The sequence below is a fragment of the Anticarsia gemmatalis genome, chromosome 5 (assembly GCF_050436995.1).
Source record: "Anticarsia gemmatalis isolate Benzon Research Colony breed Stoneville strain chromosome 5, ilAntGemm2 primary, whole genome shotgun sequence".
Classification (NCBI taxonomy): domain Eukaryota; kingdom Metazoa; phylum Arthropoda; class Insecta; order Lepidoptera; family Erebidae; genus Anticarsia; species Anticarsia gemmatalis.
This window is the reverse complement of record NC_134749.1, coordinates 6,719,200-6,848,257: the sequence shown is the minus strand read 5'-3', so window position 1 is coordinate 6,848,257 and position 129,058 is coordinate 6,719,200. Positions and strand designations below refer to the sequence as shown.

General features: G+C 32.9%; 16 protein-coding genes across 16 annotated transcripts; 12 read left to right on the top strand and 4 right to left on the bottom strand.

The window, feature by feature from the left end:
• Window positions 1-969: 969 nt before the first annotated feature.
• Window positions 970-10,499, top strand: LOC142972964 (endocuticle structural glycoprotein ABD-4-like). Its single transcript, XM_076114430.1, has 4 exons — window positions 970-1,109; window positions 4,897-5,027; window positions 6,388-6,559; window positions 9,582-10,499. Exons 1-4 carry the CDS (start codon window positions 1,023-1,025, stop codon window positions 9,735-9,737), a joined length of 546 nt encoding a protein of 181 aa, XP_075970545.1. The 5' UTR covers window positions 970-1,022; the 3' UTR covers window positions 9,738-10,499.
• Window positions 10,500-24,079: 13,580 nt separating this feature from the next.
• Window positions 24,080-29,281, top strand: LOC142972965 (endocuticle structural glycoprotein SgAbd-2-like). The gene is made up of 4 exons (XM_076114432.1): window positions 24,080-24,221; window positions 25,441-25,589; window positions 27,437-27,591; window positions 28,919-29,281. The coding sequence occupies exons 1-4, from the start codon at window positions 24,213-24,215 to the stop codon at window positions 29,098-29,100; spliced, it is 495 nt and encodes a 164-aa protein (XP_075970547.1). The 5' UTR covers window positions 24,080-24,212; the 3' UTR covers window positions 29,101-29,281.
• A 5,518-nt stretch (window positions 29,282-34,799) lies between these two features.
• On the top strand, window positions 34,800-36,592 carry LOC142973358 (endocuticle structural glycoprotein ABD-5-like). The gene is made up of 3 exons (XM_076115010.1): window positions 34,800-34,956; window positions 35,380-35,563; window positions 36,444-36,592. Exons 1-3 carry the CDS (start codon window positions 34,829-34,831, stop codon window positions 36,495-36,497), a joined length of 366 nt encoding a protein of 121 aa, XP_075971125.1. The 5' UTR covers window positions 34,800-34,828; the 3' UTR covers window positions 36,498-36,592.
• Window positions 36,593-37,736: 1,144 nt separating this feature from the next.
• LOC142973357 (endocuticle structural glycoprotein ABD-5-like) lies at window positions 37,737-39,264 on the top strand. Its single transcript, XM_076115009.1, has 3 exons — window positions 37,737-37,964; window positions 38,284-38,467; window positions 39,167-39,264. Exons 1-3 carry the CDS (start codon window positions 37,837-37,839, stop codon window positions 39,218-39,220), a joined length of 366 nt encoding a protein of 121 aa, XP_075971124.1. The 5' UTR covers window positions 37,737-37,836; the 3' UTR covers window positions 39,221-39,264.
• A 1,696-nt stretch (window positions 39,265-40,960) lies between these two features.
• Window positions 40,961-42,105, top strand: LOC142972963 (endocuticle structural glycoprotein SgAbd-5-like). Its single transcript, XM_076114429.1, has 3 exons — window positions 40,961-41,236; window positions 41,441-41,660; window positions 42,005-42,105. Exons 1-3 carry the CDS (start codon window positions 41,103-41,105, stop codon window positions 42,047-42,049), a joined length of 399 nt encoding a protein of 132 aa, XP_075970544.1. The 5' UTR covers window positions 40,961-41,102; the 3' UTR covers window positions 42,050-42,105.
• Window positions 42,106-46,072: 3,967 nt separating this feature from the next.
• On the top strand, window positions 46,073-65,201 carry LOC142973253 (uncharacterized). Its single transcript, XM_076114891.1, has 10 exons — window positions 46,073-46,121; window positions 48,383-48,519; window positions 51,855-52,063; window positions 56,630-56,637; window positions 56,717-56,763; window positions 57,054-57,135; window positions 57,417-57,521; window positions 57,842-57,931; window positions 64,655-64,770; window positions 64,849-65,201. The coding sequence occupies exons 1-10, from the start codon at window positions 46,101-46,103 to the stop codon at window positions 65,072-65,074; spliced, it is 1,041 nt and encodes a 346-aa protein (XP_075971006.1). The 5' UTR covers window positions 46,073-46,100; the 3' UTR covers window positions 65,075-65,201.
• A 2,827-nt stretch (window positions 65,202-68,028) lies between these two features.
• On the top strand, window positions 68,029-69,647 carry LOC142973356 (endocuticle structural glycoprotein SgAbd-5-like). The gene is made up of 3 exons (XM_076115008.1): window positions 68,029-68,127; window positions 68,889-69,019; window positions 69,338-69,647. The coding sequence occupies exons 1-3, from the start codon at window positions 68,119-68,121 to the stop codon at window positions 69,561-69,563; spliced, it is 366 nt and encodes a 121-aa protein (XP_075971123.1). The 5' UTR covers window positions 68,029-68,118; the 3' UTR covers window positions 69,564-69,647.
• A 1,771-nt stretch (window positions 69,648-71,418) lies between these two features.
• LOC142973355 (endocuticle structural protein SgAbd-6-like) lies at window positions 71,419-73,417 on the top strand. The gene is made up of 3 exons (XM_076115007.1): window positions 71,419-71,480; window positions 72,659-72,789; window positions 73,147-73,417. Exons 1-3 carry the CDS (start codon window positions 71,472-71,474, stop codon window positions 73,370-73,372), a joined length of 366 nt encoding a protein of 121 aa, XP_075971122.1. The 5' UTR covers window positions 71,419-71,471; the 3' UTR covers window positions 73,373-73,417.
• A 4,812-nt stretch (window positions 73,418-78,229) lies between these two features.
• On the top strand, window positions 78,230-79,182 carry LOC142972962 (endocuticle structural glycoprotein SgAbd-5-like). The gene is made up of 3 exons (XM_076114428.1): window positions 78,230-78,368; window positions 78,487-78,599; window positions 78,895-79,182. The coding sequence occupies exons 1-3, from the start codon at window positions 78,360-78,362 to the stop codon at window positions 79,118-79,120; spliced, it is 348 nt and encodes a 115-aa protein (XP_075970543.1). The 5' UTR covers window positions 78,230-78,359; the 3' UTR covers window positions 79,121-79,182.
• Window positions 79,183-79,314: 132 nt separating this feature from the next.
• On the top strand, window positions 79,315-82,863 carry LOC142972960 (uncharacterized). The gene is made up of 3 exons (XM_076114427.1): window positions 79,315-80,258; window positions 80,975-81,166; window positions 82,471-82,863. Exons 2-3 carry the CDS (start codon window positions 80,994-80,996, stop codon window positions 82,673-82,675), a joined length of 378 nt encoding a protein of 125 aa, XP_075970542.1. The 5' UTR covers window positions 79,315-80,258; window positions 80,975-80,993; the 3' UTR covers window positions 82,676-82,863.
• Window positions 82,864-82,956: 93 nt separating this feature from the next.
• On the bottom strand, window positions 82,957-86,684 carry LOC142972959 (uncharacterized). The gene is made up of 4 exons (XM_076114426.1): window positions 86,377-86,684; window positions 85,440-85,576; window positions 83,797-84,301; window positions 82,957-83,289 (listed from the first exon to the last, which is right to left on the bottom strand). The coding sequence occupies exons 1-4, from the start codon at window positions 86,395-86,397 to the stop codon at window positions 83,230-83,232; spliced, it is 723 nt and encodes a 240-aa protein (XP_075970541.1). The 5' UTR covers window positions 86,398-86,684; the 3' UTR covers window positions 82,957-83,229.
• Window positions 86,685-88,637: 1,953 nt separating this feature from the next.
• On the bottom strand, window positions 88,638-90,213 carry LOC142973354 (uncharacterized). Its single transcript, XM_076115006.1, has 4 exons — window positions 90,080-90,213; window positions 89,939-90,009; window positions 89,436-89,528; window positions 88,638-88,931 (listed from the first exon to the last, which is right to left on the bottom strand). The coding sequence occupies exons 1-4, from the start codon at window positions 90,101-90,103 to the stop codon at window positions 88,655-88,657; spliced, it is 465 nt and encodes a 154-aa protein (XP_075971121.1). The 5' UTR covers window positions 90,104-90,213; the 3' UTR covers window positions 88,638-88,654.
• A 9,187-nt stretch (window positions 90,214-99,400) lies between these two features.
• LOC142973353 (flexible cuticle protein 12-like) lies at window positions 99,401-108,008 on the top strand. Its single transcript, XM_076115005.1, has 3 exons — window positions 99,401-99,575; window positions 100,498-100,622; window positions 107,205-108,008. Exons 1-3 carry the CDS (start codon window positions 99,561-99,563, stop codon window positions 107,386-107,388), a joined length of 324 nt encoding a protein of 107 aa, XP_075971120.1. The 5' UTR covers window positions 99,401-99,560; the 3' UTR covers window positions 107,389-108,008.
• A 2,031-nt stretch (window positions 108,009-110,039) lies between these two features.
• LOC142973352 (endocuticle structural glycoprotein SgAbd-5-like) lies at window positions 110,040-111,166 on the top strand. The gene is made up of 3 exons (XM_076115004.1): window positions 110,040-110,155; window positions 110,529-110,638; window positions 110,913-111,166. Exons 1-3 carry the CDS (start codon window positions 110,144-110,146, stop codon window positions 111,097-111,099), a joined length of 309 nt encoding a protein of 102 aa, XP_075971119.1. The 5' UTR covers window positions 110,040-110,143; the 3' UTR covers window positions 111,100-111,166.
• A 2,274-nt stretch (window positions 111,167-113,440) lies between these two features.
• LOC142972958 (endocuticle structural glycoprotein ABD-5-like) lies at window positions 113,441-113,983 on the bottom strand. Its single transcript, XM_076114425.1, has one exon. It carries the CDS (start codon window positions 113,788-113,790, stop codon window positions 113,581-113,583), a length of 210 nt encoding a protein of 69 aa, XP_075970540.1. The 5' UTR covers window positions 113,791-113,983; the 3' UTR covers window positions 113,441-113,580.
• A 1,385-nt stretch (window positions 113,984-115,368) lies between these two features.
• On the bottom strand, window positions 115,369-117,229 carry LOC142972957 (endocuticle structural glycoprotein ABD-5-like). The gene is made up of 3 exons (XM_076114424.1): window positions 117,136-117,229; window positions 116,706-116,830; window positions 115,369-115,737 (listed from the first exon to the last, which is right to left on the bottom strand). Exons 1-3 carry the CDS (start codon window positions 117,145-117,147, stop codon window positions 115,539-115,541), a joined length of 336 nt encoding a protein of 111 aa, XP_075970539.1. The 5' UTR covers window positions 117,148-117,229; the 3' UTR covers window positions 115,369-115,538.
• Between the last annotated feature and the right edge of the window lie 11,829 nt (window positions 117,230-129,058).

Sequence of the window (129,058 nt, the reverse complement as noted above, 5' to 3'; positions counted from 1 at the left end):
GGTAAGTTGACGGAAAGAACTGAATGGAATTTGTGGGTTAGGGTTACATAGTATGAAGTGAAACCGATTTTATAGAACCACTGAAAATTATTGCATTCAGGTAATGTAGATTAGGCGTATTATTAAGAACGTAATCGTCTGCTCTCTGTATATTTTTTTTATTAGTTTTGCTATTTGTTCTATTTTTTTAATCACCTGTACTGTCCTATTGTTGGGCATAGGTCAACAAATGATAGATAGTATTCTAAAAATATTATCTTAAATTATAAATACGAATAGCATTTCAATTTTAACTTGGTATTGATAAATATCATTAGCTGATGAGCATCTGCAATTTATCGAGATAAAGTTTACTGTCAAATTACAAACGTTCCGCCAAAACGGCATACTTACTATGAGTTGTACTAACATTTACGCATAAGTTTGAAATTTCATAAATAACTAGCAACATTGTACAGCAATTATTTATGTTCGCATATTAAAATGTACAATAAATCAGGTATTTTAGTAATAATGCATCGTATCAGTATTTTCCGAAGTGTAGCTGGGATAAGCGGCTATCTCATTTTCCATTATTAAGTTATTCTATCTCTATCGTACTATTTCATCTTACATTGCGCATTGAGCATCGACGTTGAACTATACTTTGTGAATAATAGTTTCCATACGACATGTCTTACCCAATTCTCGTAGTAAAAGTTATGATTAATTTATATAAGTGCGAAGATAATTAATTTCTATAAATGTTACGCGTTATTTGACGACGGCATTCGTTCATGAAAATTTATAGTAAAACGCGTACTAAAATTGAGAAATCTAATGGAATCAAATAATTGTATTAGGATTCCAATAACCAAAATTGTGTAGATAATTTGATTTCCATTAGTATCTGATTGTTTAGCATGCGTTCAGGCACGTACAGGCACTTTTGTGAGTGAGCGTGCGATGTACTTGGATCGTCGGGATGCGCCGGCGTCGGGTCGCACGAAGTTCATAGGTAAAGACGTCGGTATATAAACCCCATGCAGTGTCAACGTGCACACATTTGTGCTGCCTGTGATTGCATCCAGTCCCTTTGTAAACATCCTGCCCTACATCCTAATAAAATGGTGAGAAAAAATATTTTGTCGATCTTAAAGCTTTTCAGTAATTTTTAAGTTGTCTTCTTCCTATTTTTAAGGATTATTTAAATATAATTGTTTATAATATACAATCAAAACGTCCTATAAATTAGGTAATATGGGACTTTGTAAAGTAATTACTAGTATTATAAAAATCAAACAAAAAAGTGCATTCAAGCATCCATTACGAATTGTGCGACAATAATTCCTTGAAGTAATTTCAGCACAGTTCATTACCGTCAGAGTAAATAGTGAAAGCTAGGTAAACGAAGCGCGTTACACATTTCATTCGATTTTTAAAGCCAATACCTATTTCATTGAAATATGTTTTATTTAATTTTGCAATGAGTACAGTGAGATTCACTTATATATTTAGAGGCTATAGTAGGTATAGCTTACAAATAATATAACTGTAGTCTATGTCAATATCAGAAACAATTATTAAAATATTATAATAAAATAATTTTCCTTAAAATTTGTAAAAAGTATAATTAAATATTTTTAACTCTATGACTGTAGCATGGATTTTACAAATTACGAAAAACAAAAAAAAGGACAAGTATTGATAGCAGAAATATGACGTGAATTAACATTGTATTGAATAATGAGTAAACTTCTCTGTCGTAGTAATAAATCGGTAAAAAAAATGTTACAGTAGAACAAGGCAAACACGTCAATGCATACAGCATTAATTCTGCAGCTTCTCACGCGATCTTACTTCCTCGCAAACGTTTGTCGGAATCTTATTATTGATTGCCGTTTTAGTCAGCTTGTCAACTGCAATATTTTATATGACACACCTTTTATTATTCAAGGCTTTGACGGCTATAAACATATATTTTAGTTAATAATTGATCCCCGAATCGATGTCACCGTAAAGTCTACTTACACACCTTGTACAGTTTAAACTGTGATTTTTTTCCTAAAAAATTAGATACTAATAAAATATTTAACAGCTTTATATTTGATGATAATGAGTGTAAATATTAAAGGTGTCAAAAAATCTATTTATAAAACGAAAACAAAAATAATAACATAATATGCAAATATTATTACGAGTAGAAAAGGGCAGGCATTCTAAAATACACGATTCGAGGTTACCTAATATGAAATATTAAAGGGTTTATGAGAAAATAAGTAAACTATAATGAAACTTTCTCAAAGCGCTCATAACTTTTACCTGGTTACGATGATTTTAGTATGCAAATTTATTACTGTTACCTTATCGCGGGGCAAAAGTCAACACGTGTTTCATGAACGGGAGTTCAAAATGCAGCGCTAAGATCGTTGTCGAATCACGGAATCCTTTCTTTCCTCAAACCGACAATTTCTACCCGTCTACATCACGTTTTTGAGACGAGTTCAACTTCCTTTATATGAGTTTGCACAATATCAATCGTAAAATATAATGTATGCATTATCTAACAAAAGACTTTTGTAACTCTCGGACCTACATGAATTGCACCGATAGATAAAGGCTTTTGTCGCGTCCAATATGAGTCGTGCGTATTAAGGGCCTTTAAAGATATAACATTAGGGCACAATGCATCTTGAATTATTATAATATTAGGTACTAAAATTTTAATTCTAAGTTCTCTTACTTAGGGAACATTAAAATGTACATGATACGACATAAAATAACTTAATATTATTCGCAAGAACGACGCAAATACAACTGTGAAATATTAAATTTTATAAAGTTGTAGAGGGTTATTTTAAAGCAAAATGATAAATTGCAATCAATAAAATTAATCACTAAATATAAATTTACGCAATTCGACACTGCTGTTTCAGGGCTCATTCACATGAGTGTTTTGAATTGTGGTGCGTTGCAAATGTTCGGTCGACGTGATGAGTCTATTCCTATTCTCTTTTTAACAAAGGCTTCTTCGACAAATTCAATGTTAGTGATCACTTTAGTTAGGATTCAGTATTTGCGTTAAGTAAAATAGCCCCGGGCCGTTTTCAAGCCCATAATTCGACTTCCAATGTCTTTAATATTTGAAACAAATTGTATCAGGAAAATGATCTCTATAGAAATTTCACTATAATAAAATATGTTTCGAGACTCTACAATAGTTAGTTAGCCCTATTGGCTTTAACTTTGGTAAACGCCGAATAGTTCACAACTTGCTCACATCTTCACATCGGTTACCCTTTACTGTACGAGGTAATGTCAGTGATGATTAGTTCATTCATCTTGATAGGAGAGAGGGATTAGTAGTATGTATCATAGTTCTAACAACCATTTAAATGAAGCCAAGCAAAGCTCATACGCTTTAACGCCTGCAATGTGTTTTCGACACGCCATTGCGACCGAAACTTAATTGATGCGTTGAAATTGCAATGAATGTGCGAATTAATGTTGTGAAAATTAATGTGATTTAAAACCCGAGAGGTAGGCAAACTATGGAGTCGAGACCTTTAAAACAATATTTTTTTGCAAATTTGTTTTCGGTTTGTTTTTTAGGGATAATAAGTTGCTATATTAACTGGATCACGCACAACCGTTCAATCTTTAGATTGGAAATGAAAAATATTTTTATGCTATACTAGAATCATTTAATTGCAAAACTAAAAACCTAATATATATTATATGTATATATTATATTCATTTATTTATGCCCCTAAAAATAAGTACTACCTAACTTACGGATTAGCTAATAGGTCATAAATCTCGTGTTATCTAAAATTTCATAAAACTCCACACCACGGTATATTTGCATCACATACCTATGAATAAACCTCCGAGTGTGGTTAGCGGTTTCAACACACGATTCCTTATTTCATTGTTCGTGAAGAAAGCACTTTCAACTACCTTTGTGTCTTCCGGCACTTGATGCATTCATAGTCTATCACGGCAGACATGATTATACGAGTATTTATATCAATTGCATTGAAAGAAACTTACATTTAAAATATTATCTAAACTGAATTTAAGACAGAATGAATTTTTCAATACTTAGCTGTGGTATGGATCAACATTATTATAATGTAGTATTATAATGTCTAATTAAACCGAAAAATCATTAATCGTAATAGTCCATTTGGTTTAATTACGATCAGGCCTTTTTAATGCTTGGGTAGGTAAACTTTTACTATTTGCATTCGTAAGTACTTTTAATAGAATAGCTTTCTTTCTCTTTTGTAGTTCAATTTAACCTAAACACTGTCTATTTTTTCACTTTCATTAATAAATTCTATTACCTGCCTTTACCTCTGTTAAACAAATGTACGCCTAACTAAAAAAACTGTATATGTTACCTGCTATATAGGTTGCTAGTCATATATACCAGGCGCTTTCGTCGTATAAAATAAAAATACCAACTTCTTAACTCGTTTTGCTAAGAGTTTACTCTACGTAAAGTTTCCAAGTAGTGTTTTATTTCAACATTTTGTTCACGGAAGCTGTATTGCCTCGCCTTTATTGACAGGCATGCTCTTAACAACGCACTTATGAGGATTTTGTTTAACTTACTTTAGTATATATTGACACATTGCTTTCTTACTAACATTATTTTACTACGTATTATGCACTGAGGTGGAAGGTGAAACTAACATTTTGATATAAGAAGAAAATAAATTAAAAAGATAGAATTTTCAAGTTAATAAGTACCTAGTTTTAACGATCACAAATGGAAATAATTTACAAGGTTGCAATAAAAATGTATCACTACTTTTCGGAAACATATAGATCGTTTAAAAGAAAATAAAATATCCATTTATAGTCACGTTTTAAAAAAAGTCTTACCTATAAAATAAATATTTGTTGCAGATCTCTTTAATCTTCGTGTTGCTAGTAGCCGTGGCTTACACATCAGCGCAAGCGCAACAGTCAACTCCACCGATACCTATCATTCGTTATGAATCTGAAGGACCCAATGTTGATGGCTCATACAAATGGCTGTAAGTAAAATTATTTTTTAATTTATTTTTCCAAATACTGCTCGTTGTGTCGCGGGAACTTTTACAAACATACAAAGAACGGACACGAAGCACAACCAAACTCGAAGCAACTTTTTGTGGATCGCACAACGACTACTACGACCTCCCTTCTCGACATAGCAGGTTTATCAATATTTTGTAAAACTAATTTACCTAGGTTTCTAATTTTACGATTTTTATATTTATCGATTTACGATTGTTACTTTTATCGTAATTAAAATTATCTATTATTATGAAACACATTTTCATCCTACAGTAAATCTAGTTTCATAAAGCATGAGAATATGATATTGACATGACATTAAATTAATTTGCTTTACATGTAAATATCCACAGCAATTACTTGTGTGGTTAATAAACATATTATATAAGTTTTTAATAATAGTAAGAATTTCATTATTTATATTACGTAATTGTATACTCCTATGAATATTAAGCATATTTAAGTCAAAGGAAGCGTAGCATTATTAAAATATTATGAATTTAACGCAGTTAAGATCACTGCAGTAATTTATTTCAATAAATCATTTTATTGTCCAAAACTTTCAAAGAGTTACCGAGTAGGTACGTGGTTCAGTCAGGTTTTTTACATGCATTTTCTTAACTTCAGGCTTTTGGAAATCTAAATTCGCTTAAACACAGCTGTTTAAAAATCTTTGTAGACATTTGTTAAAAAACATCATTCGTGAAATATCAAGTCCATGATTTTTTATTAAAAATAGAAGTAGAAGTAAAGTAAATATAAATTTGTCGATTCATTATTAAATAAACGCTGTTAACATTATCTTGAATTAACGTTTTTCTTTACAACTTACTTGTAATAATACACGACGATAAAATGTCACACATTAAAAGTGAGTAAGCAGGTTTCGGTATAGAACAAACAGAAGCATCGTAAAGTCTCATGCGTCAACGCGTCAACTTTTGAATGAAATATGAAATGTTAAGAGATAACAATCTTTCCTTTGTACTTTGCGATGTAACGTATTTTTCATCGTCTGTATGAGTTGACGATTATATTATTTTTGGATATGCATCAATTATGCCCCGTATGGTAGAGATAAGAGCTTGGGTTTTTGTCCACAGCACTTTTTCGACTGTACCATTTTATTATACAAACGTGTCTTTAAACATTAACATGTGGACGTGCATAAAAACGGTTTTTTACCAAAAAGGACTGAAAACTAGAATTAATTCAAATAATTTGCAAGGGAAAAAATAAAGGTTACTAATTCACAACAAAAAAATGCCCGCGGGTTAAGCTGTTACTGCTTACCTAATATAAATTGTTACACTGTCTTCGCTTTCGTCATTTTTTCAGTTACGAGACAGGCAACGAGATAAACGCTGAAGAGTCAGGGTACGTGAAGAACTTCGGACAAGGTGAGGGACAGGAGATACAGACAGCTGAAGGAAAGTTCAGCTACAAGGCACCAGATGGCACTCTCATCGCACTGTCTTACATCGCCGACGAGAACGGATTCCAGCCACAGGTGAATCATTTAATTTAAATATTCCCTAGTAAGGTGTGTGTATTATTCCAAGAATATGGCCCCTGATTTTCCTTATGTAAAATGTGATAAACAGATATTTTAATGCAGTTACTCAGAGTAGGGCAACTGTACGTAAGTTGCACAAAGACAATAGACTTTTTTATCTGGTTCTGTGAAAATATTTAAAAGATAACTCTTCCTTTCATCTGTGTCAATTAGTAACACAGGAGGAAGGAAATAAGAATGAGATGATTGATTATTTTAAAACAAAAAGCACATTTCTTGGATATTTTAATGCTGTATTATTATACAATAAAAGGCTTCAACAAATTGTACGAATTAAATATACGCCGTTAACCATAAAAGGATGCTACTAGTGAAGCGCGGTATCCACTGTTGAGTAATGAGGCATAAAATAAAATAACATCTTAACACCTGCTAAGTCACAATTATATTCATACGACTGCCGCTGGCAAATAGAAGCCTTGACATCTTTCCGTCGGGAATCACAATAAATTTTATAATCCTCGGTCGGCAGATATTTCACAGAATCCGGCACAGCAAACATGTTAAGGCAAGTCCACATACAATTAAATTAAATAGTGGTCAATAAAATTCATACGCAAGCTTAACGAAACGATTCCAAGCAGCGTGGTGCAGTACTTTTTTTGGATAACATGACGTAAGATTTACAATGCGTGACTGAATTAATCCATATTTATGAACGGATTCCAATGTAAAATAAATTGCCGTCGTGTCATAGTGCGCTCTTTGTTTCAAGCTCACCTCGAACAATGCCTCAGTCTAAATCTAGACGGTACCAACGAATTCAACATTGACCCACAAAACATACAAATATTATTTTATTTGTGCATAGTGTATCAAAGTCCTAAAATATAAAGTGTTTCGAAAGGAGACAGTAATTGTCCATTTCGCATTATGTAACATACGCCCACATAAATGTCCAAAGACAGCGATACATCTTTGTTTCTGTAACGCACAAATTGATTACATTTATGCTTTAAAATGTCAGCACAGCGATGGTCTTCATTATATTTGTAGTGGGTCATAGAATATTTGCTTCGAAGTTAGACATTACATCCTGTTGTATTTGTTTTATTGACTTGGCGTCCTTGTATTTTTTATACTTAAACGTTGCAAACCCTAGAGTTAGAAGGAAACATTAAAGCGAATAGGTCATCAGTGCCATCAAAGCCAAATGTAGGCAAAAATCTGCATTAACATAAAGGGTAATACAGAGATAAAGCAGGGAGTGGCACGTGTGTAGGTATAGTAAATACTCGTAAACGTCTCGAGTGGAGCCTGAATCATCATTGCGTAAAGCTTAAGGAAGACGTCTGCGGTGCGCTGCAGTGGCGTGGATGTGGGTCTTAGTTGGCCAACGCGTGTGCAAATGTCGCTAAAATATCAAACGGCGACCCATGACCCATTCTTAGGAAATGGGAAGCCTTCTGTGTCGACATTGAATATCAGAGGAATAGTTAAGTATGTCGCCCACGATGTGACACCTTGTCTCATTAGTGATGGGTTATCGATCGGCCTCTGCGCAACGTTAATTGACGAGCTATCTGTTACGGTTATATAACACGTGTACATCTTCGCTGAAATGGTGCAATGTAAATACAATATGAATGACCGGCGCCCACCGCCTAGTGATGGGTGACACAACTACGTTTTCACAATTAGCAACTTGTGGTTTTCGTTGTTCTGCGAACAACGAGTTATTACGAATTACGACATTAACACGTACATATGTCTACTATTAGTTACGTAATAAGGAGAGCAGTCGTTTTCAAGTAGTTTAAAAGTCTATAGTTAGGTTTAACTTTCAAATAGATTATTGCTTTTATTTGTAAATACATAAAACGTAATTTATGATTAAATAATGAATATGTAAAATCTATCAATAGATTCAATAGTATTATTCTTCAACTCATGTACTCGAACTTGATTTTCCATCATTGTTATACGTCGTTCTGCTAAAAATATGTTCAACTTATAAACGTAATAAGTTCTATAAATAGCCAAAACTTGTTTTATTTGGCTCACGAACCTAATCTAAATGAACAAGCCGTGAACTTTCCCAACATTGTTTACTTATGCGAACCATTTTTATTTTATGGATTGGATGTCGAAAGTAATTTAAACTAAGAGTTACATCAAAACTAGCCCGTGAATTATGTATTGACTAAAACTTGATATTTAAAATCAATGCAGTGAACTAACCATGTCAATGTTATTAACAGTGGCAAATTACACAAACTAGATTACATGTTTATTCATATAAGAGATGTCACTAGGCGAATGAGTCAGAGTTTCAAACCGATTTGCATCTTCATTTGGCAACCTAGATTATAATAGAGAAACGCACTAATTCAAACGCTGACTGAGTGGGTCATAAGAAATTAAGGTCGTTAAAATCAATCTCTACATTGCACTTAACCACTGTGTTTGGCCATAAACATAACTACTCTCTTATACCTACTACAAAGAGACGCGTGCCCAACAGTCCCACTACTCAGCAGTCATGGGCTTAATTTACTTTTTCTAAATCAGGGTTGAGTGATTATAAAATGTAGTCTATACTATTTATACACACAATTTTATTTATTTTTAAACTAAACTGTATCTTTACGCAAAGTACGAAACTTTCATGATTTCCACTAGTTTTTAATTCAGAATAAAAACAAGACAATGCCTATGAATATTCATAAAATCAGTTTATGGTAATTCACGGTCGTCTATTAATAGTTTGATTGTGTTATGTAATCAAATCACTGTATAACTTATACACATCCCGTGTATTTTCATATAAGGTGTTACCTTGGATTCAAAGTGAAAAACTAGTAACCTTTCTTTGAACAGAGATTCACGTTTTTAGATATAATATGTTAGCCTTGCAGTAAATGCTCACACCAAATTGACCTACGATCCTAAGGCGTCAAAATTAAGTGTTATGATCCTATAGTTGTAAAATTAAATGCTTACTTTTTGTTTTCAGGGTGATCATCTGCCTACACCACCACCGATCCCACCGGCAATTCAAAAAGCCTTGGAATACTTGAAAACTCTCCCCCCTAGCAACAATGAGGGCGCTTCTTCTAACGTCAAACCACAATACCAAGCTGCACCCTTCAAAGCCAGACCCAGGTTTTAATGACTAAGACATCTTATCAATATGTATACGAAACTGCAAGTGACATTTTTGCACATTACCATAACGACTTTATTGTGTAAATATAGAATTATAATTTACTATAGATTAAAATATTCTCAAAAGTACTAAAAGAGAACGCGGTATGACATTCGTTGTCAACTCTCAAACTATATCGTATATCTCAAAGGTTAGGATTTGATTTGTAAATGTAAGTGATAAATTATAAAGATGGTTGTATAACACATACTTTTATCTAACATTATGTTTTCATAAATTTATATGACGATGTCGCAATTATTTTCAATACATTAATGCAATTAATGCAATTGAAAAATCCGTTATATAAGTATTTCTAATTTTGGCTTTTTGCCAAAACTGCCAAAACATTTTATTTGGATCTTCCATTATTTGATATGACGGGTCAGAATTTTTCTTCTTGAACACCTAAGTGAAGCGACACACCTAGCTAACCTTCGACACCGACTGTTCGGCGCTACGCTATTCGCGACGTAATTTTGAGTCTCTTAATTAATACAACAAGCGTGTCCAACAGAACGTTCGGCGCCGAGCATTGCGCAGGTGTTACGCTAAACTAAATTAATTACTCATACAGATGTTGAGTTTATAATTGAATGTCGACTTTTACCAGAAATATACTGTAAGATTCACACTACAATATATTATGAGATAGATTTCTGAATTATAGTCATGTATCGTTAGGTTTAGTAGGTGTAATTGCTTTCAATAAAGCTATCGAAAGTATTATTGGCGTTTCAATTACAATAAAGACAATGTTTCTCCTTGCCATTTTAAAATTTTGTAAAGCATGTTAAGTTTTTGAACATCGATTTTTATAAATATAACAACTTTATAGAATTTTTTATTTCAACTTTTATTGAAATACCAAGTTTTTTTATTATCAATAAGGCTTTATAGTTCTATAGTTAAAAAGTCTTGAGAATCGTTAACACAACGTTGGATTTAACATTGTACGTTGTTTACGAGATGTGAATGATTGCTTTATATTGAGCTAGATATAAATCAAATCTGAACAAAAATAACACAATGCGGTCACTTAATCAATATCATTAAACTGAGTTTAAATACGCCCGAAAGCATTGCTTCAAGCAAATTGAAATTACTCATAAACAGTTAATTATATAGCCGTAAATACATTAACTTTTATTAACAAATATCAGGGTCTATGATATACAATATTTTTTCGGTTCTCATAAAGATTTGATCAAATATTTGTCCAAAAGATTGGCGACGTTTCATAATTATCATAACGCAAGCACGCGTTGATATCTATTTAATGGGCGTTAACCTGTCATTCGTGTCACCGTTTTGTATAAATACCATCAATCTATTGTAACGTAATATGTAATACATGATACCCGTATTTTTTATATAAGAGTATATTAATTAGTAAGTAAATATTTTTCACTTATGTTTACATAGGTACAATTATATACTGACAAACGAAATACAGCTTATATTCATTTATATGTTCAAATAGGTCAAAAGTTAAAGTGTCATATAAATACGTGAAGTAGAACACGTTTGCTTATAAATATCTGCATTATAACCTCATCTTATTTTAACTGCAGGCAGGTTGGGCAAAATTTGATTACAGCATTAGCATACGATCGGCGGCATATTTATTAAAATATGCCGATATTTTTCCAATAAATCTAATTTAGAGATTGATTAATCAGAAGTATGAATATTTTTGCCTAGCAACGACCTGATGAGCGTGGGTGCGACACATTGTTGCAACACTTTTGGTCTGAGAATTAATCTTATTGACACATTTTGGCCACCACGACGACCTTGTTTAAATTTCTTAACTGATAAACATTAGTTATGTGGCTGATAGGCCATTTAACTATAACTTGTATAAGAAAACGAGAAAAACAGAAATTGATATCGATTTAAGTAATATCCGCCCTTTAAGGTATTTTATGGTTCATGCAATAGTAATTAACCTGTAAGTTAGTGGTGTGAGTACAGTAGGGCTTGCACTTATTGGAATGTCAACATAACGATCTAAATCAACACGACAGCTCACATTTTTTTGAAATTCTATTAGTCTTAGGTAGCAATCGATTTGTATCTAATTAAGCCGACCCTATAAAACATATTTGAAGTAGAAGATGAATAAAAAAGAAGTAGAAAAGCCTGTATACAGACATTTAATTTAACTTAACGATTCCTTTTAGTTACGAACTTCTTTGACAATGTGCAATCAAAGGAAACTTACTACGTAATATTATGACTTCCAGTCTTCGTCTTCGCGTAAGCCAAAATTTGCGAGCAGCAGATGGTCACAGCCAGTCACTGTGTTGTAAAAATAAAAGTAATGTGACAGTGACACTCGAACGTTGCGACTCAAAATATTGTCCTACTGTGACAAAGCTTACACAAGTAGTTTATGACTTTTATAAGGATAATTCCTTAATTTCTCTATACTCGGGGACTTACTGTTGAACAAGCCTTTATGTAGTTACAATATACTCGTACCTAAATCTCACTCTGGATTCTCACTCAGAATTTTCAATTGAATACCAAAGCTAGAATAGTGCAGCCTGGGTCCTTTGAATGCAGGGCTACCTTAAAATTGAAATTGAAATTTAATATAAATATTTTTTGGTGTTAATTATTCGCTCATCAAATTTACCCCAAATTTTCCCAAAGTTACTCAATTTAGGTTATCTAGCTGGGCGAAAGTCACAAGGAAGTCCCCCAACTAAATGGTCGTTAAATGTGTAGAGCTGCAACGGATGAGACAAGCGCTGGACCGTTTGAAGTGGGTATGAAGTGGCGTACTGAGGGGTAGGCCTATACTCAACAGTGGGTGGAAACGGACTGTTTAGATAGATAGATAGCTATATGGAATGTATTTATTATATTTTTTCTCTTTAAACTCAAGTATTTACCATTAAGAATTTTCAATGCTGAGTCCAACTAGTGTATCTGAACGTTCTAACATAATTGTCTCTTAATTTTTTACAACAATGCCGAATTTTGATTTATTATGTTGATTGAATTTGATACGCATGATGGCAAAAACGATAAAAGCTGATAATTGGCTTCTACTGCATCAAAAAAACTTTTGTTTCATTGATTTATAGGATCTATACTTCTAGAGGTTGAGTTTGTTATTTAAGAATCACCTATTCGAGATGAAAAATAACCAATTTTATAATCGTTAATGGTATTTTTTTAATTTTCTTGTGTCTACCGATTAAAAAGATTTTGACTGTAACATAGTTATAAGTAAAAATGAAGGCCACTTTTTATCAAGAAAAGTGTACAGGAATTTCGGAAAAACCAAAATATTCACGAAATCGATTAGTCAAAGGTTATTATAAAATGCATTTAAAGTTTTTTTATTGCTAACGCCTTAAAGGCCGTGACACTATAGAGTTTTTTAATACAGCTTCAAGCACAATATCGATCGGGCGATGAGACGACGCGGCGACGCTTTGGCTACACAAGAATCGCTGCGGCACGTGTATTGTGCAGTATTTCATCCTTCCTTTAATATAGCTTATAATGGTAAAGATACATAGCAATAATTCAAAATATAGTTGACTGCTATATATAAAAGGCCACGAATAAACAAAGTAAATAAAGAAACAATTACAGTTGGGTCAATTTATCAAAACTTATGCGAAGGACAGTACCAGCAATGCGGAACATCTTGGCATTTTCGAATGATAAACATCAAGTACAGAACAAAATTAATGCTCATATTTACTGATAAAATATTAAAATGTTTTGAACTTTTGACTGTCATTCGTATTTTAATATTTTTGACCTACATTTGTACGGTGTAACTATATCAATTTATGGTGACAAATATAATGAGATTACGATTACTAAGAAGTTCCGAACAGTTACCATGCACTTGATGAAATAAATATACCGTAGTTTTCAGGATTTTTGTACTTTTTATGTCACTTTTTATCGTTAATATTGGTGGCTTAGTAACGAATACAAACTTAGTGTTACCAGATAGGGATGTAAAAAATTGTTGTCGATTACAAAAAAATATTTGTCCGTAGCTTTAAGAACGCGTGCGTAAAATAACATCAATAAATATGACAATAACATCTATTTCATCCTAAAATAACAATAAAGATACTTATTGTCTAACAGTTACGGTTAATTTACCCGTAAGATTTGATCTCTATAATCTAGATTTCAATCGATTGAACTATTGTACACATTCCAGAGGACCTCAGACCGGACATGAAAATGATCTCAACTCTCAAAGGCTAAATGAGTCAACCCACTGACGTTAACTTCAGACCTGCGCTACATTCATAATTTCCTTAACGTGTCTGTACTGTCTGTCTATCCGTCTGTTTGCTTATCGCAGCGAAATCACTAAACAGATTTTGATTAAATTTAACATGAAAATCGTTGAAAACCGAAATTGAAATATAAGCTCTCTTTTTTACCAAAAATCAACAACTAACTGAGTGAAATATGGAATTAAACCTTGAGCATGAACAGAACCGCGTGAGTCAGCTAGTTATACTATACTTACGTACCGTGACGATACCTATTATGTTAAACCAAGACCTTATTATGCAAAATTTTGAACGTAAAACACGTGTTTATGCAAGATATTATTGCATCTATTACGCACAAAATTATAATTTGCCACGTGAATTAAAGATGACGTATTCTAAAATTGGGTTCTAATAGGAAAAATTGAATTATTTGGTTCCTGTTTCATTTATGTCATAAAAAAAGAGTCAGGTATGAAATTATATGATAAATCTAATCGTCGTATACAGTAGAAAACAATAAACTGAAAAATTTCGTGTTATGTTTTCTTTAGGTATATTAAGATATAAAATAAATTTAACCCATTAATGTCCCACTGCTGGGCAAGGGTCTCCTCCCGTAATGAGGGAGGGGTTAGGCCTTGAGTCCACCACGCTGGCCAAGTGCGGGTTGGGGCCTTTGCATGCCCTCAATAAATGTTGTATAACTAAAGTTTAAAGTTTTATTTTACGTTTTTACGTACATTACTATGTATTTATATGAAGCAGCAGCAGAGAGACTTGAAATCCGGCCAAACAAAGACTAAAGTTTAGCTGTGTCATAGATGGTCTCATCCTAATAACATAAAGAATATATATATTGCAAAATACTATGAAATAAATTTTCGCGATTATATCAAGTTTGATAAATATGTTTATGTTATAAAGAGATAATCATTTATTAGTTTTGACAATGGCATGCAATAATCGCCATTATTTATTTTCCTTCTTATAAGAATCTCGTTTAAACGATTGATTGGCTATTAATTATGGTTGCAATTTAATCCCGTGTTTAAAAAAACAATAATAGCCTCATAAAAAATTAAATGTCTTGATCAATAAATAGGCAAATAAAGTAACACCTTTAGCTTATATTTTTTAGCACAGATCTTTTGATTTATATATCAATATGAATAATACATTGCGAAGGAAAAATATCATAGATGGGATCTTCTAACTGTTTTCTCTCTTCTCATTTCTCACTTAATCTCACATCTCATTTAAAACATGTTGCGGTCTACGTATTCATTAAAATATTTTCTTTGATTAGTAATATAATGAGGATTTTACTTTTCTATTTCCTGTTTAAGGAATAATAAATGCTTCTTACAACCACTGATAGTCATAAAACAGAGAGTATATTAAAATAATCTTGCCAAAGACTTTTTAGCACTAAGCAGTAAAGTACGGTACAAAATTTCATAGAATCATATAACTTAGCATTTACCAAGAAACCTTTGGCTGTAAAGCCTTTGATACAATTCAAATGTAAAATTTACGTACCACCTCCCTATTAAAATAAAATCAATAATTTTGTATAAATTGTTATGGTATTATACACAAGGTACCACTGGACTAAACCAATGGACGAGGTCGTGTGGTCTCTTCTAAAAAAGAAGTTAATTATAAAAGTACTAATTAATTTTCTGTTTAACACCATTCCAGATATTTGCGTAAAATATTCAGGCTATTACAGTCACTTCGTTGTCGTAACCATGGTGTGTCAGGATTACAAACAGTAAATAAAATTTAACGCACATTAAGCGTAATTGAGATGCGCGCACAAAGGTTATGAATGCAAATCTCAAAGCATAGCATTGCGCTATTAGCAAATTATAATGTAAGATGAGTCAGTAGTGTTATCTTGTTACATATACCGATTATGTAGTAACATAATGTTGTTGTAACGTTTAGTAAATTACATTTAAACGTTTTTCTATTTAATGATTACAATAAAAAGGGTGTCTTTTATCTTCTGTTGCGTTAAACATGATTTTAAAAAAAAATCTCGTGTTACAGTCATCTAGAATGAGTTTGCTTTTTAAGCAAGAAGGAGCTAAACTGAATAGATTGCCTTACCTTATTGATTCTTTATAATCAGTTGTGAAATAAGTAAGTATCTAAAGTTTACAACAGTTTATTGAAAACTTAATTTACGTTTTATTGACTGGAAATATAATTTTACCAACTACTAAGTTTATGTGGCACTAAACAGTACATTTTAAAGGCAAATTCTCGATAGTATCTACTGTATCGCGCTTCTTTACAATTATCGACTATCGATAACCGGCTATCTATCGAGAATATTTGTATGAACATCAGATCAGTACCACAAGCGGGTGTTGTAAAAGCTATATTTGTGGTACATTTTACATGTACTCTCGATATTCGATACTAGCGAGTGTAGAAAATCGGTACTGTAATCGATACTGTAGAGAATCGCGCTACTGTTATTGTATTGATTTATTCGGTTATGTGCTATTAACACTCGTGATTTGCAATGTTAGCTACAACAAATGAATACTACACTCCAGAATACATACAGCTTATCATTTTTTAACGTCATTTAATATGCAAAGGTTGTATGTATTCCGATTATAAATAAACAGCGCTATTAATATTATATTCTAAATAGGATGTACTTATATTGAATAATGGGTACATAATATTATAATGACTACATAATATTACATAAAGTTCTAGTAAAACTAAAGTTCACTATCAGCCTTGTTGACCTATGATATCCGTAACGAGCTGAATAATAAGCCAGTACCCATACTAACACAATTTATGCAAATAGTCTCGACTGATGCCTAAATAGCTGTAGAAATTTATTAAGAGCCGTCACGTTCCTAGTTAAGTGGATAATTGATATTACCCGTTTAATATTTTGAAACTGTTGAATTATAAGTATTCAGTATCGAAGTGAACTAAAATAATCCGACCGACCGGTAATTTCAAAAAATCTCTTGCTACGACGTTACAATGATTGGTCTTGGAATTACATATACATATGTCTAAGCTTCAATCATCGCTGTTGATACCGCTACCTGAAAGTTCCTGAAAATAAATTGCTTATTTACGGGACAAACAATATTTGTATAACATTCCATACAAATCGGTTCCAAAGATCAGGTATGAAGAGAGGACAGTCAGATATAAACTTTTGCATTTATAAAATTAGTGGTTATATTATGACATAATCCTGGTGAGCATGTATTGATCATAGTCTTAAAACGTAATACTAAAGAAACTCCGCTATTTCATTACCCAATCATATTGTCTTATGAGAACAACATTTGAAGCATTCACATTAACGAGTAATAATAATAAATAGCTTTATAATTGGATTCAATTGTGAGGCGGTTCAGGATGCAACAACTTTGTAAGTTAAACGTTGCCGAAGGGCTTGTGTGAAACCAAAGTTTACTCAAAGCACACCATTTAAAGCATCGTACCATTTGTCAAAACTACAACATACAATTACATTTTATCGATACAACGTAATAATAAATTAGATTTTGTTCGTTAATACGTGAAAAGAGTTAATGCATGTTTATGGAATTTGCACTACATAGAACTTTATATATCTGGGGGCACGGAAGTGCCCCCGCAAGTCGAGCAAAAAAAAGCGGCACGGCCGTACCATCCTTTTCTCGAAACAATTCGGGCTATTTTCAACCCCCCTATAATGTCGTTGTGGATAAAACAAGAAGCCTGAATTTTCAGCAACTAATTATTCATTGTATAAACACGGTATATTTAAAATTTCAGTCAATTTGAACCAGTAGTTTAAAAATGACAACTTGTTAAAGTTTTGAATTTTGTCACTCACTGATTCACTGACTCACTGACTCACCGATCATCAAAAGTCTAAGGTACTTCTAGCAGACTTAGAAGCTGAAAATTTAGAATACAAATAGGGTTTAGTGTCTTAATCATGGGAAAAATTCAATATTTTCTAATTTCGGTACAGTTTTCTAAATACACTAACTGCAACATTAACTTTGTAATCCCATATAAATGTATAAGATTACAAGATTACATTTGCAGTTAAGAATCATTATTACTGTAGAAAATAATAAATAATAGGTGTAGATAGGTACATACTATATGAGGCATAACGGGAGGGGATATAAGGTGGGTAAGGGTGCTTAGCCCATGAAAATGAAAATCATTCCCATAGGAAAACTAGTTGAATTATAAGAAAAAACGTCTTTCCATATGAATTGGACTTATGTTCGTTCTACAAAAAGAAGTGAGATGCCACCAAAAACATTCTGTAAAAACCTCAAGTCTCGCAGCTCAGTCTTTCTGGCGTAAAAAGTGGTGAGATCTATATAATACCAAGTCGATTAATCTATTTCGTCTCTACTTAAAGGACCTTCTGTCTTAAGTTATTACATAAGTTATTATCATGCCAATATTAAAAATATTTTACGTTTAAAACAAATAGATCGACTTGGTCATCGCATGAAAACACAAATTCGCCATTAAAATTTCAGGAGCATTAACTTCTCGTCGTGCTGTGTAATGTAATACATACAAATCATGCGATGGCCAGGTCGATCTATTTGTTTTAAACGTAAAATATTTTTAATATTGGCATGATAATAACTTATGTAATAACTTAAGACAGAAGGTCCTTTAAGTAGAGACGAAATAGATTAATCGACTTGGTATTATATAGATCTCACCACTTTTTACGCCAGAAAGACTGAGCTGCGAGACTTGAGGTTTTTACAGAATGTTTTTGGTGGCATATATTATGACAAGTAGAGAAAGCGAGACTGAAATAATCATCGGTTGTCGTTAAATGACAAGACGCGCTGAAAGCTAGTAGTGTAAAATATAATTTTAGTTTAATTAAACTCAAATAGAAATGGATATTACCGCAGTTCAATTTAAATAGATAATTCGATCACTTTATTTTTCTACAGTCCAAAGAGCTTCTCATCTCAAAAATCTTGTTTTATCAATTTGCACTTAATGTAGGCTTTCAAAAGTATTCACGTCAGAGAATCCACGTAAATGTTGTCAGAGACTTTGAACTTGCAAAACTTGATGTTGAAGTGTTACATTGTTTTACGATCAATTAACATTAACTGATACACCTTAAACTCTGACATTCCCTTTCTATTTTGTCATTTCCACAGTCGATTGCATCCGAATTGTTTGATTTTATGATTAAAGTAATTAAAGATGTTACAGGTGTGGTTAGTGTTCCTTTATAGGGCATTGAAATAAATTTTATTATTACTTAAATACTATACAAGAATCACTACGCGTATATTATGATAGGACTTCACGAAAATACTGCGTTGCCATAATTTTCATTAGCTAGCACTGGGGTTACATGCAACTTGGATCATATACCAGCTCGTGCTGAAACTAGATTCAAGAGACTAGGGTAGGTAAACAATAAGAGGCGTTTTTTTAACTGTACAAAGAAACCGAGCTTTGTGGGTAAAGTAAGGCATCGACACAATTACACTTTATTATTTTCTAATATCGTCGTGAAAAGTTCACACCTTATCTTGTAACTCATACAAGAATGCTGGGAGGATTGTTCTTACGCACCAATTCTTGTAAGTAGGTGTTAATAATTACAAAATCTATGACTGCTGACAAAATAAAAGGATATCTTCGTACTAATCTGGGAATGTAAAAATACAACTTCCCACGCGTTAATTGAAGGAAATATATCATTTCGATGCTCGAACGTTGACAGCTCTAATGATCTAGTAACTTGTTACTGGTAATGCATTGTGCCTTTATTTGTACCAGACGATGATTTTATAAGCAGTTTTATGTAATACGTATGTTACAGCGACTTAGAATACGACAAACCGGCTTGAAAGTTTTGCTTTAGGCATCCTTTTTTTGTTAGAAGATGATTTAGATACCGCGAGAGTTATGAGGAGTTAAAAGAACGATAGACATAAAATAGTTTTTTTTTTACGCAATAAACCACAATAAATATCACTTTTTCATAACAATGCATTCCGGATCATATTATAACTATATACTATTTATTTAATTCCCAAACACATATGAGTAGAAAATTTTCTGATTGTCTTTCCAATCTGGTTATTTTTTAATAGCTCTTTAAAACAATGTTGGACTTAAATGTTCTCACACGTGAGAACAAACGTATCGCTTACAACTCATTTGATAATAACGTCAACACATTACCAACAATAAGGCATTTAGAATGCAAATCAAGTTAAAATTGGTTATATAGAATGACATTTTTATTAAAATTCCTTTTTTTTCAAGGATGCGTTATGTTTTCCGATACGCCATGATAAAGCATATTTACACGGATTGATTACGTGTTCTTTTATAATTATTATGTAATTATGCAACAACAGAAGGTTGCGCTGACAGAATTTGAGGATTTTAATTAATAATGTTTATGTTTAGACCATATTAATTCCCTTCCGGCTTTTATGGGATATCATATGATGATACTCATGTTGTTTCGAAGAACAAGTTAAGGGAAATTATAAACATTCTCTCCAAGGTACCTAATGCACAGTACACACATAAGTACACAAACAGTGGGCAGATTTGTCGCGTCTTTAATCAGATGGTATATTTTCCTATAATAGCGTGACAAGTCGAATAAAACATTTTTATGAGAGGCTTAATTTTGTAAGAAAGATAAAAAGTTAATGTAATTTTGGAAGTCCTACTTTACATTTCAACAGGGTTGCATTTTTTTATTATTCATAACAGCTGACATTTCCAGCCGCATATGATAAATAAATGGATTAAGAGTTTTGGCAATGAAAGCCGGAATTAGATAATATTAATTAATTACCAAAAAGCGTAAAGCGTAAAGCCGTTCTATCGATAAATTACGTACCAGTCGATTTGGATAGATTATTTTGAAAATACCGAACCATTCACAATAATATGACAAATAGGCTTTTTAAACTTAGGTGCCTTCACCCACGTTTTCGGGGCTATTTTCGAGGTATATAACCGACTCTTTCCTCAAATAGGAGAGGTTCCAGAAGAGAGTCACCCTCCCACCCATCTCTGTATAAAAAGTAGTTTTGAGGAAGTTAGTGTACTTATCCTTTCTAGTAAGGTAACCGACCTGTATAATTACGAATAACCAAATAATAATTGTTAATAAAATGCCTATCTAATTCGTTATACTTGTAATACCTGTCAGATAGTGATGGATGAACTCACACTGTTTGAACACATTGAAGATGTTTCCAAGATAATAAATGGACCAATTTATAGTTGTGACATGAAGCTCGCTTGATTCCGAACAAAAAATAGCTTGCGCTGTACAAATAAATTCATCAATTAAATTATAATTGGTAGTGGAGAGTAGCGATATAATCAAAACCTTATAAGAAACAGGCAGACTTATATGCTGTATTATCCCATTTTCCTGGCCTGATAAACATATCCTATGCTGCATTTCTTTTTTCAATAAAATTATAATGCTTGTGGATAATATCATGGCTAAATCAATTCAATATAATATTTCGGTGAGAGTAAGAGCATCCTCAGGAAGGGTACGCCTGTTCATTTTCCAAGGAAGTTCACAGGTGCCAAAACTGTGAACACAACGTATTATTTAAACAAATCTCTATTAAAACAAAGTGAATCATAAATCAGAAGAATGTATGGCGTGTAGAAAGGAACATCACTACGTCTAATAAATAAAACCTCCTAAGGCTAACTTAATAACTGAAAACATTCTCACAATTTATTAGCATATTCAATTATAAACAGAAATATATTCCAAGACCTAGTGCCTAAAGTTGTGAAATGAACACATCATTTTCTTAAACGTAGTTTCCTTGTTTCTTAATAAGTTTACTGATAGAATTAAAGAATAGATATACATTTAATTGACCATTTTTTTAACCAAGCAACTATAATAATTAATTATTATTAAACGATAATTGATAATAATCAAAGAGTTGATTGCTATAGTTAGTTATTATAATATAATGATATAAACTTAAGACTAATTTTCTGTGTTAACATTCATTCATGCTGGTATTGGTTTTTAGTAAGGATTATCATGTTATACTTTTACCTAAAGTGTTTAAAACTTAAAATTTTGCGACCAAACAGTCAGTGTCAATATGGGTGGCAACCTACAGAACACATCTTATTAATGCTGTACTTATAAATAAATCAAATAAACCTTAGTTTAGAACCTATCACAATGCAAACTCATCTTAATCAGAACACACACAGCATCTAATCCTTGAAACATACTAGAGAGGCTGTTGACTTCATATATTTTGGATTTTCTTGGAAACAACAGAAACGACAGAGCAAAAACGTCCTCGTTATAGTGAGTTAATGTAATGCTTGTGGCTTCTTAAACTTTGACCATAAAAATGTTAATGTTCCACGTGCGGCCTTTAAGACGTCTCTGTAATGTGTAAGCCGTAACAAGTGTAACTACTTATACTTCCTATCCTTCCTTCCACTATTAACGAGATGCTGCGGTGCGTTTGGTAACGATCGTTTACAAGCAATATCCGATTCCATTTTATCTTACAACTGTCAAATATGTAATGTAATTTTTTATATCAATTAGACCGCTGTCTTAATTTATCTGATTATATCGCGAGTATTACAAAATGTAGTAATAATGTACTATATGTAGTAATGTATCTTTAACTTTACCTTATGGAAACATGGAGCCGAATCTATTATTTTAAGCTGGGATGACAGTCCGCAATGTCAGACACTTAGTATTAGGATGTTTTGATAAGTAGTGACTTGTATTACAAAACAGCAGTATGGACTGTTAGCGTTAGTTCTTTTTTTATAAATTTCTATCATATTCATCTAACTGGGTATCAAGATTGATTGAGATTGAAAAAACTACTTTATATCATGTAAATGTGTTTCTTACACAGGGGACCCTAAATTTAATTGAAAACCATCAACAAACATCCGGACTTTATAATGTGATCATTATGATTGTTCGTGTATCGGTCCACACAAAAGCGCTGAATCTGTTTCCTAATCATAGTTCAACGCAATTATCCTATAAAAAACTAATAAAAGGAATAATACAAAAACATTATTGTATTTCTAGATGTAACCTTGCAATATCAATCATTTGTAATATTGAATATCTGTATGTGGAAAGCTTAGGCAATAATCACCGAATTTTGGCACTCAGATAGAGTAATAATCTCGAAATTAAGGAAACTAGAAACGGATGATTTATGATAAATTTTCCTTAAATGCTTGATTAAATTTTAATCAAAACTTTTGATTACTAAATAAAGTAATATTCCTATTGTTGTACCATCTTGAATACTGTTTTTTCGATTCTAAAAATAAAATCGCGAGAAGTCTAGAATAAAAAAGCTGACCGATGAATCGTTCTGGTTGGTCGGTGGTTTTCCCAAAACTCGTTCTCTATGGGTTAGGCCACCTGGCTGACCTGTCTACACTATCGTTTGATCATGAGATATCCTAAACAAAGAATGCGTTTTTTGCCATTGCTTGTTTTTGCCTGGACTTATATTACAGCCTAGTTGTGCAACTGATATATCGTTCGTATTGTTACAAGATTTATGATATTTAAAACTGAAATATGTCTCGTAGTAAAATTATGGGTTTCACATTACATGCTCATTTTATAATGAAAACACTATTATGACTTTTATTATCTGCACATTTCTGTCATAAACGAAATAATATCCTCACATTATTCCAATTAAGAGCTTAATAGTTTGTTACACTTCTCAATCATCTTTTAATTAAGTACTTAAATCACGAACATTCTTATACATTTGTACCGCAGTTCAAGTAATATAAGAAGAGTATGCAGCGTACACGAAGCTCATACATTAAGGGATACTAATTAATAAGAACATTAAATCATTTGTCTTATAAACCTAAAATCAATAAAGCGATCTGTACCTGTTATAGTACCGAGTGCGTCAGGGCGGGCGGCTACGAACGCTTTGGTGCGCGTAAGTCCGCGTTGCGCCTGCGCTGTACTCCAATTTCACGAGGTGCGCTGACGCCGGCTCGTATAAAAGCCGCAGCGGTCGATCTGAATAATCATTCCCGCCACACACATCCAACGCAGATCATCACCTGCTCATCACATTTTATAAACACTAAAATGAAATCGGTAAGTGACCTAAGTCAATACAATCTAGGGTCATCGATTCAGTTCAATCACAAATATAATTATCAAATTTATTAATTAACAATTGTTCAACACTGCAACTTAACATTTAATTATTTATATTTCAAAATTAACAATAGCTTATTATTTTCACAAATCATTTAACTACACTTCTAATCTCCTCTTTCGATGTCATAGGTCACAACCATCTTTGTGACCAAGTTCTTTGTATCTAATATTAAATTAAATTTCTATTATACAATTGATTGACACAAAGTTCACAACAAACAGACAGTTCACGACGCTTTCCTCGACTTGCATACTTGCACTAACTGACTTGATAGACAACGCCTATACAATGCTCAATTATGTGATATACCTCATTTACATGATCATTCCTCACAAATGTATCTTGATTTAAAAACTTCCCACGTGTAGAAGAATATGAGAATACTTTTGTATTCCAAGTCTCAAAATAATGCATAATTCATCTAACTAACGTTTTTGTTAAGTTTGTAAATAGAACGTAATTACCCTAATACAATAACGGTAGATCTAATTAGAATTTTTAATAACATTTTGTTTATTTTGTCGTAGTACAAATGCTGTAGTCATTTAATTGAATACGATCAAAATTAGTTTCACAGACTTTTTTCCATGGCTCATTTGTGTTTACTTTGTGAAGCCGAAATTTCTTTTAATTACCATCAAACATTCTTTACAATATTAATCAAAGGCTTAACTTGTCCAATCTATGTTTACGCAACTGTTTGTTTAACATCAAGAGGTTTTATATAAACGTCGGGTGTAACATAAAACCCATAAAACACAATTTCCACAGGTTGTAACGCTCATCTATCACCTATAATGTGTCATTAAGATTCGTCACAAACTAAAACGTCAAGGCTTTAGAAACTTTGTGATATGAACATTCATTACGAAAGTCAAATCAAAAGAAGTGTTTCAAATATTTTGATCGTAAAAATGTAAATGACCTATTCTGTTGAAATGCAACTTCGCGATACATTTTGTAAACAAGGAAGCTTTGGATTTTGCAAAAAATATTTCTATTCAATTTCATCTAAGCCGTTTGAACTTGCCGATACTAAATGAATATAAAATGTCAGTAACACAATCATAAAAGACTCATTTGAAACACTTTAATGTTATTTTCAGTTTGTTGACGATAGAAAATGTGCTAATAACTTTTCTATTTTTGCAGTTCGTCGTTCTCTCCGCTCTCGTAGCTGTCGCGTGCGCAGCTCCCCAATTCCCGGGACAATACCAGCCGCAACCCCAATACCAGAACCAAGTCATCCCCATCGTTAGACAGTCGCAGGAAATCAACCCTGATGGCTCCTACCAATACAGGTAAATACTATTTAAATACGTAGGACTAGCCGTCCTACATACAAAGAGTAAAAAGAATAGATGTCATCACATGGATGTACAACTTCATACTGTACATACATAAAGTCGTAAGCTTCCAAATAAAGGTATTTCAGCCTACCCAGCTACCAAAAAAACAGCAAGTCGTTTATGCAAAATAAACTTTGTTCATGAGACAAAAGATTAATGGCCGCAAGCAGTGCAGCATGAATAATTGTATACAATAAATAAGTCTGGGCTGTCCTTAAATAAAAACGGTTGAAGCTGACGTTTCATAAAGTAACGATTCACCGTTCCCATAAACTACACGGTGCATGACCATACATAATTTGTACGAAACCAACACCTACTGCATGCCATAATGGTGCTGACATCATTAATGGTAATTAAGAGCAATAAAGCCCACCCTTGCATTTCCATTACCACTGGTCGTATGGCTGTCCCACTTATTGAGTGTTTTAAGAAATAATATAAAATCATTAGCATATTGATGAGCCTTAAATATTAATCCATATCAGTCAAGTTATTGTGAAAGAAGTTGCAGTGAGGTCATAACGGGCATTCCTTCAGTGTCGAAGATATTAAACGTAGAATTTGTGGGAGTCATCCGCGCAAGTGTTCACAGCCAAGCCCTGATTACGCAACAAATTCGCTCAGGTGTTATAACGTTGTATGAGTTCGTTGATATTTGTGATTCACCTACATGTTCTAGCAATACTTTATTAGCACAATATGTCAGATACCATCTATCAATTCTGTTACAAACTAAATTAGTTTTACGATGCAGATCAGCCTTACCGAGGACGTTTTCATCTCATAATGAGCAACTTGTTAAGCAATATTATTAATTTTGAATTAGATTAACCAGATGTGAGTTTAAAAAGGTGAACTTTCTAAAATTAATGACATAATGATTATGATAGATTTTTTGCAAATGTCAGTTTTAGTGTGTAACAAATGTATTATGCTGTTTTGATTTTGTAAAACAAAGGAGCTTACATGGCGTGCTATCAAAACATTCCCAAGAGCAACAGATTGACAGTGCATTAAGATTGCATGACCTGAAAATGCTTTAGAGAAGCATGTCATTAGATTTGATCTTTGAGAGTGGGACACCGCCGCCGCCAGCCATGGTTATTCTTGTTTGTTATATCCTGACATGATTTATGGCATACCTAGTAACAAAAAACCAAGCCTGCTAGGTCAAATCATAAATTAAACCGAATTTCTAACGCAATTTTGAAAATCTGATTAAACTTTAATAGCCTTCTCTTGTCAAAATAGCTGTTCATGCTTGCACAATATTTGCCATGATCGAATTTCAACTTGAAATAACTAGAATCCGCTCTTAGCATTATTATATCCTATTTGCTATAGATTTTTCCCATATTAAAGCACATCTTTGTATAAAACACGCTTAGTATTTAGATACCGGTTAAATAAATGCAATATTAAGTTACTATTAGACATGTATTAATGTCGGTTACCGACGTGATTAATTCCGGGCGTTGTTTACGTCTATTTGTTGCAATTTAATCCTGATGAATCACTATGATGTGCATTTGTTATTTTACTTTTTAGACAGAGTGTTGGAAGCAATAGATAATTCCTTTTTTTATAAAAAGACAACTCGTGTCGCTGGTACTTTTACAAACATACAAACAACGTGCACAAAGGACAACAAGACCCGAAACAATTATTAGTAGATCGCACCAATAATTGTTCAGCCTTAAACCACTTCACCACGGAGGCAGTCGAATCCCTCACTTTGGGAAAAAATACTCTAGTTTAGCAGTGAAATATTACTAACTGTTATTGTTAATTCTTAGCTACGAGACCGGCAATGGCATCGCTGCTCAGGAGCAGGGCTACCTCAAGAACGCTGGAGTGAAGGACGCTGAGGCTCAGGTCGCTCAGGGCTCATTCAGCTACACCTCCCCCGAGGGTGTCCCAATCTCTCTCTCCTACGTCGCTGACGAACAAGGTAAAGAACATTTTTATTAATTTACTTTAGTTCAAACTAAATAAGTGTTTTATTTATCTATAACATCGATTGTTTTCAGTTTTTTACTTGCCAAGAGCAGTCTTTTGTAATTGCTGAACATGTTTTAATGAAAATTTCTAGTAGGTCAATTATTCTACGCGACAGAATAATACCTAACAGCTGGTTGTTATAATACTGTGCTTCCATTAGTAGCATTAGATAAAAGAGGTCACTAGGAAATTAGAAAATTGGTGACATTATAATAGTAACATAAATTCTTAAACAATAAGCTTTTACTCGAACTCGAATAGTTGGCATAACTATTTCAATTGCAGCCAACATTTCCATTGCGACATTCTCAAATGTCACAACAACATGTTTTCTTTAAAGATATAATTAAATTAGCCATTAAAACTAAGAGTTTGTAGCTCGTTTACTATACATGGTGATGTTTTAGTACTGTTTGATTATACAGGTTGTAAGTCACAGCAAGATTTATATTTTTTTGTACTCGTATGTGTCTCTTCACGCATTTAAGTCCTTTCTTGTCAATATTTAAAGCTGCCATTTGCCAGATACTGTTGTTATACTAAAAATGTTTGAAAAAAATATGACTGAACTTAATCTTTTAATTTCACACTCCGTGCCTTTAACCAGAACACTTAATGGCCTATTAACGTAACAATAAGTATAATCTGTAAAATTATGTGTATGTGCTCATAAGTACTACGCTTGTAATAAAGTAAGCATCACAAGATTACTCATTACGATAACAATCGTAAATCGTAATCTTTTAAATCTCAGTTGTTATAAATTTAATGATCATACTGTTACTGAATGTATGTAATCCAAATTACCGCGTGCCACAGTTTTGTGCATAATTAAATCTATACTAATATTATAAAGCTGAAGAGTTTGTTTGTTTGATTGTTTGTTTGTTTGTTTGTTTGTTTGAACGCGCTAATCTCGGGAACTACTGGTCCGATTTGAAAAATTCTTTCAGTGTTAGATAGCCCATTTATCGAGGAAGGCTATAGGCTATATATCATCACGCTACGGCCAATAGGAGCAGAGTACCAGTGAAAAGTGTTACAAAAACAGGGAAAAATATGATTCTTTCATGTGACGCAAGCGAAGTTGCGCGGGTCAGCTAGTTAAATAATAACCTTCGTTGTTACACTACGACTATTAAGTAATAAGATTATACTTTGAGCAAAAAATAGCCACCACAAACACGGTTTCACATGCTAACAATTAAAAATAAACCGAGATCTTTTCACTGCTAGCAAGACTTCGGGCAATATACTAATTGAATTCTTATTTACAGGTTTCCGCCCCGAAGGTGCTCACCTCCCCACCCCTCCCCCCATCCCTGAGGCCATCCTCCGCGCTCTCCAGTACATCGAGTCCAAGCCTCAACAAGCTCAGCCCGTCTACCAACAACAGCCCGCCTACCAGCAACAGTCTGCCTTCCAACAACAACCTTTCGGCCAAGCCTTCCGCGGTTAAACCCACCAACTCCATCAAAAGCCATACTTGACCACATCGAAAGATACTCATCGCACGCTTGTACCTATCACGATTATATTTAAGATGTACACGTAGTATAAGTATCTATAACGATTGTTACTGTGATTTATTTTATTTGTAAGACATTTATAAGATTGATAAGTAAAGAAAAATATAATTATTTTGTTGTTTTATTCCATTAAAAATTCATCCTATTCTATTAAGTTAGTTAAACACAAAATATGTCGTTACAGCTCAAAAACTGTAATGAATTGATACAAAAGTAAGTGAATGATGGAGTAAATATTCAAATACATTGACAGCAATAACAATAACAAGACCATTACTCCCAGTACCTTTTATTACTTAAAATTGTATCTTTAGAGTTTTGCACTTTAAGGGTCAAATGTAACCATCGCTTGAATAAACTCCCGGTTTATCTTTACCTTGTTCAAAAGATCAAAACGATTACTTATTAAAGTCAGTAAATCATAACGTCTAAGATTGCAATACTTGCGAGGCTTATTCAAGCGCCCTGAAATAGACCCGCACCTTTTAGGAAATTACTGCATCAATTCAATATATTATACAGCTACGTGTTTTTGTGCTATGTCGAATGCAATAATACTTTAGGATTTATTAACCAAACTATGGTTGTTTTAATGGAAAATAATATGCAATATACAGGAATTCAAATAAAACGATAATTTCCTTCGAAGTCGGAAAATCGCATTTATTTTACAGATGATGAAGTACGTGGCGTATATTTAGTCCAAATATTGTATTGTAAAGCGTATTTCATTCAACTAGAAATCCCAAACATACAACCAAAAAGTTACATCTTCGGACTGGTTCCTTAGCTATATTCGAACACTATCTACAATAAAGGGTGCAAGCCATAAATCAAGCCTAACTGCTCTCTGCTCACCTTAACATAATATCCTATAATTTAAATTAATAGGTCCAGTTGTAGGTGACATGCAACGTAATACAAATTAGCTTGGCCCGAGCGAACTTACACGAGTGAATCGACACGACCTACTAAGAATGAAGTTGTCACATATATCTCCATAACAAATAAATCATTCGGTAATCTCTAAACATAGTTGACCAATGTATCTATTCGTGTTTATAAGCTGTGACTGGCTTTTGATAAACTTCCAATTATGCAACGCGTTGTATCTGTTTATCGTGTATTTATTGAGTTTGCATATTATTTTATAAGATACTTTGATGATCCATCCAATGCATTAAGTATATGTAGTTCTACGAAATATAAGAACGTACACAGATTGTAGCAGCAAGTCAATTTTGCCTGCTGGCTCTGCAAATATCTGAGAACATACATATTAAACTATCGTACCTACTCTTTTGAACCAGTAACACTGCAAATCTCGATCAAGATAGTTTTGCAAACTCGCAATACTTTTCGTTTTGTGCAAGTTTTGAAAACCATAAGATGTTCAAGTATGTATTTAAATTTTATGCATCGGTTAATTTTCACCATAAATTAACGGACGAAATAAGTTACTGTTATCAACCATACGTCGTTATATTCATAAGGAATACCGCGTTTATTAGCAAATTACTGAATACATGCCAAATTAATAAACAAGATTAACAATATTCAACTCCAATTTACAAACACTTAGCCACCTCATCTTAAATAAATAATAATAACCTAAGCGTGGGCTAATAAGCCTTACATTCAGCTTAACTAGACCAAGCATATGACTATTACACATGAATTTAAATAAGCTTGTTTATATTCACTTATATTGGTAAATAAATACGCCTTCATCCTCATACGTTGCTTATTTTAGAGCTCGGATGCAAGTTTCCTTGCCAAACCATTCGAAGAAAATGCGAAATTAAATAATATTTTGCAAGTGTAACTCCAATTACAGATGTAGAAATTCTTATCCTGTATGGTATAATCCGTATACTATCAAAACTTTGTACGTAACACACGGATATTTCTGCAAACGTCCTGATTTTCCAGTAATATATATAATAAATAATAATATAAACGATTTGTTTACATATAAAATAGATAAAATCACGCCCTTTTCGCATTAGGTTGGGAATAGACTGAATAATTATGTACAAATGTTGACGTAGTAAAGCACTAGTATTCAGCTGCATCCGGTGAGACTGGAAGCCGACTCCAACATAGTTTGGAAGAAAGGCAACGCTGATGTTATGTATATATGTTACTGTAAAAGCCCGAACGGTGGTAAATCCTAAGATTTTCCGGTATAACCTAAGATTTACCAACTCGCAATGGTAAAAGTCCGAACAATTATTTTATTTCGAACTTTTACCTATATTCAATTGATGATGTCGAGATGTCGCCGGAGCCCCGCTTCGCGGGGCTCCTCCTACTGGGTGGTTAAAAAAAAATAACCACGAAGGCTAAGGTGGGAGCTTCGCTTCGCTCGCTCCCACCTTAGCCTTCTAACCTAACCTACCCATGTCGCTGTGCCCAAAACTCCTTCTTTATAACTATGTCACAGTATATAATTATACCGTGAAATAGTTATTAACATAGTTATGAAGGAGGATTTTTTTATATACCGTAACATAGTTTTTAAACTCCGGCTTGTTCGGACTTTTACCATTGAGAGTTGGTAAATCTTAGGTTTTACCGGAAAATCTTAGGATTTGCCACAGTTCGGGCTTTTACAGTAACATATATATGTCATATTATGTACAAAGGTTGATATTGTAATAACAATTACAATTACAAAAACAAATTAATTATTAAAACAATATTATACCAAATTATTAAAAGAACGCGATATATTCGCGTACCTTCTTATTTAACTTAACCTTAAATTATTTAGTATTAATAGAATTACGAAACACATCAATTTTGATACCGTCTGTAGATGCATTGACCTTATTAACATCAAATTTAGATAATGCAACCTCTTTACAACAGGCTTATTTGTTAAAACATTATACAAATGCACGAAATGCTAATTTTCTTAAGTGATTGATGCAAAATCCGTTCGCTTACGACAAACTACGTGTTTACTGAGTTATCTGATATAACAAATTGCTTATTTCTGTAGAAAATTAATGTTACACTTGGTCGTTTTGAATTGATAAATCTGGATGCATATTGAAATAGTGTTAAACATTATGTATTTAAGTGGGACTTCGGGCAAACACCCGCGATTAACAGCTTTATATAAAACATTGATTGTGTTTCATCATATTGATGGAAATGGAAAATATCTAAAAATGGCATGTAGCTTCGGAGATAGACAACTATTTATCTATTTGTAATTTATATTCAACGAAATATAGTTTTGTTGGATCCAATCTTTGATATTCGGGTGCAGAATTGTGCCGTAGCAACAACCTCATAATTATATTACCAAACTTAAGTTTGGTGCGTGCAGTGCCATCTATGTTTACAAGCATATATTAGTTATAGAGCTGCTTACGCTTCTCTTAACGCGAGAAGCCTCACGCCATGTGTACAATCTCTGAAAGTAAGCAACCTTCGCATAGCGGAAAAAAACTATTAAGCCTTAAATACAAAAATCGATGTTGTTGCAGCCAGATACCACTAGATGGCAGTATTAACAATGTACAAAAATATATATTTCTCTTTTTCTTTTTCCAAGACATTTATTATTTTTCGTTTTAAATGAGCATGACATTTCATTAGTTTTTTTGTATTATTATTCTTTAGTGAATAAAAATACTTAATGACTTTAATTAATATATTTAAATCAGTTTTGATTTGTATTATAAGATTGAAATTAGAAACTATTGCATATATGTCCCACTCCACGAAAATGAAAACTATTGCGACATTTTCACTACTCACACTATCTGAAATCAAGATTTAATCTAACGCAATAATCACATAGTATCAATAGCTGGCATAATAAACGCACAACATCTAAGATTAGATGGTTGAAGACAGCATAATTACCGTATACAATAATTGATACCCTTTATAAGAGGTGAGTGTGCAATACTAACGTCCAACCCAATCATGGGACGCATTCACCGGCGGCTCGGTTACCTTTGGTCCGGAGTCTCATCTGTCAACTTACATAACCGATGAAATCTTCACCTTACTAAGCTCTAACAAAACGTGATGTCGACATGTTATGTGACACATCATAAATCAATTGTTGGACTTATGTTAAACAATGACACCAGTACCTCGATTCTGTACAACTATCGAGTACCGACAACCGGCTAGCTATCGAAATTTTGACATTTATAATGTACTGCCAAAATGTTTCCTACGACACACGCCAGAGGCGCTGATCAGATTTTCATACAAAATTTCTCGATGACAGTTCGGTTGTCGGTAGTCGATAGTAGTAGAGAATCGAGGCACTGAACTTTAGTAGTATTGTTATGTCATTAATTGGGACTCACAGTCATCAATGATAGCCGCGATTTTATCATTCGTTTCTGCAATATGTGATTGGATTTTGGATCGTAATTATGTATTGTTCCTGCCTTTCTTCCTTGCCTTTGTTGGCATTACTATTGCAAAACTAACAAAGGTACGATTACATAAATGTGTGCAGATGTCCTTAATAGTGTTGGGTTGAACTACATAGATGTTCACCGCATAAAGGTACAGATTTTTCGGTCCAATTATTTCCTAAAAAAATACGATTTCATATCACCACGTGTACAATAAGTACAACTTAATTAGCAGGTATCATAAGACAGACCTTTGACCCCGTCTAACTCGAGGTAACGTAGCAAATATTTATAGGCAACAAATATTTAAAGAAATATGGTGATATTGGATTACAACGTAATATATTTGTTTTCTATGATTTTATCAATATTCATAAATTACAATACATTTAATAAAATAGGCTGTTAAAAGCCTAATTGGTATGCGTAAATTAGAGTAGGTACCTAATTTTAAGTGTCCCGGCTCTTGTAACTTGTGCCTAACGTTTTTAACATTTTTAAATCATGACCCTAAGTGTTTTGTAAAAATGCATGATACACGGAAGTAGGTACATGAGTGCAAACACGCTCCTTATCATGTCATCAATGAGTCTGGGTGGAAAACCAGATATTCACTTTGACCTTAGAGGTTGAAAGAGATGAGACGAATGCTGCATTTAATGCCTAATACAAAAACTTCACGTAATACCTACGATACAAAAATGCCTCAAATATCTTAAGTTTTATTGTATTTTTAAAGGATTATTACTAATCCATCTTTTTTATGTAACAAATTATAATATTTCTAGACGAATTATAGAAGTCTAATTAGGGATATAAATTTGAAAACTTCCATTTAAGGTTAACAAACTTTTAAATAATTTTAAATTATACGAAACCTGTCTAACACATAATATGATATTACCATTTTATTGCGCGGCCTTTGACACGGCTTTCTTTGGTATTTTTTTATATTTAATTAGGTAAAAACCTTTTTGTATAAGTAACTGGTCAATCTAGTCCCAGACGATGAGCATCCTTAATGTGTCTGGCTATATACTTATAAAAAATAATATTTACGAGTATAACAAGCGCTTTATTTATCTACAGAAAACTATATAATAAGCTGAGGGTTATCAAATTGTGTATTTCATATTTGAGTTTGAATGTGAGTATGAGGCTTTGTGAAGGCAATTTTAAAGCAACATATTATATGTATATAATATTATGTACATCACATTAAATAACAGTGTTTTGTTCATAGATCGAAAAATTCAGCTTTAAAATGCATCGTTTCATCGTTCTGTGTGCCCTCTTGGCGCTTACTGTTGCTGCGGTACTACCTGAGGATAAAAATGCGGAAATCGTCAAGTACGAGAGCTCCAATGACGGTGCAGGCAATTATAAGTTCACGTAAGTATATTTTCAGCTTATCAACTAAAATTAATATTGATAATTTATAGTACCTTTTTAGAGCTTGCCGTGTGGTAAGAAATGTGTTAACCCAAATTCGTACCACCAGATTTTGCTCTTTCCAATAATAATGAGACAATATGGTATTCATAATGTAATAGATAAGTAGTTTTTAATGTGTTCGAATTTAGAACGAAATAACTAGCAGTTAAAAGTCGTGACCTCTAGGAAATCCAACCTTCTCATTAAAGAAAGAATTTTCCGTACAAGTTGAAGTTCTGTAGTGTTTGGTCTACTTAGGTCATTACTACTCAAGCAACCGGTGGGTGCAAGGATTCTAAACCAGACTTTCTGTTCACACCAAGGCCATATTGCTACTTAATTATAACAGTTCTTTTAAATGTGCCTTTTTTCTTTTTGCAGTTACGAGACCTCAAATGGTATAACTCGTCAAGAAGTCGGCCACTTGGTGAACGCCGGCACAGAAGATGAGCACATGGTGGTTGAAGGATCCTACTCTTACACAGACGTGGAAGGAAAACTCGTGGTCATTAGGTACACAGCTGATGAAAACGGTTATCAAGTCAGTCAGCCAGAACAGCCTATTGTAAGTATTTAGATATTAGACATTAGAGCTCTTTGATTATCTTGTTATATTAGCTGATGTTCGCAATTCCGTTCATGTGTGCTGTGTAATTCAGCTAAATTATAATTTAGATCTGCAGCTATGTACGGTTTAGCCATGAAAGCCTATTAAGCGTTAAAAGACTTACGCATTTATAATACTAGCCGCCTTCTAGCGGCCGTATTCGGTATCGTTAAAGCATATAATATCACGTACCTAAACTACATCAATTTGATGGCTTGAATTTTCCATATTTTTTCTTGACTTTATAAATTCTTAAAACATTATTTGTGTTTACAAACACGATGAAAATAAATGAAGAATCAAGGGTAACATAATCACAATTACCTTTCTATACGGTCAATTGTTTATAATGCGATGATTTGCCGCACTGAATTATGCCTATGCTGTGATGCAAGGAATCTTGAACCGTCCTTACAAACTGTTTTGATTTTTACATATCGTCGCTTAGGTAACAATACCGCGCAAGTTAAATTTGACATGTTTCCAGGAGAGATAAAAAACTGATTATTATCTTTGAAATACTTCTGACATGTGTACTGAATACATAAATAGGTAGATATTAAGTTCGTTCAAGATTGGACAATTTAAAAAAAAATCTAACATCATTCGATGCGCGCTGACAAAATCTATCCAATGAAGTATAAAACGTCATATGACCAATTTTCGACTTACGCGGTATTGTTACCTAAGCGACGATATGGTGAAATAAGTACAAAATGATATATTAAAAGTAGCACATATTAGCACAAATAACAAAAATATCAGCAAGATAAGCTAATGATGAGTATTTGATTTATCAAAGTTGTGGTATTAACTAATTTGTTTCTCTAAATTTCAGCAAGTCGTGAGCGGCGTTTCAGCGAATGTGGTGGCATCTTTATTAGGAAAGTGAAAAAAACATGCAGCCGGGACTACAAAACTGTGCTAATAAACAATAAGGATTACTTAATAAATACACCAATCTGAAAAATACTATTTAGTCTCATTCACATACTTTAAATTACCAAAAGAAAATGCGTAGAGTAGTCAATCCTTATTCAAAAATACAATCTTTGTGATGATTTGTACGAAGAGTATATTCTAAAGCCTACACAGACATAGGCCTGGCATGAGCTAGTATAAACATGAATCCGTCGTGTCTATTAAACGGTAATAAAGGTTTTTGTCCTAGATTTCCGAGAACCGGCTAGTTTTATTTGCAGGACAATAAAGATAAAGTTCAAGGGCAACCTCCCTTCGCAGAACAAAGATTATACTCGCGATAGTGTCACATTGTTTACAGCGAGTGTAACGAGTGCCAACTTACCTAGCTAACTTACTTAAAACAAGGGCCAGTTTCAACTTAATGAGTAGGTGACGGATATCTGATAGATAAAATGACAGTAAACGTATTTTTTTTCTTTAGCCTGTTTGAGTGTCCCATTGTTGGGCAAAGGCCTCCCCCTCCCCACCAAATAGACGGCAAGATCAGACCAGTCCTTTTTCAAATGCATAATGTATAAAATGCAAATCGAGTTGAATTTTATTTTGTAGAAATAACAACAACTTGTTATTTCTACAAAATACCCCGGCTAGGCTAAAACGCCCGTGTTAAAAGCATATGTTCAGATTGGAAGAACATTGTAGTTATATCCGCACCCACGATCTGTCCATGACGATTTAACAATTGGGCTACCACCGTTTCGAATTTTAAACAAGGATTACCGGTAAACTGTAACGAAACAACTATACTGGCAGCGATTATCTTACACAAATACTTTCTATGAACAAGAGTGAAGAAATAATTTATGCATGACTTCTAAGAAAATCTACAGAAAGTTTGTTGAAAAGTGAAACTGTAAAAATGACACCAATACTACAGAACTATACACTGCTACAGAATTTATTGAAGAGAAGTATTAGTATGTTTGGATAGGAATAATTTATAATTGAATTAAGTGCTCTATAAAATGTAAGTATCTGTATCGAAATGGTCAGTTAACTTTACCAAAGACATTTACTTAAATGATCTTTTACGACTATGAGTGCTTAAAAATATTTACGAGAATAATACGAGCTATAATTATCTTCAAAGAACTATATAATAAGCAGGAGGTTTTCAAACCGCGGTTATTTGTGTTCGAATGTGAGTACGAAAATTGCCTCGAGAATATTTTCTTGAATATTTTATTTCGAGGTTATGTTACAAAAAGCCTATTACATTTAATTTTTGGTTGGTGAGCTGTAACAAAATGTATCGTGTCATTGTTTTGTGTGGACTGTTATCACTCGCTGCAACTGCAGCCATACCGGACGAATCTCAGGCGAAAATAGTGAAATATGAAAGTTCCAATGATGGATCCGGGAACTATAGATTCAGGTATGTAAACAAAACATATTTTGTTTATCAGATATAATAAATTAGTAGCATACTATTGAAATATTTTTTGACAATAGTTAAAACCGAAGTAAGGATAAATGTTTGCATCTGAGCCCAATGCTACGTAACGTAATAATATCTATTGAATTTATGCAAAATCGTTGTATGTTTAAACTATAATTATGTAATGAAAAAATGATAACTTAGATTTTCTTGTGATTTTAGCTAGACTAGTCCTATCCTGGCTCTTTCACTCTTATCTTATAAAACAGCAATGCATTTCTAACGATATTACAGTATACACTTTTCCTTATTACAGTTTTGAAACTTCCAACGGTATAAGTCGTGAAGAAATTGGACACCTAGAGAACGTTGGTCAAGAAGATGAACATTTAGTCGTCGAAGGCTCTTATACTTACACAGACGTTGAAGGAAAACTAGTGGTCGTGAGATATACCGCTGATAAGAATGGCTATCGTGTTGAACCGCCTCAATTAGTACCTGTAAGTAATCTAAACCAGTACCACGTACGTTCTTAGGGCTAAGGGCGGATTTCGCAGCTTTTGAATGAGTAGCAGTTAAACTTTTCTCTATTTAAAGTGACACCAAATGTATAAAAAACACAGTTTTCCTAATAAACTACATACTTAATCAGAAATGGTGAAAGAGACCTTGAATTATTTTTAAAAGGGAGGAATTAAGATGTACTATACCTATTTGTTTTGTCGATATCCTGTCCGAAGAGCAGTTTTATTACATAGGATTAATGTGTATAAACAAATAAATGTTTTACGCATCTGGTTAAATCCTACGTTCGTCGTTTGTATGTTTTTAAAGTTGCCCCTAAGACAAGACCAGTTTCTTAAGAATCGATCTTTAAAAAACTATCTAACTTCATGTTAATAACAAATCTAATAATTGTTTTGCAAAAAATATTTGTATGTTTCTGTTATAGTAAAACGTTTTAATTTTTTGCACCGTTCTTTAAGAGATTTTTAATTCCTTTGCAATTTAGTCGTAAACATGTTTACTAATACAAACTATTAAAACATTCTTATGTACCTATTTACGGAACGAATTTTATTTTGATCTCTCAGTGGCCAGTTGTTTAATTTATTTTAATCTGTGACAGCCTAAAATTATACTACTTTTATGTATCGAGTTATTCCTTCAATACTTACTTATATTTTTCTTTATTTCAGCAAGTCGTGTACAGCCTACCACCGAGCGTCACAGCAACTTTATTAGGAAAGTGAAAAAAAAATACAACATGAACCAAAAATAAACTTGTTATTTATTCGATTTAAATATAATTTTAATTCAAACCTGCAACCCTTAATAAGAGCATTCATTAGCCCCACATTTCATTGTCTATTTATATCTCCTAAATAATATTGTTAATTATAATTGTTTATTATAATAATATTGGCGGGTTTATTACAAACTGCGGGATATAAAAGCCTCTGTAGCCTATCCTATACTTTTTTTTGTTACGTTCTTTTTATTCTTAAAACATATATCTATTATATGCAACCAGTTACAATGTGACTTTGAACTTCATGGCCTCGTTCTTAATCTATTGTAAATTATAACTCGTCACAATGCGTGACTCTACACTGACCGATTGTCTCAAGTTCATTAGCAATTAATGCACTAACTTATACAGTTATTTCCATAAAATTGACAACTTTTGTTCAATAAATTTATACGATATGAAATAACGCGATTTCCTTTTCAAAGGCGTTTATATAAACTAAAAGATTTTGTATACAGAAAGTATGTTTTATTTTTTCATAAAAACGAAAAATAGAAAGTAGTGTATACGAAACAGCAACAAAATATTATTATAGTAAATTTTATCTTCCAGATTCAAGTAAAGTAAATACACGGTCTTCGGTAGCGATAAATTGTAAAGATGCAAACAGTTGCTAGGACTAAAATAAGTAGGCGGCAGAGTACGAACTAAGAAAACGTTTTAAGAGTACGAATTATGAAAATAACCCTTATTTTCTTATAACATTTCGCCTGTTTTTGCTTTGAACTTTATCGCCTAGGACTTGAATAGAACAAAGGGGTAAAATAATTAAGGTTCTATGCCTTATTAAGAAACTTTTTAGGTATTGAAAGATAAAATGAAAACAAAAATGGAATATGAGTTTAAAATTTACTTTTTTTAATGTTACGATCATTATGTCATATACTGTATGACCTTCATTGACAGAGAAAGTAAAGTTCAAGGCAGGTGATAGCCGTGACTAATAGTTATTACGTGTAGGCTTTTGACAATACTCTGCGTTGACATGAACAAAGTAGGAGTAGCAATTGGTTGACGGTGTGTAGCACTCAGCATATTTGAATTCGGTAGGTCGTTTTCACCTAATTCTATCGTTTATATATGTATATCTGGCTAATATAATGGATGTATTTTATCATTAGTGAACTGTTAATACGTAAGTAATAAAAATGATATATTTTCCGCAACTTGGTAAGAATTATTTGTAACAAATATTTGCAATGCCTCTTCATATCACTGGTTTATAACACAAATTGTTAGTGTATTTGTACTGTGTTTAGTCGAGAAAATCTTGGCAAAATTAACAAACGTTTTATTTCAATTAAACCTAGAGTTAACTTAATGGTGGTACAGGTTGGGCAAAAGCATTTCCACATGTATTTTATTCTGGCTACTTATTGGTGTAGGCTTGGCAATTTTATATAATATGTATAAAATTTTACAAAATTGCTAATAGATATTCAATCAAGGTAAATTGAACCGAAACTCAAATGTTAGCCATGATGTTGGTTTCATATATTTTTTAATCTCGTGGTCGAGAATTGCTATTTCAGCGTTATGATTCTGCCAATAAATAGTCTTAATGTCTTTTAGTAAACATAAAAAACTAATTTATGAGATTCAATCGCGCTATAATAACTTCTGTGTAGTATATAATAAGCAAGAGGCTTCAAAATAATATAATTTAAGTTTGATAGCGGCATGACCATAACGCTAGCTTAAAATTTTGATAGATTCATTTTAATCTTTTGATATATGAACAGAGCAAATTGATTTCTTTTTTTCAAATTGATCCTTGAGTTTCTTGAGATTCTTCCGCTTCTGTGTTTTTAAAATTAGTCTAAATGAAAATGAGCTACATAATAGTCGCGTGTGCTCTCTTCTCGCTAGCCACTGCTGGCGTTATACCTGAAGATGCTCAGGCAGAAATAGTCAGTTACGATAATACAAATGATGGAAATGGAAACTACAGATTCAGGTACAACTCAAAACATTTTTTCTCAATTAACCAGTGATATGCATTATCAACATAACGCTCTCTGATTCTTAATTAAACATTGCATTAGGCATATTTCTATTTCAAAGCCATTAACATTTTATCTTAATAATCAAGATATTTGCATAAATGTTTAATGAAAAAAACGTGTGAAATATGCTTTAGCAACTGTCGTTATAATTGCAGCTTTGTAACATCAAATGGTATAACTCGTGAGGAAACCGGGCGGCTGGTGAACATCGGGTTAGATGACGAACATATCGAGGTGGAAGGTTCATACACATACACTGATACTGAGGGCAAGCAAGTTGTTGTAAGGTACACTGCTGATGAAAATGGATACCAGGTTCTCGATCAAGATTTATCTGGAAAACCCCCGTTCCCGTTCGTGCCGCCTTCTTTCGCTGTAAGTTTTGAAGATTTTTTTATTAAAATTTAAATGGTTTTATTAGATTTGTTTTGAAATTTGTAAAACAATTTGTAATTTTGTTTATTTGAGTAATATAGTTCGTGTATTAATCGTTAACTAATGGTGCGGAGCGCTCAATTTTTTTATGTGCTGGGCTCCCCAAAAACGATTTTTATTAATTATTGGTTATAATCAGTACAATTTCAAATACAATCCAAAGTTTAAAAATATATGCCATGTGTTTTCGCAATAGTGTTACAATATTGATTATGGGAAATATTAGGGTTTCCGTATATTTTCTCAGATTTTTTACATAGTGTTTCTTCGTATTATTGTTTCAGGCACCTGGAATAAACCCAAATGTAGTAGCCAGCTTATTAGGTTAAGTCGGACAAATCGAAACCAAAACAAAAATAAATTTTAAATAAAATGTTGAACAGTTTTTATATTCTTTCATTACCTATTGTGTAGTTAACAATAATGAATTAATGTATGTTTCTTTTTCTTTCATATTCAAAAAGCCTTGACCTATAAAACTAAAGATTCGAGGAGTTGAACAAAATAATTTTAGAAATCATAGAGATATGGTAATTACTAGACAACCTTGACAAACACAAAATCATATTCCCAAAACAAAGGCTGATTAACACGTTTTTAATATAAATCATTTCTAATATCATACATGAAAAAAAATACATACATTATGCGTTATTAAAAAACTATAAAACAGTTCCACTAAACCTTCAAGGTTCCAATCAGACAAGTCCTTGATGTCCATTAGAAGAACAAGATAAACATTGACAAACAAACCGAAACATGCACTCGAACGAATCACGCATTAGTTTCGTTTGTATCATCCAACAATTATCGAATTTAATATACGGAACGGAATATGATGCAAATGTTATAAAATTATAATAGATTCCGAGGTTTTTTTGTTCCGAGAATTATTTAAATGAAGTTCAGGAAGAACAGTCTTGTAAGGTCTAATCTTGCTTCCAAATTATTGTAAAATTACGTATTCCACAATTCAACATGCGTAACTTAAACAAGATTGATCGATTTGATTTGATCAGCAAACTAGATCAATAGACAAAAGAAATGTGCCATAACGGACTTGAGGTAATGAAACCACTGGTTAAATAATCGTGAAAGATAAAGACACCACGACCATCAAATTCACAAACCCACTATTCATCAACAAGGAGCAAAGAACAAGACAATGTTATTATACGTATTTACAATATGAAAGCTTTTGACACTAATATAAAGACATGCTACGTAATCCTTCTCAATATTCTTTTTACGGATCAATCAAGTATTCTTATACTAAACAGTGTCACGCCTAAACAAGGTCATACTAAGACTTTAGTGAGATAATTTATAATTGCTACATTTTACTAGAATAAGTGCTTGTCAAACTTTAAAACTAGCACGAGATTCATCAGACACCTAATATTTAGGACAATCGTGTTTTAAGCAGTCATTACATCAAGGTATAGCCTGTTAATATAAAACAAGCACTATATGTATGAAGAAATAATGATGTTTAACTATTTACCTTAGGCCCTCGCAGGTAATAAAGAACGTACCGTCATACCTATTTAGCTCCTATAGCTCATAAATAACTTGGGTGAAGAAACGAATTGCGAAACGGCAAACAATTAACAAAGTAGGTAAATGTTCGAGCTTCATAGAATATAGAACATGCAAACACGATTGTTTTACTTAAGACTTAAGATGGAAAACAATGGAATTCAGTAGCACGATTCCCCAACACTATCGACTATCGACAACCGGCTAGCTGTCGAGAAATTTTGTAGGAAAATCTTGTCAACACCTCTAGCAGGCGCCATATTATTATTATGAACTACGTTTGTAGTACATTTAAAACGTCAAACGCTCGACAATTGTCAGTAACGGCTGTAGAGAATCAGGCTACAGATCCAGTCCTATTTATTTACATACCTATTTAACTTGCTTAATAAATATTGCTCGACGATAGATACTCAATGTAATTGGAGCTGTTAATTATGTGGGAAGTGATCACAGCCTACAAAAAGCTGCACTTTGGCTTCCTCTACTGGTTCACATAAAAAACACGACCGGCTCAAAAATCCCTCATCACTTATTCGATTGACTTAATTATCAATTTACACAGAGCAATTTTTGGATCGTAACAGTATTTATCTAACATTTGAAATAGGCTCTACTTCCTTGATATGATATCATTGCAGAAACTTACGAATTCGGGCAGAACGAGTAAGTCTAGTTCAAGACCACTTGTTTAACAACATAGTAGTTGAACTTCATCCATATTTTGCACAATTTGTTATTTTTCAAAACAAGTTTACATTTAACCAGAACTAATTTATCTAATCAATATTGCCACGACCAATATGCTTTTCTGCACAAAGTTACAATAGCATACTCGTAATTTTGTATTTATGAGATTTGTTGTCCAGATGGGTCCAAACATTTCAAGGTAAACGAGACCATATATCATACTAACACCATCATTTTTGAAAATCTGCGACCTTCTGTCCGTGATTCTATGACTTTATGCTAATAGAGAATTAGTTCATCTGAACTACTACTGCTAAAAGGAAACAATTATACAAAATATCAGCTAAAATCCTTGAGGAAAAAATCATTCACTGCTGTTGAAATTCACTAATTGCTACGACCTCTTTACATTTCTCAACAAAAACGTATTGTGATTTAGAAAAATATTATTTGCAAGATTGATAAATTGTCTTTACTGTAATACAAAGGTAAGCTGGTAGATAAATTGTCTTCAGTACACATTTATGCAACAAAATATTTATTACATCTATCAGTGTTCTCACTAAACTAAATGTAATTAAGAAAAAATATATAAATTCGATTTCCAAAGGTAGAAATAATTGTTCCTTTTCTATCCTAACGTGTTCCAGATATATAGCATCTTGATAGACGAACAATGAATAGAAAAAGGTTCGTTTTTATTTTATTCAAAGGGACCCTAAAAATCACCAATCAGCACTTTTCTTGTTAATATCTTCGGAGCGATGTCACCTTATTTATGATTTGTAACATAAAAAATAACAGCCTTATTAAAGGGACTTAATACTTGAACGGCGAGGCATTTAATAATGATTATTATCCTATTATAAAACCGGGTATCGTTAAGAACAGAAGTAGTTAACATTTAATCATTTAAGGAATAATAGACTAGGACAACCAGCATCGCAAGTTTAACGACAAAGGAAAAGATAAAAAGTTATTTATATCACCACTTTAGCAACATTTATTGCTGATACAGTGTTTAAATTTATAAATTATAAAAATACATTTTATAATAACTTTTGGTCAGTTTATAAAGTGACTAAATTATTATTAGGTGTTAAATCATAATAAAACGGCTGCGCGTGACTTGGTGAGACACCAATGCATTAAGTTCAAGCCTTGTCAAGGTAAAGTCATATGACGGCTAATGACTACATAATATTGTGCATCAATACCTCGATAAAGCAAACATAGTCAATTTAAGCATAAAATGTAGGTAAGCAAATTTTTGTTGCCCCAATTTTATGTTTCACACAAGTGTAAAGAGTCTGAATTTAAAATTAAATACAACTGAATAATGTATCGATATTTTCTATTCATCCATAACCGTATTTTATGTGAAATATAAATTATGATAATTATGTAAACAGAAAATGGTGTAGAGCGGGCACCGTTGTAAAGAAAATGTTTCAAATACATATTTCTTTACAAGTATAGTTCCAAAAATGTCGAAGAGCTAACTTGCTTAAGAGCCGATGTCATTAGTGTGTTCTTTTCGTCAGTATAATTAATGATCAGCTCACCCAAGCACTGAGGTCCCACGCGCCGCTTTCGTTAGATGTTGAAAAAGACGTGACTGATAGATTGTATATGACAGGGCAATAAGACAAACAGCCTGTCACTCACGGTCACTTTCATGTTATTATTTCTTGTGTATGACAAAATAATGAGAAGGCGTTAGAAGAAACTTCTTACTTTTTGTAGTTCAATTGCCAAGTACTAGTAGAATTGACAAATGAGGATATTTCATGACCTTCACTTCAAGTAGCGCTAGTCAAAAGGTTGTCCACAAACAGCTGATTCCCAAATAATACTGATTTTGTTAGTATCGTAAAGCTGCAAAGATAAGAAGGAATATTTATCGAAAACTTGCGACTCCAATGCAATCGAACCCAACAGGAGCAAATAATTACAAAGTTTCGCTGACACATTGTGCGCGCCGAGTCCTTCCCACGTTTGCGTAATAATGTGTTACGGGGTCAATGACTTGGATAAGTCCTTGACGTGGCATTGTACCGAGGAATGAAGTCCAGACATGACATTCTTGAAGAACTGGATATAAAGTGTGGGCAGTTGTCCCCAACTCTCAGTCCACTTAGAATCTCTCTGATGAAGAACACGCCCAAAATGGTAAGTAATCAAACTAGTTTGACTTGTGTTAATAGGTACATGTTATGTAATAAATCCGGATTGCGAGAACCCGAAAACAACCATTGATTCTTGATCATTATGGACAATTTCATACTAATAAGCAAATTTGCATTTTGTTGCAATGCATTTCTGGTTTGCTATGGGTTTGTCACCTCCATTTCATAATCATGACAAGTCATAAAATTTCATCATACATTAGGTTAAGTCAAACATTAGTAATTTGTCGTTTATAGACATGCGTCCGTTGTAAGTGTTAGATAACAGGTAGCTCTTGCTTTCTTCAAGTTTACATTTAGGATCTGTTAAGAGAGGTTTCCTGCCTTTTTTAGGAAAGTTGCTATAGTTACTTTTAATCAAATGTAGAGTAGTACCCCATGCTTGTAATGTCAATCTGCTTCACTTTAGGAACACAAAAGGCAATAGATCGCAGGAAAAAGTTGTATTTCATTAGCAATATTATTAAACACACGTGATTCTGATACAACAGATGCAAAGTCTGTAGTTATTTATTATCAAAAGAAAGAAGAAAATAATAAGAATTTATTTGTAAACTCGTTTTACATTATATACAACCTGCTATAATTTATTCAAGCATATTCTAGCAACATTTTAATAGAACAGAATGAATGTGTCATATTGCAAAAAAGTGCAACAAAAAATAAAGAAATCTAATAAAACACTCATATTATCTCCTTTTATGCAATCATTTAAAATGTCAATAATTAATACCTGATTTATGAAAAAAATAAAATACCTTTGAATTTATTATGTAATCACAACTCTACGAATCAATGTATCACTTCTACACTTTCCACCTTATTCAAGGTAGCATGCACCTTTATAGAACTTACAAATTTGTATATTCTTGTACATCTTATAATATAAAAATATACTGAATGATGATGGAACCTAACGCCATATAGGATAACAAGGCAAATCATGTATATAAAATTTCCATGTCACAATGTTACTTACCGTACTCCTCTGAAACGGCTTGACCGAATCTCATGAAATTTTATGAGCATATTGAGTAGGTCTGAGAATCGGCAAACATCTATTTTGCATACCCCTTAGTAACACTTTGTTTTATTTATTTGGCAAAACAATGTTTGCCGGGTCAGCTGGTAATATTATACTAAACTACGCTAAAAGTTCTGAATGGAATTCAACCGTGTCGATAATCATGATGTTCTAACCAACTCATTTGCATTTTATGACCTACGTCCATCAAAATCATATAATAAATATGCGTTTCTTGTATTTAACATATCATAAATCTAGCCATTCAATCTGACATGGTTCTTCAGAGCATCCGGGATGTCTGTCATAAAAAATCCTTTAAGTAAGGTTAAACCTAAGTTATTTATAAAATAGTATGAAATACTAGTCAACAATACAAAACAATTTTGATTGCAGATGTTGTCTTGCTGTTAAAAACCAGTAACCAACTATCACTTTGCTCTATTTCTATAAAATTTTTGAGGATTTATTATAACCCTGTTGACTAAACAGATCAGGAAATTGCATTTGATTTTAAAAATGCACTTCAAAAGGTTTTACCGCAATAATAATATTTAATGTAATAAGTAGTAACAACCCCACATTTTAAAGTTCTCAAATGTGCATATTAATATAATAATAGTTTTACCACATAAACAACTTAAGTAATTTCAGCCACGACCTCATATCTACCCATTTGTGGTCTAAGTACACTACCGTAATAACAATAAAAAAACTTCTGGAGAATGTATCGTCTTCAAACAATAACATTCATCTCAAAAACGCGGATATAACATTCAAAGTACCGATGAGGTCTTAAATCAAATAAATTACTATGTAAGATTCCTATTTTCATGGTCATACCCATCAAAATCTATTACAAAAGAGAACTAGTAAACACGAATATTTGTTGGACTATTTCGTACTCACGATCACTAAAGGCATTCATATAGTTGTTTCTGCATTATGCTAATTTCTTGATTAAAGAAATTAATTAGCTTCAAACTATAATGAATAAAGCATTCTAATGATCATTTTAATAATAATTAATTTTCATAAGTCATTTGAATATTTATAGAAAAACGGATTACAATATTCACCTGACGAAAAACTAACTACATGATTGCAAAACGATGTGGAATAATCGGTGGCGGAGCTGCGAGCGCAACTAGTATTATTATAATGAAAAGCGTAGTTTACTTGACCTGTTGGCCTTGACATTATGGTATTTTGTTGCGCAGGTAAAAGGTGCTCGTCTCAGCGTCCGCCTGGCTATGGTCTTTATGGCATTTGTCACTGTACCTCTAACTAGTTGCCTTGGAGCGCAAATTAAAAAATTTGCATTCAGCAATAATGGATTCGGCACGTACAGTTTTGAGTAAGTGTGATAATGACCATCATTGCGACATAAGTATTATTGTTTTTTAATTCATTTTTTTATGCGCAATATTTTTTGAGTTCTGACATGAATATTATCAATGTTTTTTTAAGTACCTTATTCATCGATAGTTAAAGTCAGCAGCATAACAATACTTTAAACCTGTTTACTGCTTTGTAGCTTTATGAAATAGCAAATATTAACAGCTATTTTAAATAAAATGAAAAAGTCTTATTTTTACGTCAATAGCAATATTGTCGTCACTTTGAATAGAAGAAGCTACGATGAATGCTACATAAGAGTACTATCGACCTTCTAAACCGGTAGATGTAAAATTCACTTGTCGTAAGTGCTTTTCAAGTTCAAGTGCTTCTCATACGTTAAAATACACAAACATTCTATGACATTGTAACCGTACGTAGGTAACAACCAATTTTATGGTCGTCCGTCTCAAGAAACGCGAGAAAAAAAGAGCAAAATTGTAATAGCTTAATAAATATGATCTTTCTAATTTAGTTTTTACGATCGTCTAGTAACATTGTTGACAGGCTAATCTTGAAACCTGTGATGTTATTTCAATAAGGTCATGTGTCAAAAATATATCATAATGACTATAATATGGACCGAGTTACGAAATGGCCACACTGTTGGCGCAAAATAAGACCAAAAAGCAATCATCCTTGATATTTTTAATTCAACTTATTTTATTATTAGTTAAGTCAACATTTTCCTTGGATTTTTAATTTTACACTCTACAACCACAATCTTGCTTATACCTACTTAAGCACGTAAGTATTGCTAATACCTACTATAAGATATTTGAAATAAAAATAAAAGAATATGAATTACTGTTATTCAAACATATCTACGAAAATCACTTTAAAATCATGTTATTTTGATAAGATTAAGTGAAATATCAACATTCATCGCGGATGTTCATTATCTTCATGAGATAATAATCCTTGATTTATGAAGTCTTCAACATAATACAATATCTTTAATAATTCGTACTGAATGTTATAATGAGAGATCGTTTGATTTATAACAAATCTTAGTTAGTAGTTTTATTCGTTTTTGTATTAGTTTTTTCAATGGGAATTACAATTATTACCTAACGACAAATTATTTGTTAGTAGGTACTAAATATAACAGAAAGAAACACAACTAGAAGCGAGCAAAACTCAAAACCAAGTGACTAGTCCATATTAAGAGACTGGCATCAACATGAAAACTTAGTTTTAAGAACCCAAAAAGAGGAACTTAGCACCTTGCTTTTAAATTCTTTCCTTTCTAACCTCGAACTTAAAACACTAAACTTCACGTAAAATCAAACAATATGTAGTCATATAAAAATCTGCATGCCAATATTAATCGAGAAATTATTATTCAGCGACTAATGAATCATCCGACTTATGAATCAAAGAACAAGATAAGACATTATGTCATCATTGAACTTAAGTCTGTAGTCTCAGAAACAAAGTATTAATTAAGACATCGCTTCGATGTGTTAATTACGATAAAACAATTAACATTCATTAGCACGTTTGAAGACAAAACGTTACTAAGACTTGTATTTACTTGCAAAAGTCAGATTACTATCTGTACTAAGAAGCTCAGTGTTTTACAATTACATACATCTACATTTGCATACTTGGCGTATGGGTCTAACAATGTCTATTTATAAAAGTATTGAAACAAATCACTACAAGACTGAATCCGCTATTTGTGAATCTCAGAAACAATATTTTATGTGTGGAAAAGGAACCCATATCTAGGCGCATTTGTAGCGGCATGGCGCTTACTTAAACCACTGCAATATGCGCGTTGTTATTTAACAGGAACAAAGATTCAGTATTTGATCACTTCTGGGAAGCTTAATTGTACCATACAAGGATCGGTAAAGCTTTTGGCATCATTCGTTTTACCGATACTTAAGATAAGATGAGATGAAAAGTGTGCCTACATAGGCAAACTTAAAAACTTTTTTTTGGTCCTGAATACCAGCCTGTTTGACTAAAAAATCTAAGTCGTGACCCCGGAACATTTGGTATGGTAACTATTAGACATTTTAGATGATAGCATATTTTATTACAAATGTTATTTAAGAATTGTATCTTATCGTTAATGCTGTAGGCAATCTAACCAAGAAAAAATTGCAAAACAAAATTATTTACGATGCAATAAATCGCTTTTTATTGTTTTGAAAGTAGTGTTCAAAAATGTTTAGTGTCAGCATTAGCGTATTTCGACCTCTTGGCTTTTGTCCATGAGGAATTCTAATAATCATAGTTTTTGCGTGAGAGTAACGAAATGCAATTTTAGTTGTTAGGCAATAGTATTGCATGATTCGTGTAAGTGTTAAAATTAGTTACGCGATAGTTTTTAAATAATCATAGAATTTCATTATTATATCCGCTAATTAAATGCACGAGTACTTTAAGCCATAAACACATGAGTTGATAATTATAGTACGCTGAGATTATTGTCAAACATTCAACTTCTAACACGTGACCAACAGGACTTTATGCTTGTAACTAATGAACATAGAACAGCATTGAACTTTTCAACAACCATCTTCATGTAACGTGTTGAAAATAAATAATCACAAATGTATTCACATACATTTCAGTATTTGCATTGAATACAGAAAACATATTATACGTAAATCATATTTCTACACAAGCGCAGTGACCCGAGTTGGTCTTTGCCTATGTCTCTTTTGACTGCACATCAATAATGATTATGAAAGTTTGTGAAGTTATTACAAGATATAAAAGCAAGCCTGTATCATAGGCATTTAATTCATATTCATGCTTAATTTCTCTAATACAACTTCCATGTGAGGTGGTACATTTAAAATGTCATCGCGCTATTTACCAATACTCAACGTGTAATGTGTGTCCCACTCAAGATACTCTACTGTCCACAATTTGGCTAAATGATCATCATTCATTTTCTTTATTATTGTGTGTATTAAAAAATCAGGAATTAACAATTGTATCAGGACCCATGATAGTAAATATAAACTTCTGCCTGCGACTTTGTCGACGTGAAAACATTTTTTGGTTTGGAAAGTACACTGCGTTTTAATCCAGGGGGCTGTCACGTATCTCAGTTGACAAATATTTGAATGCACTATGCTGTACATTGTTTTCTTCCTTAGATTATAATGATAAACACGTTACGTCAAAGCAGCAATGTACTGAATAGTGATCATCATTTGACATAGATACACTAGTTTTCAACTGAGATACGTGATAAACCCGCAGATTATAAACTATCCATGTACTTAATTTATCAACTTGAGGATAAAATATTTTATCTTTCTTCCTCAGATATGAAACTTCAGACGGTACCTACAGAAGAGAGGAGGGCGGTCTAGTGTCAGGACCTCAAGACATTCGTTCAATGGTTGTTCGAGGAGAATACAGATACATAGACTCAAATGGAAAGCCGTATACAATGAGGTATATCGCAGATGCCAACGGCTACCAACCAAGTATAAGCGACAACAGCATACGATTCAACGATAGAAGAATTATTTAATTTTATAACACTTACTATAAGAACGAAAAGACTATTAAAATAAGTAACCAAAATCATTTAAACCAATATTTTATTCCTTCATTAAAAAAATCCTACTTTTCTGAATGAATAATTATGTGTATTTCAGCATGTGACAAATTACCTAAAATATTAAATGAACCACGAAAAAGCTTGGAGTTAATCCAATTACCCACTTTAACGTATCTATTTTGACTTAGGAAGTAACATTCTGAATAAGGAAACGAAATTCGCCAATAAATACGGTTATCAAATTGATAGGTCACTGGAGTTTAATTAAATAATTACACATTAGTCATAGCAATCGTCTCGTTTGTTGTGCATTCTTACATCGATTTGCGTATTTGTTCAAATTATTTGTTGATCTGATGAAACACTTCCGAATATTTTCCGCATGTTTGAATAATTGTGCGATATTATATTTTTAGATTACAACAAAATATACATAGAATCTTTATAGTAAAACTATTCTAATATCTGTCTATTTATCTGTAACTTTTTTACGGCTAAGTTGATTAACTGATTTTAATTAAATTAAGCTAGAAAATAGTTTGACAACGAAAATCAAACAAAGGCAATTATACACGTGTACAATTTGCACGTGAGTGGATTACTAACCGCTTTCTACAAAACACACTATACATACTGAAATATCTAAATAGCTACATATTGATTTTATTTCAACTCTACAATTGGTATCTACTCGTTAACCTTTCAACTCAGAATTGTTACCAACAATGAGCAATTCAAAGAAACATCCAACTAACTAGCCATCAACAAAACACATCCTTACTTACAAAACGTATTCTCACATTTCAACTATTATGAAACATACTAGTACAACAGTTTGTTTGTTTGCAACCTAATTAGGTGAAAAAGCGATCCACAGATAATTGTTACGGGTCTGGTTGTGCTTTGTGTCCGTTGTTTGTACATATGTTTGTAAAAGTCCCCGCGGCACAAGAGAAATTCTTAGTGCGGGAGTTGTCTTTCTAAAAAATAAAAAAAGAAGACTAATAATTACAAAAAAAAGATCGCTTATTTATTAATTGTGTACATAGATTACACCTACTTTATAAATCAATTACTTTGTCATTGCTGGACAAGGATCTCTTCTCAAATTGAGGGAGGCATATCGACGGTCCCTACGTACATTCCCTCAAGTGGTACTTACGGGATTTGCCTTTTTTGTTTCCGTGACCTTCCGGTTGTCATATACTTTCGATTGATTAAAGAAAAATTAGTAAAAATGCTTTAATTCTACCCTAAATCAACACTCGACAAACCCCAGAACTACAACACTTCCGATGTAAAATGTCACTAGTGAGAGTTAAGACATTTTACATTGGCAAGTCAACAACACTCCCGCGCGCCTCCCCCGTAACTCCCACATGCGGGCTTGTTGCGCTCGCGCAAAAAAGAAAATGAAAAATGTAAAAGATAAAGGTAAAACCATCAAAATATCATCAGGTAAGTTGAATTTGACGTTTTATTTTATTGTACCTTCTTTAACTTTAATTATTAGTCAGTAAAAAGTTTATTTTTAATTACATTATCAACTTAAATTACTTTTTTGGTAATCGAAACAAGCTTTGTTCAATTCCGACGTAATTAGTCGCTTTTGGTAGTGACGTTATTTTACTTGGGAATGTTTTGAATCAAAAAGTCTTAAGTGTTACATAAGTGTTTTTACGTGGGAGAACATATACTACTGTTTTAAGTAACTGCCACTTAAGTTATTTTACATCGGGAATATTTAATTTAAAATGTAAGTAATTACCATTTCTGTTATTTTACGTTGTTTTTTGTTATTTTTTTCGGGTCCATTTTCGCTAGCATCAAAAGATGAACACTAAGATCTGGCTCAAATCCATGCAAAAAGGAGTCCTACGCCACCCTCGGCTCCATTAGCTTCAAATTTGCTCGGTGATAAAATACTGTCAGATTCAAGTATAGCAGAAATATTGGAATCACCACAACCGACGTCTTCTCTTTGGCTCCAGGGGGTTTCTCAATCACCTTCCGAACATCGTGTTCCTTCATGGACTCCAACTCCCGCTTCATCGTTGCTATTCACTCATGGCTATCAGGTCTTCGAAGGACTTCTTTGTACGAACGTGGTTCTTCCTCTAACTTGCATGTACTGTTGTAGCAATATAGTCCACTTTGTACGCTACGAAGCCTATTCCTCAGAGGATACCTAGGCTCTTCCTCGATATTCACACTTACTGTTCTGACTCTTGTATCACAATGTTCAGCATCAGATTCATTTGAATTCACAGGCTCCACAGATTCAACACAAGGATCTGTATCCACATCTGCTGAGTCTGAGCTCTCCTCCGCATCTTCAATACTGTCTGGGTCTGTCAGACGTGTTTCGTTCTCCACATGCCTCACGAAGTCTTTGAAAAAGTTCAAAGCTTGAGACTTCTCCCTGAGAAAGAAATTTACTAGTGAAATCGTCTACTATTACGAACATGTAACGAGCTCCACCATAAGAACGTTCCGACATGGGACCACACAAATCAGCATGTAATAAACTGAGTTTGTCTTACGCTCGCCTTGCTTCACCCTTTGGAAAAGGTAATCTATGTGCCTTACCTCTTATACAAGCAGCACAAGGTTCCATTACACTTTTACCTCCAACCTCGATGTTAGGCAACTTCCGTAAATCATTCAAGTTAACATGCCCTAATCTACGATGCCAAAGTGCCAACGAGTCTTCAACTAGAACCGTAGCCAAAGCACCATCTACAATAGCAAAACAACAACCTGAGACTTCACTAGCAGTAACCACAAGTTTACTCGTTATCTCGCTTATCGATTGGTGAAACATCCTACAGCCATTAGAATCAAAAATAACTCTCCATCCATTCTGTACCAACTTAGATACCGACAAAAGATTAACTTTCAAGCCAGGCACAAAGGAACAATCTTTTACAGTTAACAAAACTCCTTTCACATTAACTATAATATCACCTTTGCCTTCACTTGACATTCTATCATCATTTGCACACGTCACAACATTCTTATCAGTAACCTTAAAGTCTCTAAACCACTGCTTCTGAAAACTCATGTGTGTCGAGGCTCCACTATCGAGATAAAACGTCGAGGGGCTGAAGGATGTGTGCACCGACAGTGAACACTTGAACAGCATAACGCAACTTTCTTCGACTTCAAGGAAACCGTTGGTAAGCGTGCACCACATCCTTGTCCAGCATCGGGCAATCGGACTTCTTATGACCTTTCTTTCCACATTAAAAGCAGTTGTTTGTTTTGTTTTGTTTCTTCACTACTAAAGCCGAGTTCGACGAGGATTCATTTGAAGAGCTCTGAGCGCTATCTTCTTGTAGAAGCTTTTGCCGAACATTTTGAGAAGTAATCTTCATTCCTGAATGCTCTATTTTATTTTAATGGTCGGTAAACATAAGGTATACCTCGCAAAAGTACCACGGCAACCAAATCGTCATCGAAACTTTGATTGATTTCTTTACGCTTTTGAGCGTGACTCATGACAGCAGATCGGTGGTTTTCCAGCTTCTCATCCAAGAGACAATTCATCAGAGTTATGCGCCTATTTATTCCCTTGTCTTCAAAAATTATTGTCAATGCTACCCACACTTCTTTTGCGTAAGTAAGATTTTGAACATACGGATACAGATGAGATTCTAAGTAAAGGCATATTAACGTGTATGCTTCTTGATCCTTCTCGATCTCGGCTTCATCATCCTTCTTTGGAAGTGTTGATGTATACTTGAAACATTTTTCTCGAGCAACCATATTCAACAAGTACCTAATTATGATTGCTCAATATTATTACTATGTAATATTTTATATCTTTATGATGAAGAAAAAGGTTGCCTATTGTGAAATTAATAAAAAAAGTTTATAAAATATTTCTTTTTATTTTATTATCAGCCCTTACCTCATGGCTTCCAGTATGAAAACACCGTAATTCAATATTATACTCAACGTAAAATTAAGTAAAAGGCAGTTACAATTTAGATCGTTGTTCAATCCCCCATGTAAAGATCAGTAAGTACCACTTAGGTAAATGCTAGTCGGAATGTTTCCGATCTAAAACGACGGTTGTGACCAATGGTACATAAAATGAATATATTTTAACGTTTTTATTTTATTTTCTCATAAAAGACAACAAATAAAGACTTCGTGCAAAATTTCATAGCTCTGCGATTGATAGAACTTGAGATACAAGTGTTTGAAACTTCAAACCGCTCTCCTGTAAAATTTGCGTTTTGCAATTAGGTTATTGTACGTAGGGACCGTCGATATGTCCTTTAACGTTTGTTATCCCGCGAAATATTTTATTACAAGGATAAAGTCGCGTGCATTACCTAGCATAATAATATTATATGTAACGATATTTTCAATACATCGTAAAATATGTCCATAACAATTGAAATTGTTTACGACTGGTTTCACAAGCGACTGGCATGTTGTGCCTTATTATTTACTGAACGTGTCATAATTACTTGACTTTCTAAAACATCCTTCAAAATGATGAAAATTACCGGTTGTTTTTCTTTATACATAGTAAGTGTTGCCTTGAAATGAACATGCTATGCGAAAGAGTGATACAATAGATTTTTGAATTAATATTTTATTGTTGTAGGTGTTAAACAGTTTGATCAAGATATGCAACAGTGCCATTTACACATAGTAAGTTGATTGGTGTCCTATTTTTGATGTTGAGTGTTTTTGAAATTATTTAACAAAGAATTTACCATACATACACACATAATTCAAAAAGAATTAAGGTACCATTGTACCTTAATTCTTTTTGAATTTAGTTTCTGTTGTAAAACAATGTTAGTTTACAGTTTTTCATCAGGCGTATGATAAGTTTTATACAACATTGATTTTGGCATCTTTAAGTTTAATACCAGTAAAATATAATATTAGGAATAGGATAAACTAACAGGTTTAATATGAACAATCTTGTATTACAGTGAAGACATTGAACTAAGGCGAATATTTCCGTCAGAATTTCCACAGGACACAATAAGGAAAAGTGGCTCGCCAGATCCTGAGGTAAAAAAATAACTTTATGGGTTATTAGAATAACCACTGTAGTGGTCTAAATAGTTCACCCAATACTGTTTAAATGGTACTTTTTGACATTATTGAAAAATATTTAAAGGACCTACGAAAAGATTCTGTCATCAACCTAGTGATTCGACATCAAATTACTTCTTCGAGATGAACTGTTACCTGTTGCAGAATAAAATGATACATTATTACTAAACCTAACATTTGCCTTAACGGTTATACAAATTCAGTTTCACAGTGCGCAATAAAATGATTTCTTCTAGCACTTAGGTCGTTACGCTGAGTTAAAGAACTATTTCAAGAATCCCCATTCACACTTGAACAGCCATTTTGAAGAACTTGTGTGCTATGAGAAAGATGACACTAAGGTAATTATTTATTTTAATTCAGAAATACATAACTACTAAATATAATTTTCTTATCAGTAGCACGGTTTACAACTGGCAAGAAGAAGAATATAAAAAATACAATTTTTTATGGAAAAATACATATCATATTTTTGCAAACGTCTGCCTAAGGATCTAGGTGAAAACCATATAAGGAGAAAGTGGTAATAAAAATTGCACTATTCCCAATTGCAGCACAAAGGGACCCTGCATAAATACATATGCAAACTATAATATATGCTGTTTGAAAATACTAAGAGCCACATTTTGTATATAATTTAAACACACATTTATCTATTCAGCTATGCAAGATAGATGTAGAACGCTACGCTCCAGAAGAAGACTCTTTCTACTTGTCGAAGGGAGTGGAGAGTCACGTGGACCGTCGACGAGTCTACTGCTTCATGCTACTGTGTTTCACTGAAGACGAACTCGATAGGGTCGTCGCCTCGTTTTGAATATAAAATACATATTTACTTATCTGTACTTTCATTTATCAAAGCAAAATTTTATTAAAATTTTATATAAATTTTAGTCAAGTGCTACAAAATTCAGGAGCATATTTTTATATTGTTCGATACCTTGCGAAAGGTTAAAGAGTAAAATAGTTAAACCACACATTATTCACAGCAAGATTTGAAGGATACGATTCACAATTCCCGATACGGATCACGTATTAGTTTTCCTCGCTGGTGGAATAGATTCTATTAAATACATTTATTAGCAGATCCTCAACCAATTTAACCGTGTGTATAGTCAAATGTACATGCATTCTACACGTGCTGCATAATTATATTTCAACACAGTGTAATATTTTAAGAAGATCATTACCTCTTTAAACGTAATGGCAAATCTATACACCTTAACCCATAAATGAGCCTAAACCTTAACCCCAATCATTATGGGCATTACAACGCTACAGTAATTTGTATAACAACTTTATTATGTCTCAGTTGCACATCAGTTACTTTGCTCAAGACATAAGATTTTTATCGTTCACGCCTAGACGGTACACGAGACTTACGTAAGTAAAAGACAACGAAGTCGTGAATCCTCCTTTGTCTACCCGGATTCATTTCGAAGAACGCTTATTCAAATTCTGACAGTATTACAATTCGATTGTGGCTTTCCCATGACCAATGAGGTGTATCTTCGCAACGGTCGTCCAGCGAATCACGGAGGCAGTGAAGCAACCGATTCTTTGCAATCTTTAAATGAAACAGACGGTTTACAACCGTGCATCAGATGTATAGGCAAATAACGTGCGTTCACAAGATCCTATCTGTGAGTTATTGGTCGTAGTGACATGATATTTACAAACAGATCGTTGATAAGTGCTTCAGATTTTTTATAGAGAACACATTTATCGTATCCGGATGGTATTGCGTTCCACTTCACAAGTACTTAAGGTTACAAAACGATTCATTGATGGTCGATACGTCAATGTGAATCAAAGATGTAATGAAATCATTACAAATATCATACACCTAGTCGGATGTAGCTCGTTACTTTTAACGATCGTGACGAAAGTAAGTTGAACCTTATACCTTTCGTTATCGGTGCTCTTTTTAATTGCTAATTATTTCATAAAATTAGATTAATTTTGACACAGTAGTTTTTGAGATATTGCAATAATTACGAAAATAAACCATTAATAAATATATTTATGTTAATCGTTCTTCTTTAGTAATCAAAAATCACAATACCATTTTTACAACAGTACCTATAATTTTATACAGACGTTGGACAAAAATTATACATTGGTCTACAAAAGCTTTGCAATCGAATCGTGAGTAAGAGCTAGACAGAAATGATGAGAGGCACTTAATATAACAATGTTCACAAACTAATATTGTATTGGAAGTGATCTTTATTCGTCGAGTTTAGTACTAGACACATTATTCGAAGAAAAAACTGATCTTAGATTTGTTTTGGTTAGGTGTGTAATGTAATAAGGTTGTTCTTGGTATGGAGCTTAAAGTTTAGTACAGCACAAAGAGTAAAGTTTCGCACCCTATTATAAGTCAAGTAGCTTCATAGGTAAATGTAGGTGGTTTATTCATTACGTGTCCTAACCACAACAGTTGGATCAATCACTTACGATCGACTAGAGATCAATTGAACGAAGGCTAATCATATAATGGATACAATACGAGCATGGGCCAATAAGCTGAGAGCTGCATCGCATTGCATGAGTGCATATGAAAAATATAAAATTATTAAAACACGCATATTCTCGAAATGCATAAAACTTGACCTACTCAATGGAATGTTAATATTTATTTAGTTATGTAAAATGAGGTGTCATCGTGGTGCCGACAAACTGTTATGTCATTATAACCTTGTACTACATAATATTTAAATGTGCAGTGATTATGATAACTATTGATTCTTAGTAAGCTTGTCGTGACGCTTTTAAAGTTTGACCTAAAATTTGAGACGTATATTCTTATAAGGAAAGCGACGGGTGTCAGAGGTCAACAGCGCGGTGTCTTCGGTTCAACACACTGTGACGTAAGCGGACCGGTTGGGAACTAACCTCCTCAATCGCCTATAGGATAAAATGTATTCATAGAAATGATGAAATTCGATTTACAAAATGTTTTTTGTTTGTTTTTCCTCAGTTTTGAGATGATTGTTTCATAGTTCGCAGGTTAGTTTGATAACTACTGTTACGTGATATTACGTCTCATATAATACTTTGTATTAAAATAAGAAGTTTTATTAATTAAAATAAACATTGTAGTGTTAAGTAAAGAAGTTAATTCGAATTTTATTTAATTTACCTTAACTATTCTATTAAAAGAATCCGTGAATTGTTGCAAACAAAACAATTTACTTAAGAATATTATACTTTAAAACATAAATATTAGGTATCATACAAACATGAAATCACATTTTCTGATGTAATGTAAACGTAACTTAGAACTTGAGGCGCGGAGGTTGCACGCTCAGTCTACAATTTCAGCCAATTCACACGAGTAAAAAGCTTTTGTGCTGTTTACTAAATAAAATTAAGAGCAATTACTCATTGCAGTGTAATATAATAATCGTGAAACAGTTCATTACATAACGGCGAGATGAATCAGTACATTGTGTTGCACTCGGTGATGTTCACACATAGTCTCATCACAAACCAATTGGTTACAATATTCAGCGCAAAATGTAAAACCTTGACCTTTCTCACATAATTGTCGACTTAGCGCTGTGGTTTGTACGTTTATTAATAAATAACATATTACCTTAAGGACTTTAGACCTTATTCTTTTATAAATAGAAGCTATTTTTACATTGCATTCTAATGAAATGCATCATCTTCAAATAACATCGGCCAATGAGAATGCTAAAGGCCGCTTAGTCGCTTTAGCTGATTGACATTCCCATAACCTTAATACAGTACATATAAATTCCTTGAATTTTTCTTGGCGTATTACATTTTGCATGGTTATAAATAGCATGCATATAATAGCATGGTATTATTTTGTTGGAGTACACAAACCCGACATTTATTAACAAAAAATTTTTTTCTGAAAAATCTATTGAATATAATTTACTTTTATCATGCTGTTTAGTGTCAGTCGACATAATAAAGTATCATCGAAAATGCTATACAATTTACCTACATAAAACGTCTCCTTGAATAAAAAAAAATTGCTGAATACTTACTTTACTCATATCTACAGCTGACAAAATTTAATACATATGACTACGAATCTAGAAGATTTATTTTGACCTAGGAATACACCCGTTCATGTTATACGCCACACATAAAATACCAAACACTGTCAAGCTTTAGTTACACTTTTTGGTAGATTCTTTGAAGGCTTTGAGCGTTGCACATATCCATTGTAATACGGTATTAATTTTTACTACCAATTCCCACCGTACCATAACTTAAAAATCTGCCTGCTATAAATAAAAAGGTATAAACATTCGTGTTTTTTAATCGTAATTATTAGCTTCTAAACCTTGCTCTAATTCAAAAGATTAAACACCACCTTACTGAAGTATTCCGAGTGGTTTTATTTCTGTCAATTCTCTTGTCCTTTATGTGTGATGTTACGTGTTGGTACCATTTATTAATCTGATGTAAGTCATTACTTGTGAACCCGATACTTTCTCCAAGATAACTCTTAGCCAACTGCTCATAAAGCCAACATCTTTGTCAAAGGATTTAACATTCTAAACAATAACCGTGAAACTTAAAACAAAGATCATTAATTCTGACATCCTATTACATAGTAGGTAAATAATTTGTCAATCGCTAAATGAGTTCGTAATCACCGAGCAAAAGGATTAAGAGAATGGTCTTTGAACATCCTGATGTCAGTCACTAATTATTGTCCAAGCTTTTAAATGTTGACTATTATGTTTGAAAAATAGACTAGACGACTAGTAGACTGTTGCGGAACTGGTACATTATGAGGCGGCGATGTTGCGCAAATAGATATACAATACGCTCCACCCTATCAATGTCCAAAGCTAAAAGAAAGCTCTTAGCTTGTTTTGTCAAATACAAATTCGAATAAACTTTATAGTGACACCTTTATAGCGAACATTTCGTAACTGGACTTGTTTTGACGTTTTATTTGCTACAAATAATACTGGCTGCATAGATATTTGCTATAGTTCAATTAAAATATAAACGTCAGAAAAAAATTGAACCGATTTACTTTCGGGACGAAAAGTGGTTTGTTTTTTCTTATTTCTTCACAGTAAAAGTAGAGGTTTTCTTCGGCAATAAGTATTATATAAAGATGTACACATTTCACCTAATATTTCAAGCTTTTTATACTATTTTACACAATCAAGTTAGCGTAACGTCTTATGATATTTTACATATTTAACAATAAAATTGGTAGCGACAGCCACTTAACCTATCGACTTTATGACACCAATGACTAGCAATGTCTCGCTCTACCAATCAGTGGGTTACAGAAACTCTATAAATCACGGCCCTTGACTGCTCATCTAAAATATTTTAAACAGGCAATGTAGAAATAAATGTAAAAACATCATAAATCTGACCTTTTACATAATAGAATATCAATGTTTAACAATATATGATGTAATTAATTTGATGATCCGTGAACGAATTGCATTATTCACACTTTCTTGGACTTTTTATTTATTTATTTTTGTACCTATAATAGCATCATGTTTACAACCTTAAATCTATAAAACAAGTAATTATCTAAAGGTAACTTATACAAGTATAACATAAATACTACTTCTTCTTCGGTCTATCAATACTTTTGTGATGTTAAAGCTAGTGGAAATGATATTATTGTTATGGGATAGGCAATAGTAAATAGTGCATTTACATACGCGTACGTTCATAACATCTATTAGAGCTCAATCGTAACTCGGAAGCATCAGATTCGTGGGCCAAGCCATTACATAAAATAATAGTACAAGTAGCACTGCATGTATTCCTGTCCATTCACTAGTATTAAGTACATTGTAATTCATAGTAAACACAAAATATTCAACAGCGTACATTAACTTCTATAAGAATAATGTAAATGTATGTTCTGAGTGCTATTACACTAACAATATTACAAGTAGGCGGCTAATTTTCTGATTGTGCTAGCGTTATGTAATTAATTCATAAATTAACACGGTTTCCAGGGCGAATGTTACTTGGTCATGCACCAACTAATGAAAAGATGTAGAAATATAATACAAATTAATTAATGTACCATTTGTAGAATTCATCATCCTGTGACTAGGAAGCTCTTCTTTGATTTACTTGAACTAGATCAGACGACGTTTATACAACCGAGATTATACTTAGGAATTCCGCATGGAATGTAAACATATAAAAAAGGATGATCATTTATACATTGGTGTTACTCATCAAGCCACGTTATAAGATAAAAATATATATTTTTTAAAATACCCTTTTGGTTACCTGTAGTACTAATTTTAAGTGATCAACATCGTTACAAAGATTTGCGACCAAAACAGGAAAAAATGAATTTGTATTTGTTTTATTCCTTTTTAGTGCGCGTTTCTTAGTTTGGAAAACACAAATTTTGCCAAATATTTGGTTGTTTTTATAACAGTAACATTTGTTATACATTTTCTAAATACCATGTGTGATATATTACCTAGTCATGTTTAAGTGTAGATTCTTGAAGTAGATGGTGATGTCTAGTTCCGTAAAGCTATAACACGCGCCCACGTTTTAAACACAGCAATGTCACATCAATAATCAACTGACCTATTGCAGGAATAGGTCCCTTGTCAAAATATGCACCAAAAATGTATGACACCTTAAAAGTTTAGCCTTTAGGTGGAATTTACATCATACGAAGACGCAAAAGAACTTTTGCATTTGCAAACAAACGATGACAATTATTTATATTCCATCACATTTATACTCAATTTTAATGATACTTTATTAAATGCATAGCAATTGAAGCCTATTTAACATTATTGGTTTTAATAATAGATTCTGATGTTTACTATATTACACGTCAACGATCGCAATTACGTGTTTATTGCTATAATAACGATATGCGAAGTGATTTAATTACCTTGTCTAACAGTTCATTCATATTTACGATGCTAATTAGATTTTATATTATGTACTGAAGTGTAATCTTGACCACAGTTGTATATTTGACGTGGTTCTCGTATAAAAGTGTTAAGAACAGTATCATGAGAACACAGCTCTAACCTTTAACATTGACATTTATAGGGCTATTATTGTTTACATAAGAAAAGTACAGGCCAAATTAAATGTTTAGAAACACATGGGTAGGTACCCAAACTATCGGTTAAATCTCTGTATGTATGTGCCGACGATGTCTGTCTGTCCGCTACATTCACTGTTCTGTACGACAGATGCTGCATCTAGTGCCATACGGTAATAAGAAGCACCTTACTGCCCCAGTCGGGGTGTTGCAACGCTGTATTAGAAGAAATACTTACGTTGGTATATAAGAGAAACGTTTGGATACGTAATCATCCCACACATCAAGTGGTCTCTGAACAGGGCAGCCGTACAAACAAACCAAAATGAAATCGGTTGGTACCAGTGACGTCATGGATTAGTGATGTGAAAGTGAAATGTGAATTCGGGAATTAACGAAAGCATTTTGTTTCAGTTTGTGATTTTCGCTTTGATCGCTGCCGCTTGGGCTGCACCACAACAGAACCCTCAGGATGTCCAAATTGTGCGCTATGACGTCAACAATGCAGGACTTGATTCATACAGTTTCGCGTAAGGATCTTGATTCTCATGGTATCAGGGATCACACCTGGGTCTTTGTGACTTGATTAACTTAATTTTTGTTTGCAGGTGGGAGCTGTCAGATGGATCAAAGCACGAAGAACAAGGACAATTGAAGAACCAGGGAACAGAGAATGAGGCTATTGCTGTACAGGGACAGTATGCGTGGGTCGGTCCTGACGGCGTCACATACACAGTTAACTACATCGCCGACGAGAACGGTTTCCAGCCCACCATTGAACAAGGTCCCGGTGGCGCAGTCCCGTCCGCCGTAGTCGCCTCCCTCCTAGGTTAACCTTAAAATTTTCCATTGGAAATTAATAAGGCCCCTGTAAATACTCAGATGATGTATATAATATTTATATACTGATTCATTATTATAGTATTATTATTAATTAATAAATATAGTGAAATTAATTATAGTTTCTGCTTTTTATTTCATCAACTCGCTGATTCGAAAGCTCGTGTCTCAGAACAGAACAAACTTTTCAATACCATATTTTTATGATATAAAATAAGTTCTTGTTATGTTAAAATCTATCGCTAATAGTCTGGGTTTTCTGTCTTATTTTGCCTATACTTCGAAATTAATCGTCCACAAGAATAATTTTATACTTTCGTTCCCTACAACTTAATAACATCTAAAAATAATGAAAAAATTCGAACTTCTTACAATAAGGTATTTATTGCGGGGTTTTGTTCTGGAATTGTTGATCTCTATTATACCTTTGACCTTTGACAATATTGTTTTCAATTAAGCCAGCGCATAGTGTTTTATACACACTGCAAAAGTCTTTGTTGTGATGCTCAAAAGTAGGTCACTCATATTTAATCACATGACCGACACTGGGTTTTTGTGTAGTTCGCTGATATAATAGGACTGTGTATTATAAATAAGCTCATGAAGTAATTAATGTTCTCACAGACATTTAGTCAAAAAATTTACGTCAACGATGTAGACATGCTTCTGTGGTAGAGTGTAACATTTCAGTACGTATGATCACAATCAAAAAATTATTCGGTAAAAGCGCACTTAGTATTACTGATATGGGTACCTATCCCTTTATAGTTAAAACAGTGGAGTAGCTAAAGCAATCTGGAAATGACTATTCTAACTTCTGCTTCTGCATGCTTTTTACTGTCATAACATGACAGGGAAAATTCGTAATTGTTTGAATTGCACAAGTCAAAAAAGAAACCAAAATATACAAGTTAAAAAACGGAGACATATAAAGGGCACTCAAATTTTTCAAATAATGTAACAATTTATACTGTTTATAGTATTCAAATACAGATCAGTAGGTTCCATCGTAATATAACGGACGCCCGGTTCTCAATTGCTCCAATTACGCTTACGTATTCTCTGTACGGAAATAAAGCTTTATTTATGGCATAACTTTAGCTAATCACGAACAAAGTCCATTTGGTCGACTTAAACATTAATGTGCATGATTATACGGTTATACGCTATAATATTTAAGATTTGTAAAGAAAAATCTTCTCAGACGTATTTTAGTGCACGCTCTTTGCCTACTTCGCATAATTTTAATGATAATCGAAAACTAAACATAGTATCTAACCCTTTTATTCACATACACACTATAGACCTATTTTGGAAAAAAAACCATCACATCATGTTTTCATTTCGCTAAGGAGTGATAGAAGCAAAGCTTTTATAAACCCTATCATAACTATATTTTTATGAATATGGCGATTCCTTTCTTACTTCTCTTCAAATATGCCATGCTACAGTATACATAGAACTAAGAACCCTAAAACTTCAATAACAAAAATATGACGAAATGGCTTTATTAATTTCAAGGTTTTTTTTAAGCTTACAAGATAAATTATGTCACATAATTAATTGATCCCTTTCAACTTTGACCGCCAATGTATGCAGAATATTAACATTTACACAATACACATGTAATATTTAAATATGCATAGTTTAGTTACGACTTACGTACCTTCGATGTTTGTTTAAAAACGAATTATTTATTTAATATGTTTTTAATTGTTGCATTACATTGTTTGTAGAAATCAAGTAACAGTTAAGTCTCACGCTGTAAACAGTTATTTATCCACATTTTGTCTTAAAATGAAGACACGAATTATCAATGTAGTAAGTAAACACTAAAATATGGCGGAATGTAGACAGAAAAGCATTACTATTTAATAATTGACCTTTCACATTATAATAAGAGCAGAATTTGAAAATAACAGCTAATTAATAAAACCTGCATTTTTTTTATTGCTTTTTAATGAGGTGTCGGATCACAAAATCATATTAAAAGCGATCGTCAACCACTTCTGAAGCTTAATTCGCGATATTTCATTAAACGATTAAATGTACATTTACAAGGATTAATAGAGTAATAAAAATTTAACGCGAAGATAAGATAATTACTGTTATAATTTCTGTTATAAATACATATATTATTCAAACTAATTCTGTCCGTGACTTCGACATAAATGGTAAAAAACTATTTCCAAATCTAGGTATTAATTAGTTAATTCTGATTTGGGTCACACGATACTAATTGAGTCGCACGGTTTTGCAAAAACATGGCTTAAAATTGATAGAAAAATATTTTTCACTGACAAAAGCATGCGTTGTTATATGGATTTGTTGTTATATGTTGGATATTGGTTGCTAACCTAAATATTGATATTACTCATAAATAAAAATAAAGAAGACTACATGCTGTTAAGACCATCTTCAGTTATTCTGTGGGAGGATTATTTCAATAATACCAAAAAGGCGATGCAATAAATGCATTCGGCAATGAATTTAAGGATGACCCATTCACATATAAATAAATTATCAAAAGCAAAGACAGGTTTCTCCTATTTTCTACTTACAAAATTTGTGGGTTCAGATATCTCAACTTTTTTGCAATGTATAACAAAATGGTCAATTTTAATCACCATCGTAAGTGTCTACCTGCAAGCTCAGCCTCCAAACTAATGGACCAATCTAACTCTCGATCATCGGAAGTGTTTCTTAATTAATGAATCGGAATGTTTCGCAAAAATAAACTATATCAATTAAGCTAATTGATATCACAAATTAAGAAAAATATCGGAAAACTCAAGAAAAATCTGATATTAAAAGCTGTTTAAACTATGTAACATGTTATAAAAGCCGTTATGTAGAGAATGCATTAAAGGAATTGCATTAAATTACATATTAAAGCAGATGTCAAGTAGTTCACCTTCAATCCTACGTGTGCATGTTTTATATAAAATCAAATCAAATCGTGTGCTAGATATAAAGAACGAATTTCATACAATATTCGTCATTTCATCGCATCAATCCGTGAAATCAGCACATCAAACATGAAACTGGTTCGTTTTGTTTGTGTCCTTTGTGTGAACAGTGTAAAGTGCAAATACGTGATAAAAGTTTCCAATAAAAAGTTTCGGTAGAAAAAGCGGTTTAAGTCCTTAGAGCTGTGATTTACCGATTTACTAATTATTGACTGAAATTCATGTACATTATTTTTACATACATTTGTACTTTGTTATTGGGATTTCATGCGAAAAGCTTTTCTATACTCGCAGAAACGACAGATTTTTAAGGATACGTGTTACAAAACTTCTATTTTAGAATCATGCTTAAATAATTCTTTGAGTTGCCTGAAACTTTTTTGAGACTATTAGCTGAAAACTTTTCCTTTATAACATTTTTTCTTTTGTTATTATGGTGTGTAATATGATAATTACCATAAGAAGATAACATTTTTGGAATATAATATATTTTAGTTAATTTAATAAATACATTTTTGGAAAGTCAGGTCAGAATCAATCAGAGGACGTAAGAACTTATTTCTGAAAAAAAGTTCCGTTGTGACAAATCAAGACATGCCAGCAATGCATTTTTTTTTAATCCACTTTAATAGAAATGCAGATAAGAGTTACCTTTGTCTTTTCTATCACGGTATTACAATCATTGTAAAACTAGCTACGATGGAGGCATTGACCTTTTACCAAAATGATCAAACATTATGAGCTTACAAATATTGTTAAACTGTAGTTAGAATACTATGCATAGAATTAAGAACATAGCATAATGTAGTAGGAGGTAATTTTTTTGATTTCTTCCACAGTTCCTAGTCCTCTCCTTCGTTGCTCTGGCGGTGGCTGCACCCGTCCAGCAAAAGATCAACTACTCTACAGACAATGTACAAATTCTCCGGTTTGACAACGACAACTTAGGGCTTGGAAACTACAGATTTGCGTAAGTATTTCTTTTTTTAACATATATTTGAAGCTACTTTCCTTGCCAGCTTTACGAGTAATAATAAAGAGCGAAGTGCTTAGAGATTGACTAATGTATTTTTTTAGTGAGTGTTAGTAAATAAGATAAACAATTAGTACATACTACCAGCAGCGATAAAAAGATCTCAGGTTTGATTCCTGGGATAGACGTTTTATTATAGAGCCAGTCTTTATAAGACTAAAATACATGTATGTACTATACTCATTTCCGGTAAAAAATTACGTTAATAAGTTTTTTATTCATTTATATCTCATTCAACTTTAATGAATTTTACAGATACGAGCAAACCGACGGCACCAAACAGGAGCAACAGGGAGAGATTCTCAACGAAGGTCGGGAGGACGAGTCTATTGCCATCAGAGGCTCATACGCGTGGGTCGGTCCCGACGGCGTCACATACACAGTGAACTACGTCGCCGATGACAATGGATTCCAGCCTCAAATCGAACAAGGACCCGGCGGTGGAGTCCCCGCCGCAGTCATCGCGTCCTTCCAAGGCTAGATAAGACACGTTGATTTATTTATAAATATTGTTAACGACTATGTATACTACTACGATATTATTATTAAAAACATTTAAAAAATATTTAAAGTTAGTTTTATTTAATAGTTAAAAGCTCTGGAGTTTCAGGGATTCTTCAGTTTCATAATATTACTCCATCGCTTAATTTAACAGTCAAAAAGTAATTCGAATAAAGTTCGCAAAACGGCATAATTAATGAGATATGCCGTTCGGAACAACGCCCTTCGTATAATTTTTCGCAATATTTTTAACCTGTGACAAAATATATATTTACATACTTAACAAACACGTATGCTTACTAAATCATTTGATTGCCTTGTTTGTGCAAAATATAAAAATCCTATGACTGCTGATCAAGAATGTGATCAACCGCAATTTATCGCTTAAAGCAACTTTTTTCTACATAAAAAGTTAGTCAAGACTTTCAGCGCTTGGCATTATATTTTGGACATCAAATATTAACCTTCCGGCTAGATTAGGCCGATGTAGATAATTTTCCTGCCCGACATTTTCTGTCTTTGGTTGTGTTGTTAAAGGCAGAAAATGGTAATATTGAAATTAATTTCGAAATTAATTTCATCAATATATCAATATTTAAACAATCACTATCCTATTCATTACCAACTTTTAACATACGAAGTGTACGAAGGCGACAAGGTAACACCAAAAGACCGGAATTGCGTTCCAGATTAAAAGGGCCGAAACGAGAGTGTCAAACATGTCACATTGAAATTGCAAAAGCCTAATGTACTCTGTCTAATTAAGGTGACGTTGGTTCAGTTTTTGTGTAATAACTATTTCTTATCTATTAATTGCGTCATGAAGTAAATGAGTAATAGAACTTTTCCACAGTTTTGCCGTCAATTTCCGGAGTAACTTGTCGCTTGTTCAATATTTCATAGGTGGAGTTGTAGTAACTTGACATAAAGTTGACAGTGACGCAAAAAGCTATAAAAATCTTTCTGAATGGAGTTATTTGCATCAGGCCTAAGCGTGATTAGCTCATAATTCCTTTGTATTTTAATGTACCGATTAACCGATAATATTGCAAAGTTTTATGCTTTTACCACACATCGAGAATAATCTTCAAAACTAACACCGAAGTGCATAATCTCGCATATTAGGTACCTATCATATTCACATTTACGAGGATTAATATGTAATAAAATTTTTATGAGTAGCTTATATTTTATATGATTGCTTTATATTTGTTTCTTAGCTAGAAATGCTGACATTAGAGTGTCATTGAATAAAAAACGGATTATTCGTTTATTGTTATTTATTTCTTGAAATTTAACGCTTAATAAAACGAGTAAGTACATGTTTTTATTTTATAACATTGTATAGATTTATCATTCCTATATTTTCTTGTCTTTATCTTGTTTTGTTTTTTAATAAGCAAAGAACCAAATAAAACTCAATATCAAAATCGCCACAGGACTAATGTCCGAAACGAAGAGATACAGAAATTTATAAATTGGTATGGCAGAGATATTTCGCTTGGTTGGTCGCACTTGAATTTTCTTCAACCCCTCGAAGACCCATTAAAAATTGAAACAACAGATGATCTCAAAGAAATTATATCTTAAGCACTCGTAAGTTATAAAATGCTGAGTCACGAAATGCTATGAACCTTCCAAACACATGTCCATTTCAGTAACAAGATTCGTGAGTTGGGTAAGTTCATTTAATACAGTTATTTATTCATTACGCTAAGGAAATTACACTCTATTACACATTGGGTTGATGTCAAGAAGTTAACCTTCAATCCTACCGAGACAAGTTATGATAAAAAGTCAAATCAAATCTTGTACTAGATAAAAAGAACGCATTTCATATGAGATTCGTCATTTCATTGTGTATATTCGTGAAATCAGCATCTCCGATATGAAACTGGTTCGTTTTACTCATTTGTGTACTTTCGTGATATAGTGTAAAGTGTAACATGTGTCAAGAGTATTGAGATAGTATTTGTTAAGAGAACGGCTCGTTTGATAATTATTTCTCAATAATCATTATATTAACATTAATATCACTTATGTTTGTTTGATGAGTGTTTATTTTGTACCTTGGGTTCGTTTACCACTTATTTCGTGAGTGTGATTTAACATACGTGTTTTTCATAAGAGTCTTAAATTCTCTGCCCTACATTTGTATTTCAGTTGTTTATAGGACTTCTTTAACTAACTTTTGTTATATGTGTATTAGAAATAGTTATCACTTGCTCCAACAGTGGAAAAACATCGTAATGAAACCTTGCGTGCCTAGAAATTATTTTAAGCATTTCTTAAGGGCATGCCCAGTCTACAACCCCCACTTGGCCAGCGTGGTGGACTGAATGCTTAACCCCTCCCTCAAATTCCCTCCTGTCTCAAAGAGAAGCTTTTACCTAGCAGTGAAACAATAAAGGGTTCAAATTAGGACTTCAAATAAGTAGGCTTAGGCTCTGTTCAACTATTACCTGAACACTCCTACTGATTGGAATTTTTTTTAAAAATGGTGCTTCCAAAAGTGGTGATTCACATTATGGTTTCCATATTTCCGAATGATATATTAAATAGATTATAATGATGCTATGCCTCATGTTGGGGTTCCCCGCAGTGTCGTACAAAAAACAACCTCCAAAATACCGTACACTCCTAACACTAATCTCGTTTTTAATTTATTATATCCTGAGCCTACACGTGTATGCTAAATATAATGTGACGCTTTAAAAAGCAATACAGATAAATACAAAAATAAAAGGGAAATATGTTTGGAGCATTTTAAAATTTTCAGTAAATCACTATCATCTCCTGCCTAGATGAGTCCGCAGCTAGTTTAAATAACTCTTGGCCAACAATTATACTAGCCAGGAGGATGTCATTATACGTAAAATACAATTAATATTACCCAATGTCCCACTGTCGGGCAAGGGTTTCTCCTGAAATGAGGAAAGGTTACTCCTTGAGTCCACCACGTTGGAAAAGTGGATAGTGTTTATTATACACAAGACAAAAATATTTGTTTTCACGCAACAAGTGCTTTGTAACATTCGCAATAACGCTTACTTAAACAGTCTATTTTTTCCACAGATCATTGCTCTATGTCTCGTCTCCGCCGTGACGGCCGGATCACTCTTGAGAAAGTACGACTATTCACCACACAATCCACAAATAGTCCGGTATGAAAACGACAACCCTGGATCAGGAAATTATAGATATTAGTAAGTATTTGCGAATTACTTTCGACGAGTATTCCAAATCTACAATTTTTTTACTACTTGATTTAAATTATTTGTTTACTTACTCGAAAATACCTGTCTGCTAGGTACTTAACATAAACTGTGTGTATAAAAAGGTTAAATTTAATAAAAGGTTTTTCATGTATTGAGCAAAACAGATATATTATGCTTGCGTTGCGAATTAGCACAATCATAAACCACAACCACTTCCTTTAACACATAATCGCACGTTATCTATTAATAGTGCCTGACCGTATGCAATGAACTTTATGCCTTAAAAACATTACATTCAAATTCGTTGTGACGTCACTGTTCTTACCTGCAATTTACTTCTTTTAGTTATGAACAAACAGATGGCACCAAGCAAGAGCAGAAGGGAGAAATCCGCAATGAAGGGACTGAAGACGAGGCTATCGTTGTGAAAGGTACTTTTACATGGGTGGGTCCTGATGGTGTGACGTACACAGTGAACTATGACGCAGATGAGAACGGATACCAGCCAGAGATCGAGCAAGGCCCCGGCGGTGGGGTACCCCCAGCAGTCGTCGCTTCTCTCCTTGGTTAAATAGAACACGTTATTTCGTATATAAATATTGTTTTTTAGATTTTTTATGGATGTTTTATTTATGTTTTTGTTGTAATATATGAGTACCTACAACATTTTAAAATTAGAGAGACTCAGGTGACCTCAAAAAACAAACATACGAGTTTATCTTTTGCTAAAAAAAGTTACTTGACAAATAATCCTACTTACTTTGAATTTGTGTGAGGTAAAAATATTTAAATGAGAATAATTTGTAAATGATCCTCGTACTAGAGGTATGATTAAATATAATATTTTACTTACAGTTAATACCTGTCTAAGTGAAAATAATAGGCATCATTATATAAAGATTCTTGTGCTAGGGACATCAAGTTTGAAATAGCGTAGCACAGATCACGTGTTGTTGACACAATTTCGTAGTTTATGCATTTTATTAGGTTAACATACCTTCTCAATGACAACACCATTAGCAATCATGTATATTTATAACCAACAGCCCACTTAATTTACACAATTTCTAAAAGACTCAACGCTCTCTGTTTCAATAAATGGGTATTTAATTTGTTTGGAGAAAATGAGTCTGTATTTCTGTAAAATGTCTGAAAATGTTAAGATACAAAGCATAGGAACGAATTGGTGTAACTCATATAGTTGTGCGAGTGACAGATGAAATGAATGATGAAATGGACAAAGGCCTTTGAAAAATACACAACATCCGTTTATATGCACTCATCATTCAATCTGCCCTAGTTACCTTCACTGAGAAGTAACGTTAAAGATTCGTAATGTGCTTATGCTGAGTCTAATAAAGTTTAAGATTAAATTTTAATTGTCTAATTTACAAAATAACCTTTTTTTATATTAGCAATAAAATTATCGAAATTAGTTTTTCATCACACAATTTTCCATCTTTTTTTTTTCATACATATTACGTGTGGAGAGCTTTATAATAAGTATTCTGTTGCTCTACATTATTCATGAGACAAACTACTTTATTCAGCACACATATTATTATAATAGCGTGCGGGGTCAATGAACTACATACTCTATCAAATATTCATATTAGGCTTAGAATCTTAAAGATAGATATCGTAATCATCACTTATCTTTAAGATCTGACCAATGAAGTATGAACGTTTATTCTCATAACCTTATTCATTTCAAGGAATTGTTTTTTGTTCAACCTTGGCATTACAGTGAATCCTTTTCTAACCACAACATTAACTATGTTTTCTTGAAAGTATGTACCATCTATATGAACATTTATAAGGTGACGTTGAATTAGATTTTTTGTCCGTTTATAAGTATTTTATATTGAATTATTATAACCAACAGAAGAGGTTGAAGAATAAAAGCTAAGCTAAAAAAAAAGAAGTTGAAGAAAGAAAATAAACTAGGGGACAAATGTCCCTCGCGATGTCTCTTGTTATGCGGCCGACGGACTACATAACAAACGACATCGCGCGGGTCGTGATCATAGTGGCAAGCAAAGCGTAGCATGTCGAACGTAGTTCCAGTAACTTCACGCCATTTCTCCCCATCTTCACTCGTGACTTGTCGCAGGACATTTATCCACTAATGAATCTTAGCATAAAATACGATAAAAAAGACGACTTGTCGACGATTCGTTGCAACGCGTGTGTACTCTCTCAAAACTTTCTTTAAAACATTTGTTGTCCCGAGGTACTTATACTACCTACTCAATGTCCGCAGCTTCGCTAATGATAACTGACCTTAAGCAAACTCTTCAGGCTTCGGAGTTTAGGTCAAGGTAACGAAGCTCAAACCGGAAATATGCAAGCATATCTTTAAATATAGTTGTAGAAAAACATATTGCGATATTAATCAATATAGCACGATGACGTTATGCATAATAAAACAACAGTATTGGCGTTGATGTAATTCTGATAATATTATAGATATTTAGTGCATTTATTTACTGCTGGATACGTCACATTTTTAGGATAAAGAAGGGGTTAGCTCTATCACTAGTAAAATTTTGGGTTTCTTTCGGGAACTCTGATATATTTTCCAAGTACAAAAATGTCTCAGTATAACACGCACAGTTTATTCAATATACCATGTCCTTGTATTTATTTAACGGACTATTAATATTTTTTATGTATCGAGCAAGTAAATAACTTAAATTTCGATAAATTAAGCACCTTTTAACCTATACCTACGACCGTGGTCAAAAGCTTGTATGTATTTTCTAAAATGAAATGCCATCAGCGATGAACTATGACCAACAGGTTCCAAAATAACGTTGCAGGTCAACCATGTTATTAAACAAGATGGTTTACATACTGGTTAATTACCGAGCCATCTTCGGAAAAGTCATTTGCGAAACAGCAATTATACCTTTCTATTAGAAATACGTCCTAGGGTTCTCTTTTCTCTTAACACGCGCTCTTTTGTAATAAGACTTGGTTTAAGGACTAATGTTTATTTTATTTCTATTGCTTTTTTTTCTTTTAAGAAGACAACTCTCGCACTAAATATTGATCTTGTATCGCAGGTATTTTACTAATATACAACCAACGGACACAGAGTACAACCAGACCCGAAACAATTATTTGTGGATCGCACAAATAATTGTTCCGTGTGCGAATCGAATCCATAAACTCTCGACGCAATGATAGCGGCGTGGTCACCTGAACCACTGCGCCACGGAGGCAGACCATTGTTATACTCAACTCGGGGTGTAAAGTATGCATCGATTAATAAAATGTAGCAAGACATTCGGGCGCAAAATTAAATGTCCTACAACACTTAACATCAGTAAGGCAGTGAAGTCGCGTGATGTTGCCAGATATGTCGAGTAAAATATTCCGGTGTCGTTGGATATGTCGCCGACACATGACTTACCCCCGGTTTTTGAGTCCATTTAGCGGTAGTTTATGTATTCAATAACGTTTTTTATATGAGTTTAAACGCTATTGAATAGATAAACTAGCGCTAAATGTACCATAGAAACCAGGGGTAAGTGCCTATATAGTGTATTCCTGGCTCCAAGGTGTGCTATGCTTTCTAACAACAGATGGCTTAACGAACATTACTAAAACATTTTGAAACTAGCAACACCATATACGCTGCAAACATTAACAGTAGACACATTATGCAAATATCACGTAAATCAAATACACTTTAGTACCGCTTACTTACGAAAGGTAGCTTGAAACAATATTGTTTGAAGCGTGACCACACACTAATGTACAAAAATATAAAAAACATTACTGTTTATGTAAATTATAAGCTCATATTATAAGTAGAGTGGCGATCCACAACCAACTAACAATAGAGATATATTATAGACGTGCCTCAAGCGTACCCCAAAGATGGGATTTAACTAGTAAGTCGATATTCGGTAGCCACTAAAGTAGAAATTGGTACTACTGGACCTTTACTTTGTATTTAGCGCGAAAGAAGCTCTACAGTTAGAGTAAATTTCTGTAAGCGCCTACTCTTTTTCTGGCGGCATTTGTAGGCCAATCAGCGATAAGATCTAAAGACGCAAAATATTATTATATTAATTAAAAATAATATCCAAGGAATTGCGTGTTTACTGCGAAAAATACTTGTACTTAATTATTATTACCTCGTGTTTCGGAAAATACATCAAAAGTCTTAATGTAAAGGCTAACATCATTACATTGCATATGGCGTATAAGCAATTACAAATGCACATATTATAATAACAAGTTTCTAAAAAGGCCACTTGAATGAAAAATTACTATGGCATTAATGTATTAAATTCATTATCATTCAGTTTGTTTATACTAGGAGTAAAATACCAAATGTTATGTAGTTATACCTACATACGCGATACTAATCAAGCACCCTATTGTTACAAATCAATTCTATTTAAAAGCTTCACAATTATAAGAATATTATCAACTCATAAAATAATTTAATAAAAAGGAAAATACATGATACATCTGTTAATCAGTCTATTTTTTCACTGCCCTCTACTAGGTCCCTACCTAAATAATTATACATACCTATATCCCAACCTGTATATGATTATTCGACACCAACATTGAGAAAGTATTCGGTCATTATGTCTTACATTACATTATTATAATACATTTCGAGAACATAACTAAAAATCATTACCTGTATTGACTAATCGCGTGTTACTAACATGTGATGTACGGAGAGGTCATAGGTAAATGTCGATTTACGAGGTCGTATGAGTTTTCTTTACACTTACACATTATAAATTTTTTGACGAAATATATTTTTTTTAAATTAAACCCAGGTATTTTTTTGAAAATGCAGGTTTTAATTTAGGCCGTGAGCATAATGCAGGGCGGAGAATTAACGACAAGGCGGAAGCGTAGTTGGTAATCAACGTTTAAGCAGCAGTTGTCTCCGAGTTTTTTTTTTACTTAGGCACTTATATTTATAGTCAGGACATCATAACAATTTTTTTCATAAATTTTAGTTTCAGGTAGCTTAAGACCTAAGTCTAGCATAGTATGACTGCTTCACCCTCATTATCCATACGGATCATTAGAGCATTTTTTCATTTTCAAGTATTATTATTATGATTTTCAACACATGAATTACTATTTGTAAACGTAAATTAAGGCTAATTTGTTCCACGTTTCAAAATATTGATTCTGATTCTGCAACAATTAAGTGATCAACAATCATCGCAAATCGCAATATCATTTATTAATCAAATTTTCATAACGACATCAACAAAGCGTTTCCTAATTGGTGTCAATCATACGAATTATAGTTACCATCATCTGTACCTATGCATATAATTAAAATGATGATTTCGAAAGGTTCCCATCAAAGATGTCCTCAAACGTTCCACGGCTTACCTTCGCCGGGTCGTAGGAGTGGTCAAATACACAAAACATTGTAACGAGATGTGCGTCAACTAATAACAGTATGTTGTAACGCAATATTCGGAATAGTATAAAACATGAGTTAGGATAATTCATGTGCACATAGTTCAAGTAAACTCGATACGGTACACCGTTTAGTCGTGATCATGAAACTGGTCGGTACATCAATAGTGAATTGAAAATAAATTAATAATAAATTTAAAAATAATAAATAATATTAATGGTGATATTAAAATTTCAGTGAAGTGTTAACAGTGTGTGCTTTGGTTTCAGTTGGTGGTTTGTGCGTTAGTAGCGGTGGTGGCTGCGGCACCCCAGGGCGACCAGGATGTGCAGCTTTTAAAATACGAAACCGACAATGACGGACTTGGCACCTACAACTTCGTGTAAGTTACATAAAAATATCTCCTTATAATTTCTAATATAAATAAACATCGTAAAATAAACAAATGTGAAAGAGCTCTTGTCAGTTTTAATGAGTTAAATAGTAAACAAAATTATTTAATATAAATGCTTTCATAAATACGTGATTAAAATAAATTTAAATAAATTGAGTGATCGTTAAATTTTGATAAGCATCTTGTAACATTTATGTTTATTAGCTCACATTTTATTTAAATAATCGTAACGGCTCTACTGTTTACGATAGTGTAATAAAAATGAAATCGCTTCTTTCCGCAGTTACGAACAGAGTGACGGATCAAAACGCGACGAAAAGGGAGAGCTGAGGAATGCTGGTGCTGAAGATGAGTTCGTGGCGATGTCCGGATCTTACTCCTGGGTAGGACCTGATGGTGAAACCTACAGAGTCAACTACATCGCTGACGAGAACGGTTTCCAGCCCACGATTGAACAAGGACCCGGCGGCGCCGTACCTTCGGCTGTTGTTGCGTCTCTCCTCGGTTAAGATATTATAGCAAAATTAGATTAATATATAAAATTCAAATACAAGCTTTTTATTTGGTCAATTTTACTACCAAGGAGTTTACCAAGAGTGAAAACACATGAAGCAACAAGTACTTCAGTAATTCAGCCCTTCGAAAATAAGACATATCTCTCTTTCTGAATTCAGCATTAAATGACTGTAGAGAAACCAACGAGACATGAGAATATTTAGGAAATATTTTCTCAGATCATGCCAAATATCGTCAAAATATGTATATATTTCAGAGACTTTTTTTTTATTATAATAATTTCGTACGCCGCGGTCATCAAACAGCTCTACATATAAAAGGTCAGTGAAACAAACAAACACTCAGTACCTTATCAAAAACTTATTAATAATCCGGGGACCCGTAAGCACTAATAACGTAAAAATAATTTATTTCATGCAATAAAAATGAGGAAAGAAGAGTCCAAAAAATTTAAATATTATTTGAAATAAGTAAGAATCTTGTATTTATGTTTCGTCATCGTTAACGCTGACCCATCGACACCGATTCGTTCAATACTCCTACGAAATCACAACAGTACATCGTTGACCTTACCCTTTCTTTTAAATAATAGCGTAATTTACGATTATCATTAAAAATATATGTTTTTTCCACAGCCTACAAAAAATTTTCGACTAATAAATATTCCGCAGCATACATTAAAATAAGATACGTTAGTAAATGTAACATTAGTTTTAGACATAATTACTGTCACTGCTGCATTATTACATATCTTGGTAAAGCCTTCACACCAATCTTCAATTTGGATACTAAGAGGCTTAAACATTATTACCCATAACCAGGCAGCTATGTTGTCGTTAGTGAAGGTTGGAAGAACGCCCTGTAGATCTTTTCAATCGGAATAAAATCTTTTTGCAAGTTTATGTCTATGATCAGTCATCGCTTCTGCGATCATGATTGTAAACTCTTTGTGTCATTGTTTATATAATCTTTGTCAGAAAATTGCATTTTGGCAATATTTTAATAAATAATTATACATAAATGATGATTTATTGGTTAAATTCTATGTGATTATTGTGACGTACCTACAGTGGAGCAGTAATTCGTAATTTGATAACATCGACAATAGTGTAAGAAACGGTTGTGTGAAAGGTTGGTGAATTTGACATGATAAAGTACGTTTTTGGTACATTTACGCAAATGTATGTATTTATGATCGGCTTGAGCGTATACGGCATCACAGTCAAGTGATACTTATAACGTAGACACTGTAAGAACATTTTGAGCAACGACAGATTTAACTTAAGCTCACACCTTTGAAATGAAACCGTCCGTATATAGGTAATGGTTGATAATATTTATATCATATCTGATTATTGCCAAGAAATCATGGTAATGTATATACGATAGATAGGGTTAGTTTCACATTTTTTCATACCTAATTGACGGATAACGTATCAGCTAAGTGAAATGAAAACGAATGTGTTAACATAGGTGTCAAGTTCCATCTGACCGGCTATCTGATAGATATTTATAAATGGTGAAATCGCTCTCATCATCGTCAACCTTTCTTTCAACTATGTTGGAGTCGGCTCCCAGTCTTACCGGATACTGCTGGATACCAGTATTTTACATGGAGCGACTGCCTATCGGACCTCCAGAACCAAGTTATCTGGGTTTGGTTAATACACAATGCCCTTCGGTAAGACTGGTTGTCAGAATTTCTTCTGACTATTGTTAACGACTGTCAAAGATCTTTGAAAATGACAGCCGGGACCCACAGTTTAACGTGACTTCGAAAATCGAATAGTGAAATCTTCTTTAAACCGACAAACGTTGTTATACCTATACTATGTTTTTTTTACTAGACACAGTAAAACCAAGATAATGGTAAAGACAAGAAAACGGCCAGCTACGCCGAAAATAAATGCCGGTGAGATGGTATTATCAGCCATACAGAAATTAATGAAGAACACTGGCTGGACTGCACGCACTATTATAAAGTTTATCAAGACAGAATATCGGATACTAGATCCCAAAATAAGCCGTAAAGTATCCAGGTACAATATAACTCTTACTTAATTCCAAGCTCACTACTTCTCAAAGCGAGTAGGGTATATTCATTGTAAGTTTGTTTGTTTTTGACTTCAGAATCTATACTATACAATTATAGTAATGCTAATGTTGTAAATATAAGGTTTGGGTGTTTGGTATTAAATCACACTAAGATTCCTGAACTGATTTTGATGGAAAGGGTACCCAAATAAATTTATAGCCTCGATTGACATGAACACTTTTTACTCTTTACGGAGCCGAGGACAGAAGCTAGTAAATGATATATTTCTGGTTTATACTTTGTTTAATGTGATGGATTATATAATTAACTAGCTGACCCGCGCAACTTTGTTTGCGTCACCTAAGAGAATAAGTCAAAATTTTCCCCATTTAGTAATTTTTTTCCTTGCTACTCCGCTCTTAATGACCGTAGCGTTATATAGCCTATAGCCTTCCTCGATAAATGGGCTATCTAATACTGAAATAATTTTTCAAATCGGACCAGTAGTTCCTGAGATTATCGCGTTCAAACAAACAAACTCTTCAGCTTTATAACATTAGTATAGATATAGTCATTATGTAGAAGTAAGTATGTTATTTGTGGAGACTGCGGTAAGAAGTGATCATTAAAACAAGGACTGATTATTATGTATGAAGTATGTTATAAAATTTGCTATGATATAAATAAAACCATGTATGGAACACGTCGCTTCAGGCTATTTATAAAGGCTCTAATGGTTAGGTCATCACTATTATAAACGACATTTAAAATGATGATCCATATCATCTGCAACACTCGACAACGGCCTCGTCATTTAAAAATGCTCTCACGCTTTTTGTTTACATGACACGTTTTAATATTTTAAGTAACTTGATGTATTCAGTACAAAAACGAGAAAGTCCGGTAAACCAAATATACAAATTGCTTATACTTACTCGAAAAATATTGACTAAAAGAATGTGTCAAATATACTGATGAATTTTAACCTAAAGATAGTATGAATAAGCCAGAATATTTTTTTAAATCTACAAAATCGCAAAGGGAAATTTCTAGAATAAATAGTTACTTAGGTACTCAAAACGAATAGTTCAAGATCCCAGAGCTCCCAGACTTACGTAATTTTAGCAAAGCTGAAATTTTGAGGATTGTTAGCATAAAGGGTCTGTTATGCTAACAATCCTCAAAATTTCAGCTTTGTTAAAATGACGTAGGTCTGGGGGCTCTGGGATCTTACTCCATAAAAGCGTACATCGTCTGCCATTTAAATCATGGATCAAGAATTTCTGCAAACTAGTTTTTCTTTTTCAGAGCATTAAAGCGAGGCGTAAAACTGGGTCTATTGCAGACGGAACGTGGTCGCTATAGACTCAAAGACATGTCTCTAGCGCGCCTGGCTCAGCCGCGAAGTGCTCGTGAAATACGCATGCGCTGCCTGCCAAGACATCGGGAACAACCGCTGAGAGTATCACCGTCCGCATCTACACGCGGATCTAGGAATAAAAGAAAGACCTAGAATATCCAATCTTATTAATATTATTATTAAAAATCCTTGTACACTGTAATATTTATTTTATTATGAAGTAATAAGTTTATTGGGATGGACATCAATATTAATTTCAAAGCGCCTTATAAAATGTTAAATTCTGTTGAAGATGTTCATAAATAAGTAAATATTTCTAAAGGCGCTATCGTCAATCAACTAACAAGTCACTACGTAGTTATTTATTTTTCAGGCTGGTTTCTAGTTCTGATAAAATGGGTAGATTGGGTGGGATTGAATTTGATACATCTTTATTTTGTTTGTTTTTCTTTACTAAATGATAATAAATAGTTTTACCAGATCTTACACTACTAAGCAGTTAGCAGAAGCTTAATACAATAAAAAAGTATAAAATCGACATGTTATAAACTATCACACCATTTGAACAAAAGGTGCCTGGCCCTTGAGGCCTTTTGGACTTGAAACTAAAGTCAGTATTTACTTAAATCCTATTTCTGTCTCCTTATAAGAAGCAATATAGAAAATATAGTATAATAGTGCGTTAATGCTGCAATTTGCAGCAATCTTTAGCCAAGGAGTGATGCAACAACTGGTGCCGGGATACGCAGTAGTTCATCTATAGTAGTCTGAAACAAAATGAGATAAATTGTTTGATTATTAAAATATTTTTATTTATATAGCATATAAACAAGTTATTTAAAATTTTACTTGTTTATAACATCGTGAAAAAAAAAACTAGATCATATTCCAAAGTGTAGGCAGAAACAAGAAAAAAAACATAAGTTTGAAGTAAACGCTCACGTTTTCTCCATTTTCTAGTGAGTCCTGTGTAAAAGAGAGTATTGGAGAGAGAAGAGAGGCTTGCCATTGAGTTACAAAGTTACATCATTCCACGCTACTTATTGAGATAATTCCAAGAGAAATTCAAAAATCACCTTACTCGACCCAGGAATCAAACCCTGGACTTCGTCATCAACAGTCACGTAGACCAGTCAAGTAGGTAGTCAAAATAAGTTGTTTACTCATTGACTACTCGTAAATATCGGATTATCCTCCAAACTGCCTTGAAATTTTATAACGACATAAACAAAATATCAGTGGTTTATAAGCCAAATTAGTATTATAATACTTACAGATTCATAATCCTCAGTACCGGTTGTATAATCAGTAGAAGGATCTTCCGTTGTACTGTCTATAACATTATCATTTATATTTTTGAATATTCCGTCTATCACCGCTTTGTCAATCTTCACGGTAGATCCTGTTTCGTCAACGTACATAGCATTATTTGAAGCCTCAGTAGGATTCTTGCTGACAACTGTTGCTGGTCTTCTTGTACTATATTCAACTGAATTCTTATTGGCGCAGTTTGCTCCGCGATTATCTTCATTAGGATTGTAAGGTTTTCGAACGTCAGTAGTAGGAGCGTTTTCGTTTACATTTTGGTTATAAGATTGTGGTGGATTAGTTGCACCACCTCTTAGGGATAAGAAATTAGTCGGGTTATTTTGTATTCCAATAGGTTTGTAGATGTTGCCGTTGTTTCCATTTCGTGTACCAAGTACTGGTGTGAATAAGTTGCCGAAACTGTTCAGCGATTGGTGAGCGCTCGGGATAGGATTTGGTGGTGAGAAGGACCTGAAACGAGAGTGAAAACATTTAGTTAGATTACCTTTAAAGACATTTAATTTAATCTACTACAGGTACTATAACTGTAAGGTACGGGGAAAAGGAATATTGAGGTTTGAATTCTCTGAATTTGGATCCATTATTTTATTTAATTAAAGCAATATGTAACACTATGTTACCATTAACAATACATAACATAATCCTGAAAATCAATAATAAAGCAGTTTTATCAGCAAAGGTAAAGACAATATATGTTTAACACGGTCATATTATATCAACAATTATTGTGGAATTATTGGACGATGAATGAAAATTATTCTTGCGGCATTATAATTTACAAGAAGCAACACAATAATATCAGTATGAGACTTAATTACTTATGTAGTTGCTATGCTTTAACTAGCTTTTTACGACCTTTGTACTTGAATCGCGTGACAGCAAATGCACTGTAAATATGCAGAAGTGATCATAAAAACCCAATTAGTGCATAGCTGGATACTATGACAATATTTCTATTTAGTATTAGTTACTTCTTACATCAGATATAGGATGTAACACTAATTGGACGGCTTGGACCAACAAAAATGATATTTTATGCTCACTGGTCAAAACGTCAACCTTTCAGTGTTTAACTAGTATAATATAAGAACGATCCACTGTCAACTTCAATAAACGGCTTTCTTCAGACACTAAAACTTTATCAGATCAAATAATTCAAGACCTTCAATATTGAATGTGAAGCATAAATAAGAAATAAATAGCTATAAGCAATAATCACCAGTTTTGACAAAAAATTCTTGAGAGAATTTGCAGAAAGGAAATAATGGTGGGAAAATTCTGATATTCTTAGTTTTTGCAGGTTACTGCACTGTAGTCTAAGCACTTTATGAAGACATGAGACTGCTTATGTACCGGTGTTTTACTATCGATTCATATGGTGACACAACACTAAGCTGCTAAAATAGATGATTTAGCAACTTTACATGTGATGCACTTACCCTCGGTTTTTGAGTACATTTAACAGTAGTTTATTTTTTCAATAGCATTTTTTTATATGAGTTTAAATGTAACTCAGTAACCGGGTTTTAACATCCTACAGTGAAGGTAGAAAAGGGATTCAGTAGTGTATGAGTAGCGATTTACTTACGGTGGTCTTACTCCAATTCCGAACAAAGAAAAGCTATCTCCAGGCGATCGTTTGACTTTCAAACTGGCATCTTCACTATGAACGTAATTTATAGAGATGCCTGTAGCAATTCCGCACAACGCACATGCCATTATAAACTGAAAATAGAGACAAAAACTTAATAACAAACTTATGTAGTAAAAAGTATGTACTTGTATTCATTTAAATGGAAAAATAAAGTACAAGGTCCATTAGTATTCAAGCCACACTTTGTATATACATGTACAATAATAGATCATTAAATAGAAATCATCTTCAAAAGAAAAAATACGGTTTTTTTGCGAAATATTGTGGAGATTTCTTTATTTTGATCGATATATCAAATATTGTATTAGTATTCAAGTAAAATTTCGGTCAACGTGGGGTCAAATAGTAACCTAACCTGTTGCTCAAAGTAACTTGACCTCGAATGTTAAACTTGTAAGAATACCGCTATGTTAAGGATCATATCACGACCTACGATTATCGAGTAAGTAGTTCATGACAGCTGCGATGAGAACTACAGGCTTTTAAGGATAAATGTCTTTAAAGAGAACTTATTAATGGCTGTAGAATATTTCTAAGAAAATACAAACAATAAAATTAGTTCAGGATATTTTAAATATCAAATCACATCACATAATTATGTATGTACGCTAAAATGTCGTGCAAAATATCCCCGTTTGATCGTTATAATCAACAAAACCATTTCTGCTATGATCGTAACTTTTGATTGACAGAAGACCACCCCCTAACTAGTCCCTGTGCTAAGGAAAAATTTAAAACATACATACAAAAATAGGACATAATCCTATTTATTATTACAGGTTCATCAAAATCGGTTACAACTGGAACGAACCTTCGAGACAATCGTAAAATATTTTCTAAATATAAACTTTTAGTGTAACTGGTCCCTTACCTTTGCGAATGCCATCTCCATTTTATTTCACTTAAACTTCTGTATATGATTAAAAAAAGTTCACGACACTTCAAGCTACAATTAACTTGTATAAATTATATTTGCGAAATGAGCTTAAATATTAATATCTAGAGCCTCTTGTTTGTTTACGTTTCAACTCGACACTGAATCAAACCACGAATGAATGAACAACTAAGCCAGTTTCCTGTTCGTAATGTTCTTGGAATATTCATTTAGACATGTTTTTTGCGACTGTTAATTGCACATAAGTACCAAACCAAGATCAACGGCTATCCATTTACAAAGAGACAAATGATATGAATATTTCTAGGTACTGAGAGTACTTTTAACTCTTTTATCATGTGATTTGCATATTATCCTTATTACTAGGAACCCGTTTAGACTACTAAAGTTATACAAAAGCTTGTTGTAGGATTTTCCAGAGAACCTTTTGACGTCATTTACATTCTCTTTTCAAAAGTGTATAAGTAAGTATTGCACCAAATTGAAGCTCTGCTTACATCTTACATTTATAATAAGCAACTTTAGTTGTATCTACGCGGTCATGCATAAGGCAATAAAAATAATAATATAACTTAAAACATCCTCAGGCTCAGTTGTATAATATGAAGTTAGGCAATATTAAAATAATATTGCCATAACTTATTTTATGGGTCTATGAGCCTAAAATAATTAAGGCATTATATTTGCCGTGATATTTAGCCCAACAAATCATGATTTGTCTTAAAAGTCTTAAATTAAGGATACTTAAAAATTATTCAAAAACTGAAGATTTTACGTATTTATTTATATTAAATTTAAAAATAAACCTGTTCAGTTATTTAGGCTAATCTCAGGTACCTACGGAAAAAGATTTGCCTGACCAAAGTGTCGTAAAACTTCGGATAAAACTCGTTAATCCAAATATTTTAATGTAAGTTATTTAAGCCTACCTGACTGAGATCAAATTATTGGTAAAGGTGAGCTAAATGTGAATCGTGTATTTTTGGTTTAAGTATTTATACTTTAAGAAGATCTCAACTACCTACTAGATACACCTGCAGTAAGAACCACTTACAAGCAGATTTTTTTTTTAATCAGAGCAAGCAGTTGCTCGATTCCCTACTACTATCGACCACCAACAACCGGCCTGTCGTCGAGAAAGGCGAACGGCAGGTTTATATGAAGAATTCGTACAGCTTATAAAATGTCATGTTTAGGTTTACTTTTTGTTTTAATTGGTAGCTAATATGATAGACAAGCTTATTTTAAAATTCTTATATTTTTAAAAGTTGGGAGGTAAAAGTAATGTCCATTTTTAGAAGCCCCGATAGTTCGCTAAATTGCTCAGATGCTGTCAAAACCACAATTCAAAACAACAGCAAATTGGCGGATGCGTAGACGTCAGACGAAAAGTGACGTCTCATGAGATTTTCTTTTTCTTTAGTTGTCAACAAATATAAGCCATGGACCAAAAATTATTATTTAAATAAACAAATACTTTCTTATTAATCCGGACTTCTAACAATAATACTCCCAGATAAAAATAAGTGACTTAGTCCCCTTAATAAGTGGTACAAATTCTGTTACGAAACAACACAAACTTTAAGCTGTACGAAATTTGCCGATCTCCTTTCGTATGAAAATCTTATCAGCGCCTCTGACGGGTGTCGTAGGAAACATTTTGGCAGTACATTCTAAATGTCAATACTCGACATTACCGACTGAACAGAATCGCGCTACCGCACTTATAATGCAGCATGCAAGAACGTTGACATTGATCTTTTAAATAAGAGTAGCAAAAAACTTAAAAATACACTGTGTTTAAATTGTTTTTTAAGTTAATAACGCAGTGTTTCTTATTCGTTGTTGCTATTTAATATTGTTACGTTTTACCAATTTATTTACTTATTTATGTACTTTGTGATATATTAATGTTGTAATCAGTATATATATATACCTATCATATCAGTGAAATCTTTTTATTGGTTTTAATATTTGCTATGTTTTATCTACTGTATTTAATTGTTAGCTGTAAGTTTTCTTAAATTGTAAAATAAAATAAGTGACTAAACACAGTATGACCACATTTTGCTTGGATATTTTAAATAGGAGCTTTTTGTAAAAGATATTTTTGTGTGTAACATAATTGATTCTAACTTTTTGAGTTAACTTGGTTTAAGATTCCCAACTTACATTAACGATGTCAATATTATGGATAGGTAGCGATGTAGGTTATAAATGAAAATATACTTTTCTATTAGTACATCTCATTCTATTAATCGGCACATCTTACATGACAAACTTCGGTTTCAAGATAAGCTTGGAAGAATTTGACAACATCATCGAGGTTAGACATCGCATACGAATAGAACACTGAACCATCAGGATTATACTCCTCGTATAAAAGACTCTCCGTCTTAGTTTTAGATCGTTTTCGTTTTCCGTATTGACGTGCCATATCATGATTTATAATCAAAACTGCTCGTTTCAACGGTACATTTTCACTACTAGTAGCGTTTATTAATGCATTGTTATTCCTGGATGAAATTCCTCTGCAAAAAAAAATGTTTATATTTATATTAGGTCGGGGAAAGTCTTTTCGCGTTATAGTATGTATGAACTTGTAATAAAATCTCTTTGGCTTCAAGCTACAAAATTAAATGAGTACACGGTTCATTAGGTTTCTTTCAGTGAGCTCTTGAGGTACCCAAATATCGAGCTTTTTTGTGTAGAGAAAAGATTTCATTACAAGTTTTTTTGTGAATTTGTATAGTCACGCCATTTTACAAAGGGATATAAGAATACCTGGAAACGCAATTTGCTCCGAATCTGATATACTTCATTTAAAAAGCGCAAGTTATACAGAAACCTGTTTTGATTTTATAAATAGTCTAGCTATTTATAGATTTCCTGATTTAGTTTGAAGTTGGTTAAAAAGGACACAAAAACTAAGCGTCTACTAGCTAAGAAACTAGTAGATAAATTTATTAATAACTCTACGTATTTTAGGCTATAGAATACAATCATTTTATTTATTCAATTACTCCACAACTTACATTTGCTTGTGAAGAAAATTGCGTACGCTAATGGAATCATTTTTGGTTTGATTATTATTTTCATTGACTGTGTTGCTCTTAATGCTGCCATCACTGGAAAAATATTATATCAGAATATAGTCAACATTATATTAAAATCTACTTATGCTTATATCACTTTACCTTCACCATTGACAACTATAAGTTACTAAGCTAGCCGACAACTATTCCAAAGCCATTATGCTGCACATTGTTTTCTCCCTTAGATTGTAGTGATAAACAAGTTGCGGCAAAGCAGCAATGTACTGAATAGTGACCATAAATTTGCTGAACACAACTTAGATACGAAATACGTATACCGATAGTAAGCGATCTATGGCTATTCGTTTTATAGTACCAACGATGTTGGCTTATATGATGGGATCGGAATAAAAAGAATAAGGACCGATTTTTCCAGCAGATAGGTTGTCTGACTTATTCATTAGCTTTGAAGCTAAGTCGTAGTTAATTGATTATCTACTTACGTTCTTGTAGGTTGAGTGTGTGAAGTTTGAGTTGTATTATCGCAATCAACTATCGCAACAATAATAAATATCTGTAAAAAAACAAATCTGTGAAAACAATATATTGTTAGTTTTTTACTCTCATACAAGATTAATACCTACATACATACACTTTGCAATCAACATTTTTAATGAAAATTTTATAGTAAAGCCGGTTTGATTCCGTTAATTATGTATTTCAATCAAGTGAATCCTGTATGTCCGAAATGCATAAATTGAATCGATTTATAATCAAGTACAAATACATACAGAAAGCAGAATTCATTAGTCTGTCTTATTTTTATGACTGCTACATGTATTTTATTTAATGACTTTAGGAAAATATGGTTACATCATCAGGAAAAACTATGAGCAATAAGAAGGTAATAGTGTAATAAACATTCCTAAGACATCCGTGATATTTTATTATTTACTTAGAAGAAATAAACAGTTTAAAGACGCTCTTTCAGTAGCTCTACCATGAGTTGGCGTAGTTAAATCATCTTACTTAACTAGAGTAGTTAACGTGAGAACGCAACTACAACAGTGGGCTTAAATGTTCGTACCATGAGTTGTTTTGACGTTAACTACTCTCGTTATAGTTAAAACTATATCATTCGTAGTAAGATTTTTAATCTGTGGTTTTGCGACATAATGTCAACATTCAATCTGTAACTTGACTAAGCTTGAGTGTTGTAGTTCTATCTCCTTCTATTCACATAAAACAGACAGAGAGAAAATACGACACACGTTTCAAATTGATATGGTAGTATTAACCAACAAAAATAAGAAGTCGTCGCTTACATATAATTTGGGACGTTTTCGTGTATTTTTGATTTTGTGTTATTGCTTTTTGTTTATTGTCAGCCGGGCCATAGAAAACACCTCAGTTACGTTTTAGTGCCAGTGCAAGGATTCTAATTAACAACTAATTTTATTTTCATCTCTGTTTAAATAATCCTCTTTCCAGCCGCGTCCTAGGAAACTTTATGAACATGTTTGCAAAAACTGCATGGTTTAAAGCTGAAGTAACTTTTACAATGATCACCCTTGTGGCCTCTTGGGAAAAAATGGTTCGCCTCCCCAACAACACGCTGATACAAATACATACATACAAATCAAAGGTAAGCTTAACAGGCTTACCTTTGATGCTAATGAAACTCTTTGAGATGATTTTAAACCCGTGTGTTGACATTGACATAATAAATCACAAAATTCTATAAACACTTCTTTGTTAGTCGATATAGTTTTTAAACTTTGTTTTACAATTATTGAGAGATTGGGGGGATTTCCACTTAATTCCCGCATACCACTTTGAAATGTCTTTGTTCACGTCGTTCATCTTTGAATGCAGCAGTTTCAAACATATCACAACCAATATTTGTTCTACCGAACATTTTTTAATGGAAAATAACTTCAATAATTTGTAAAACAATACGCTCTCACGAAGCTAAAAGTCGGTGAGTGCCGTAACTACTATAGTAATAGTTCGTTACTACAGCATCTGTCAAATTCGTAACTCATGGTACCATTATCGTACGGAAAGAATGAACGACAAAGCCAATCTACATTCACTGTTGTTTAATTTAACTACACGTTACTAACTATGGCAACTCATGGTAGCAATGTTGGTACCTTAACTATCCGCTAGAGGCGCTGTTCGAGTTTTCATACATTTTTTTAACTACAGTGTCTGCGGGAGACTATAGTTGCCAACTCATGGTAGAGCTACTGTTCAGTTTCACCTTTAACTTGTCATACATTTTAGTTTCTATTGACGTTTTAAGAAAATCATTCTGATAGCTGCTACAGATTAGTATTATACTCCAACAGCCAACAGCTATGTAGATATATAGACATATAAAATTTAGAATCAAGAACACTAGTGGCCAACAGGCAACGCAACTGGCAGTGGCCTGTTCGATATAGCTTCTTTTGGAAATATACTGAAGAATTAATTTTAAGATTAAAATAAATTGCTTGCCAAGGCTCTCTACTAAGTTGTCAAATTTTAAGAATCAATAACAATGTTCCAATTTCCGCTGAATTATGAAAGTACTGTAATAAAATTGGCTTTCGCAGTCGTTATTATTAATTAGGATACTTGTCCTGATATGTACATTGTAAACATTTACTACTATCACTTTTGATTGATCGTTGATTGTACTGCCGCAAATTTAAAGACCGAATAAACCAGCTTTAATTCTGACTGACATTAATTCAGTTCCGCCAAATCAAATGCCGGTATTAAATTAGACCGACTTTAATTAAATAGTTAGTTCAATGTTTGATGTCAAATTTTGACAATTAATTATGTTTTCGTAGTTCAGTGTGTATTAGAACTAATTATTACTCGTTCTCACGGCGAAGGGAGCCATCGCGATGCATCCTTACATACCTGAACGATCTTAAGCACCTATTCAATGAATAATTCTTCAATTTCCCGATCCGCACGTGGATTATTAAATGCTCATAATAAGAAATTGTCAAATGTAGATCGGAGAAACTGAATTTCTTGTTTTTCCATTTTATGCCGGTCGTTTATGCGTGGGCGGTCAACGATTCGCTTGTAACATTGAACCAGTGTCCTAGAATATCTATGGTTTGTTACGTAAGCACTAGACATATTCAGCATATATTATGTGCTATTTTAAGATTTTATCATATAGTAAAGTTACACAAAAGTATCACTTATAAGTATTTTAGGTAATCGTTTTTTATTTAAATCTTTATCAATGTATGAATTAGGCGTGAAAACCCGATGTTAATGTTAATCCTAATGTGTTTTATTCAATAGAGTTGACGAGGAATAAAGTTGCTATTAAATTTTAATACATTAGGTTTTTAGTAAATAGCTTTTCGTGGAATAATACCACAGCAAGACTATGTTCGTCGACTATTGCATATTGCTTACACTGCAGGCGTTTAAAATTAAATATAATGTAGCGTGTTTAAATTAGATGAACACAAAATATTTGATATCCCTGCAATAATGCAATGTAGGGATATTAAGAATTTCTATATAACCTATAAAAGAACATAATGAAAATGAAAAATTATATTATGTAATCTTATGTAGTGTTTTCTACCCTTTCACAGATACCTACATTTCATTGATTAGAATAAATAATCAACTTTAAGCTCAACACACTAAAATTCGTCATTTACCAAAAATGTATCGTTGATAAATCAATTAGAATTAACTCGAGCGATGACGTCAACATGTGAATGTTTCAAATTTTTCCTATCTTACACATCTCACATTTAAATATTGTCACGCTCGACCTTCCTATTTTTGTAACTTATTTATTAAAAACGTAATCGTGAAAGTATTTTTATGGCATATATTAAAGCAGCTAAATTCGGTGGTAAACTTTTTATAAGGTTCAATTTTGTAGAAGACGCATACTATTTTCTTATTATAGTTACTAATTGCGAAAATAAAAATAAAAGTCCCTCTATTATGGAGAAATATTTTGGAATAGGTGTAACGTTTATGTATCACACTTATGTGTGAGATGATCACTAGGTCTTTTTAAGGCCCTAACGTTTTCCGAACCAGTGGTTTTTATTTATGAAATGTTGAAAAATATATCTGTTAATATAAGACCCAAATTATAGATTATATTAATTAAATTTTGGAGTTTAAGTGGGTGATTATTTGAAAAGCCCACGTAATTTAATGGCGTGCAAAATATTATAATAATGTCACACAAAAGCTTCGAAGTGAAACAGGAAAACCCGAATAGTAAACTTTCACCTCATTTCCCTCATTCTGTATTGTGAACACGGATAATAAATATCGTAAAGTATCAGAGAAAGTATACGCGACACCATTTGGATGAATAACTTACCCTTCATCATTACCCATCTTTATATTCAACGTTGTAACTTCTGTTAACGGACCGACATTTAATTTGTATTTTTAATCAATAAACTTTTAAACTTTTTAACTCACTTGAGGACGGCAAGAGTCACCAACCAATTTCTATGGACAAACCAATTTCTATACAAGAATTATGATTGTCAAGAGCTTGTCAACATTCTGGCAGCTATTGTGATAATTATAATACTTAAGTAAATGAGCTGGTATCTGCAAGGGTAAATCTGGACGATTCGATTAATGAATGTCGAGAAAATTTGGCGAAAATCATCGTTATTTTCGTGTCTTTAACCAACTATTAAGAGAGCATACGAACCTAATGAATTAAATGAGAAAGAGCTACTATACATAACTCGTTGAGATTTCCCAACAGGGACTTGAAACGAAAATACTTTACAAAGCCAGATATTTCGAGAACAGAAATTGCATCCTAATGACCAAAGTCAAAGTTATTAAAACCCAATCAATTTAATGAGATAATGATTAAAGCAAAAAGTATTCATGATAATTCTCGTAAAAACTATTAATTAATGTTGCAAAATCATCGACGAAATAACTAAGCATACATCTTAATTACACTCTCTTAATATTTTCGTACAAAAACTAGACAACAACATTATTAATATGATCTTATAAGTCTCGTCCTTTGATGTACTCTAATGAAACTACAAATATAAACCGCGGCTGAGAAGGCTCTTTCAGTCTCAACACGGGTACTATTATCTTTTCAAAATTTAGAGGTTTCCCGGATCCGGCACCGGATCCGTTGCGTCAGTTCCTGATCCGGTAGGTCTAGAAACACGCTGGATCCGTCAGATTATCGGATCTGCCGGACCGGATTGTAATACCTATCCCGGAGTAAAGAGTATCATATGGGTTAATCCACGTTATAAACATTCCACATACAAACTTTCGAATGTATAACTTGTAATATCAGGAGGATTTATAGCTTCGTGTTCTGCAACGTGATATCCTTTAAATCTGAATCATAACTGAGTTCCAGTACATCTTGAGATCCTGTACTGACGTATTATTTAACATTTTCATTAGAACAGCAAAACACGTCTTACGTTTATCAGATGGCGTCATCATGTTATGCACTGAAATTCCCCAGAAGCATTATTCTAATTAAGTTAACATGTACTTATAATTTTGAATAAAAATACAACTTTCAAATGGGTTCGTGTACCTTTAACATAATATTTATTTTAATTTTTTTTTGCAACATTTTGAGAAATCTTCCAATATAAGCATTTGGGCAGCACTTACTATAGTCCTATAACTTAATAAAGAGTCTAGGCATGCATGATTTGTCTAGATTAAAATTAATAATTCTATGTTTATTTAATATAAAGTAGCTGTACCAAACAGGCCACTGTCGGCTGCATAAGCCTACAAATCAAAGAAGTTTCAGAATTCTACATTTTGTGTACTTTCGCCAACCGTGAATCTTGCATACAAGCTCTCTTCTAAGTTGTCTCCCTATAAAGAGCTGATTATCATACAAATAATCTTTATAAGTTACTATGTGAAAGTACATTCCACTTCTTATTACTTATTACAGTTGTTGACATATTTTATTTTGCTCAACGTGCTAAATGTTTTTTTCTAAGAAAACTAAAATGTTAGCAGACTCCATCGGCGACCAAATAAGGGTATACTGTGGTTAGCGAATTTGGTAGGCGGATGATGACTCTGCATTACTCATTAACATATTATAGAGTGATAAATCGGAAGCATTTCGAATTAGTACTGGTGCCTAGCATATTTCCGAAATTAGACTATGATCTTGAAATAAAATCTTATCTCTACACAAAATAGCTCGATATTTGGATACCTCACTAGCTGACTGGAAGAAACCTCGTGTACTTATTTGTGATTTTTGAAGCCAAATAAATTTTATTACAAGTTCATACATACTATAATGCGAAAATACTTTTTCCCCGACCTAATACGTAGATTTGATATGCTATGGCGCTATGCGTCACGCCAAATAAAAAAATTGAGCTTGTTGTAGTTTTTTTTATGTTATTTTTATTCATATAAGCTTGTTAATTTCTTTACAGTCGGTGAGCAAGGGTCGTTTTTATAACTTCCCACAGATATAGCGATTTTAACTGCTTGGTTTCCGACTACTGATGATATCAGAACTGATGATATTTACAATTAAGCTGTTATTGGTTCAAAGTAATCATTCTATCATCATAATGACTGCTATGATTTATAAATTACTTCTATAAAAATTATATATTATAAGTTGTGCAATTTTCTATTAGTTTTTACATTCTATAATCAAAGTTTTAATTTATTCAATAAATTATGAATTTTAATTATCAAACGAACATTCCTCAGTGAAGCTTCCATTGTTAAGTAATATCAATATCAGTCATGTGAAATACCAATATGTCTATAAATTAAAAGTTTTATGACCGTCTCATAACAATATAACTATTATTTTCTTTGATTGTATTATTAAGCTTTGTATATGTATACTATTGACACGCTTTTAATTTAATATTAATATTATTGGACAACGTACACACGGTCATTTGATTCCAAACTAAGCAGAGCTTGTACTATGGTAACCAAATAACTGATAAACATACTTATATACTTCTAAATACATACTTATATAGATACATTAACATCCAGGCTCAGAACAAATACTCGTGCTCATCACACAAAGATTTGTCCCGGGTGAGATTCGAACCCACCACACGCGGCGCTACGGTTGTTGCGGCGAGGTGACCGCTTAAACCACTGCGCCAAACGTGCAGTTTGTTTTAGTTTTAACGTCAGATATTTTTATTATTTTTGTCACGTAGAATAGACATTAGACTCCAGAATAATAAAACTACCCAATTACTAACTAGTCAAAGAAATGAACGATTTAACAAAAAATATGCATAATTATTAAATAGCTGATATAAAACCGTATTGTTCTACCTTAGACCTAGAGAATGAATGGAAAAGAGAGTCAATGCTATAATTTAATATATTAAAATGAACTTTTTTTTTTAATAAATTATAAAACTCGATCTATGAGTAAGTGGCTCATAAAATAGATGACACTTCAATCAAAACAAGAATAAACATAAAAAACTAAGATCTTTATGACACTCGTTTGAAACGCAACCCAGAAAATCATAGGTCAGTTTTGCATAATCTCTACATACCTACGACCTCAATGTCTTGCAAAAACTAATAATAAGCAATCGCATGTACATATATCAGCAAATGTTCAAAACTATATTATTTATGTGAATACAAAGTCATTTTATGAATATATACGATCAAATATATGCAATTTGTTTACTAAGCGGTAATAACTTGATGGCAAAATATGTCATTTTAATGGTGATATCTATTTTTATATGATGTAGCATTGACCGCAAGTCTTTGCATCCTTTAAGGTTAACTGAAGTTTCTGAAGCTAATTTTCATTAAAGTCTAGTAAAGAAGAGAGACTAGAGATTAAAAAGAGATTTCTACAGACGTATCACTTTACTGTATACCATTTTTGATTATATCTATTAAAATATAATTGCTCGTGTTATTGTTTAGCTTTGTATTTTATAAATACAAGACCAATACATCCTTCATTAAAAGTGGCACTCGTATTTTTGTATTCTTAATAATCACAAACTTCTGAAATTATAATACACGAACAGAATCTTTTCTATTTTTATCTTAGTCATATTTTATATGTATAGTTTAGATGAACTATTACAAAATGTTAGATTTATTATATATTTAATCGTCTTTAAGCATCGACCTTGCTCCTTTTGATTGTTAATTAAATATTATGAAACTTACATTAACATATTGCACGACTTTGACACTTCTACATTTTATAAGCCACTAAGTTTAGCCCACGACTAACGTCCGTATAGAAAGATTTACCGGGACATTAAGTCTTAAGTTTGTCTATCCAGGATATAAACTTTATGTGTACCCATCAAAATCCAATAAGTACTATAACGTAATTAAGTAAATAGCATCCATTCGAATATCTTAACATCCAAACTTTCGCAATAATATTAGTAAGATACATACCATATCTCTGTTGCCATCAGTTCTGTGAACGTCCTCAAAAGAAAAGTCATACAAAGTCAAAGATCACTCATCAGCTCAATTATTACGGTATATATTTATAAAAGCATTTATTATGTTATTCTGCACTACTTAATTATGAGCGTCAATAAAACAAATTGCTTCAATTTGTCCGCTAACACGGATATGCTTAAGATAATAGATGGTGAATTAAATTGATCTAGAAATATCGGACTTAGATCATCGCAAACGTAGTTAGAAAAACATTTCAAGCAAACTTAAGAAATAGGGTTTTATGTTTTCAAATATGACATTTTCACCAACTACAAGTACCTTTATATGTATAGCAATTTGTAGTGATTACTTATAGTTGTAACTCGTAGTATCATGCATTTTTTATAAACCTACATAAGATTATTTACGTAGCTGTTTTCATTTTAATGATCAACCATTGATATCCCTCCATTCGTTCATGTTGCATAAAATAAATAAAAATCAACCTTTAGTCATATTTTATACGACATAACCTGCACTTTAGTAATAAACATGTACACGGATATCGTTATAATAAAGAAGTTAACAGCAAATAAATAAACTAAATGCACGCCACGATCAACGACAATTACATGCATTTGAGTTAAAAAAGCAAAAATTGCTAATAAACTCACTCATAATAATGGAAACTTGCGGTTCTCGTTATCCACTTGTACTGTAAATTTTGTGAAGGTGTTCAGTGTAATCAGCACACGAGTTATGGAGTACTGGATAAGGCCTGTTATTTATTCAAATATATCCTTTTCTCCCAATTAACGAAATGCCTGCCGATAAGATTTTGTCAACCATGGTATAATAAATTTAAATCAAACATCTGTATTATACTGTTGCTGTATATTGTAACTAATATTAGAGAAAATTCGGACGTCTTCAAGTTCGTTTCCCGGCAAAAAGATTAAGCAATTATAAAACATCTTTATTTAGACGATGATGTTCAATAGTTTTTATACCTGTTGAGCATTATAGTGCACTTATAAAATTCAACTCCAACAATTATGTTTGTTCATTCACAACTTCGAATAGATTAAGTATGTATATGATACCGATTTAGTGTAATTCAATTTCTCCAGTTACCCAATATCCTAGGTTCTAATTCAGCACTAGGCTTTTGTGCAACCTGTTAGTGGTTAAAGCCCCACCACTGCAATCGTTACCACTTTTCTGACCCCATGTATATACATGACACCACACACGTACTCGTACTACTTTACCCAAGTACAATTTGTCGCAGTTAGCAACACTTAGTCATAAGAAGAAAACCGTCTTTTCTACGGTTGTTCCTGTAACAAAAGTGTTCAAACATATTACTTTAAATGCTCAGTCTTTGTCCATTGTGCCTTTGTATAGGTCGGGTTTTACCTTGTTACTCACAGAACTGTAACGTAGCATCCGAGTGATCTTCGATCCATTCATGTGTCGATCTCTTAATAGTTAGCTAGAATTAGCTCAGTTTCAGCGCAGGCGGAGCACAGCGCACGCTTGTATGCGTCCACCAAGCGCACACACCGGCCACTCTTTATATATAAGGAGATCTTGCGAAACCGTTAGCACATTCGGACTACAACCTGTCCAGGAAGTCACCTGCTTCTTTTGTCATCTGTGAAACGCGACAAGATGCTGTTCATTCTGGTAATTATTGTACCAAGTTGTGTGTTTCAACGTGTGGCGTCTATCGGTATACAATCAAACAGTGTCAAAATTTGCATCGTAAATTGTGCCGATAAATGAGTGTTCGAACTGTCGACCTCCTGTGATTGCGCGGTGCCGGCGAAGATGTGATGTTGCAAAAACCTACGACTAGTGTATGAATGTTTAGATTTACTTGATGTCGCTAGATGAACAGGTTCTGACCTTTGCTGCATCCACGCCTTCTGTGATCATGCCTATATCATTAATGTGTTGAAATCGTCCCTTATGGGCAGAAACAAACTTTTCAAAAAGATTGTGCGATACTAATAGCTCATAAATAAATTATTTCTAATGCTTAATTGCACATTGTGATCCTTATACAGTCAAGTCATTTATGAGAATCAAAATATTTTTCAATTTATACTTTGTAGTTGTATTATAATATGTAGCTGTATTGTATAATTAGATGTACCTTATACTAATATTAATAACATATTATTTGTTAAAGTTAATATATTATGTTTGACGACAAAACGAAGGTCGCTAACATGTATCTAATCGCCATAAGAATATTCGATAAACGTACGGATTTCATTTCAAAACAAAAACATTGTTGTGATGAACTCAAAAGCTTGCTATTTTGGGATCAAGGTTGAAATTTCTACATATATTCTAAATACACTATTCCATTTATTGCACACCATAAAATTTCATTGATCAATCCGTCTAGTTATAGCAAAATGCTTATGCATTCACGATGAAAGAGATGTTAGTAAGCGTTCTTTAAATTGAACAATCTTATCAGTATGTTAATTTGGGAGGTGCATATTTGTACGAACGGGTTTCATTGGTATGTGGAAGGACCTTAATTGTGCATAAGTAAAATTGATTATTTTAATGCATCGTTTTGATAATATTACAGTTCGTGATATCGACCCTGCTGGTGCACATGTTCGCTGCCAGTCCCGCGGTTGATAACCAGTCGAGAGCTCAAATCGTGCGATACGATTTTGACACATCCAACATGCCGAACTCTTACAGATACAAGTAAGTTCCTTTTTTTAATGAAAGTCGCTCCAGAGAGCCGATAGTTCGGGTTAAGGCATAACAAAAATATTTTAGCGTGACGCAAAATCTTTTTTAAATAGCCTATGAATAAAAAAAATACGCGGATTTCAGCAAGAAAAGGTTTATCTGGAGAGCAAATTATAGAGGATATATTATACATATCGTTAAGTTTAACTGCAATCCGGGACTCTATAACATTTATACAAAAAATTCAAATCTATCGATGCGTGTTACAGAAACATGTTTTTACTCCGTAAATATTTAAATTACCCGAACCTTTTTGTTATTGGCAAATACTTGTTAAAGTGTTAAATATATATTTGACACTTTAACAAGTATTAATCCTGTCAGCGCTTTCACGCGAAATTTTAATGTATTCCAACAGTAACTTCAATATTTACCAACGTGCATATTCCCAATTACAAAATGCCCAAAAAATTTAACACAATTTTTACCTGTAAATCTGAACCTCAAATGACAAAGAGAGTAAGCTTCTATTGTAACCGTTTCCAAAAAGAATTCCAATACATTTAGTACCAACCTATATTTTTTTTCAATAAGATCCTTACAGTTAGGCAAATCGAGTAAAACTCGATTATGTTATCTAGGATTTGATTTCGGCAGTTCATGAGTCTTAGTAATTTGTCAATGGGGCACAAACAAAATACGGACATCTCAAAAATTTAATAATTTACCGTATTTTTAATAAATCAAATGACAGCGCGATTAATATCGAAAGTATATAAACATACAGAAAACGGTAGTTAATTGAAAACACACAAGGATTTTTTATTAAGTCATTAATTTAACGATAAACAAGTTAATCACAATATTTTCGTATAAACTTTGAACATATGAATTATGGGGTATTTAATTCTTATACTTTGTATACATTAAAATAAAAAAAAACGAACAATCGTAATTTTATTTAAAGCGAAGTATTCATTAAATAACAAGGATATGTGTCATGTGTAATACCAATTATCACGTGAGGTTAATGAACTTTTTCATGTTCTCGATACCACAGATTTATCAACACAGCCTTTCCCGCTTCAAAATTATTTTAAAGAATGTGAATACAGAACGACTTCATTTTGTTTAGAGCCAGTGCATCAAAGAAAGAAACGATTTCAGTTAGATTTACGAGTTATACTAAAATTTATTGACTTCCAAACAATTAACCGTAAAAATAAAAATATTTCTAACGGCAAAATCATAACTATATGAAGACGTATCCCATGTTTTAACTATATAAATTATTCATTCTAATTAAATATTTTGACTCTCTGACTTTGCGTAGAAAAGTGTTCGTCTAACGATGATTAAATAATAGACGATCATTTTATAATAACATCTTATTCCTTCAAAAATAATTTTAAAATCTTTTCATATTTTTGTTAATCAATAGCAGACTACAACATATAATATAAAACCATGTAAAAAAAAAACGCCTAGAAATTATATCGTCTGTTGCTAGTTTCTTGAACGCCCATGATAAACATACCAGACGCTTAGCAACTATCATTTACAAATCAATAAAAAACATCACTTTATACCTAAATTCCGATTTACCAAATTTACATTACATTAAAGAAATCTACTCAAAGGAGCTAATAATAAGGCAGGATAAACTCTTGCATTATTACGCGCCACGGTCAGAAGCTCCAAGTATAGGTAAACTGAAATATGACACGGCCTATGTTTTGTCACACAGTCACTTAACATTGCAAAACAAGCTAACATCGCGACCGCACCTCAACCATTAAAATAATTAGCATGAAAACTACTTTCTTATAAATTATAGCCTTTCATTCATCATAAATTATGTTATAAATTGACTCACGCAAAAAATTAGATCACATTCTTCAATCAAAGCTTGTTATTTTGATAGAAACAATCGGAGAATCTTGTCAAACCGGTCCGCCCACATCTTAGACCAGTCTTTGATCTATCTTCAGTCACTTACCGACTTACACGATTTAATTATGATACAATTTGTATGAAAAATCAATAACACAACACAGGTCGTGATATTAATTCAATAAATCAGTCTATTGATGTCTTAATTTTGACAGACGGGTCTATACAAGAACCATTTTAATATGATAGAAAGATTAAATCAAGATTAATCAAGTTTATTAAATATTTCGTCTGGAGATTGGTCTATTATATTTCATATCAGAGACATTATATAGAGAAGAATAGATTTTATTGTTTTGTGAACTGTTTTATTTTTATTTTATTGTTTTGACATTTAGCCAATTGTGTTTCACTTAAACATGCGCGTTTGTACAAACTTCTCCTTCAAACTTATGGTCACGTGCCAATAAAAACAAGTCTTAAATTTATAAAGTAACTTACATGTATATCATTAATATTAAATACCAATACATACGCTACATAAGTAGGAAGTATATTTTAAAATATTATTATATTTTCTCGTTATCATGTGTAGTAAATACGTTTCTAAAATTTTAGCATCGAATCCAATAATCATTGAAACATGGCAAAGGCTTCGCTGAGATTTTGAATAAACCACTAGCCGCGGTCCTATAAACAGATCTATTTAATCGCGGTGAGCAACATGTAGGACGTGCAATTTATATTAATGTACTAATTTGGTTTTCTAGTTTACTTGTAAACAGGGCAACTTATCACGTAACTTATCACGAAATAATACGTTTTAACTAGCTATTACACAAGGGTTAATGTAACACTAATGTCTTATACATCCTCGACACGTTTTAAAACAACAAAAACAGGATAGTGTTAAAGTACACAAATAAAATGACAACATACATTTAGAATACTAAACGAAAAGGAAAGCAAACGCGTCTGAGTCACTCATCACATAGATCGCCGAAGTAAATATTTGGCGGACACCGCGGAATGTCATGTTTATGTAAATTGGCTTTATATTGTCCTTACGTGTGCAGGTGTAACCTGATAATCCGAATACGTGCTTCACCATCAACCTAGGTACTAAACCGCTGTTTATTTGGAAAGCAAATATTTAAAAAATCAGTCTTCCGTGACATGCGCGGTCCTGCTTTTGCTTTATGCGTATTTATTTGCATTTGACTAACGTAAGGTCATACAAGATCATGTGCACTCTATAAGCATTGCTATTGGACAAATACGAAGTGGTACAATATTTGCATTTCATTATGGTACTTGTGGCGCTAAATATTATTGTCTACAAATTATTAAATAATACTTCATTTATTGAATAAATTTTCCCTGGTTAAACTTTGTAAAGATATATTTCTAAACGTAAAAAATTCACGATTTTTATGGCACTATTTATATTCAAATAACGACGACACTTTCAATAGTGGCGGGTGTTATAACAATCGAAATTGGCCGGTCAGCTGCATACATTTAGCACAGATTTAAGTGAGCTATCACCTCGTAATATTTATTTTAAAAACATAGTAACATACACATACAACATTTTAGATGCGAACATAGATACATAGCGCTGTTTTGCGATATGATCGCTTTGATTTAATGGGAATTAATAAATGATTACTTAATATTAATCTTAACTTCCAAGACACTCTATAAAATTAGTTCCTGTATAGTACTGAAAATCGTACTGAAACTTGCATAGGCCTTTTGAGCCACGAATAAAAGTGCACTACCTGACGCCACCTTAATCATCTGCAATAGATAAATACAGGCTGATCACGAGTACTCAAAAATGGTCTTATTTATCGACTGTTCTGTTTTAAATTCAAGATGAACGAGTCGGCCTATCGTCATTAATTCTGTTTAATAATACATTTATGTTTATTTTGACATTAGTCCAAATAAGTGAATTTATTATGACAACTTAATGCAATTTTATGCAAATACTTATACATTCGTAGAATATTTATTTTAACACCTTTAATAATATCAAGGTTTCACGAGTGGTCACGTGAAAATCTATGACGTTCATAATTTCATAGATATTGCATCAAATGGTTTTTTTTACTTGGTATAAACAAATTTGGTTTTGTAATAGATATAGATCATACTGGCATATTCTGTCTATGGGGTTTAACAGTCTATTTAAAATAATACTCGCTGCTCGTATAATCGAGTTGCAGAGTTTAAAGAATTGTCTATAAAACAGCTGACTTACTACCTACCTACCTACCTACCTTTACCGACAATTCTGCAAACTATATTCATAAATATAGCTTTATCTAAAAGAACTGTTTGTATTCAACCTCTTTTTTATAACAGACAAAAGCGGAACAAAGGTTTTATAATAAATTTTACAAGTTGCGTGAACATAAATTTTATATATACAAATCGCCATAATATATTGCTATATTGCCCTAAATATTTGTCATTTCACACATAAAGGATCACGTTAAACACACCTGTAAATAAACATAATTCGGCAGTTAGGGATTCCAATAAACACCAATTTCACTGATTAGTCAAATCATTCACTTTCATATATTTGTATCCCACAATAAACATATGACCCGACATACCACCAATCACGTATATAGCCCACTTATTTAAAACTGTACAGCAAAATTATGACAAATTATTAACGTTTTTATTTGAACTTATGATGAGACTTCGTACCGTTATCATGGTAATATTATTTAAATATTATCGTGACATTTGACAATAAGAAACTCGTATTAAGTTCGACATGAAAACATACATCAGCTTATATTAGACGTTCTTAGATGATATAAACATTGATAATACAGAACGATGAGTCAGACTCATATCGAACCCGGATATCAAGCATCACTATTATAAGCTCATTATCTCAAAAACATTTAACGTCATGTCACATTAAGCAATAAAAACGTACAGTAACATTGTCATGTGGGGAACAAAAAAAGGAATATACGGTACGCCTCCTCCAAGTTGAATGTCCGTTTGCGGCTCCAATACCCTTGCGAAGCCGTTACTTGTATGAGCACACGCCCCAAATTATGCTGTACTTACATTTATAAGAACAACATTGTTCCGAAAGCGCCATCGATGTCGAATTTCACTTAACTCTCAATAAGATAATGGCCTGTTTATTTTTTGTCGACGCTACGGGACTCGTTTCTGATTTTCTCTTGTACACATAAACTTGAAACCTGGAGGTTGGAATGGCACATTACTGGGCCTCAAAATTCTTAAATTCAAGTTTCATTTTTATTTATGAATTTTATAAATCGGGTCGGATCGTTATCGTGTTTATTAATTAATGTGTGATAGCATATCTATAGATTTTTATTATAATTACTAACTTTATCACGTTTAAAATAAGCTTTTCCTAAAATTAAATAGCGAACTCACGAATAAAAAATAAATCTAATTCTAGTCGTATTCGGTATTTTTTTCATGTTAAGGTTAGATGATATCAATAACAATTTAAGACGCAAAACTATTTCAATAATTCGATAAAATTATAATTCTCTAAAAAAAAGTTCCCTGAACTTTACCTAAATAGACGACCGCTCACGTGTATGCTAATATGGGTATATCCTATGAAAACAACACATTTTTAGGCTATTACATCATACCACCAAAAACGTACCCACTCTCTTAATATCACCATAATTGAAGCTTTTTTTCTGAATGACGTAATTTTATAATGACTTGTGTTTGTTCAGACACGTGTAATTATAATATGAATAAATTCACGCTGCAAACGTTTTATCGATAAACTCATAACTATATAAATACTTGAAGATTTCTTGGGATGACATTCTGAAGTCCGCATACAAACAATTTGTTGAACAAAGTACCACATTTGCCCAGATTTTACATCTAATGACTTCACTGTTCAATAATATATTTAATTTTAGTATTTCTTACCTATATGTTCTAGGCCTTGATTTGAATGTCAAATTCTCATAATAAACATCTTCGCTAATAGTACTTCATTATATTGAGTAATTAGTAAGCGGATTAGTTCATCAAAGTTTTATTAAAGTGTTTATAATATTAATATGTTTTTATAAATAAATAGCTTACCTAGTTTAGCATTCAGACCTTGTAACACAACAGTTTCTACAAAACCCATCTTACTGGGGATTTTAAGAGAAGAACTGAGTATTTAGATATCATCTATATCATTTTGGGTTTTTATTTTAGTAGGTGAGCATTTAAACAACGATGAAGCGGTTTTAAAGTTTGTAAAGTTTATTGACCTGTATTAAAAAATCTTACTTAATTAGGTATTAAATCTTCGAGTACTTAAATAAATAGATATGACACAAACGCCTGACATTTTCTATTTAGCTTGAAGCTACAAGACTGTTTGCCTTTTATCCATTGAATAAACAGCAATGACTCGAAATATTGTTTAAAAAATCAAAAACTGCCAAGAATCTCGCAGTAGATTTTGACATTTTATATGTTGTGTTTAAAGTCCTGCGGTCTGCTAGATATTGTTACTAGAAACCTGAGTCCTATAACTTTCAAATTCAAGGCTGGACAATAAATAGCCTTTCACTCTGATCTCCATTTTTCTCGGTAAAGAGTTGTATCTTTGCTATTATCTGCCTCTTTTAATAGTATTATACTAATTCTTATTCTACTTAATTTCAGTTACGATGCTACTGATGGCTCATCACGTAATGAACAGGGTGCAATACTGCAACCGGGTACCAAGGACGCAGCCTTAGACGTCGCAGGCGCCGTGCGCTGGTACAACGACAAGGGACATCTTTACGAAATGACGTACAAGGCCGGCAAGAGAGGCTACAGAACAATAATCAAGAGGTTATCATAATATATAACCAGCAATGGAATGAAGACATCAAGTATTAGCTCGACTATTGTTCGATAAAGAAAGACTGGACAAATATTTTAATTTATTATAACTAGGATTGTTTTTTGGCTTAATTAGGTCAATCAATTTATGTATTTATAAAGCCAGGCATAAGTAATAGTGAAGAAAATATTGTAAACGATATAATTGCACTAGGGTAAATGTGCACAATAGTTTAGACCGGAATAAAAGTGACATAATTATGTCTGGAAATACTATTTTATTATACAGAGATTTTAATAATATCACAAATAATATTCTCTAGTGATTCTCTATCTCTATCAACTATCGACAACCGGATAGAAATCGAGAAATGTATTAGACAAATCCGATAAGCGCCTCTAGTGGGCGTCGTAGGAACTATTTTTGCCGTACCATATAAATGTCAAACTTTCGGTAATTTGCGACTTTCCAGATTTATCCCAAGGCGTAAACCTATTGGAGGTATAATTTAAATAATGATATTAATGTGACAGTGCCTGCGGAAAATTGATCTTTGTCCTAGATATCTAAGTATTAGATTATTTAAAATTATGTAAGTTGTACAACTAATTCTTAAATTATTAAAATTTTCAAACATTTATGAGTATTTATTTCAACCGCAATCTAAACGCTGCATGTCTAGGAGAGCCATAATTTAGGGTAAGATAATGAAAATGCAGTGTACATTTAATTTCGTGTAGAATAATAAACTTGAGAGCAGTCTTATCGCTAACTGTACCTAACTTTATGATTGAGGAAAATAATTATGAGATTTCATTAAATTGCTCATTTACCGTTGTTTTAATGTCAAAAAGTTCTGCGTGTTATTATTTCACAGGTCAATGCACTTCCATATGCGTTGTTCAACATTTTCATTAGTGATTGGGATACGAAATTCCATCAGAGTCATCGTTATACTATGATGGATAATTTAATACATCGATTTTACAAAGCGTCTTCATTTAAGGTACTGCCGCTCTCTCGCAACGATACTGAAAATGACAGTCTAGCATTTACGGTTCGATTCCTGTGAAATTATTCGCGACTATCAAATATAGAGATCTTCTCGAATAAATATTGTGTTTTTGTGTAAGGAATTCTTCTAACATCTCTTCGGTTTTGTCAGTTAACCTTAACAATGAGTAATACAAACTACAGACTATACAGCTTTGAGCACGCGCGATAAAATAATACGGACTTACCATCCTTGGATACCAGACGAGAGTACAGTAGTGTCGTCACATTTTTTGACTAACTAATTCTATTTTCTGTGAATTAATAATAATGAAATCATAAATTAGCATGCACTGTGCACGTGCATTACTGTAAAACGGCATTTTCATCTTAACGAACAATTTTATAAATAAATCGGAGCCCTCCGAGACGGGGGCCTCGGGGATCGGGGACTCAGGGAATAACCCAAACAGCAAACTGACTACTCGAATGCCTAATACCTACGTATTATTAAAAGCTTGATTTGCCAAAAAGTAACGATTTCAGTTGGGTACACGTAATAAATTATCAACAATTATTTATATTTTTATTATTTTACTTAGACTTGAGGTTGGGTTGATTGGTTTCTACATGAAACCCATCGATATATGGTCAATAGTAGGCTTTAGATAGTTATACTTTCTAATAAAGAAGTTTGCCTCTTAGTCGCTTAATTTTTTTTATTTTGATTTCGGATTTATTACTACAGACTTTTATTTACTATACTATGCAAACAAGACACACAGCTAAGCCAAATATCTACTGGAAAACCATTTTGATTATTTCTAAAGAAGAATAAAATTATGTTAAATTCGTGGACCACACAAATATTACTCAGAACTGTGTGGATATTTGACCAGCACTGTATACAATGAAGTGATGACCATATCAAACCAACAACACACGCACTGCCATTCATAAAAAAATAGATCAATAGTAAGACCGTCAAACAAAGGCACAGTAGGACCAATTAGTCTATTCAAAATTTGAATTTCCTGACATAATTCGGTAAGGATGTTATCCAGTAGTTTTCCTTTTTTCGTCAAATTAATATTCACGCGCAATTATCCTTCGTTTATTTGTATAAGTACTTAATCTAGGTGCTCCGTTATTCAAGGCCAAACAAATTAGGTAGTCTAATGTATTCCTTTTTATTTTAATAGTTATCATGCCGGGAGTACACTGTTTCAGACAGATCAAAGTTAGTTATTATTTTTAAAATAAATTTTATATATGAAACTGCGATATATCACCTAACCGTTTAAACCTTTGTTAATGATATGAAGAAAATAATTAAGACTGTTTATAATATCATACAAAACTAATAGATGTAATATTTTTGCTGATATTAACTGACATTCTTGTAAACAAGAGCTGTTTTGGACACAAGAATTACAAAAATTAAATTATAATCAAAGCAGGTAAACAAACCAATCAAGAGATCGCGGGATGTCCAGAAATTCATCTGGAGTTCAAAACCATTAGTTAAAGTTGACAGTAACATAAGTTATTACAGCTAGTTAACATATAAAGGTGAAGGTACACATGCGTTTTGGAGTGTGTCAATTTGTAAGTGTTTCATCACCTGATTCGAGTTATCACCTAAGTTACATACAGTATGCCCGTGCATTCGACAGTTGCTGTAACTTTACAAACAGAAAATGTATTTAAGGAGATTTTCGTCAGTTTTTATATCATTCTCAAGATTCACACTTGGACATTCAACACCAACTCATTCACAATGGTTGCCCTGGTAAGTACCGAATACCATACAAAGAATAGTATTTTCGGGGAAAAGTCACAAATTTTCTTTCGAATTTCCAGCTGTTGATATTATTGCAGACTGGAATTTCTACAAAATAGTGCAACAAACGATATCTATTTTTTCTCATCTAAAGAAGTTTATAGCAATGATTAATTTACAATAGTAAAGTTAGATAGTTAAGTTTTCTGTCGTTTGTTAACTCCAGACTCTCAGCAGAAACTATAGAGGTCACACCAAATACGAATTTATAAATACTGCAGAATAATATGAAGTTTACATAATCACCTAGAATTTAACATATTCATGAAAAACATTCAACATGACTAATTTGGAACTTGCTAATTTACTGTATACGTTTCAGAAACTGTTCATCTTCGCTCTCGCCGCCGTCGTCGTAGCAGCTGACGACAAGCCTGTCGCTGAAATTATCACTGAACAGTCCTTCGTTAATCCTGATGGATATAACTTCGAGTAAGTAAATCATTACCCTAAATTGTAAGGTTTTACAACATCGTAAATGTTATACCAAAGTAAAAATCTACATAATTTGCAATAAATAAGAAAACTTTACATCCAAGACTAGAGGCCTAACTAAATAATGTTTTTATGGACATTTTTGTGTGAACGAAAAACATTTGAACTACAAATATTACGACTCCAAATGAGTGCTTATAACATGAAGCTTGTGTACTCACTACAATTTATGCTTAACTCGTACTCATAAGATTCAATCTCCCAATTTCAGTTTCAAGACAAGCGACGGCGTATCCCGCCACGAGGAAGCAGGGTTGATCACAGTTGGTGACAAGGTCGGCATCGCAGTCCGAGGCTCTTACTCCTACACCGGCCCTGACGGGGAACAATATGAGGTCACCTTCACCGCTGACGATAAAGGATACAAGCCCCAGATCCGAGTTGTACCTTCCCAATAATTTGTAGAATTGTTAATAGTATAGATTTGTATTTTTATACTGAGTTTTATTATAATGCAAAACTTTATATTCTTATATTTTTTTATTTAGTATATGGACTCTTCTTCTTTAACTATGTAAACATTACCCTGGCTTCAGTTTTGAGCAGTATTCATATCTGAAAATCAAACATAACCAACGAATAGTAAGCGCCTAGATAAAAAGCACTGCCACAACGCGCAGCTGACTCGATTAACTTCTTTTTTCAAGCTTCTTAATCATAACGTACATTAAAATTAATAAAACGGACAGGTCAAATACTGAATATCTTACATATTACTTTGTTAAAATCTTACTGAAAGTCATATCTTACATATCTTTCATCACTTTAGTGGTCAGATATATTACTTACTTGCCTTGTATTTTCGTTATGTGGTATCAAAGAATATTGCTCTGCAAATCATTTTAGGCATACTACAAATACACACACTAATCAAAGACGTTAAATAAACTGAAAAGTGCAAAAGTTCTCGGTGTATAGGAATTCAAAATAAGATTCGGGTTAGCTTCTACTCTTAAATGATGTAATTAAATAATAAGATATGAGTGCACACGTACTCGCACGTAATTTTCAGGTCAATGATTTAAGTGCGACTGTCAAGTACCTTTCAGCAAAACAAAAATAATATAAGAAACTTCTTCAATACTATTGAGATAATTTATTACATCACAAGCTATAATAAATTACCTCAATATCTTCACACTTTCTCTTATATTTTTAATTCGGGAACAGTCGCTTGTACTAATGTAACTTGTTCTAATGTAACATTGTACCTAATCGTCTACAGATACCCCGATTTAAATTATACAATAGTACATTAAACAATGTACTATTGTATAATTTAAATATAAAATCGATCAGTTCTCCTTGTTTCCATGTTGAACAATAATATGGAATATTTTTAAGCATATAATTTCAAAACAGGAGATATTAAAGTTTGTACGAAAGCCGATGGTGCAAAGACTCTTGACAAAATTGTTTGATATTTGACAAAGTACAGAAATTGACGTAAATTAAACATGTTTAATTATTAGCCTCGGCTGTAATATGTACGCATCATGTTGATACATAATTATATTTGATAAACGCTACAACTACTTTTATGTCGTGAAGTTTTGATTACCTACTTCGTGCTGTCACTGTTAGCAAGCTCTGAATTTGTGTGAGTTGTTCAAACATTGTCCAAGGTATTGTATGAAAAGCGATATAGGAATCTGTACCATTCCATTCTATAGTTTGTAACGTAGAGTAAGTGTGTTTATTTGAAATGGATAACCCGACATTCAAAAGAAAAAAAACTTTGAAAATATTACAAAATCGATAATCAGGGTGGCTATGCATTAGCATAAGTCATATTATAAACAAAATGTCCTTTGCTTCTATCCTATAAATATGTATAGATAAATTTAATTACAGTTGCAAAATGTAACATGAAACCTGTAAAAGTCTACTTACAAGAGGACTACGACGTAAGTGTGAGGTAGGTAAGTCAATTTCATATCTTTTTTTAACCATTATGTTTCTTTAAAACCAAAATGATTAATCTATAACAATCCAAAGCTGATCTGATGATAATCGATGAAACTTTATTATGATAATACTTTACTATTTTTCAAACAAGAAAGAAATAAATACTTTTTTAAATCGTACTTATGTTATTTTTCAGAATTTCGAGGATATGGAATATTTAAGGAGAATTGCCTTGTCATAGAAGAAATCGAAGCTAGCTATATAAGCCATAAGTATGCATCACCACTGATAATTCTGCACAATAACAGTGCAATTGGTGTTTTTACTTCGATGAATTTAATCAATAGCGTATGTTGGAATATATTTGCTTAGATACCTAACTTTTGAATGTTGTATTCATAATGTAACTTAGTTTTTCGTAACATCAATCAAACGAGAAGATAATAAAGACACTTTTTGTACTACATTTGACTTTCAAATCAAGTCAAGATGGTTATCTTAAATAATGATCATCAAAATTCAAAGCTTTGTAGTTCAATGATCTTAAAGATAGTATTATATTATTCAACAATAATAGAATACTCAAAACTTGCTAGCAAGAAGTCAATGTGAAGAATATGATATTCCTCTCAGTGCCGTGAAAATAAAAAAAAGAGTCGAATTATCAGGCTCCAATGACATTTTCGAACCACACCAAAGGAACTTGTCGTATGATACTTTTTCGTTCAGGTATTAAATCTATGTTATTCAACCATGAGTCTCTCTCTCTTCCTCTGAAACAGCATTGTAAAATCTATAAGGACTTAATAAAAGAAATGTAAGTGGTTTTTACAGAACCTTTAATTCATGCAGCCGTATAAGTACATTTCGACGGCATTAAAATAAAAATATAATAAAGGCCCTTCTTAATCATACAAGTATTTGGTTTTAGCGGCAGTTAGTTTTTAGGAAAAATCGTTTGGGAAGATTTCTTAAGCTTGAGCTGGTTGGGCATCAGCCTTCTCTTCGGTGGGTTGGTAACCGTCTTTGTCGGCGACGAAAGAGACAGAGATATGTTGGCCATCGGGAGCGACGTACTTATAGCTGCCCCTCACGACAAGACCTTGCTGTTCAGTGTCGTTCTTGTATTCACCCTGCTCCTGTCTGGAGGTGCCATCGCTGGTCTCAAATCTGTAACACATGTTGCAATTAGTCTATGCTTTGAGTTTGTTAAGGGACCTCCAGCTTATTTGCTGGATTGATGTATTTGTCACATGGTAGGGTGTGTTCTTGTGTGTTTAGTAATTACAAATTGATAATTGATTTGATCACAATCACAGGTTATGTTTTCTGAACATGGCAAGCATTTTACTTTTGTTTAACATCGTACAAGTATCTCCTTGTCCTTGTTTCCACATTGACTAATAATATGGACTATTTTAAAACATATGATTTCAAAACAGATAGTGGTACCTATTCGAGTTTGTATAAAGGGCTGTGGCGCAAGGGCTCTCGACAGAAATTGTTTGATATGTGACAAAGTACAGAAATTGGTGTAAAACAAATATGTTTAATTATTAGCCTCGGCTGTAATATGTACGCACCATGTTGATACATAATTATATTTCATAAACGCTACAACTACTTTTATGTCGTGAAGTTTTGATTACCTACTTCGTGCTGTCACTGTTAGCAAGCTCTGAATTTGTGTGAGTTGTTCAAACATTGTCCAAGGTATTGTATGAAAAGCGATATAGGAATCTGTACCATTCCATTTTATAGTTAGTAAAGTAGAGTTAGTGTTTTCATTTAAAATAGACAGGTCGACATTCAAATGAAAAAGGACTTTGAAAATATTTCAAAATCGAATCAGAGTGGTTATGCATTAGCATAAGTCATATTCTATAAAAAAAGGTAAATTTTATTATGCGATTGCAAAATATAACGTGAAAGCTATAAAATTGTGGTAACGAATAGGTGAGCTAATTTTATATTTATTTTTTACCATTTTTTTTTTCGAAACCAAAATGATTAATCTACAACAATCCAAAGCTGATCTGGTGTAATCGATGAAACTTTATTATGATAACAAGATAGTTTTTTCAAACAAGAAAGAAATAAATACTTTTATAAATCATACTTATGTTATTTTTCAGGATTTCGAGGAATATATAATATTTAAGGAGAATTGCCTTCTCATAGAAGAAATCGAAACTCACTATATAAGCAGTAAGTATGTATTACCTGTGATAATCCTGCACAAAGTCAGTGCATGCAATTGGTGTTTTTACTTCGATGAATTTTATCAATAGCGTATGTTAGAATATATTTGCTTAATATGAAATGAATTTGAATGTTGTATTCATAATGTAACTTAGTTTTTCGTAACATCAATCAAACGAGAAGATAATAAAGACACTTTTTGTACTCCATTTGACTTTCAAATCAAGACAAGATGGTTATCTTAAATAATGATCAATCCAAATTCAAAGCTTTATAGTTCAATGATCTTAAAGATGTTGAATAATAGAATACTCAAAACTCGCTAGAAGTTGATATGAACAATATAATTGGCTGATATTCCTCTCAGAGCCATGAAATAACTCGAGTCATTTAAGGCTCCAATGACTACTTCAGTGATGAATAAACTAATAAAGGCGACAAAAAGCACGCCAAGGGAATCATATGATACTTTTTCTTTCAGGTTATAAATCTATGTTATTAAACCATAAGTCTCTCTCTCTTCCTCTGAACCGACAAGCATTATAAAATCTAAAAGGACTGAATAAAACAAATACGAGTGGTTTTTACAGAACCTTTAATTCATGCAGCCGTATAAGTACATTTCGACGGCATTAAAATAAAAATATTATAAAGGCCCTTCTTAATCATACAAGTATTTGGTTTTAGCGGCAGTTAGTTTTTAGGAAAAATCGTTTGGGAAGATTTCTTAAGCTTGAGCTGGTTGGGCATCAGCCTTCTCTTCGGTGGGTTGGTAACCGTCTTTGTCGGCGACGAAAGAGACAGAGATATGTTGGCCATCGGGAGCGACGTACTTATAGCTGCCCCTCACGACAAGACCTTGCTGTTCAGTGTCGTTCTTGTATTCACCCTGCTCCTGTCTGGAGGTGCCATCGCTGGTCTCAAATCTGTAACACATGTTGCAATTAGTCTATGCTTTGAGTTTGTTAAGGGACCTCCAGCTTATTTGCTGGATTGATGTATTTGTCACATGGTAGGGTGTGTTCTTGTGTGTTTAGTAATTACAAATTGATAATTGATTTGATCACAATCACAGGTTATGTTTTCTGAACATGGCAAGCATTTTACTTTTGTTTAACATCGTACAAGTATCTCATGATTATCTTATATTTTTACGCCTCTTGTAAACAAGCTATTAAATTAAATCTTTAGACTTTCGTAAATTTACACATAGCAATACGATGGTTAGCTTATTGCCACGTTACTTTGATATATTTTGAGCTAATGACTGCGTAGATACTTGTTAAACTCATACGGATATATTAATATGGTGTTAGGTTCTTGATTTGCGTGCAAAGATGTGATGTGTCAGCTATATTTTAAAATTTATTTTAGCATTTAACAAAACTACAATGAAGATACGAGTATCTAGACTAACTAAGTACCTAGAAGTTACTCAAAGAAGGTGTTTACATCAAACACTCACATGCGAAGCTATAAAATGTTATCTAGGACGCAGGTATTGCCGTGTCAAATGTAAGTTCTAGTACGAAATCTATTTAGCACTTATCAATGCAACGACACGAGTCAGTGCTATGAAACATTTGATTTCATATTATATCTTAAAACTTATGTTCACAATTAATAAAAACATGGATGCAAGTTTACTTAAAATCGAGCCGCCATAGGTAAAGTGAATGACAACTTTATCCACTTTATAGTACGACAAGAGAAATCTTGCTAGTGATAGTCCTAATCTGATCAACATCATCATCATAAATGGCCTGTGTGCATCTAATGCAGGTGATTCAGGTGGTGTCAGACAGAGGAATATTTGTGGCGAAGAAACATCTTCGTTCGTGGCTTAACAGGCGAATAGAATAATCTGATATTGCCAAAATAAAATGCTACTTACTCAAAGTTGTACTTGTCAACGTCGACCTCCTCAGTTTGCTTGAGGATTTGAACGGCGGGCTGCGCAGGCGCGGCCGGGATGTCTTGGGCGCACACCAACGCTAGGGCGGCCAGAGCGAAGAGGGTCTGGAAATAACAATTAAAAATATTGTAAAGTGGCCTAACGGTTAATGCTCAATACAATATTTTACTAGAAAATGTTTTTTTTTTATTAACAGCTCAGTACTTAAAATGATTAAACTACGTCGAGGTCACTATTATTTAAGTTACAAAACCTTGATTAAGAATATGTCAATCTCCCAGTAGGCCGCAAACTTAACTCTAAGCTGACTAAAATGTCTATTGTTTTGTCTAATTACTAATATTTTATCGAAACATAAATTTCAGATTTAATTGTTTTTGACAAAAGAATAAAATTTAAAATCACTTACAATCTTCATCATTTTGATGTTTTTTGTAAGAAATGGGAGGATGTTGTATGTCGGACGAGTCCTGAACGTCTATACTCTGAAGGGTCAAGAGGTGCTATAAATATGCATGTCAATGTATTGACAATGCGTTATTTCGAAGTTACATTGAAAAAGGTGTTAATCACAATCATGTAAACAGTTTATTTAAGGTGATCCAAGAATTGTTACGGGGATTTGTAAATTGTGTAAATTGTTTGCGAAGTGCGCGCGCGCCGGGCGTGTCTCGCTTTAACCTACATGTACTGCACACACGCGTGTACGAACACATCCTTGAAGCCTTCATTGTTTCATTAAAGATTAACTCATACATGTGACAATCTTAATATTTACTAACTACTAGAGGTACTTAATGAGCAACGTCGAATTGTTTACAATAGAATCTTAACCTAGGAATTTCGTTTATTAATATTCAAAAAACATTCACATCTAGATTTAAATTAGCATCGGAAAGAGGACCAGAAAGCGATAAGTCTCAAACTACCATAACTGAACTTTATTCTTCTGTGTTCATACTTAGAGTAATTACGCACATAAGACCGGCTTACTGGCGGCAACTGCAATCATCAGTAAAACTTGACTGCCTGGAGACAATCGAAAATACGTAGCAACTTTTAAGATGATAAATTATTAGACTGTCTAAAAATCTAAAGTATAGACTTGCTCTTAAAACTAACAGTCTAGACTCAGACCTTACAGGTTATTTCGTAAGAGGATGCATCATCAGGGCGGGTCACGATCGCTTGACATGACGTCACGCACATCTCATGTCTAACTAAATAGTATACGCGTTTTAATTACTAGTTATACTAAGTAATTAAAGGAGGTCACTAATTAAAGGCTCACATAATGAACTAGCAATCGGTCGAAGTTTTGCTCATCAGCATTTAAATATTTTACCTAATTATAGGATGTAGGATTTTATCTGCTTGTGCTAATAGAAAAGAATTACGACAGTTGTTTTTGCTATAACTGTGTTTATCAGATGGACTATTTAATTCGACACTTATGCATACTAATATTATAAAAGCGAAAGTAACTCTGTCTGTCTGTCTGTCTGTTACTCAATCACGCCTAAACTACTGAACCAATTAGTATGAAATTTGATATAGAGATATTGTGACACCCGAGAAAGGACACAGGCTACTTTTTACCTCGGGAAAATGACGCATTTTCATGAGAAAATTCAATAGGTAGCGGACGAAGTCGTGGGTAAAAGCTTGTGTTATCTATAAGTATAAGTTTAAAAGTTATCTATAAGTTGTGAAACTAGAATGTAAAACCAATGGATACTTTTAATATTAGGAAGTGAGCTATTAGCGCATAAAGGATGTTTAATGATTATTTATAAGTTTATATGTGTTGTGTATATAATCATGTGTATGTACATCACATCGGTTATGTAATAGAAGGCTGCAGAAACCCACACCGCGCAATATGTCATTGTAATTGTATTTTCAATAAAACGTCTTCAACTTGTTACAGGGTTGGCATCGGTAAGTTTCTGATTGAATTATTTATGTCCTTTTTTATATGCAGTTATTTTGTTAAAACATGACGGTTTTATGATGCTCATAATTGTCGCCTAGGTAAATATTTGTGGTTTAATATACCTTATACTAACTATATTTTAAAATCTCGTTATATTATATCCTTCAGTATAATGCGATATAGGTAGTCAGCGCCTAATTTTCTATACTAATGTTAATATAGTCTTGCTAAACCTAACATAACATGAGGTCTTATTGATGTGTTCTTGGAGAGCACTAATTAAAATGTCAGTACAAGCTAGGGTTTTCTCATTTAGTAAGCGTCCGTGGCTTGGTGGTTAAGGTGGGCACTACACCACTACGCGTGTTCGATTTTCGCACGGAACAAACATTTGCGTGGTCTACTAATAGTTAAATATAACACTATTCTTTTAACCGTTTTGTAATCTTGGAAGTTGCAATACCATGAAAATTATAACACGACAATAAGTTGGGAACCCTATAGCTAAACTTATCCAATCGTAATTCACATTATATGACCTCGTGTACAATACACAGACGTACCAAGCAATATGCTTATGGATTTTGACTATATAATTGAAAAAAAAGGTGTTTTATTACTTCAATGCGGAATCTAAGACTCTGTGAGTTTAAAAATAACGATCCGTTTTTTCAATGCTCATTTGTTGTTTGTGCGTTATTGTAGACGCAAAAAATACCTTGTATTGTTGCTTCATTACATAAATATTAATAATCAGAATTATTTTACATAAGAAATCGTTTTTATATAATACTTTTATAGAATAGCTTAAAGGAATAAAAACTTGTTGAACGTTGTGGTATATAATTAAGTGATCTGAGACTATGAAAACTTATCTTTTTATTAAAATAAATTCTATAAACAAAAGCCATACAAAACAAAAATAAGGTAAACAAATACACGTATTGCATAACGTAGTTTTCATTGAAAGTTTCCGTTTCTAAAAATAGAATCTGTCTAACAATACACCGTGTAAAAATGTGTAAACATTGAATTTGCGTTTTATTGTTTAAAACAACTTTGACTATCAGCTACTATTACTCTTTATACTAATTAAAAATGTAAGCTATGTTGACCTACAGAATATAATTCTATAGTCTAGTAGAACATTGTGAGTCAGAACCATTTCATAAAGAGAGGGAAAGGAGGTTATGCTGTAGGTATTACTTTATATGCAGATTTTGACAAAAAATCGCAGTAAGTAATTTAAATTCGATTAGAACACGATATCCGGTGCAGAACTTATTGTTTTGTGTGGCCGTGGTCGCTTGTTCCAGCCATTATTAACCTGACCTTTGCCAGGGTTCGTCGGGTGAAGGTCTTCATTAGCATAGATCATAATGATGAGATTTTATAAAAATCTTTTGCTGATTTTCCAACCAGTTTTTTTGTAAAGACATTTGCTCACAAGATTCGTTCACTAGGAACGAATCTTGTGAGCAAATTCGTTCCTAGTGAACGAATCTTGTGGTGTAGGAGTTTTATTTCGTTCCAAAAATTACTATTGTCATACAACATTATTGTTTCAGCCAAAGATCTAGCTGTTCTTTCGGAACTGTTGGCAGTTTTTAAACAATAAGGCTACACGCATATTTGGGTCGATACGTTTGGTTCGGCAGTATTTGTTCTGAGCCTGGATGTTAATGTATCTATATAAGTATGTATTTAAAAGTATATAAGTGTGTTTATCAGTTATTTGGTTACCATAGTACAAGCTCTGCTTAGTTTGGAATCAAATGACCGTGTGTGAGTTGTCCAATAATATTTATTTATTTATTTATTGGACCAGTACCAGACAGACTCAAAGCAATTCGGCTTGTGCCAATCGGATAGTTCCTTTGGGTCCGATCGTCACAATTCGATTTAAACATTCAGGCGCGGCTAGGCCGATTAATGCCAATCCTGTGAGTAGCAAGCCTAACTTTTGACAATCGTTCGAGTCAACATTTGACCTTAGTGAAAAAGAAGTAGTGAGGATGCATCCACTTTATTTTTACAAGTCACGGCATATCAAAATTCGGGAACAATTGCTGTTTTGTTAGATCTTAGAACTCACCTTAAGCTATTCAAGGAAAATTCCCTAGTGCACAAGTAAATAGTATGTCAGCAATAAATATATTTTCTGATTAAGTAGTGTCGTTTGATGACTATATCGCATGAGCGAGGCGTAGGCGAAGACATAGATCCTAGCTGCGTTAGTGTACTCTTACTCAAAGTAAAATTCATTTGTAAGGTGTGTTGCGTTGATTTACGACGACTTGTAATTTACACCTGATATACGTAGAGATATATTGCGTATTACATGTACTATTTACTGTAAAGTTTTAACAAAACAATCTACAAGGATTTCTTTATGCAGATTTAAAAATTTTGTTGGTATCAAATCGTCTTGCTATCAATTCAGATACTTACATAAAAATGTATCACCATAACTCGCAAACGGTTTGACCAAGTCGACTTTCTCCCATATTTTCTCCAAGACAAGCGAAAGGGTTTCTGAAGAGAAGTAATTAAAAAAAAATTTAATAGTCTGGGGGCACGGAAGTGCCCCCGCAAGTCGAGCAAAAAAAAAGCGGCACGGCCGTAACATCCTTTTCTCGAAGCAATTCGGGCTATTTTTGACACCCCTATAATTTCGTTGTAGATAAAACAAGAAGCCTGGATTTTGAGCAACTAATTAGTCATTGTATAAACACGGTATATTTAAAATTTCAATCAATTTGAACCAGTAGTTTAGGAATGACAACTTGTTAAAATTTTGAATTTTGTCACTCACTGATTCACTGACTCACTGACTCACCGATCATCAAAAGTCTAAGGTACTTCTAGCAGACTTAGAAGCTTAAAATTTAGAATACAAATAGGGTTTAGTGTCTTAATCATGGGAAAAATTTAATATTTTCTAATTTCGGCCCAGTTTTCTAAATACACCAACTGCAACAATAACTTTGTAATCCTATATAAATGTATAAGATTACAAGGTTACATTTGCAGTTAATGAATTATTATTACAGTAGAAAATAAAATAAATAGGTGTAAATAGGTACCTACTATATGAGACATAACGGGGGAGGGGGTATAGCGGGGATAAGGGTGTGTAGCCCATGAAACTGAACAACATTCCCATAGGAAAATATGTTGAATTATGAAAAAAAAAACGTCTTTCCATACAAATTGGACTTATGTTCGCTCTACAAAAAGAAGTGAGATGCCATCAAAAACATTCTGTAAAAACCTCAAGTCTCGCCGTAAAAAGTTGTGAGATCGATATAATACCAAGTCGATTAATCTATTTAGTCTCTACTTAAAGGACCTTCTGTCTTAAGTTATTACGTATGTTATTATCATGCCAATTTAAAAAAAAATACCTTTAAAACAATTAGATCGACTTGGTCATCGCAAGAAAACACAAATTCGCCATTAACATTTCAGGAGCATTAACTTCTCGTCGTGCTGTGTAGTGTGATACATACTAATAATTAAATCCTGCGATGGCCAGGTCGGTCTATTTGTTTTAGAGGTATTTTTTAAAAAATTGGCATGATAATAACATACGTAATAACTTAAGACAGAAGGTCCTTTAAGTAGAGACTAAATAGATTAATCGACTTGGTATTATATCGATCTCACAACTTTTTACGGCGAGACTTGAGGTTTTTACAGAATGTTTTTGATGGCATTAAAATATACAGTAAGGAAAGCCGCACGTGCCAGCTTTATATTTTTTAAATAGCTTAAGATACATATATAAACTTAAGGAGTTCATTTTAATGTACCGAGGTTAGTTCCTGCTTGTAACTGTCGCTATAAATCTACCCGAGTTAACATCCATCAATGCGTTAAACGACGCACTGCATAACAAACATGAATCTTAATTACCCATCAATACAAATAAATATTTGTTCTTAATTACAATGCAAGAACAAAAGTCAAGGATAAATGCATCTCTTAACATCCTACTTAATATATCAATGCGTAAATTTGTGAGGATGGTTGTATGTCTATTTGTTTCCTATTTAATTTAATTTAGCATAAACTACTGAACGGATTTCGACGACACTCGGTATACAGATAGGTTATAGCTTGGATTAACACACAAGAAACATTTTATCCAGGGTAATGTCATCAACATCGCGAGCAGAACTTAGTAGTAATACCTATCATGAGGAAATGTGCAACGCAAAAGGCTGATTTATTATTGCCAAATGTAAATATTTGATGCTTAAAGACGAAGACGAATGCATCGCTTCAACGCTTTCACAAGTACATACTTAACCCAAATATGAGTAAGTGCTGGAATGAAACACAAAACATAGAGTTGCGATATTGTTGATTGACTGTTTGTAACTTTGTAATCTCACGTGATATTTAAAGCTGCCATCACACTGTCGAGTAAATAACACATGCTACACAGATTGGCATAGATCCTTACATTTGTATTCTGAAAATCTATTACTGAAAACATATTTCAATGTTTTAGATTATTATGTTTCATAATATATTTTTTGCTACATAATAGCTAAAGAAATAAGGGGAATAAATAAACCAGATAACAAACAACAATTAATATTTACGTTAACGCTAACGTTTGCATTAGTATAAACCTGATGGACCAAGAGATTTCTGATTTAGTATTTTCTATTCGACGATTTATGTATGACTAGCTGACCCGCGCAACTTCGCTTGCGTTACCTAAGAGAATGGGTCAAAATTTTCCCCGTTTTTGTAACATTTTTCGTTGCTACTCCGCTCCTAATAACCGTAGCGTAATGTTATATAGCCTATAGCCTTCCTCGATAAATGGGCTATCTAACACTGAAAGAATTTTTCAAATCGGACCAGTAGTTCCTGAGATTAGCGCATTCAAACAAACAAACAATCAAACAAACAAACAAACTCTTCAGCTTTATTATATTTTTATGTATGATGATATAAACAAAATTTTAAAAATGTTGTTGTTTTTATTGCTTTCGCACTGCAAAGCTACAAGGTTACACAACAAATACTTTCATAGACAAACTTATAAAATGTCTGAAGTGAAAATCCTTCAATCATTTACTGTCATACATTGTCACGTCATTTGTAACTTACGATTGGGACCAATAATGAGCGATGAAATTGCAATAAGCAGGATTTAAGCTCTTAAAAATGAATAAATAAATAATGACATATCGACACATTATTTAAGTCTCTTTACCATAATGCCTTTATCATTGGTTCGGTTCTTCCCCGCGCTGATAAATATTTCGATATTTGCATGAACTACAAAATGTTAAACGGAAGGTGGCGTTACCGAATAAAGTTTATTTATAATGATTAGATTTTAGTATACTATAATAATATTTTAATGAAAATTATGCATTACTTTTTAATAATCCAGCCTTACTTTGTAATAATCCAACATTCATTAATAATATAATCGGTGAGTAAAATCAACTATAAGATTTTAAGTTTATATAGCAACATACCTAATACTATGTTTTTACGGGCAGTTCCGTAATTAAAATAAGAGTATCTAAGACTGAAATAAATATTAATATCTATCTATATTTATATTGCAGGTACCATAAACACAGTTGTCAGCACACACATGCAAGATTATTAATCCAATAATGATGGGAGTAATTTAAAATTGTATACATTTAATACCAGTATGTAAATAATTAGTAGTACACTAATTGGGTAATAAACACACGCGGCCCTTTGACTCACCTTGTGGATGAACTGGCTACTAAATGTGATTTTGACATTCTAAGGGTCTGAGGTAAAGCCGTGTACTTAGCATTTTATTACTAGTTGATTATCTAACACACTTACGGTCGAGGTCAAATCTATTTTATGTAAATATAGGACAAATTCTAAAATGAAATAAAAACATATCTATAATTTTTTTTAGCAATGTAAGTATCTCTAGTTAAATTACAATTACAGAGCCTAAGTTTTAAAATTAAGTACGACCTGAATCAAACATAATATTTAGGTACACAAATGCCTTTTATAGATTTAATATGCTAGGAAATAATAACCTGTTCCAGAGATAAGATTCCATAGAGTAACGAGTAGCAAAGGAAAAATCTATACACAATTGTCTATTGTTGTGGGCAACCAATAGAAATGACCGCTATAAACCGCGGCTAAGTTATTTAGCTCAATACCATACGAGTGGTTACATAACTGTGCGGTAGTCTGCATGCACCCGAACGCCGGTGCACCGGTCCCATGCATAGCTAAATAATCGAAATATCAACTGAAGTTTATTCACCTTGGCATTACCAACCACTCGTTCATTACGACGGGAACGAGTACCACGACACAGTAAATACTTATTATTTTTGTACTGAACTTTATAGTATACTAGCTTTTACCCGCGACTTCGTCCGCCACCTGTATTTTTCCAGGGGAATGCGTCATTTTCCCGGGGTAAGAAGTAGCCTATGCCTTTTCTCGGGTATCAAAATATCCCCATACCAAATTTCATGCTAATTGGTTCATTAGTTTAGGCGTGATTGAGTAACAGACAAAGTTAACTTTCGCATTTATAATATTATTAAAGTATGGATTGAATATTACCTTGCATATGTCAAAACCATAAAAACACAATATCCAATTAAATAAAGATTAAAATCAACGGCTAACACAAAAACCAACAATCTTGAATTCAAGGACTGCGCTTAGAAAATTATTGTAATTAATATCAAGTTGTAAACGTTTGGTGTACGTTTAGTGTCATTTATACAAGTCATATGATCATGTATGTATGTTTGTATGCTCATGTTCACGGTATTAAACAACAGGGCTAAGCTGATCAATTGTTATACAATTGAGAATCAAATGTTATTCTGTCATGTTGATCACTTGTTCATATTATTAGTGGCTCTCAACGTCGCTATTAACTTGTAAATCATTTATGAGGTAAATATAATAATAACAAGATATTATTTAGATTCGTAATCCATACGTTGAGTAAAAGAATAAAATAAACGTTAAGTCCTTAGGACTAAAATATATATCTGCTTTACACAATAATTATAACATTTAATACTATGCTGACTAATCTACGCAACTAATATTTTTGCCCTTTTTCTAAGTACTGTGTATTTGTTATAAAGTAAAAAGCATAAAGTATACTTTACGGTAAATGAATAATTCTCAATAAAATATTTTTTAAGGATTGAACTAGCAACTTTTTTGTTAAGGCAATCCGCGTGGGAAAAATTGGCTGGCAAAAGCAAGAATTAAAGTGCCAAATCAAAGGAATATGTAGATACTAGCTGACCCGCGCAACTTCGCTTGCGTCACATAAGAAAAAATGAAAAAAAAAATCCCCGTTTTTGTAACATTTTTCGTTGCTACTCCGCTCCTAATGGCCGTAGCGTGATGTTATATAGCCTAAAGCCTTCCTCGATAAATGGTCTATCTAACACTGAAAAAATTTTTCAAATCGGACCAGTAGTTCCTGAGATTAGCGCGTTCAAACAAACAAACAAACAAACTCTTCAGCTTTATAATATTAGTATAGATTAGTTCTACTTTTACAGTCAATAAGGGTGTTTATCGTTTCTTCACATCCTGTTGATAATTTTGTCAACCTATAACGCAATGCATCCCTATGAATATTCACGAGAACTTATTAACAGTATCAGATATGTGGCTACACGAACACACTCATATTGAACGGTCTTTAGAAACCTGTAAATTATAAGATAACGTGTGAGAAATAGACCCATTATTTTAACATAAATACAGCGTGCTAATAAAACAGTCGGACAGAGCATACAATTAAGATAACGTGAAGACATTATTATATGCTCAGCTAAACATGTGTAATTTTATTAGAAATGATCGAGACCACCCTTAGTCTTGTCTGTAGCATGGATAAAGCTTGTACTTACAAGCACCTATGGATACCATAACTATACCTGATTTATTATTTTATATTTAAGATAGGTGGCTAACAAATTAAATAAACACAAATTATACTAGACCAAGTATAAGTCTATAGGCTACATAAATATTTGAACCGTGTAAAAGTCGAACTGTTCAGGTGATATGTCACGCTACGTTGCCATTTAAACCATTTATCACTAAAACTAGTAATAATTTGAGAAAATGTAGCACATAATATAATACAACTTGATTTGCCGGCAGAATAAATTTGAGCAGAACTTAACTGTCTTTTTAATTCGTATCATAAAGGTTAAAGAGATACAAGCAATATAAAATCACATAAACTTTTGTTGCCGCAATCGATAGAGCAGATGGCGTAGGTCTATTCTTGACCATATGGTTGGGTTTGAAACAGTTTGGGTTTGATGTGAGTGGAACATTCATTTTATATCGTAAATGTGAGATGAGTCAAATGCACGTTCACTTGTATTCAAATGAGGAGCTATAGGAACTTGTGGTATATTGTTTGAAGACAACAATCTAGTTTCAACCCCAGCATATTCATGTATCCTAACAAAAATAAACTCGAACTTTGCTTAACTAAATCGGACGGGGTATTTAACAATGATAACTCAAACGCTTCCTAAGTTCTATAAAGAATTTGCGTGTTATTAAAATATTTGCGTGTTTAATGCATGTAACCTTTTTTCAGTTACTTTCAAAGAAATTATTTCTGTGCAACAGAGAGCTTTATCCTGCTGCTTTGATGACGGGTTTTAATTTTAAGTGTATTTTTCCTATTATAGACCACTTAAAGACTACAAGCACACGCGTTAACGGGTAGTACACTGTAGAACATCTTTCTCACCCAAGCGACAATAACTCATAAACCTCATAAAGAGTGTTCACGATGGACCAAACATTGTGCACATAACTCAAAAGTACGAATATGTACATACTCAATACAAAAAAGCATTCGAACATGCAATATTACTTAAGTAGGTAATCGAAGTTCGTTCATCCGTTGCGTCAGACCATTGAGGACTTCCAATAATATAAACACTTTCCTTGAAGTTTCAGACACTTTCGTAATAAATCATAATGTCACATCACGTATTAAAAAACATAAAAACTGGTAAATAATTGTCAGCATAATGATGTTACGAAACAAAGCTTCTTGTGTTCAATAAGATATTGATCCTATTAAGAATGTGTATGTTTGTATGGTATGTAGAAAGAGCGAAATCTACTTGAAATTATTCACCGTAAACAAAAGGGTTTAAAAGTCAACGCAAGTTCTTGTCAATCAAAGCGCTCGTTAAATGTTTGCAAAACAGTGAAGAGTTGTGTGAACAATTTCAGTCTATATACGAACACTGCATACTCCAACGTTAGCTTTTCTTACTTATAATTCCTAGATCTAAAATAGTGTTAAAGCGAACTCGAATAAAACAATCATTAACTGCACCAGTTGTAAAATACTGTAACGCAAATATTAGCGTAATGACCAAACCGCAACGTGCTGAGAATTAAGCACGCAATAAAAATAATTGTAAGATTGAAGCCAATTCTTGGTTTTATTCTAACTCATTTTGATACACAGTATTAGTTTGAAGAGCGTGAAGGTCCTTAAATAATCGTTTCAATTTATTTCGAGTTCAAAACAATCATTATATTAAATTAATATTTTGACTTGCTGTAAAATACTATTATAAAAAAATATTCATGTGAATGTGTGAATTTCAGATCCAAAAGCGCGAAAACGACCTTTGGTTTCATACTATCGAATTGGTTAAAGTTTGAAATTCTCTTGAAAATATGGTTCTTTAGATATGCGCAAAGAGTTAAATGCCTTATTAAAATATATGGTTTAGAAGGTCGAAAGCTAGCTACTGTTTTGCTGCAAAAACCAGCCGTTCGATCTTTAAATAATACTAAAAGTTTACTAGAAAAAAATATTACACGGATGATCTCGACCGATTTTTCCAAAGTTCTCACGCCGATTGCCAATTAGTATTTATATTGTTTTATAATAATTACGCAATTATGTTTTATTCATGATTGTAGTTAGTAAACAAGCATTACATAACTCAAGATGTTACTAGATATTTATAAATTATAAATATATAATGAGCAATAAAACTTAACAAAGTTTGAAATGGCACGATGGCAAAGGTGGCTTACCGGCTCTTGTGAAATGTAGAGATTCTTCGGATTCGTTAATTTGTAGTGATAACGGCCAAGCAAAAGCTCAAGTATAGAATAACTTGTAAAATTAAATTTAGTGTAACTTTATAGATCCACGTAAAATATTTATTCAGAAAATCCGGCGCAGTATTTTGTAGTGCATTCCTTCACGTATCATGTCGAGAATAATCAAATTGTTTTGTTCAAACTTATCGGTAATCTTATCAAGGAGATTTATTTGTCTTCTTTTTGCCTTTACCCTAATGTAGGGGTCAGTCAGTGC

What these genes read in the sequence shown, in the direction of transcription:
- LOC142972964 (XM_076114430.1), top strand. Translation starts at nt 1,023, where the DNA reads ATGCAGTGTCAACGTGCACACATTTGTGCTGCCTGTGATTGCATCCAG. An exon ending in GATGGCTCATACAAATGGCT is followed by an intron (nt 5,028 to 6,387) that starts GTAAGTAAAATT and finishes TCATTTTTTCAG; the next exon opens with TTACGAGACAGGCAACGAGA. An exon ending in AGAACGGATTCCAGCCACAG is followed by an intron (nt 6,560 to 9,581) that starts GTGAATCATTTA and finishes TTTTGTTTTCAG; the next exon opens with GGTGATCATCTGCCTACACC.
- LOC142972965 (XM_076114432.1), top strand. An exon ending in GATGGCTCCTACCAATACAG is followed by an intron (nt 25,590 to 27,436) that starts GTAAATACTATT and finishes GTTAATTCTTAG; the next exon opens with CTACGAGACCGGCAATGGCA. An exon ending in CTACGTCGCTGACGAACAAG is followed by an intron (nt 27,592 to 28,918) that starts GTAAAGAACATT and finishes TCTTATTTACAG; the next exon opens with GTTTCCGCCCCGAAGGTGCT.
- LOC142973358 (XM_076115010.1), top strand. Translation starts at nt 34,829, where the DNA reads ATGCATCGTTTCATCGTTCTGTGTGCCCTCTTGGCGCTTACTGTTGCT. An exon ending in GCAGGCAATTATAAGTTCAC is followed by an intron (nt 34,957 to 35,379) that starts GTAAGTATATTT and finishes TTCTTTTTGCAG; the next exon opens with TTACGAGACCTCAAATGGTA. An exon ending in GTCAGCCAGAACAGCCTATT is followed by an intron (nt 35,564 to 36,443) that starts GTAAGTATTTAG and finishes TCTAAATTTCAG; the next exon opens with CAAGTCGTGAGCGGCGTTTC.
- LOC142973357 (XM_076115009.1), top strand. Translation starts at nt 37,837, where the DNA reads ATGTATCGTGTCATTGTTTTGTGTGGACTGTTATCACTCGCTGCAACT. An exon ending in TCCGGGAACTATAGATTCAG is followed by an intron (nt 37,965 to 38,283) that starts GTATGTAAACAA and finishes TCCTTATTACAG; the next exon opens with TTTTGAAACTTCCAACGGTA. An exon ending in AACCGCCTCAATTAGTACCT is followed by an intron (nt 38,468 to 39,166) that starts GTAAGTAATCTA and finishes TCTTTATTTCAG; the next exon opens with CAAGTCGTGTACAGCCTACC.
- LOC142972963 (XM_076114429.1), top strand. Translation starts at nt 41,103, where the DNA reads ATGAAAATGAGCTACATAATAGTCGCGTGTGCTCTCTTCTCGCTAGCC. An exon ending in AATGGAAACTACAGATTCAG is followed by an intron (nt 41,237 to 41,440) that starts GTACAACTCAAA and finishes TTATAATTGCAG; the next exon opens with CTTTGTAACATCAAATGGTA. An exon ending in TCGTGCCGCCTTCTTTCGCT is followed by an intron (nt 41,661 to 42,004) that starts GTAAGTTTTGAA and finishes TTATTGTTTCAG; the next exon opens with GCACCTGGAATAAACCCAAA.
- LOC142973253 (XM_076114891.1), top strand. Translation starts at nt 46,101, where the DNA reads ATGAAGAACACGCCCAAAATG. An exon ending in GTGGCTCGCCAGATCCTGAG is followed by an intron (nt 57,136 to 57,416) that starts GTAAAAAAATAA and finishes GATTTCTTCTAG; the next exon opens with CACTTAGGTCGTTACGCTGA. An exon ending in ATGAGAAAGATGACACTAAG is followed by an intron (nt 57,522 to 57,841) that starts GTAATTATTTAT and finishes TTATCTATTCAG; the next exon opens with CTATGCAAGATAGATGTAGA.
- LOC142973356 (XM_076115008.1), top strand. An exon ending in CTTGGAAACTACAGATTTGC is followed by an intron (nt 69,020 to 69,337) that starts GTAAGTATTTCT and finishes TGAATTTTACAG; the next exon opens with ATACGAGCAAACCGACGGCA.
- LOC142973355 (XM_076115007.1), top strand. An exon ending in TCAGGAAATTATAGATATTA is followed by an intron (nt 72,790 to 73,146) that starts GTAAGTATTTGC and finishes TACTTCTTTTAG; the next exon opens with TTATGAACAAACAGATGGCA.
- LOC142972962 (XM_076114428.1), top strand. An exon ending in CTTGGCACCTACAACTTCGT is followed by an intron (nt 78,600 to 78,894) that starts GTAAGTTACATA and finishes TTCTTTCCGCAG; the next exon opens with TTACGAACAGAGTGACGGAT.
- LOC142972960 (XM_076114427.1), top strand. Translation starts at nt 80,994, where the DNA reads ATGGTAAAGACAAGAAAACGGCCAGCTACGCCGAAAATAAATGCCGGT. An exon ending in ATAAGCCGTAAAGTATCCAG is followed by an intron (nt 81,167 to 82,470) that starts GTACAATATAAC and finishes TTTCTTTTTCAG; the next exon opens with AGCATTAAAGCGAGGCGTAA.
- LOC142972959 (XM_076114426.1), bottom strand. Translation starts at nt 86,397, where the DNA reads ATGGAGATGGCATTCGCAAAG. An exon ending in GGAATTGGAGTAAGACCACC is followed by an intron (nt 84,302 to 85,439) that starts GTAAGTAAATCG and finishes CTCTCGTTTCAG; the next exon opens with GTCCTTCTCACCACCAAATC. An exon ending in GTACTGAGGATTATGAATCT is followed by an intron (nt 83,290 to 83,796) that starts GTAAGTATTATA and finishes ATTTTGTTTCAG; the next exon opens with ACTACTATAGATGAACTACT.
- LOC142973354 (XM_076115006.1), bottom strand. Translation starts at nt 90,103, where the DNA reads ATGTTGATTGCAAAGTGTATGTAT. An exon ending in CACACTCAACCTACAAGAAC is followed by an intron (nt 89,529 to 89,938) that starts GTAAGTAGATAA and finishes ATATTTTTCCAG; the next exon opens with TGATGGCAGCATTAAGAGCA. An exon ending in AATTTTCTTCACAAGCAAAT is followed by an intron (nt 88,932 to 89,435) that starts GTAAGTTGTGGA and finishes TTTTTTTTGCAG; the next exon opens with AGGAATTTCATCCAGGAATA.
- LOC142973353 (XM_076115005.1), top strand. An exon ending in CCGAACTCTTACAGATACAA is followed by an intron (nt 100,623 to 107,204) that starts GTAAGTTCCTTT and finishes ACTTAATTTCAG; the next exon opens with TTACGATGCTACTGATGGCT.
- LOC142973352 (XM_076115004.1), top strand. An exon ending in CCTGATGGATATAACTTCGA is followed by an intron (nt 110,639 to 110,912) that starts GTAAGTAAATCA and finishes TCCCAATTTCAG; the next exon opens with TTTCAAGACAAGCGACGGCG.
- LOC142972958 (XM_076114425.1), bottom strand. Translation starts at nt 113,790, where the DNA reads ATGTGTTACAGATTTGAGACCAGCGATGGCACCTCCAGACAGGAGCAG.
- LOC142972957 (XM_076114424.1), bottom strand. An exon ending in GTTGACAAGTACAACTTTGA is followed by an intron (nt 115,738 to 116,705) that starts GTAAGTAGCATT and finishes CATGTGTTACAG; the next exon opens with ATTTGAGACCAGCGATGGCA.